General features: G+C 37.2%; 10 protein-coding genes and 1 pseudogene across 12 annotated transcripts; 5 read left to right on the top strand and 6 right to left on the bottom strand.

Annotated features, from left to right (window-relative positions):
• Positions 1 to 23,659: 23,659 nt before the first annotated feature.
• Positions 23,660 to 25,940, top strand: LOC306849995 (complement component C1q receptor-like). Its single transcript, XM_079385400.1, has one exon. The coding sequence runs from the start codon at positions 23,804 to 23,806 to the stop codon at positions 25,460 to 25,462; it is 1,659 nt and encodes a 552-aa protein (XP_079241526.1). The 5' UTR covers positions 23,660 to 23,803; the 3' UTR covers positions 25,463 to 25,940.
• Positions 25,941 to 33,660: 7,720 nt separating this feature from the next.
• On the top strand, positions 33,661 to 40,053 carry LOC306849951 (sushi domain-containing protein 4). Its single transcript, XM_079385343.1, has 8 exons — positions 33,661 to 34,117; positions 35,949 to 36,152; positions 36,800 to 36,973; positions 37,102 to 37,290; positions 37,698 to 37,889; positions 38,889 to 39,033; positions 39,121 to 39,506; positions 39,620 to 40,053. Exons 1-8 carry the CDS (start codon positions 33,988 to 33,990, stop codon positions 39,655 to 39,657), a joined length of 1,458 nt encoding a protein of 485 aa, XP_079241469.1. The 5' UTR covers positions 33,661 to 33,987; the 3' UTR covers positions 39,658 to 40,053.
• Positions 40,054 to 43,493: 3,440 nt separating this feature from the next.
• Positions 43,494 to 49,183, top strand: LOC306850044 (HHIP-like protein 2; the record flags this gene model as incomplete). Its single annotated transcript, XM_079385452.1, has 5 exons — positions 43,494 to 43,613; positions 45,806 to 46,458; positions 47,502 to 47,645; positions 47,813 to 47,925; positions 49,044 to 49,183. 5 exons carry the CDS (start codon positions 43,494 to 43,496, stop codon positions 49,181 to 49,183), a joined length of 1,170 nt encoding a protein of 389 aa, XP_079241578.1.
• Positions 49,184 to 51,645: 2,462 nt separating this feature from the next.
• Positions 51,646 to 57,085, bottom strand: kcnk3b (potassium channel, subfamily K, member 3b). Its single transcript, XM_079385414.1, has 2 exons — positions 56,660 to 57,085; positions 51,646 to 53,621 (listed from the first exon to the last, which is right to left on the bottom strand). The coding sequence occupies exons 1-2, from the start codon at positions 56,940 to 56,942 to the stop codon at positions 52,753 to 52,755; spliced, it is 1,152 nt and encodes a 383-aa protein (XP_079241540.1). The 5' UTR covers positions 56,943 to 57,085; the 3' UTR covers positions 51,646 to 52,752.
• A 1,931-nt stretch (positions 57,086 to 59,016) lies between these two features.
• On the bottom strand, positions 59,017 to 74,474 carry ezra (ezrin a). The gene is made up of 13 exons (XM_079385326.1): positions 74,307 to 74,474; positions 71,199 to 71,282; positions 69,514 to 69,609; positions 66,697 to 66,971; positions 65,324 to 65,407; positions 65,093 to 65,239; positions 64,685 to 64,781; positions 61,441 to 61,604; positions 61,021 to 61,151; positions 60,489 to 60,649; positions 60,259 to 60,351; positions 59,877 to 60,140; positions 59,017 to 59,588 (listed from the first exon to the last, which is right to left on the bottom strand). Exons 1-13 carry the CDS (start codon positions 74,316 to 74,318, stop codon positions 59,424 to 59,426), a joined length of 1,773 nt encoding a protein of 590 aa, XP_079241452.1. The 5' UTR covers positions 74,319 to 74,474; the 3' UTR covers positions 59,017 to 59,423.
• A 1,228-nt stretch (positions 74,475 to 75,702) lies between these two features.
• LOC306850243 (uncharacterized protein) lies at positions 75,703 to 80,091 on the bottom strand. The gene is made up of 10 exons (XM_079385760.1): positions 79,946 to 80,091; positions 79,549 to 79,627; positions 79,354 to 79,407; positions 78,976 to 79,045; positions 78,678 to 78,817; positions 78,405 to 78,566; positions 78,181 to 78,290; positions 77,921 to 78,089; positions 77,570 to 77,678; positions 75,703 to 77,123 (listed from the first exon to the last, which is right to left on the bottom strand). Exons 2-10 carry the CDS (start codon positions 79,573 to 79,575, stop codon positions 76,078 to 76,080), a joined length of 1,887 nt encoding a protein of 628 aa, XP_079241886.1. The 5' UTR covers positions 79,576 to 79,627; positions 79,946 to 80,091; the 3' UTR covers positions 75,703 to 76,077.
• A 1,294-nt stretch (positions 80,092 to 81,385) lies between these two features.
• On the bottom strand, positions 81,386 to 83,743 carry LOC306850314 (neudesin-like). Its single transcript, XM_079385882.1, has 4 exons — positions 83,293 to 83,743; positions 83,116 to 83,176; positions 82,567 to 82,670; positions 81,386 to 82,438 (listed from the first exon to the last, which is right to left on the bottom strand). The coding sequence occupies exons 1-4, from the start codon at positions 83,425 to 83,427 to the stop codon at positions 82,262 to 82,264; spliced, it is 477 nt and encodes a 158-aa protein (XP_079242008.1). The 5' UTR covers positions 83,428 to 83,743; the 3' UTR covers positions 81,386 to 82,261.
• Positions 83,744 to 86,754: 3,011 nt separating this feature from the next.
• On the top strand, positions 86,755 to 89,145 carry LOC306850042 (proton-activated chloride channel-like; annotated as a pseudogene). The gene is made up of 7 exons: positions 86,755 to 86,850; positions 87,010 to 87,106; positions 87,799 to 88,011; positions 88,093 to 88,239; positions 88,466 to 88,601; positions 88,770 to 88,877; positions 88,989 to 89,145. The product of its transcript is annotated as a proton-activated chloride channel-like (transcript).
• A 1,573-nt stretch (positions 89,146 to 90,718) lies between these two features.
• Positions 90,719 to 110,893, top strand: LOC306850813 (zinc finger protein 106-like). The gene is made up of 22 exons (XM_079386710.1): positions 90,719 to 90,852; positions 93,193 to 93,291; positions 93,556 to 93,617; positions 95,260 to 95,454; positions 96,593 to 98,371; positions 98,459 to 98,855; positions 99,275 to 99,344; positions 99,440 to 99,594; positions 99,692 to 99,752; positions 99,960 to 100,226; positions 100,314 to 101,028; positions 102,216 to 102,259; positions 103,334 to 103,476; positions 103,603 to 103,737; positions 104,831 to 104,947; positions 105,083 to 105,274; positions 105,463 to 105,525; positions 105,618 to 105,737; positions 107,438 to 107,509; positions 107,628 to 107,699; positions 107,785 to 107,931; positions 109,156 to 110,893. The coding sequence occupies exons 2-22, from the start codon at positions 93,238 to 93,240 to the stop codon at positions 109,210 to 109,212; spliced, it is 4,917 nt and encodes a 1,638-aa protein (XP_079242836.1). The 5' UTR covers positions 90,719 to 90,852; positions 93,193 to 93,237; the 3' UTR covers positions 109,213 to 110,893.
• Positions 110,894 to 112,178: 1,285 nt separating this feature from the next.
• LOC306850041 (calpain-3-like) lies at positions 112,179 to 122,872 on the bottom strand (the record flags this gene model as incomplete). The annotated part of the gene is made up of 18 exons (XM_079385450.1): positions 112,179 to 112,262; positions 112,525 to 112,583; positions 113,576 to 113,692; positions 113,807 to 113,885; positions 114,964 to 115,049; positions 115,111 to 115,168; positions 115,303 to 115,416; positions 116,996 to 117,029; positions 118,201 to 118,409; positions 118,604 to 118,615; positions 118,764 to 118,933; positions 119,164 to 119,324; positions 119,566 to 119,643; positions 120,378 to 120,472; positions 120,898 to 120,981; positions 121,146 to 121,314; positions 122,571 to 122,704; positions 122,792 to 122,872. The coding sequence occupies 18 exons, from the start codon at positions 122,870 to 122,872 to the stop codon at positions 112,179 to 112,181; spliced, it is 1,824 nt and encodes a 607-aa protein (XP_079241576.1).
• A 454-nt stretch (positions 122,873 to 123,326) lies between these two features.
• ganc (glucosidase, alpha; neutral C) lies at positions 123,327 to 141,028 on the bottom strand. 2 transcript variants are annotated; one of them, XM_079385903.1, is made up of 25 exons: positions 140,727 to 141,028; positions 140,451 to 140,513; positions 140,220 to 140,322; positions 137,537 to 137,664; positions 137,251 to 137,427; positions 137,121 to 137,142; positions 136,972 to 137,038; positions 136,057 to 136,153; positions 135,732 to 135,915; positions 135,422 to 135,566; positions 133,992 to 134,227; positions 133,792 to 133,918; positions 133,550 to 133,629; positions 133,242 to 133,385; positions 133,073 to 133,169; positions 132,876 to 132,977; positions 131,778 to 132,021; positions 131,612 to 131,676; positions 131,151 to 131,227; positions 130,988 to 131,062; positions 130,785 to 130,898; positions 129,086 to 129,198; positions 128,756 to 128,880; positions 128,615 to 128,659; positions 123,327 to 123,353 (listed from the first exon to the last, which is right to left on the bottom strand). In XM_079385903.1, exons 1-25 carry the CDS (start codon positions 140,759 to 140,761, stop codon positions 123,343 to 123,345), a joined length of 2,676 nt encoding a protein of 891 aa, XP_079242029.1. In that variant the 5' UTR covers positions 140,762 to 141,028; the 3' UTR covers positions 123,327 to 123,342. The 2 variants fall into 2 exon arrangements, with proteins under 2 accessions (XP_079242029.1, XP_079242028.1); XM_079385902.1 differs by lacking the exon at positions 123,327 to 123,353 and having other exon boundaries at positions 127,981 to 128,659.
• Between the last annotated feature and the right edge of the window lie 3,151 nt (positions 141,029 to 144,179).

Here is a 144,179-nt window from a genome sequence, read left to right as displayed (position 1 = left end):
GCGAATAGTGGATATAGCTACCGTACAACCCGAATTCCGGAAATGTTGGTATGTTTTTTTTTAAATTTGAATAAAATGAAAACTAAAAGACTTTCAAATCACATGAGCCAGTATTTTATTCACAATAGAACATAGATAACATAACATGTTCATAAGGAGTAGGAATCTCAGCTCTGTTATCAGGTAGTTCGTTACACTCAAAGAGTGTGGGAAGTGGGAAGCTAACACTGTTATCAATGGATTCTAAGATTAAACCTTTTGCTCTGTGACCCAGGATTTCTGATGTGCCGGCACATGTTTCATTGTGTAAGGAGAAAGCAACCACTTTACTTTCACTGTTGTTTATTTGATTATTACATTTGTTAAAAGTCTCCTGGTTTCCACCTCCTTCTTCCCCGCACTACAAACTTTGTTACATTGGTGCCGAAACCCAAGAGAAAGGAGGGACACGCTGTCGGAGAACCCTCATGGCTGGGGGAAATTTGTGGCACTACCGAGCAAAAAGGAGCAGAGTCTGTCCCCATGGATGCTCGAGGTGGGCACTGGAAGATCTGACCAAGGGAAAGGATGGGCCTGCTATCCTTTGCAAGAGGATGGAGGGGGCGACTGCCGTCCATGCCGTGCCATCTGCCTGCAAACAGGCCTAAGAATTTGCTCATTGGCCAAACGTTGGCCCCTTAGCACTGGCCCTGCACGGGCAGCCCTCACTAGGCCCACACAGGGCCCGCACTATTAATCTACAACAGGGGTGCCCAACCCTGGTCCTGGAGATCTACCTTCCTGCAGAGTTCAGTTCCAACCCTGATCAAACACACCTGTCTGTAATTATCAAGTGCTCCTTCAGATCCTAATTAGTTGGTTCAGTTGTGTTTGATCAGGGTTTGAGTTGAACTCTCCAGGAAGGTAGATCTCCAGGAACAGGGCTGGGCACCCCTGATCTACAACAATACATCTGTTTCACTATCAATACTTTCCAGCTACTATAACTTAATGCTGCCTTCACGTGCTATCGGAAATTTCCTATTTACCATTTATTAAGTTGTGATTACGAGGTTGTCGCATTCAAGTGCTTTAATGTCAGAAGGAATAAAATGTAGCATCCCATTGGTTGACAATCATATAAAAATTCACAGTGCTATACATGCATTTTGCTGGAATTTCGGTCAAATACACGTTTATTTCACTGCTTATAAAACATACAATATGCTTTGAATGATCGTTCATATCTAACCTATAAATACACTACTTTAGCAACAAGACAAAGGGATGTAGTTGTTGTGAGAACAGCATTGACAGCAGCAATGGTTGTCCCCTCCACCATGTTTAAATTTATGACCCGCCCAACTCGGAAACTGGTATCAAATTTTTTCCAAATTTCCCAGTAGTAATTACAACTTGAGAGGCCGTTCACGTCCGATTTCCAATTAGCAAACTCGTATTTATGATAATAGCACGTGAAGCCAGCATAAGTATTTCGGGAAAAGAGTTATTATACCTACATCTGAAATGGATGCAGTCACCACATAACTAATGTCTGTATTGTCAAAAATGTACAGTAGTCAAAGGGATTTCAAATCAATTTATTAAATACAAAATAGAAAACATTCAATTCAGGTTCAACAAGGTTAATACAGCTAAATACAGCCAAAAATGTAAATACACAAAAGTACAAAAAAAAAAGAATGCAAACAAAGCAATGTAAAGGCTCTACATAAAAGTAACATCTCAGCAAAAAAATATCAACTCCTTACTTTAGACTGGGCTTGAAATGACACATTTCCCAACCAGGACACAGCACAATGTGCTTAGCAGGCTGCTGCTGCTTGTTATTGCTCATTCCCTACCCACATGGCTTTACTTAAGGAAACCTAAAACACCCTAACACCCCTAGTGGTACGGAATAAATCTGCCCACAAAATTCTTGTTAACAGGCTCATGTCTGTTACACTTCAAATATGACTCGTGAGACCCACTTTCCTGCAGAGTTTAGCTACAACTTGATCAATCTCACCCAACTGTGATTTTCTAATGACCCTGAAGACATTGATTAGCATGCTCAGGTGTGTTTGATTAAGGTTAGAACTAAGGCCCCGTCCACACGAAGACGGGTTTCTCTGTATACGCATACATTTTTTACCGTATAGGCGTTTCGTCCACACGAAACCGGCGTTTTCGAAGAGTGAAACCGATCACTTTTGAAACCGGGTCCCAGGGTGGATAAATTTGAAAACGCCGGTTTCATGTTTTCGTGTGGACGGCCAATCCGTATATTTTCTGAAACGATGATGTCATCAGCCCACGTCTCGCCCCTAATCAGACACCGCTACGTCACATAACATCGACAACAACAACAACAACAACAATGTCAGACTACGTGCTTGTGTTCGTGCTGCAGAACCTACTGAGCTCATTAGTTTTATTAAAGCAAAATCTTCTGCTTTGTGCGTTAGTTTATATTCAGCGCGCAAGGTTTACGCACATGGTCCAAGTCTTCTTCTCTGTTTTTTTGTGTATCTCTGTGGCAGAATTACAGCGCCACATATTGGTCTGGCATGTGTACTACATCGTTTTCAGTCGGTTTCAGTGATTCCGTGTGGACGCAGATATTTCCTGAGACGACTCCGTGTTTACGGAATTTGAGGCAAAAAAAAAGATTGGATACGGAGAAACCCGTCTTCGTGTGGACATAGCCTAAACTCTGCAGGAAAGTGAATCTCGTGAGCCAGATTTGAGAATCCCTGGCCTATATGAAACAACAGGTTCTGGAAAGGTCTCTTTTGGTTTGAGCCATTCCAGTTCAATTAAGTGGCTAAAGAATGGCCAGTCAATGTAAGTATTCTCTTAGTTGCATTACAGGGCTACCTACACCAAACCTGTGTGGGCCCAAAGGTACAAAAGTTGCTCTGAGCCTGAACGGGCTGGCCCACACTGGGCCATCATTGGATTAATGTGGGCAGTCCCATAGTGTGGGCTGCTCACAGAGAGCCTGCGGTGAGCCCAAAGCGTGGGTTGACGTGGGTAGCGAGTAGAGCGCAGTCCTGAGAGTACCCCCTGGCCTGCAAGGTGCAATGGGGCTATATGTGATGAGTCTGGCAGGGCTTAGAGCCATGGGTCTTTAGTGAGGCTGGTGTAGTAAACACGGTTCTATATAACTGTGGCATACCTGGGGGTAAGGACAGACGAAAATATTGGTGTAAACTCTAACAATAGTTAAATCCAAAACAATTGTTCAGTGTAAAACATCTTGAAGTTTAGCCAATAGGCTGACGATTCATTAAATGATCAAATATTTCCTCACAAAAGCTGTTTGTTCAGCATAGTGAAGCCTCTCGTCCATTGACATCCATGCAAACAAAACAGCCTCTGGTTTCCTTCATTAGTGTTAGCATTAGCAATTAAGTTTTTCTGGCAAAAGGATGCAGGCTTGCCTTCCAGTGGCTTTGTTTCGAGTGACCACGGGCCACGTACACACACAAGCTTCAGGAGTGACAACTGCATTTAAATGCAGGGGTGAGTCCCGTAAATTATCGTTCCATGTACAGAACAGCAGTCACTCCCGCAATTGTAACCATAGCAAGATTTTGGCGTTTTGCGGGAGTGAATAATAATTTAGCCATTTGGTATCTGCCATTTTTTGGCTAAAGACTCTTCTTGTCTATCGATTTTAACTAAACTACCACTGATAGACATGTTAAAAGTACGCATTTTGTTTACTCTCGAGAGGCTACTTTAGAGAGCGCTGTCTTAATATGTCCTAATATTTACAAGCTCTTTCAGGCATGTTGTTTGGTCTTAGCCCATAAAGCTAGGCACTTTGAGTTAATAAAGTGGTCTCTTGCAGATATTAAATATGATTTTTTTTTTTTTTTTTTTGGTGTTATAAAACAAAAAGCTTTTGGTTGTTTTTTTTGTGCTTGTCCTTGTTTGTTGTTTTTCTTCTATGTAGAACTGGCAACACTGACACTACCATAGGGCTCGTATCACAACTAGTCCTGTGTCAAAATGTGCTACTTTAAGTTTAAAACTTCTTTCACTGCTATTTTCTTCCATCTCACATACAGACGAAGACACATTTCTGATGCACGTTCAAATACGTCATTAACAGCTAGTTCGGTTCCGTACACACTGCATAGAATTTCTGTTAATGCAGTGTTCACTCCCGTATTTTAGTGAATTATGTGTGTACAGAACGCGAGTAAGGAGTAAAAGGTGAACTGACAACTGAATTTAGCTGCAGTGTGTACGTGGCCATGAAGACACTAATTAGCTTGTTCATGTGTGTTTGATTAGAGTTGAAGCTAAACTCTGCTGGACAGTGGCCCTCTAGGAACAAAGATTTCCATCCCTGGTAGCAGAAGGCTCCTTATGCTTTTGAATCACTCTCATGGTACTTTTATGTCATTTATTAGATCAGTGCTTCAACCCTTTGGAAATATTAGGAAGTCTGTAAACAGGGCGCTAACAGAGGCCAGAGATGGGACACAAAAAAAAGATGGACCCCAAGAGGAGAGAACAGACACGTCAGTAGAGAAAATAGTGTAGCAGACAGAGCAAGGTCACTGTTTGCGATGCTCTAAATATTGGAATAAAATTCTAAATATTGAATTGGGGTGGGGTTTATATAACTGTACCTCTGAAGGGAACTGACTATAGCGCCTCCTGCTGTCATAGAGTGAATTTGCATTGCTAGCATAATTTCACAAAGTTAGTCAAACAATTTTATTTGCTTTAAATCTTGAAATTATACAGTCTAATTAAAAAAAAAAACTGCTACAAACTACTGCAACTGCTAAAAAATTTAAAACAGCAATCGGAATCAGCCATTAAAAATAATGATCATCTCTAGTATTTTTATTTTTTTTTTGTAGATGGACCACTGTTCCTCAAACAGTCATAAATCTGACTGATAATTAAGAGTAACTCAAGAGCGAGTACACTGGTCTAAAAATTTTCGTTTGTGCTGCTTTGGTTTGTTAGATATAAAACATTTATTTAAAGGTCATTCTGAGGTCACTCACCCCCCCCCCCCCCCCCCCCCATGCTCCAAATTCACCCCAAATAGCCTCGTTTGTTTGTGCTTCGTTTGTGCTGCTTTGGTTTTTTAAATATTAGACATTATATTATAGGCGCTGACGTCACCAGCCCCCCTACACGCTCCAAACTCACCTAAAATAGGCTCAAACGTTAGTGCTTCGTTTGTGCTGGTTTGTGCTGATGGAAGTTTTGTTTGTGCTGCTTTGGTTTTTTGCTTTGATTTAGCATTTTATTTTGTGTTCCTCACTTATTCACTTTCTTGCCAAATTATTATATTCTAGTTATGTTTTAATACAACAGCAACTCTTTATGAAGGTTATTTTTTATTTATTTTTTTGTAGTCGTTGTGTTTATTAAAAACAGCTCAATATTCATCTGCTGTCGGACTCTTTTTCCGTCACTTTCTGTCACTTAAAATGGTTTTGTGCGCGGGCGAGCGCCATCAAGTCGTAGCTTTATGTAACTTCAGCGCTTTTGTTCTCAGCTTTTTGACCTTATTTACCAGGAGTATCATGTGATACACTTCACTCCCACCACGAGGTCACACTTCTGTTCAAGATGCTCTTATGGAAAATGAGTTAGTGGAGAAAAGTTGATACAGTTACAAACTCAAATTTCTGGCCAATGTAAGTATGTTTAATTGTCAGTTCAATGTTATTAGTTACCCTTACAAAAATTAACCATGGTGTTAGTACAAATAAAACCATGGTTACTATAGTTACACCATGGTAACCATAAATTAACCATGATTTTTGCTAACCATAGTTTAACCATGGTATTTGTAGCAAAATTGTAATATAAGATATTATATTATCCTTATATTCAGGACAATACAGGTTTATACTATACATTACATTTTTGAAGTCAGGATTATTTAAGTGGGTTATTATGTTTTACTTATGCCAGATGCCCAAGAAACCAGCAGTCGACAGGGATTCCATTTTCACAGTCCTGAGTCCTGTGTTCATCAAAAGAGGACATAGTCAAAAATGGCAACATAGCTACTCCTAATCAGAGCATCTGGACAGAGCTTAGTAAGCAGCTAGAGAACAAGATCACTGCAAAGGCTCTATACACTTTTGTTAAATTAAACAGACACAACATCTGGACTGCTTTAGGGTTTACTCATGAAAGTGTTAAGGAAGCAAGTGGCAGCAGTGATGACACTGACTTCGAGCCAGGGTCCCTTTCCCCCAGACCAAAAGATTGCTGGACTTTTGATCTTGAAGTTCCATTTCAGAAATGGAATGAATTTATGCCTGAAACAGTTCAATACAAAAACAAGATCTCTAAAACACAAAAAAGGGAAAACAATTTTGAAGCCTGGCATCTGGACGCATGTGATAAATCATCATATCTGGCAAGAGGTGAAGAGTCCCTGCACATTTGCCTTTAGAGCCAAGGTTTATCCATCAGCCACAGAGAAATATGTAGAAATCAGAGGCACATGTAAGGAGTGTCATGGCCACATTCACATAAAATGTGACAGAGAGCCTGAAATTAACAGCCCAATGGTGCTAAAGTGTTTCATTAAAAACACAGATGACTCCCTGCACACTGGCTGTTCCAAGCGTCCAATGTCTGGTAACTTGCGTGTGCAGATATCCAAAGAACTGTGTGAGGGTAGAATGGAACCCCATGTATGGAGGGCATCGGAGACAACAAAGCTGATGGATTTTGGAGATCCTGAGCCAAGCCATCTGCCTAATTTGGCCACCCTGCGCAAAGCAAAGCAAGAGACAAATGCCTTAGAACTAGGCGACAAGGATCCTATTTTGTCACTGCAGATGTTAAAATACAGTGCACCTCACAGTGGTAGCATTAAAGACATTGGACTAGACAAGTTTTTCTGTCACTTTTGGAGTCAAACACAAATGTATTATCTCAAATGTATTAAGTCATTATCAAAGACATCTACTAACCCCACTGTGAGTTTTGATGCAACTGGCTCAGTGGTGAGGAAACTACAGAGACCAAACGGCATGTCTGGCCATGTCTTCTTATATCAGGGTGTTCTGGCAGGTGATGAGAGCTCAAGTGTTCCAGTCGTGCAAATGCTGTCATGATCTTAATGCAATAACACATTGGCTGAAAGAATGGATACGTGCAGGTGCACCAACTCCAAAAGAGGTTGTAAGTGACTTTTCACTGGCTTTACTCGGAGCTTTGGTCAAGGCTTTTACTCCGCATCCTGATTTGAAGACCTACATCAATGCGTGTTGTGGCGTCTAAACAGTCTGCAAAAGTGCCACCTTGTTTTGTCTGGGTTGATGTTGCACACTGCATCAAGATGATCTGCCAGTGAGACTGCTTGAAGAAAAAAACATATCGCATTAAAGATTTCTTTGTGAGGTCAATGGCACAGCTTCTTAAGTCACAATCCATGGACGATGCTAAAGAGCTACTACGGAGCATTACTATTGTGGCTCTCAGTGAAGCAGAGGGCAATGACAGCTCGGGAGTCCCCCTCATATCAGAAAGGTGCAAGAAATACCTGAAAGCCCGAATTGCAGAAGAGGATGTCGTCATTCCAGATATAGAGGGTGAGGACCTGGAAAAAGTGGATCAAACGCAGTGGGTGGGTGACCAAACACAGACAGACCTACGGCAGTGGATAACAGAAATATGTGAGGAAAGCAGGTCTCTTGCCGTGGCTAATGGAGATCATGATAATATGCACTTCCTCCCTGAGTTCATTCCCAATATAATCTGGCTTGCAAGCTACTTACCACTCTGGCCAGGGGTAATGATCCCTCACTTCCGAAGCACCAACATCATCGCAAGTTCAGCCAATGTTGAAGCCGAGTTCAAAAACATTAAACGTGGCCTTTTCAAGCATGAAACCTTGCCAATTCGAGTGGATCGATTCATTGCTCGACATCTGTCCTTCGTTGAAGGCAACATGCGCATTTGTTCTGCAAAACAACAAATTATAGAAAAAAAAGGTGAAGAAGATGCAGCTGTTGCAACAGTGATCGTCAAAGAAGCCAATCCACTACCAACTATAACTTGCAGTGTAGATGTAAAACCAGAAATGGATGCTTCCTGTTCTGGGAAGTCTGACTTTGTCACAAACATCCATCCAACAGAGGAAGACTCTGTTGAAAACTGGAGAGGCCTAGCTCTTCCACCCAAAAAGAGAAAGAGGAATTCCTACCTCTCTCCTTGTCCTGAATGGCTCCATGCAGATCCATCTGTGAGGGGGAAAAGACTGAAAGTGGAACTGTTGAAAAATGGAAATAAACAACAGCCTGTTAAACTCAGGAAATCAAGAATCTCTGTGATGAACATGTGCATTTGATGCTTTTTGTCAATGCTTATGTTGTGCTTTCTGTGATAGTGTCACTTTTGCTAATTATGTTTGTGGTGAGGACTTCAACAGCCTCCTCCAGCTAGTGAAAACCATCAGCACAAAGGGTCTGAATGCAGAGGCCTGCATACAGAGGGCAGAGCTGCTCAATGAAATATTCAAACCTGTCCAACTGAAGTCTGGTGCTCTCCAAATAGATGCACAGTGCCACATCTCCACTATCATTGAAAAATCAATGTCAAAACATGCATGTGTGTACTTCACAAAACAGTGCTCCTCACAGCATTGCAGTCTCAGCACACATGTCACAAGGGAAATACCATTTGTTTGTACTTCGATGCCAGAAGCCTGCAGTACAGCAACAGCTCATCTTCAGACTGCAGTGGAAGAAGGCCTTAACCTTCCGGAGTCCCCCTGTCTCAGGCCAATCCAAAGTCCATCACAGTGTCCCTCTGCATTCAAGACAGACTCTACATCAGGAAAAGAGCTCTGTGCAGGGAAAGTTTCTCACAGTTACAGTCTGGGAGAACTTCTGTGTGGATTGACACTGACCTGGGAAGCAACTCCATGGAATTTCCTTTGAGTGAATTTCCCTCCAATCTGATGCTCCAAGGAGAGAGATTTACTTTAAGGGCAGTCATCGCTTTCAAAGGAGGCTTAACCCAGGATGCTCTTGGACATTATGTGGCCTACTGCAGGAGGTCTCCATGTGTCTGGGAGATGTATGACGACCTGAGAAGTGGAGTGACAGGCGTGTCAGAAGAACACAAAATATGCCCACATGCAGTGTTATACACAAAAGATTGATTGCACTGTTAAAATTTAACCTCACAAGTATTTTTTTAGTATGCCACACATCCTTGTTTTCCCACTCCGGTTTCGGGAAGTTGTTTCTGGTCTTCTGGAAGTCAGGCTTGATGGAGTTTGCGCTTAAGTCTATTATTCTGTGTGGCACTTTTGGTTTGAAGACAGACAGTACGGCATGGCTTGTCAGTAATATGTGTTTTTAAGTTTAAGTTTTTAAAGGTCCATTATTTGTGTTAATGGATGTTCAATAGTACACTTTATTTCAGTTTCAGAAGTAAAATAATTTTGGCTTAATTCATTGAGTCATGTGTTTCCATATACATGCATGCATATAATACATATAATAATAGGGGCGCCTGCAGATTTTTTTCCGAGAGTATGCACAATTTTTTGTGCGTTTATAAAAACGTTTGGAGCACTTTTTGTTCGTTAAATCAATTTTTTTTTTTAAGTAACGACCAAGCGGCCAGCAGCAGACAATGAGCTGATCATAGCCTATATGTTTGATCAATTTAGCCTTCTCAAATCATCATGACTTGCCTAAAATAAAATCTATAGATATAAACAGTTCAAGCATATCACAATGTTAATTTTAATATTTGGACTGTATAAATGTGCGCTAGGTGCATATCTAATCATTTGTGAGAACAAGTGTGGAAGCTGAAGCACACTTTGCAGGACATGGAGGCGCCAGAGTGGTCACTTGCATTTTTTTCTTGATAGTGGAAACTTTTGCTCATAAAAGGTAAATCGACAGAATACAGGACGCACGGCCTATAATTTACTGCTGAAATGTTTGCGGGGCAAATCTCAGGTCAGTCTGAGCGCTCACAGTACACACACTTGCAGGCGCCAATGCACACACATAGCTTGTATAAGCACGGAGATACAGCAGACATATTATTAGATTAGATTAGATTAGATTCACCTTTATTGTCATTATGCAGAGTACAAGTACAGAGCTAATGAAATGCAGTTAGCATCTAACCAGAAGTGCAGGAATATAGTGTTTTATATACATACAAGTGCAGAGTAAGTGAAGATATGATTTACAGAATGTACAGTGGAATTGCTATATACAGTATTGAGCAGAGTATATACAGAATATAAATAGGAATGCAATGTAGGGATTGTATGTACATTATGAACAGAGCAATGTAGATTATATAGATTACAGATTATATATACACATTATGAACAGCAGAAACGTGAGAACAATGGTAATAAATAAATACAGCTGGATGAGTGTGCAAAGTATTGATAGAACAATGTATTCTTTGGAAAATAGCAGTAGTGCAATATTTTATAGAAATCAAATTATGGTGTGTGTATTTATCAAATTATGGTGTGTGTATTTATCAAATTATGGTGTGTGTATTTATGACATACTATTATTCACATAAAGACATACAGTAACAAGTAAAAACATTTACCTTGGAGTTGGTGTTACATTCCACACATCTGGTGATCCGTTGGAAACACACAGTCTATCGGTAAGTTAGGGTCTTCAACTGTATTGTTAAAAAAACAAAAACAAAGCAGCACAAAGAAAACTAAGTGTCTCTCAGAAGTCAAGATGGCAAGAGAATCACCAATTCCCCCAATGCTGCGGCGAAAAATAGTGGAGCAATATCAGAAAGGAGTTTCTCAGAGAAAAATTGCAAAGAGTTTGAAGTTATCATCATCTACAGTGCATAATATCATCCAAAGATTCAGAGAATCTGGAACAATCTCTGTGCGTAAGGGTCAAGGCCAGAAAACCATACTGGATGCCTGTGATCTTCGGGCCGTAAGACGGCACTGCATCACATACAGGAATGCTACTGTAATGGAAATCACAACATGGGCTCAGGAATACTTCCAGAAAACATTGTCGATGAACACAATCCACCGTGCCATTCGCCGTTGCCGGCTAAAACTCTATAGGTCAAAAAAGAAGCCATATCTAAACATGATTCAGAAGCGCAGGCGTTTTCTCTGGGCCAAGGCTTATTTAAAATGGACTATGGCAGAGTGGAAAACTGTTCTGTGGTCAGACGAATCAAAATTTGAAGTTCTTTTTGGAAAATTGGGACGCCATGTAATCCGGACTAAAGAGGACAAGGACAAACCAAATTGTTATCAGCGCTCAGTTCAGAAGCCTGCATCTCTGATGGTATGGGGTTGCATGAGTGCGTGTGGCATGGGCAGCTTACACATCTGGAAAGGCACCATCAATGCTGAAAGGTATATCCAAGTTCTAGAACAACATATGCTCCCATCCAGACGTTGTCTCTTTCAGGGAAGACCTTGCATTTTCCAACATGACAATGCCAGACCACATACTGCATCAATTACAACATCATGGCTGCGTAGAAGGAGGATCCGGGTACTGAAATGGCCAGCCTGCAGTCCAGATCTTTCACCCATAGAAAACATTTGGTGCATCATAAAGAGGAAGATGCGACAAAGAAGACCTAAGACAGTTGAGCAACTAGAAGCCTGTATTAGACAAGAATGGGACAACATTCCTATTCCTAAACTTGAGCAACTTGTCTCCTCAGTCCCCAGACGTTTGCAGACTGTTATAAAAAGAAGAGGGGATGCCACACAGTGGTAAACATGGCCTTGTCCCAACTTTTTTGAGATGTGTTGATGCCATGAAATTTAAAATCAACTTATTTTTCCCTTAAAATGATACATTTTCTCAGTTTAAACATTTGATATGTCATCTATGTTGTATTCTGAATAAAATATTGAAATTTGAAACTTCCACATCATTGCATTCTGTTTTTATTCACAATTTGTACAGTGTCCCAACTTTTTTGGAATCGGGTTTGTACGGTTTCGGCTATTCAAATGGAAAAATTATTATTTTGTTTTGTTTTTATTAAGTTAATTTAGAAAATCGTTTGGAGCATTTTTGTTCGTTAAATAGCCTATAAGTTTTAGTTTTTTTAAAGTAATGACCAAGCGGCGAGCAGCATGAGCTGATCATAGCCTATGTTTGATCAATTTAGCCTTCTCATATCATCACAACTTGCCAAAAATAAAATCTATAGATATAAACAGTTCAAGCATATCACAATGTTTAAATGTTAAACCTGCCCTATAATAATAATGTGCTCTAGCCTATATAAGTTTGTGAGGAGAGTGGAAGCTAAAGCGCTCTGCAGGACATGGAGGCACCAGCAAACACTTGCATTTTTTTCAGTGGAAACAAATTAAAATAGCCTACTCCGTCATTGTTTGTTTTTTTTTTTTATAAAGATAAGAGTAATACATCATTCGGAACTGTAAAGGCTCTACTTGTATTTGTGTCCACTCACAATACCAACAAAATGTAGTTATTTTATAAAACAAAGAAAACAAACATGATGCGCTTTCTGCCGTCTTGAACAGGAGCGCTTCACAAAAATGAACCGAAGCAGAGCGAATACATGCCTCACAGACATGATAAATATATCTATAGAAAGCTTTAAATTATCACTTAATGAAATAAAAATAAATTTAAAACAAAAACTCTTATTATAGTCTTAATCATAATCAATAAATATGCATTTCTCTCTAAAGGCGCTTCTAATGAGGAGATGGCGAGTCAGCATCCGCAACTTCATCCTTGCGACACAGATTCAGAAAACATTAGTTTATTAGTAAATAATTCAAATATCTCCTTACTATTTCCCACAGACACATTCATGGTTATGTTTGCTGGGGCTTTGCAGCAAGCTTTAGCCTATTGCGTTCATTTGAACGCAGAAGTATTCAGCTGCTGCGGGACACTAAACACCATCGAGCTGCTCTCAGTCGCGGCACGGTCTCGTGTTGTTTCCACCAGCGCAGCAATTTTTTCATCACTAATCGATAGATGTCTACAGTATAAAAATAAGGAGAAACCCAAAACAGGCCCGAGGCCCGGCCCGTGTCTGAACTATGACGTGGAAATTGGCCCGAAGTCCGGCCCTGGAGGTGTAAAAAAGTCGGGGCCCGTCGGGCCCGGGCCGAAATGCAGGGCTCTAACTTGGACTAAAAATGCCAAAGCTGATTTTTGTTCCAGTCCAACCCTGCCAGTGTCTGAAGATTGACTTTGATCTGAACCACTGTCTTTGATTTATTTATGGGCTTTTTTATGCCTTTATTTGGACAGGACAGTGTAGAGTAGACAGGAAAGCATTGGGTGAAGAGAGAGGCGAGCAGGACCGGCAAAGGACCATTAGCCAGGATTCGAATTCGGGTCACCTTGAGTGCAGTTGTGCTGTATGTTGGCGTACTAACCGCGAGGCTATTGGCACCGACCTGTCTTTGAAATTTTAAGGATAGAAGCAACCTGATGCTCACTGTATCCCTCTGTCAGTAAAGCCAGAATTGAACCCTTGTTTTCCTCACTCAAAACGTTTCTTTTCAACTCTTTTGGTATGATCAATAGTTATTATTTGATTCCAATTACTTTTGAGGTACTACAATAGCACAGTTTTTGCCATCCACCTGGTCCTATTGCAAGTGGATAGTGATGACCACAGCAGTGGTTTTGATACCTAATCAGTACTTCTTTAAGCAGAATGAGATGTGCCTGTGTTGGAATTCAACAGACACTCAAAGTCACACCATGTGTGTGTGTGTGTGTGTGTGTGTGTGTGTTTATTATTTACTATTTCATGCTTCTTAAACACTTGCAGAAGGCCCATTTTACTGTTGAACTGTAGAGTAACTTTAGAGTGTTTGACATTTCTTGGTAAATAAACACTCATGACAGGCAGACCTAGGTATGCAAATCCTTGCAATACCAGCACAGCATATGCAAATAAAACCCAGTCAAGTCAGATCACGTATGATCACTGTACAAAGTTTAAATATACAGTAGTTAGTATACATATATAGATATATTAAATATACAGTATATAGTGCCACTATAAGAATTTGTAATCATTGTGAAACAGTGAAAGTAGTCACAAAGTTTATTAGTTGCATTGCAGCCAGGGCTCCAAACTGCGACTAAAATGGTCGCATTTGCGACCAAAAATATTAATTTGCGAGTGAAGTTTTTGCTGAGGTCGCCACTGGCGACTATATATAATTTGCATGAAAGGACTTTTTTCCCGATTGTTTTGCGCTCACATCTTTTGTTATGTTCACGTATTAAACTTACATAAGACGATGCGCATCAAAGTTTTACTGAAAAGAGTTTCAAACAGTCCTCGTCTCTGCCGCACACAGTCTGCTGAACGCAGTGAGAGAGACCTGAAAGTGATAATATAAACACCAGTACCCCGCGTCCACACGGTCCGTGTATGCGTCCGGATCGCGCGAGCGGAGAGTATCGCACTTATGGGCGTAAATCCCGGGGGGGACGGAGGGGACATGTCCCCTCCCATCCGAGGGTTGTCCCCCCTCCAAAAAAAAAAAAAAAAAAAAAAAAAAATCGCACACTCTATTGTGAAAAATATATGTATGTATACCTAAAATAATTGTGTAAGTAGAAGAAAAAAAACCCCGCAAAAAATGCATTTAGAAACAGTTGAGTCCCCCCTCCCCTTCCTCACAGTGGTTTGGCCCACTGCCTGCTTTCCCAGTTCATCTCACCTACTCCACACTCGAGTCAGGTGTGTGGCTGCGGCTCAGTTAATGTTGAACTCCAGTAAGTAGGGTACTTTATTCACTTTAAATAAAGCGATTCTCTTTAATGTAGTTGATGCAGACTCATTCATAAATTAGTGCGGCAAAAATGCTGATAACCGATGTAATTTTCCATGAATCTGCTATATTAGCGATTAAAATATTACTTATCTAGTTAACGGTAGCTTGTTTATAATAGCTTGTTGCATAGTGCACTGCAACTTATGGGGGTTTTCCACTGACTGGTACCAGCTCGGTTCGGTTGAGTTCGGTTCTGTTTCGGACCTACATTCTGAGAAGCAGCACGAGCGGAGCGCTCTAAGCTGAGGCAAAGACAAAGAAAAAAAACTTTGAAAATAACCATAATGACGTCTCCATGCTACAATAATAATGATAGAAGCAAAGTTTTTCACTGTGGGGACATATCTTTATAAGTACAATTTGACTGTATTATTTGTGTCTCCTTCAAAAATTGCTCATAAGAAATTTTATATTTATTGTCCCCCCCCTACTGTTAAGTGAAATTTACGCCCATGCACTTAATGCTCATCTCTTTAGCACCTCAGTTAAAGCAGCAAGTGAACCCATTATATATTTCGATTTACTACTATAGTATGAAATGAACATGATCAAAAGGTAGGCAATAAGAAAGCCTATAGTACAACTTACTAAAATGTTTTATGGAAAATCTCATTGTGTTTCAAACTGAGAAAATGTATAAAGCTTGTAAACATTGCATTGTAATACATTTACCTCAGAATAACCACTCAGTGTCCATAAACTCATCAGTCAGCTAGAAAAATAACTATAAAGAGGAGCGTTTTGCTATATTCATGCACTGTTGCATATTAATATTTTTACTTATTCTGTTGTACATGATTCAACTCCTCCTATAAAATAGCATTTTACTAATGAAGAAAAACAGACTGAATGTGTGAAAGACGTGACAACATTTATAGGATGCACTGCACTCATTGGCCAAGTGATGCTTATGGTCCATGATATTGGTATAGATTCTGTGTAACGAACAATTCTTTGTGACTGTATATTTCAAGTTGTAAAAGACATTTAATTCACACTTTAAGTGAACCTTAGTCCCCCGGTCGACCTGATCATCTACAAGATGGATTAAAATGCTGATAAAGCCTAGAAAAGATAAGACATAAACACATGACAAAATGATTGAAATGTTAAAATAGGGGGGAAAAATAAAATGATAATAATAAAATAAACCACTTTTATTCTGTGGCACCTAAAAAAATAATTTGGCGCCTAAGTTTTTCTTTTATAGGAGCCAATGGCTCCTTACTCGATTTTTTTGTCTGGAGCCCTGATTGCAGCATATATTTAAATTAACAATACATATATTAAATTAACAACAGTCTGATTTAAAAATCATTGTACATAATATTCAAGAATAAAAGTCTATTTTCTTAGGAAATACTGCACAGTTGCAACCTTCTGATGGCAAGCCAGCCAAGTACAGTACAATAAAATAAAATAAGTCATATAAATAACTAGCAAATCGATCAAGTGAGTCATTTAAATCTATGCACTGATAAAACTAGCTTATATGCAGTACAAACAGTGGGCTATAGGTTGAGCATTTCTTTATTTTTTTGAATAAATGTTAAATTTATCAATAAATATTAAAAGATTCCTTATGTATTCTCAAGAAAAGTTGCTGTGCGCTGTTTTCCATTGCTAGTTACATAATGAACGTGTTCGAGTTCTCTAAACTGATATACGCAAGCGTCATGTCACCAGTTCTCCACCAGGTCACTGACAAGCTAAATCCCATCATATCAACTGTTATCGTCATAGCTTTATGAGAGTATACTGTAATGTGGACTTGTAATATTTATCGAGATTTTTTTTTCCTTTTCGGAATGAACGTTACTGAATAGTTCCCATTATAAAGTGTTACAGAAAGTCAACAAAAACAATACAGTTTGAATGTAACTCACTTATATTTGCTACACCATGTATTGTTATAAGAGTTTTTGTTTAGTTCTTTTATTACAACCAAAATGAAGAGTGTGTGATACATTTTTTGTAATAAAGTTAAAGAGGTTATATGGATCCCTGATAAATAAATAAACACCAAAGAGGGAGGAAACTATTTACAAAACTAGAATCAGAGCTCATGGGACAAAAGCAGATGTTTCTTTGTCTATGGAAGTTTTCTGTTTTAAAAGGGAGAGAGAGAGAGAGAGAGAGAGATTTGGGGAGAGACAAAGAGATGGTCCTCACTGCAGAACACAAGATCCAGGGGGTGTGGTTTGATCTAGATCCAACTCCTCCCACCTTACATTTACCTAAACCTACCCGTCTCCACCCCCTGATCCCTAAACCCACCCACCCATCCCCACCCCTAAACTTACCCATCTCCACCCCCTGATCCCTAAACTTACCCATCTCCACCCCCTAACTGCGTACTAATTATGAGCATGGGCTTCACTGACATGACTCACTAAGAGCATCCACAAATATATATATATACACTGTTAACGATTTTCTTGTATTTTTACAGTACAGTACTGGCAGCAAGGTTGCCAGCAAGTTACTGTATTTTGATTTACAGTAACTGTACTGTAATTTACTTTACAGTACACAGGATCAGTACTGTAAACTACAAAACAGTACTTTACTGTATTTTTACTGTATTTTTTGTAATGTTTCTGCTTCTGCTGTAATTAATTATACAGTATTGTACTGTAATATCTATATTGATACATTATTACTAAATATTATAATTTTCAAATTACTAATAATGATAATATTATATAATATGTAGTTATTACAGTATATACATTTACAGGTAATATTATAATGCAACTTCAAAATAACTGCAATCAATCAATCCAAACAATGTTATTGTCCAAAAAATTTTTTATTAATCAATTACACTATTGTGTATTCATGAAAAAACATTTCATTTAGGAACATTGCATGTCCAGTACACCAGCACTTTACAGGTAAACAGTTTTTAAAGGGATAGTTAAAGGAACACGCTGACTTTTTGGGACTTTAGCTTATTCACCGTATCCCCCAGAGTTAGATAAGTCCACACACACCCTTCTCATCTCCGTGCGTGCCGTAACTCTGTCTGACGCACCCACCGCTAGCCTAGCTTAGCACAAAGACTGGAGGTAAATGGCTCCAGCTAGCCTACTGCTCCCAATAAGTGACAAAATAACACCAACATTTTCCTATTTACATGTTGTGATTTGTATAGTCACAGCGTGTACAAATAACAAGGTCACATGAGACACAGCCATCTTCTAACCGTATACAAACTGGGAACTATATTCTCAGAAGGCGAAGCACTGCTACTTCTGCGGAGTGATTTGCTCGCAGCACCTGAGAAGCAGAGTTCGCTCAGAGTGTTGCACTAATCACTACGGTTGCACTAATCACAATTGTATACGGTTAGAAGATGGCTGTGTCTCATGTGACCTTGTTATTTGTACACGCTGTGACTATACAAATCACAACATGTAAATAGGAAAATGTTGGTGTTATTTTGTCACTTATTGTGAGCCGTATGCTAGCTGGAGCCGTTTACCTCCAGTCTTTGTGCTAAGTTAGGCCTAGCGGTGGGTGCATCAGACAGAGTTACGGCACGCACGGAGATGAAAAGGGTATGTATGGACTTATCTAACTCTGTGGGATACGGTGAATAAGCTAAAGTCCCAAAAATTCAGCGTGTTCCTTTAAAGAAGATATTTTAAAGAATCTTGGTAATCAAACAGTTGATGGTAGCTATTGACTTCCACAGTAGGAACAAAATAAATACTACGGAAGTCAATGGCTACCATCAACTGTTTGATTACCAAGATTCTTTAAAATATCTTCTTTTTGTGTTCAGCATAAGAAAGAAACTCGTACAGATTTGGAACAACATGAGGGTGAGTAAGTGATCACAAATTTCATTTTTGGGTGAACTTCAGGATTGGGTTATACAAAAGAATTACAAGTTAACAACTAAAACAAAAACAAGAACAAGTGTCCCACCAACAGTTTAGTTTGAGGTTTTCCACTCAAACTCCATCAAGGACCGAATAAAGCTATTTACATGAGGGTTGATGGTCGTCACCTTCCTCTGCACCACCCTCTTGGTCTTCTTGCTGACTCCCTGTCTGGCAGTAACTCTCTGACTGGCATTGCTGTCTTCAGGGTTGATTCTGACCAGGAACCTGTTAGCAATATCATACCAGTCAATAAATATGCTTAAAAAAGGAATAATGCACTCAACTTTGTCTTAAAATTCCTCCCATCCTGCAACTTTTAGTTCTTCTGTTGCACACCCGATTTAATAAAAATTCAAAAGCGAAATGCAGAAAGAAATTTACTTGCCTCTGAACAAGCTCTAGTGTACATGCAGCAGACTCCTGGTACTCGATGTTAAAAATGTAGTAGCTTGCAAAGAGCACTGCAAAGGCGAGTATAAAATTGTCACTGTTGTCCAGCGTCAATAGAACCTTTCCCTGGATGCTGTCATGTCTGAATCTCCTGAAAATTAAAGAACACAACGTTAATTACCTACAATGTTTTATTCTGAAACTTGCCGGCCCAGAAAGATAGTAAAGACATCGTTAAAATAGTCCAAGTGATTACAGTGGCTCAACCTTAAGTTTATCAAGTGACGAGAATACTTTGTGCGCAAAAAGCAAAACAAAAATAACGACTTTCTTCAACTAATAATTTTCTTCTGTGTGGGCCTGAATAAGTTCACGTAGTGTAACAGCGCATCACTTCTGGGTTGTACGTCAGAACGAACAGGTAGACTCACTGTTCGTCGTTATTTTTTTTGAGCACAAAAAGTATTCTCGTTGCTTGATAAACTTAAGGTTGAGCCACTGTAGTCACTTGGACTATTTTAAACATTGTCTTTTCTAACTTTCTGGGCTGGCAAGTTTCAATTCCATAGAAGCTATGGAGGAGTGAGACAGCTCTCAGATTTAATCAAAAATATCTTAATTTGTGTAACGAAGATGAACGAAAGTCTTACGGGGTTGGAACAACATGAAGGAGAGTAATTACTGACAGAATTTTCATTTTTGGGTGAACTAACCCTTTAATATGTATGGGTATAGAGTGTGTGTGTGTCTACATAAATAATAAATTGAAGGGGAAAACCACATACTTACCAAGCATAATGAGCCTGGGTGTGTCTGGTATCACCTGCTGTGCCTCAATGTCTGCCTGGGTTGCAGTGACCTAAACATATTAAAACAACACGAAGCAAAGTACAGAATATGAAGCAACTACATAAAACATGAGTATAACTCGTCAAATATTGTAATCTGCTTTTAGTCGGCACCAGTCTTGCCTTGCAATGGTGTCGATACATATGTGACTTAAAAGATTGAAAATTCTTAAAAGTGCAAGGGCACTCAGGTACCCCACATGCAAAGAGGTACTTAGCCACATTTCGGTGAACTTTTGCATGTATGGTGAGCGCATTTAAAAGGGAGGTTGAGAAACTGCATGACTTGCAGCTGTAGCTGGACATACTTTAAAATTTGGCTGGAACTTTGCTGAGGTGGTACTGGAACCTGGCGGTGACCAAAACTGAAAAAGACATGACAAACAAAAACACGTATGACAAAACCTGTTATCCACAGCACCAATAAAGATGAGCAGACTGTGTAAGAGAGAAATTGTAAAAGAAAATTCTTTAGAAATAAAAAAAACAGCCAATTAAAAAATAAAAATAAAAATGTAACCTTTAGATTTTAAAACTTTAAGTTTAAAACATTGTATTAACATGACAAATACTTACAGAAAACTCCTTCCCAGGCAGCACTGTAGAGCTGTAAGAAATCAAAATACATATTATTCAGTTATCTGTTATGTTTCTTGTTGAGGACTTCATACATCTGCTTATACATCTAGGTTAATAAAAATAAGCTTCACATTAAGCTTCACTTGACCTCTCTAAATATTCTAACTTGCTTTTTTGGCATGCATTTTACTTGTCTTTGTTGCCTAATAGATCATTATTAACTAGTTTTTTTAACAATTTACACCTTTATTCATATTTTTAATTATTATAATAATCATTATTTGTCATTACAAATCACAATGCTACAGTCTCCCGCCTAAATAGAAATTAAGTAAAATGCTAAACTGGTACCAATAGCCAATCTCTCTAAGCCCAAATCACCCATTTTGCGTTGAAAAGGAAAGTGCAGTATTTTTAACCCTTGTTTTTACGTGTTTAAATGACTTATTAAATTTAGTCCAGTATTTATGTCACCGGTTCTACTTCACCTCGCTCCGAGCGGGATTCGAACCGCGGTCTCCGGCGCGGGAGGCGGGCGCTCTAGCGTCAGTCGCCAGAGCGCCTCTTTTTGAGATCAGGGGAGTGAGGTTTACACGCACCAGCACTTACTTGCCTACGTCTGTTACATTTATCATAAAAGTTCGTAAAATCATCAAGTTCGCCATCCGAGAAACGGACTGCAAATATAGCAGTTTGAGCAAAATAACGTGCTTGTTTTTACCACTGACAGGATCGGATGTAATGGAAAGGATCCCTAAGTTAGCCATTTTTGTTATCATAAGATCCTTCAAACATAACATGTCAAATGCCATCGTATCACCCACATTTAACGTTAATTAACCACCTCGATTTGTCCTTCCACCGTTCCAACAATCACCAAGTCTGTTTTGATCGAAATAAACCGTGAGGTAATGTTAATTCAATGTTCAAAACTCGAGTTAGATTTGAAAATGTCGGACAAGCAACGGGGTGAAAGAGCAGATCTAACTAACGGTGTTTTTGCAACCGTCGCTGGCTAAACTTCCACTGTCATTTGTACACTATAGTGTAAAATCCTAAAACCTTATTATAAAATTGTAAATTAACTTACCAAATTTCCAAATATCCGCAGAGAGTGAGATCCATCCACCCAGCGAGTGATCTGCATCTGCCTGCAGTTGTGCTCTGACGTCAGTCGGGCGGCGCGCGCGCTCTCTGTTTACAGCAGCCCTGTATTATTGCCAGGCATTTTACAGCCAGGTTACAGCTAGGTTACAGCAACACTAAAATTCACTGTAAAATGTTCCCGCTCAAACAAAATTACCCACAATACAATCCAAATTACGGTACTTTACTGTAATATACAAATGCAGTATTGTACTGTAGGTTATTACAGTACTGTGCTGCTAAATCTACAGCGACATTTAACAGTGTATATATATATATTATAGCCTATAATCATTACAACATCATTCACAGCAATTGTTCCCTCTATGTCATAACTTTAATTTGTGAATCAAAATTCATGACAATACATGCTTTTCTTCATGTTTCATTTCCCCTGGTTGTGTCAGATTCAAAATTATCCTTATTATTGCTTAATCTTTATTTAGAATGCCTTTTCTGTCATCAGTTTAATATATGCTTATATGCTAACTTTGCCCATTCTGTAAAGACAATGTTAGGAAAGAGCACAATTCCCAGTGACTAAGAAAAAATAAGCAACTTCTATCGAACTGACATTGGGTCTAAAGTGCCCACCGGAAGGGTGTGTTAGGTCATTTCCTGCCATTCAAACACAGGCACTGTTCTGCTCAACACAAACACAGGATGTGATACTTAGGTAGATTTATCAGCAACAGGCAGGCAACAGACACAATGGCAAGACATGTTGTAGGTTTATTTACGTGTAAAATACAGGGGGAAAAAATATAACTTACTTTTGTGGTCAAGTAGTCTGTCTTCAGTCTCTGTTTGGGGCTACTTGTCACCACGGCTGTAAATACTAACAATGGTTTTATATGTTGGGTTCAAACATTTAGTTCATATTTTTGTGATTATCCTTTTATATATTTGGTATTTCACAAGTCATTTTGTTTCATGTTAGTTTCATATCTCGATGTCTTTTTAATGTCTTTGGTATACATACTGTTATATCAGATCAGTAAAGTAATTCATCAAAAAATATATGCAATAGAAATAAATTAACAATATCATTACAACATTATTCACAGCAATTGTTCCCTCTCACGTGTCAAACTCAACACCCGTGTTGTGCCGAATTCTCCACACACGCACAGCTCCAAGACCTTTATGTTTGCAAGCACAACATGCTCCTGAACACTAGTTGTTTCTTTCATTCTTCCCCATTCACTTTCAATGGCTGGCCATTTTTGATAAGTGTGACTTTGTGCAATTTTGTACAAAATAAAAGTATTTAAAAGCAAACTTCCTGATTAAACATTAAAGCACACTAATGTGACAAGCAGTGCAAATTTTTATAACATTTTTTTATCTCATATTGTGAAAATTGTTAATAAAAAATGCTTTTTTTCACTCAAAAACTGAGGTGCCTACTTTCAGATAAATGAGGCCTACGATTAATCAAATAGAAATAGAAACACAAAACCAAGTTGACAAAAAGATTGAATCCAATATTTGGTGATAATATAGCATGAGAGATTTATAAGCAATTGTTTGGAGTCAGGTAATTTTTGACTGGGAATACAACAATTGTGCCAGGAATCCGAATACAACCAGAGGGTTAATAATGTATCTCTGTAGTCTATATTATACAGTAGGTCAACTCTCGTAGTTAATATGGATTGAATATGATTCTTCATCATAAACCTTAGCATTGTGAAACTTGAGTATCTTTAAACATATTGTAAGGCCGAAATGTGAATAGCCTATAGCTACTAAAAGTATCAGTCTGCTCTATAAAATATACTTCTTATTACCCTAAATCAAATGCTCAGTGTACATCTAAAACTGTACTGGTGTGTGTGGTCACGTCTGAGACATCTGGGGAAGTAGTCAAAACAATAAGCAGCCTGGGCAGTTGTTTTTTGTTGGCGGCAGGAACTCGCTCTGAGAAGAGACAAATGAAGCCCGCTGCTTAAAAATGATTTCCTTTGGAAGTTATTCACTAAACAGGATGCATCAGTTTGAGTCCTGCTCGGATACTTGAAAGGCCTACGAACAATTCCTTCTCCATTCTCTGAGATGAACTGAATATTTTCTCCTCAAAGCGAGTAGTATTGTATCATTAATGATAGGCTACTGACGGGATGATGCGCGTACTGATTGTGATGTTGTCCTGTTTTGTCGCTGGCGGGACCGATCGTGTGAGCACAACCTGCACAGCTGAGGCTTGCCTTACGTTGCATTTGGAGGAGAAACTTTTTGAAAAAGCTTCAGAAGACTGCATCAATAATGGCGGAGAATTGGTTGCTATGAGAAATGAAAATGAACTTCAGAGCATCAAATCGGCTCTTTTAGCAGCTGAAGAATTCAACATTAACTCTAAACTTTGGATCGGACTTGAGTTGCAGAAAACACATTGCACCGATTTCACTGAGAAGTTGCACGGCTTCAGATGGACTTCAGCGCCGACAGATTCCAAATATTCCAACTGGAAAAAGAAGCCTTTGAGCACGTGCACGGAAAAAAGGTGTGTGTCGATTTCACTGGCAGATGGTCTCAAGTGGTCAGATGGCTCATGTAGAGACAGCGCATTTTATATGTGTAAATTTCTTTTCAAAGGCATGTGCAAACCAATAGTGTTGGAGAAACCAGGTGATGTCAAATACACCGTTCCGTTCTTATTTAAGCCATTAACAACAAATGAAAGGTTAGCGATGTTACCACATGGGACATGGGCTGAAATACAGTACGGCGTGTCGGAAGATGCAGAACGTTTTGTCTCAGTTTGTAACAACAAAAACGGTCCTTTTGGCTGGACAAATTCAGAGCGCTTTAGCGCACCAAATAAAAGCTGCAAACGTAAAAACGGAGGCTGTGGTCACCGTTGTTTTGAGACTGCAGGGGCAGGTGTTCGTTGTGAATGTCATGAAGGTTATTACCTGGTGGATGATAAAGTGAGTTGTGCTCTCAAAAATAACTGCGAAAATTCACCTTGCAAATCAAAGTGTATAGCGACTGCCGCTGGCTTTTCATGCGCATGCGCGGAGGGATTTCATTTGGCTGAAGACGGCGTCAGTTGCGTTGACATTAATGAATGTCATCAACGTACCTGCGGTGAACACAGGTGTAACAACACGCCGGGAAGCTATTTTTGTGAGTGTAAACCTGGCTTCAGGCTTGTTGCTGGCAAATGTGAAGACGTGGACGAATGCACTGAACGCAGATGTCAACAGGGCTGTCTCAATTCACAAGGTTCATTCTCTTGCTACTGCCACGCAGGTTACAGTTCATCATTAAACGATAGCAGGATATGTATAGATATCGATGAATGTATCAGAAGACCGTGTGAAGACATCTGCCTCAATACCTTGGGTAGTTTCAAATGTTCCTGTAGGGAAAACTTCATTTTGGCTATAAATGGCATCAGCTGCGTCCCGGATCCCACGGAGAAACCACAAAACACCCAATCTTCAGATCACAGAGAAGAGTTCATCACTAAACTGAGTCAGTTACCTGTCACTTTTGGACCGACAACAGTCGACCCCCCTCCACTTATAAACACTAAAACGGACTCTAGTAAACGCAAAGAAAGTTTTCTCGACAGTTCTTGGATTTTGGTGTGTGTCTTGGGTTCAGTTATCCCATTGACTGTGATCATTGTGGTAGTGTCGGTCTTTGTCGTCTACCGATGGAGAGGTTCAAGAAAAGCCGCTTTAAAAAATGCCACTGCTGACAACTACTGCTGGGTTTCATCTGGATTGGACAAAGAGCCGAAAAAATGCAACATTCAACTGAACGATTAAATGAAGGCCAAATATGAATGTTCATTTTCTGTCAGCATCAAATTCAAAGGTTCATTTACTCTAATGCTGTTTTTGCTCTTTTTTTCTGTATATGTTGGACAAATTAGTGAAATAATAAAAGCACACTTGGATACAGAATTTAGGCTAATTCAATATATGTGTTTATGTTGTCGTTTTGACCATTTCTGTCTTTTACCTGTTTTGCTATTAAATTAATCGCGTTTCATAATTATTTTGCTGACAATGTGGGCCCACGTCACATATCGTCAGAAAAGGGCAACATTTGTATAGTGAACAGTGAACTTTGTATTTCTTTCCGTAACAGAATAATGATGGAATGTGACAGTCTGCAGTAGCCACGAAATGCAATTCATAGAAATTAACATTTTCTAATATATAATATGTCTATTCAATATAGCCCACTCTCCCCTTTAAATTAACTATACAGGTTTAGACCGCACAAGACCGGTTCACAAACTTCACTAAAGGTAATCATTTATTTTTATTTTATTTTTTTGATCCACGATATGTACTATTGTTGTAAAAAAAAAAAAAAAAAAATCTCTGTACAGTTTGGTAGAATAAAGAAAGCTTCACTGAACTAGTTTGTGCCGATCTAATTATTTGTTGAAACAGAGTTTTTAACCCTAATCAAACCCACCTGCATGTAACCTAATAATCAACTAATCCTGGGAACCTTGATTAGCTGGTTCTGATGTGTTTAATTAGGGTTGAAACTTAACTCACTGGGCCGTGGCTGCTCGTTCAGCAACGAAATTGAATAAGCTTTTAAAGTGCATGTTGCAGGTTAAAAAAAATTCAAATGAATATATAACCTTGTATGAAAATACCACATGAACCGTTAATGCAGGATTTGAAAATGTTTTACAAGACCCGAGGGCACAAATTTAGATGAAAAAGTGACGCTTTCCTGGACAGAGTTCTCAAAAACCGCTTTTTTTCAACATCGAGTCATATTACGTCACATAAGAGTCAGTCGTGTGCCGCGCTCTGCTTTGAGCGCGCGCGAGTCAGTGGCTGTGTTCAAAATGGCATATTTGCTTATTGCATACTGCTTACTGCCCAGTACACAGTGTATACTGCAGTATACAATAAGCAACAAATATTTCAGAGTAGTATGCTTAATTGTCACATGACAAACACAAACATTAATTCAGCACAGCTGTGAAGGTTGTTACCTTACAAACAAATGTGCTAACTATTCTTTTTTCAAAGGCTTGTTATTAAGGCTTCATAATAGTAAACAATGTTGGCCAATTGAACTCCTTTCATAATTGAATAACTTTACATAGGCTATAGACTGAACTGAATGAGCTGTCTTTAACTGAACAATATTTTTGGCAGTTACACTAAGTGATATAATTATACTAAGTGCAAATAATGATAAATTATGTTTACAATAAAATAGCAGCATTTTCTTTAGCAACAGGTGTGTAAATAGTAGTTAGGTGGCAGATATTTATACTGTAGTACATTATAAAACAGTATGCAATAACATATTAGACAACAACATTTTAGTGTAAATTATCATAAATTTTATTTGATTAACACCACTTTATTGGGACAAAAACCTACTAACAGCTAAGCACACTGTATTATTAATGAGGTGTGTAATCTCCACTTTTCAAATATTTACTTAATTTTTTATTGAAAATAAATGCCTTTCTGATCTGGTATGTGATGGGAAAAGGGGTTGCACGAGTTTGACAAAAGCCGAAATCGAACTCGTATCAACAGCAGCTCGTATCTGTTACTCTCTCCGCCACTGATTCTACAGAAATACACGTGTCTTCTGCAGAGCTGTTCATCACAGCCAGGCATTGGTGGCCGGAGTTAATGGAAATAGCCTCGGACAAAAAATTGGTCTATTTGTCCTTAGAGTAAATACACTCCATTTCTTTTTAGAGCTGTTTGCATCGGAATTTAATCCTGTTTGCTTAATTGAAATATTCATTCTAGTTATATATATAATTTATTTATATATTATATTACTGCAGTATTAATATTATTATGTACTATCTTTGAAACAATGTATAAAGCGCTATAGAGATAAAGGTGACGTCATTTGACTTGATCGGAAAAGTGCCGTAGAGATTAAAGTACAATTTATGTCCTACAAATGATATTGTTTTTAAATGCACAGCGATAGTTTGTAGATTACATGTATATGTATAAACGTGCATATACAAGTGTAACATTATAATTATTATTCCCCGCCTCCAGTTCACTCACGCGTTTGAAGATGAAAGGTCACATGGAGCGCATTGCATTCTGGGAAACAGTACCCCACGCAGCGTCTTCAGATGCATACATCAAATTTCAGCAAATGTAGCACGTAATCCGGGCATTCCATGAATACAGAAAATCCACATACTATTCACAGTATTCACAGCATACTGCAGTATAGTAGGAGTTGTATGATAGTATGCCATTCAGAACACAGCTTCTGTACTGATTTTAATATACTTGAGTTTTATTTAGCAGATTCTGGCAAATATAGTAGGTCATCCGGGTATTTCATGCATACAGCAAATGTGCATACTATGAGCAGCATACATACTGGATGCTGCAGAAATAGTAAGAGTAGTATGATAGTATGGCATTTCGAACACAGCCAGTGTGTTTTTGGTAGTTATTTTTATTTCAATTGATCATTATCATGGTAAATGATTGTGTTTGTGGAGGTTGCACAAACTCCAGCCTGTCAGGACATCGAGTCCACAGGTTTCCTAACAAGAAATAGTCTGGTATCTTCCGGGCCTCGCTGCGTTACTGCAGCTGAAGAGACAGGACTTCACTAATGCATCTGCTTCAAACACCACGGTGTAATTTAACCATCACTTTACACCGGAGGATTATCATCGTTAGTGTATCTCTAGCACAGCCTTCACCATTTAACACTTTAACAACACATTAGTGTGATACCCAGACTGAAAGATTAAGTTTTTAAATGGGTCGGATGGTATTTCTTTTAGTAGTATATGTTTGGTACATCTACACATATATATTATATATATATATATATATATATATATATATATATATATATATAAACAGTTTAAATGTTGTGTTTTGAGTTGGGTATTAACAGTGCTATGAAATAATATTTATGATTTAGTGCTGTATAAATAAAACTGAATTGAATTAACCATAAATGCAGATCTTCTTGATTGTGATTTTATTTTTTATCGATTGTCAACAAAATGGGGCCATTCAAACCCTTTGTAAAGTCCTCCTTCCTCTGTAAACTATCTTCTAATGTCTGACACAACACATGCACCACAGGCCCAGCGGACAACTTGTCTGTATGCTGTCATTATTGATCGTGTTTTACCAATGGCATCAAAAAGTGTTACTTATAGGTAGTCATGACCTAAATAGAGTTAACTGTTTTAATATTAAAATCTTTAACAATGTATTTATACATGTATACAAGTATTTAGCTTAGAGTAATAAATGATTTCTGCCCTAAAACATGTGTCTGCTGGCCTGGAGAGGTCTATGCTCCTGTCTGTAGCACACATGGGTTCAGACAGCAAGCCTCAAAGCCTGGGTGTAGAGTCAGACACTGCACATCAAGTGTGGGGGTCACATTCTCCACTAAGACCCAGTATGTAACGTATCTAACTCCCTGCAGCACTGACTTTCCTCAGCTGTGACCATGGCCTCGCATTTCCCACACAAGCACCTATGAATCAAAAACGTGTTTCTCTCTCTCTCTCTCTCTCCTGCGGTGATAAGAAACCACTATCACGTAACATTAGTGTCGGATATTAACGAGTGTGACACGCCTGATCAACGCTTATTAGTTTCTATTACTGGTAGTATCAATACTAGCCTTGCTATTAGCTAACGTTTGTATATCTGTAAGCTAACACTGATCTCTCACCAAACACCTGCCCTGTTCGCCTCACATCAACTCAATGTCTTCGCTGACCGTAGTTCTGTCTAATCCTGGCCTGTCCTGCTCTCTTGGCTGCATAGCAGGCTCATCATTTTATCTGTGGTCCGTCATACCAGTGTAAATACACATTTAACATTTCCTCAGCCTCCGCACTGTCATTGCGATCCATTGTTTTCCTGTGGTTTAAATGAACCGCTCTCCCTTTTGATGCGTCACTTCCGGTTTTGGCGTGTTTCAGATGGTGAAGTAAAATTCTCTCACGAAAACGACTCCAGAAGCCTTAATAGCATATTTTAAAGTATATTTTAAAGAAAACCTAGTTCCTACAGTATTTTTCTATACATCGACTCACTGGAGTCTCTAACCTGCAATATGCCCTTTAATGAATGCATGAATGAATGATTAACAGTGAACGTTAAACTCTTGGGACCACAACCATCTGAAATACTCATTAGTCAAGATCATTATGCATTTCAGAGAGCATGCATCACATTTATCAGAACAAACCGTGACCAGTCACTCTGGAGTATTTCTTGGCTCCCTCAGGTGGGGTTTCCTTCCTATGTTTATCTTTATCTCCGGAATGGGGTTTCAAAAAGTAGAAGTATTTAAAGCTTTGAACACCATATCCTCAAGCAGCTTAAGTTGTTGTAGTCTACCTCTTGAAATCAAAATAGAATGGATTCTCATAAACAAACGAGTTTGCTCATCGTGATAATTTCGTTGTGCGCTGGAATGGTATATAGCTGTGTTTGTTCAAGAAATCTAAAACACTGTGCAAATATTTACCAAATGCCAGTGGACTTTCAAAGGGCTCAGCAGAATTGCAGAGAACTGGGCGGTCAATTATTTATCCAGTCGAATGCATCAGATGGCATTGTCGGCTATCTCCTTAATAACCTGATCGGACACTTTTGGACCGGACTCTATCTCCCAAGCGGCAAGTGTTTAAGTAATACCAGCACATTACAGGAAGGCGAACGGATCACGGAATTTACCAACTTGGAGACCGAAGAAACGTTGTGCGTCCCACTCTGCGTGTCTGTCTCCAGCGACGGAACACGGACGCCGAGACCATGCATGGACAAACTGGATGGATTTTTGTGCGAGGACTCTCAAGGGCATCTTTGCAAAGGAAGTGCGGTCGTTCTGGATAATGCGCGGTGTATGTATGCACCCTGTGAACATAAATGTACTCCTTTGGAAACCGGATATAGGTGCTCATGTAAGGGACACTTCCGTCCAAATGTACGAGATCCAAGGCTCTGTGATTTCTATTGCGCAAAGAGTGTTTGTGACGCGTTATGTTTGAGAAGCAAATCCGCGTGTTGGTGCCCGGCTGGTTTTGTTAGAAGCGACCAAACCTGCGAAGATATTGATGAATGTGAATCAAATCACGGCTGCGCACACAAGTGCCAAAATATGATAGGAACTTATAGATGTGCTTGCTACGAGCCGTTCATCCTCGTTAATGGCACTGAATGCACTCTTGCTCCATATAACGGTCAATTCACAACACCGTCACCGAGTTATATAGCAAGAGGGGCACTGTCGACCCCAGGAGAGTATGCTGGGCTGATAATATTCCTAGTAGTGGCTGTTTTTACTCTATTAGTACTTGTGCATTATTTGCGCGGTCGTAAAGAAACATTACAGGAATGCAATCCACCAGATTATGAAGAGTTTCAAGAAAGTGTATCCAAGTAAATAATAACTGCTACATAAGTGTTTTCTTTATATTAAAAGCTGGTGGAATTGTCTCTGTGTATACATCAATATGTTTGTTACTGTATACATTCTGTGAAGAATTACACTTGTTGGAACGACTGTAAATCTCTTTTGCGAAAACCTGAAACATTGTTAAAAATTGAAAACAGAAAAGTTTTTTTTTTTTTTTTCTTCAAAAACTGGCAGTAGGCCTAGTGCTCATAACTGTCTTAGAAAATTCATGTACCCAAGAATTACTAGCAGCCTTTAGAGTCCGAGCTATAAAGACCACGTGAAAATGTCAGCACTCTATGATGCTCCTCCCACTGCACGATTTTGGGCTGTCCCATACGAAAGACTGGCATGTGAAACAATAGTGGCGAATCAGAAGTCGACGCAATTGCTTCACGATGCCAGTCTTTCGCCTGGGACAGCCGGAAATCGTGCAGTGTATCTCGGTCTTTAGGCCAAAGATTTTCTGTACAGGCCGGATGTTGGGCATTACTTTTGCGCAAAAAAAACAAGCAAATCTTCAGACTAAATTTCTGCATGTTCACATATGTTATCCTACATATTTTCTTCCTTTAGGTTTAATTCTTTGATATCTGACAGGATTTTTCCGACTGAATAACTGCATATATTCAGTGGTCTAGCTTTGTTTACCTAATTTGCTCTGGAGTATATTACCAAGCTATTTATTGAATTTTACATACAATGCACTTGAATGGATGAGATAAAACATCTTTGCTAACAGCTGTTTTGTATGTGCCCTAAATAAACAAGATGTATTCTTTTATGGGAAATTTTCAGTGCAAACTTTGAAGGTTGATCTGTTGCAAAACACAGTTGTTTTTGGTGCCATTAGCACAGTTAGATAACTGACTTATAAAACTAAACACTAAATGCTTTTTAGTTATTTTTGTAATATATAGCCTACATCTCTAATTCAATAAGTAATCACAGTATTTATGTTTGTCAATGATCCATTCTTTTTCAATGGTTAACTCATCAGATGTCTGTTAATAGCCAGATGAAACTGGACCATGAAAGGAATAGGTCCATATATTTGTGTAAATAAAAAAATTTTAAAAAGAGGAAACTTTCGCTTTTCAGCATATTGTATTTTAAAGTTAATTTTGTAAAATCCAAATAAATTTTGCACATTTGTATCAGAAAGAGTTTAAAATATTTTTCTCACTTTTTTTGTCAACCATGCACATGGACCTGTGGAGCAGTCCTTACTGTTTACAGGAGACAGGTCACAGATATATTAACTTCGAACATTAAAGAGACCTTTCTACAGACTCTGAAAACAACAGAAGAAAGATGCCCAGGGTTTCTGATCACCTGCATGAACATGCCATTCCTGCTGTAGTGAGGCCTGTATATGTGGCCAGAGCAACAGCCAGCCAAAGACAGTGCTACAGGGATTAGAGTTGAACTCTGCTGGAAAGTGCGTCTCGTGGGCCAGATTTGAGGATCCCTGTTTTACCAGTAGCCCCTCACTGCAGAACAAAGATCCAGGCGGGGTTGGATCCACATCTAGGGGGTGGAGATGGGTAGATTTAGGGGTGGAGATGGGTAAGTTTAGGGGTGGGGATAGGTTTAGGGATCAAGGGGTGGATACAGGTAGGTTTATGTATAATAAGGTAGGAGGAGTTGGATCTAGATCAAACCACACCCTCTGGATCTTGTGTTCTGCAGTGAGGACCATCTCTGTTTTACAGCAAGAAGTAGCAAATCTGGAAGATGAGCTGCACTGTAGTGCTGTACTTAAAACAGCTGGTGGACATAAATACTCGCTGTGACTTTTAATGTCGGCTCCTCCATTGTGTAGGGACAAAACATTCTCAATTGTTGTCTTTTCATACAAATATTACATGTGAAATTTTGATAGGAAAATTTGAAAGTCAGAGTTATGTGTTGTTATGCTTGCTTTGCTTTTGCCGGTTGCTCTTCTAATATATATATGTATATATGTGTGTCTGTGTGTGTGTGTGTGTGTGTGTGTGTGTGTGTGTGTGTATATATATATATATATATATATATATATATATATATATATATATATATATATATATATATATATATATAACATAAGAACATATATATTGTGTTGTTATGCTTGCTTTTTGCAGTTACTCCTCTGTCTAAAACGTGGTTTCCCTGTTAGCTACTCATAGTCATAATATGGTACTTCACATTAGTACTTTGACCTGCGTAATAATTCATCTACACATCACGAGATAACCTACATAGCGTACAGCACCACTACGGGATAATTTTGCTTTCAATACTTTCCCGTTTCCAGTGAAGAACGGATCAACAGCCGAAGTAACGCTATTATTTCATTTATTGTCAAGATCAGCTCGACTATCTTCTAAAGGAGAGAGAGGAACACCAGCACAACTGATTTTCAATGTACGGCATCAGTGGGTAGGTTTAAGAAGAAATCGTGTGTGTGTAGAAAACAGCGAGCATTATTTTTAAAACGGCAGAATAGCGTCAGTGGACCTTGGTTTTCAACTGAGAAAGGTAGACCAGTGACGCGTATGACGCATTTTTCATCATCATCTTGATCATCGTACATTTAGACAGCATCGTTATGTTGCGCGAGCCTTATTCTGATCTGCCGAAGACATTTGAATAATGCATAATAATGCATGCTGGATATGCCATACACGCGTTCCCGAAAAGACTAGTTTGGTATTTAGGAAGTGATATGGGGATTTACTGGTCATCATGTTCTGCGCGTCGGCGAGGAGATTCTGCAGGGCTGAAAATCCATGATGCAATCCCAATAGATTTAATATTTTCACGGTTTACCTAGTTTTTTGTCGTTGTCATCATAATTTCAGAGCACTGTGACCCGATGAATTTTATTCAGTGAAAGATGTTTCATCATGGTGATAAAGAAGGCAAGAAATCTGCGTTTGGACATCCTGTCTACGGTCAGATTGTTCTCTCGATTATCCTCCTCCTCCCTCCTTTTCTGGTCACCGCCTTCCCGGTTAACACAGTAGGTAAGAAATCTGCATAAAAACTGCAATTATATCATTTATACGAGTATGTGGAAAATGCGGGACTTTCTTTGTGGTTGCACGCTGAAACTGGCTGAAGATCCTGGCCCATCATCTTCATTAGATGTTCTGTTACTGATCACAGTTCCTCCATGACATGACGATGCTGCTTTACAGCTGTATGTTGTGTAGGCTATATAGACTAACCTTTGGTCATGACTAAGCAGAACATTCAAAACAAGCAAGAACCACACTCCAGACATCATCTAGGCCCTAAACACCTCCAGGCTTATAACAACATTTTATGAAGGATACATTTATGTAACATTGAGTAAAACCAGCATCTCAGCAGAAAAGTGTTTTGACGTAGAATGAAAATGCCATATTGAGTGTGATGTTGGAGAGACTTCAGGGAGTGTTGTAACACCGAGTTGTAACAGTTTCACCCAACAGAAATGAGCTACGGGTGACATCACTATCATGCGCTCACCACCCTCCTGAGGTGATAGTAGTTGCAAGACAAAATGTAAAAATAGAAAGGATAACAATAAAACATTTTAAAGAAAAGAAAAAACGCATGTTAAGTTACTGGTATCATCTGCATAGGCAGAATCGCCATGACTGACCAGACAGGGAACACTATAACTTTGTTTTTCATATAGAAGTTTAATAATAATAATAAATATGTTCTGTAGTTTTTTCACATTTATTTACATTTCCCTGTATTTTTACCATTTTTAATTAAATGCTTCAAATAAAGTGAGGATGATTGGTGACAGTTATTTTGAACCAGTAGTTTTTGAAATGCTTCAGAAATAGTCAGGTGCGCAGATGGCACTAGGGACGGGGGGACATGATCCCCCCCCCCCCAGATTCATAGTGACCCGATCCGTCCCCCTCACTGTCTCTACAAAAGGCAACATCAGTATACGGAGGATAAATCAGGGTTTCCGCTATGTACATTAGCCTAAGTAGTGGCGGCCAGGCCACATGCGCTAAGCCATTTCTGGAAGACGCTTTTGACCGCAGTGTCTGACCGAGTCCCAAAACACGTGTAGCCAATCAGCAGTAAGGGGGCGTGTCTTGTACTGATGGAGAGAAGAGAGCGCTCTATTTGAGTGCACAGGAGTCAGAGGACGTATATTAGCAGATCGACTATAGATAGAGAGAGATGGCAGATAAAAAAAGAGGAAAATATCATAGAAACAAAACATTAAAAAGAAGGGTCACTATCAGGCAAGAGGTAGGACCCGTGTAAGTATAGATCGGAGCAGCTTTCCAGCGGTGGAGAGGAAGGGATCGAATTGGACCCCGAGGTTGTGTTGTTTCTTTTTGATAGGTGAGTAACGTTGATTTTGCTTTGTCTCACACAACTTATCCTTGTTGGCTTTTGCTTGAATATGCTTTTGTGTCATCATTGCTTGTTTCCGCGATTGTCGTTGCCATGGTTGTGTATGTAGGCTAGGCCTACATGTGGATGCTGAGATTTTTTTTTAGTTTCACTTTAACTTTCAAGATTCGCAATCGCACATACTCTGTTTATACTATGGAGCAGCAGTACTAAGCCAGTACTAAGAAGCAAGATTCACACTTCGGGCACACCCTCTCACTCCCCAACATTTAATATGCTGCCTATGCTTATAAAATCACTTTTGTAAATTTTATTTAATGCTGTCACCAAAATGGGATGTCTCTTTAAACTAAAGTTTTGAGAGACATGGAACAAAGAGCTACCAAGTTACAGATACCAAGATCAAACACTGATATTGGCATAACCATAAAATATCTTCTTTGCTTTAAATATATGATTTGCTTCTTCCCTGTGCACTTTCAGTGGAGCAGTTCTGCAAGGATCCTGGTGTTCCTGAGCACGGAATCAGAACTCCAAGCAGCGGTGTGTTCTTTGAGAACTCGGTGGCCAGGTTCTCTTGTGTGGATGGTTATAGCTTAAAGGGGCCAGTCAAGATTATCTGCACGCGCTTCCATAATGGATCGGTAGGCTGGAAACCAAGCCTTAAACCAGTGTGCCTTTCAGAAGGTGAGGCTACTCCATCTCAACCTTTTAACTGTCAGCGTTAAAATTAGCGTTTTAAATTAGCTTTAAATGGTAGCCTACTTTAAATCCTTTTAGCAGGCTCCTCCCCCTAGTAGATGGTGTCAAGTGTCATATTACCAAATTCACTACAGTATTTTATCATCGAAACTTTTTCTAATCTTTTTCAAAACGTATATTGTTGGAAAGGTCTGAGTCTCAAGTTTCCATATTTGATGCTTATTAGAAATTAGAAATTTGAAGTATGAAGTTTGGGTGTCATCCTGTGGCTATTTTTGCTGTAACGAAACAATATCAGGAACCTCAGTTTTTCTGATGTAAACTTCAAATTTGGTATATAACTTCAGACACATGGCTTTGATTTTAACTGAAAAAAAACTTACAGTACTTTTTTTTACAGTAAACAAACTTCTATAAATTTTTTCTATGAACTTTCATTTTTTTCAATGATTGTCAGCAATAATCTGTACAACAATTGTCTGTATTCCAAAGCATTCATGAACTGCAACAATTTAAGTTTTGATGCATTTTCACAGTTAAGTTAAATATTTAAATTCTTTAACTCTTAATTATTGAACTAATTGTATGACAGTGCTGCAGCATTTTTTATGTAGCTACTCTATCTTTCAAAGATTGTCTTCCTCCATTCATTGAGGATGCTGATGTCACAAATAAGACGTACAGGCCTGGTGACAGCCTCATTATTAGCTGTCATGAGGGATTTCAGATCCGATACCCTGACACAGAAACTATGGAATCAGTCTGCCAGGCAGATGGGACATGGGATAATCAGCCAACCTGTCAAGGTTTGACGCAAGCCATTTTTTGCCAGTTATTGAAAATAAATCTAACTGACTGTAATTCAATAAACACCACACTCTTGAAGATAGTTTACATCTGGAAAGGCTTTCATGGCTGTCCTCTGTCTCCACAGGCTGCCTCCGGCCCCTCATACCTCCACACAGTTACATGAACATCTCGGAATCCAAGTTCTCTGTGCCTGTTGGGACTGTGGTCCACTACCAGTGTTTTCCTGGTTACAAGTTGGAGGGACCTGAACTTCTGGAATGCATGTATAACCTCATCTGGTCGAACACGCCACCCCGGTGCCTTGATGTTGAGGGTGAATAGAAGCATAATTTAGCAGCTTTAAGCTCAAAAATTAACAGATATGTTCACAAGAAGACATAATTTTGTAATTATATTATTTAATTTTGTTGAATATTATCTATCTATAATATTATCTTTCATAGACTCATTTTATAATTACAAATCTTTTTACAACTATAATCTTTTATAACTACTTGTAAGCTTATAGTTTATAGACTTTAGCTTTCTATTAATGAAAAGTAAATTAATGAAATTTACTTATAAAATCTGCAATAATGTAAACAGAATTTTAAGTAATTATGTTATTTAGGAATGTGTAAACAAATAAGGGACAAGTCTTAAAACGTGGTCTGGGACTCAGGAAGAGGAAATGAGTGATCTGATTAAGATGTCTTTTTCTGTGTCTCTGATGTTTTACAGCATGCTCTTTACCCCCGATGATAGAACATGGAGATTACATGTGCCACCCACAGCCATGTGACCGCTACATTCATGGGACGGTCGTAGAATACTACTGTTATCCTGGCTACTCTTTAGCGAATGACTACAAGTACATCACCTGCCAGTATGGACAATGGTTTCCACAAATGCAGTTTTACTGCATCAAAGATGGTAAATTAGCCTGCATTCCTTTCAGTAAAAGATTACAAACAATTTTATTTGGTCAATCATAATCAGATGAACGTGCAAGGAATGTGCAATGAGAAGTAATAATCATAATTTTTAATAATGTTGTTAGTTTTTAAATTGATATCTCAGTTAAATATATACTATTTCATTTTATATATAATATGTGACCCTCATAAGTCATAAGTGTCCCAATCATAAGGTTTTGTGGTTCAGGGTCACATATATATATATATATATATATATATATATATATATATATATTAATTAATGTTATTTTCTGGTATCACATAATAAACCTATAAAAATGTACCTATTTACCGACCTTATTTATTTTTTTGCACACTCATGATCTCTCTCTCTCTCTCATATATATATATATATATATATATATATATATATATATATATATACACGCATGCACAATTAAATAGACTTTTCTGAACATTAGATAATTAAATTCTATTCTCTTAAACTTTCTGTTAATCAAAAATCCTGAAAACTATGCATCACTAAAATATTAAACAATTTTTAGCATTGATAATAATGTTTCCTGAGCACCAAATCAGAATATTAGAATGATTTCTAAAGGATCATGTGACACTGAAGTAATGGCTGATGAAAATTCAGCTTTGCATCACAGAAATATATTACATTATAACATATTGAAATAGAAAATTGTTTTTTGATTTGTAATAATATTTTACAGTATTACTGTTTTTACTTTTTCGATTAAATAAATGTAGCCTTCTTGAGCATAAGAGATTTTCAGAAAAACTCTTAAAAATATTCTATATACATTTTTTATTTTTAATGTATATTATATATGGATAGACTTTTTCTGAAAATGTTGGGGTCAGTAAGATAAATGTATAAAATAAATTGATTCCTTCCTATTAAAACAGTTAAGATTCATATCTCCTATCTTAAACAGAATGTTAAACTTGGCTGTACAAGTTAACACGCAGAGCTTTATTCCCATAGAGACAACCTGGCCTGGTTTTCAAGATTCTCTACTAACTACATGGAAAGTAGTGGCTTGTACGGCCACTAGTGTGCTGCTAGCTCTGCTCTTGGTGATCACAGGCAAGATGTTCTACTTCAAATGCAAATCCCAGCAAAGTCCAAGGTACGGCCGGCCCCGACATTATAATCATACAGTGTAGTCTGATCTACTCTTAACTTACTCATCAAAACATATTTCTTCCTTTTTCAGTGAAGAGCAAGATGAAGGCCGAGATCCTAACATCTTGGTTGTAGATGGTGTTGCTGTACCACTTCCCTCTTATGAAGAGGCTGTTAGTGGTACCTACTGTCAGCCCCCAAATGATCTGCCCCCTGCTGGTCTGGGGAGCTCACAGCATTCAGAAGAACAAAACCCACCTTCATATCCCGGGCATACGGGGAGTCATAATGGTGTGCCATTGGACACTGGTGAGGCTGAGACCTGTGATAGCATCTCGGACACATCAGAATGTCTTCAAGACATACAGCCATCTTCTTCCCATGCTGGTGGACAAAATAACACGTCTGAGAAAACCAATGCCATCACCTCTATGGAGGAGACCGCCTCCACAAGCCCCAGCATAGACATTGCAGATGGTAAGGCTGTGGGCTGCTGCCACCTAGTGGTAGAAACACACACTGTTTTATTATATTATTTGTAACATTTGAATTCATAGACACTTACCAATGTATTGCTTTACATTTTCCAGAAATTCCTCTCGTGGAGGATGGTGAAGCGGACTGCTGATTGTTACCTTTAACTGAAAATGAGACACTTGAGATTGTTTCACTCCACTGTTGGTTATTTCATTGTTCATTTCTGATTTTGTTGAACAACATGGCGCAGACCAAATTACTGCACATAAGGAATTATATTTAATGAAGAGCACACCAGGGAAGAATAGGCAATAAAAAAATAATAATAATCAAAGACTAAATAAATTCCCATTTCCTGCTCATGAAGGAACTATGCATTAGACCATAGCATATTGTTAATTTAACTTTCCCACAATAGCATCTAAGTATTATAAATTATTTTTCTTTTGGCTTTCACTTGGCAACCGCGCTGCATTCTGGCCAGCTTTCAAATGGTATGGATTGTAACAATGATGAATATTTCTTAAATAAATAATATGTTAACTTTACATTTGGGTCTCTTCCATGCCTGCTTCATGCCTTGCGGGATGGGGCTGTTGTTCCCCACACACACACTATTAAACATTTACATGGAGGAACCTTATGAACACAAGCGCGCTCACACACACAGGTGTACACTCAAGCATTCACATTGGTGTAAAAACGGGTGCTCACAGACACACATTGTTCTGATCTGCTGTTGCTTCAAAACTTATTTTGTAAGATTAGTTATGCGTGTTGCTCAATAACATTTAACATTTAGAATTTATTGTGATTCATACAGATGTTGGTTGTTGCTGCAGTTTCTCTGATGTTGTGTCTTCTGTTGTTTTCTCTTTTTGTCAGCAGGTATCGAAGCAAATTGTGCGAAGCAAAATATCGAAGCAATTTTTTTTTTTTTTTTTTTTCTCTCTCTCTCTCTATCCCCCATTCTCTTTTTTTTCTCTCTCTCTCCCCCTTCTCTGTTGACTTTATCCACAATTTTTTTTTTTGTTTATTTTGTTTTCTAATTTCTTTTTTTTTATTATTATTATTATTATTTTTATTATTATCATTATAATTATTATTTTTTTTTATTTATTATTTTTTTATTTTTTTTTATTTTTTTTTTCTTCTTTTTTTTTTTTTTTTTTTTCTTTCTCTCTCTTGTTTTCTCTGTCCCCTGGTCTTGTCGGTCATAGTATGGTTAAATAAAAGGGTATATAAAATTTAATTAATTAATTAATTGAAAAAATAAATAAATAAATGTATAAAAAAAAATATATTAAAAAAAAAAAAAAAAAAAGGCTGTGAATGATGATAGCATAGCTACACATACGTACTGTCATGTGTTATCTGTGTTACTGACAGGCCGGGAAAAAAAAAAAAAAAAAAAAAAAACTTTACATTTGAGTTTATTTTGATTTAAGTTCAGTGCATTCATCCAGGTGAAACTTGGATGAAACTAGGTACAGGCCAAAGGCAGGTGCACTGCATATGTTATGACAAGCTGACAACATAGCCTGCAAAGTTGGACTATGCTGGTTAATAACACACATATAAGTTAATTTACTTTTAACAGACCACAAATATAGCTGAGAACACAGCTCTAACAAAAGCCGTCTTTTTAAAGTGATAAGGGAAAGAAAAATACATGGCCAGATAAAAGTAACATTTCAATTTCTTGGAGGCAGATGAAATGAGAAGTCTCTTTAGGTGCAGCAGCACATTACACTCTTTCCAGTTCCTGTGGCTGCATTGCTGCATATGCATGGATTATATGAGGAATGTCATAAACTGAAAGCTATCTTTCAATGAGCAACCGATGGCTTATGCATGTGTGATACAGACTTTCTTCTAAAGACATTAGCCTACACAATAACACTGTGCAGCTTTGAAAGTTAGCCAACTAAGCAAGCAAGAATTGGGATAGCTATCGGTTAAAAACCACTAAGCTTCTAATTATAAAGGCCAAGATGGTGAAATTATAGTAAATAAATATTTTGTTTAACGGCCAATAACTATAATAGTCATTTATAGTTGTTGGCCATTAAACAGATGCATTTTGGTAGGGACAAAAAAAATCTTCCTGCGGTAGTATTTTTCAGTATATAGATGTTTGTTTGTTTGTTTTTTGTTGTTGTTGTTTTTTTGATAGTTTATCATCATATTTTATTATACTTAAACTAGAGGCTTAAATCAATATTTTTTTTTTTTTAGCATTATTTTGGGCATTTGTGCGTCTGATTATTTTTGTCCACTAGGTGTCACACATGAGTTTGTTTTCAGGGACATAAGCTTCAGTTCTTAACAGAAATAGTTCTAAATTTCATCATTTCATATATATATGTTAGAAGGTATCTGAGAAGTTGCACTTTCATATTTATACAGGTGCTGGACATAAAATTAGAATATCATGAAAAAGTTGATTTATTTCAGTAATACCATTCAAAAAGTGAAACTTGTATATTAGATTCATTCATTACACACAGACTGATATATTTCAAATGTTTATTTCCTTTAATTTTGATGATTATAACTGACAACTAATGAAAGTCCCAAATTCAGTATCTCAGAAAATTAGAATATCATTTAAGACCAATGCAAAAAAAAATATTTTTATAAATGTTGGCCAACTGAAAAGTATGAACATGAAAAGTATGAGCATGTACAGCACATATTTAGTTGGGGCTCCTTGGGCCTGGATTACTGCAGCAATGCGGCGTGGCATGGAGTCGATCAGTCTGTGGCACTGCTCAGGTGTTATGAGAGCCCATGTTGCTCTGATAGTGGCCTTCAGCTCTTCTGAATTGTTGGGTCTGGCGTATTGCATCTTCCTCTTCACAATACCCCATAGGTTTTCTATGGGGTTAAGGTCAGGCGAGTTTGCTGGCCAATCAAGAACAGGGAGACCATGGTCCTTAAACCAGGTACTGGTAGCTTTGGCAGTGTGTGCAGGTGCCAAGTCCTGTTGGAAAATGAAATCTGCATCTCCATAAAGTTGGTCAGCAGAAGGAAGCATGAAGTGCTCTAAAACTTCCTGGTAGACGGCTGCGTTGACCTTGGACCTCAGAAAACACAGTGAACCAACACCAGCAGATGACATGGCACCCCAACCATCAATGACTATGGAAACTTTACACTGGACCTCAAGCAACGTGGATTATGTGCCTCTCCTCTCTTCCTCCAGACTCTGGGACCTTGATTTCCAAAGGAAATGCAAAATTTACTTTCATCAGAGAACATAACTTTGGACCACTCAGCAACAGTCCAGTCAAGACGCTTCTGACGCTGTCTCTTGTTCAAGAGTGGCTTGACACAAGGAATGCGACAGCTGAAACCCATGTCTTGCATACGTCTCTGCATGGTGGTTCTTGAAGCACTGACTCCAGCTGCAGTCCACTCTTTGTGAATCTACCCCACATTTTTGAATGGGTTTTTTTTCACAATCCTCTCCAGGGTGCGGTTATCCCTATTGCTTGTACACTTTTTTCTACCACATCTTGTCCTTCCCTTTGCCCCTCTATTAATGCGCTTGGACACAGAACTCTGTGAACAGCCAGCCTCTTTAGCAATGACCTTTTGTGTCTTGCCCTCCTTGTGCAAGGTGTCAATGGTCGTCTTTCACAATGGTCATCTCTTTCACAAGTTGTACGGTTACATTTTGAAGTGATTTTACATAGAGTTTTCACTGGGGCAGATTAAGTAACTTACATTTAAGGATGAACCAGAACCATATTATAGAGCAGGGGTACCCAATTCTGCACTTGTAATCGTACCTTTCTGAAAAGTTCAGCTCCAGTCCTAATTAAACACACCTAAAGCAATTAAGCTCTTCAGGAACACTTGATAATTACAATCAGGTGGAGCAGGGTCAGACATGTGTTGTATAGTCCACACCAGCTAATTCAAGTCAGAGTTCAGGCCAAATCTGAAAAGGTTGAGTCAGACTCTCAGAGAAAGTCATATATGAGTCTGAGTCAAGTTATAGATCTGAAGAGCAAGAGTGTCCAATTCTGCTCCCGGAGGGTCAACATCCTGCTGAGTTTAGTTCCAACCAGCTCCAAAACACTTGCCTGGAAGATTCTAGTGAGTCTGAAGATCTCGATTATGCTGGGTACACGCCATAAGATAATTGGGCTGATTTCTCACCTTCCGACAATCCTAGGTAATGTCCCGATTATCTTGGTGGTTCTTAAGATTATTTTATCAGATTTTTCTGTGGTGTGAGGTGTGTTAAGAGTGACTGAATCTGCTCGGAAGAGGCATTCCCGATCGCGAATCGCAAATATTCAACATGTTGAATATTTATGATCAGAAATCTTGACGTGTGGGTGGAACCCCGAAGACACCACACACTATTGGAGCAAAACAGTTAAATCTAGGATTTTTTGTCCTCATGTTTGTGGTCTCTCACATTTTGAAGATCTAATAAGATTTTAAAATCTTTTAGTGTGTACTCCACATTAGCTGATTCAGATGTGTTTGTGTTAATGCTGATGTTGAACATAACGTTTTTTTATCAACATCTTTGATGTTAATGCTGTTATGTATTGAAGCCAGTGCTTGAAGTGGAAAAAAAAAAAACACTGCCCAGCAAGGTTGCCAGGTTTTCACAACAAGAACCCATTTGCAACTCAAAACTAGCAGAATCGTGATTCGGGGATGGCCCCTACAAAAATCGCTTTCCGGGGGGTAAAATACATGTTTTTTGGCAGGGTTACCCTGGTAAAATTCGCATTCCATGGGCTAAATGTAAAACAATAGGTGGTTTTGGCGCGTTACCTCATAAACACAGTCTTAAATCAGTTATAAACAGTGTTGGGGGTAACACATTACATGTGACACGAGTTACTTTTTTCAAGTAACTAGTAAAGTAACGCATTACTTTTTAATTTACAAGAAAATATCTGAGTTATTTTTTCAAAAATATTTTTTCCCATTTATTGACTGACAGTGTGAACATGCTGTTACTGTAGTTCTAGACTAAATGTGAATGTGCAATAATTCATCCCACTCGCAAAAAAACTGATTTAGTATTCATCAACATGAATGAAATTCAAACTCAAAATATGACGCAAACCTGCAATAATTAAATATGTTAAACAACACAAATGTATCTAATCCCATTTTATTAATCAGTGTCTTTGCTGCTGACCTTTGATGATCCAGTTCAATCATACTAAGAAGCAAAAATGACTTTAGATAAACTAACAATTGTGATTCATTGTTTTTTTTATTGCTGAAGAGTGTTGAACCTTCTTCTCATGTGTTCTTCTATACAGACGTGAATTTACTTTTCCTTCAGCCTGAGGTTTATTCATTACACTTTTTGGTGTGAAAAGGCTTTTACATTTGCTATAATTAGAACTTCTTGTATTAAAAACAATCAAGCCCTTATATTTAAAAAGTAACGCAAAAGTAAAAATGCATTACTTTCCATAAAAAGTAGCTATGTAATTAGTTACTTTTTTAGGGAGTAACGCAATATTGTAATGCATTACTTTTAAAAGAAACTTTCCCCAACACTGGTTATAAAATCCTAAATGACCGTGAAGAGTTGGGAGAAAATTGGATATGTGTCACATCATGGTGCATCAGGTTTTATTAAAGAAACAGCGCTGCTTTTAAAAGTGAAACCTGCTGCAGTCTGTGATTGATGTAAATCAAAGAACTAAAGAAAAAGAGAAATCACTTACTGCTCTGCTTGCTGATTAACTTTTGTAGCTTGAATAAAGAATAATCAATATAGCTTATGCATACAATTTAACATAAACAATACAATTTACTTCTTTATTAATAATAGGCTATTAAAAAGATGCCATTAAACACATTTAAAATAAACCATCTTTATGTTGTTTCTATATTAATTTGGAAGTTCAGTGTGAAAATGAGACAACACAAAGATATTAATATGCATTTAGTAACTTTTTTTAATTACAGTAAAAATATAAAATGTAAAAAAATTAATTGAATGGCAGACAGCACTAATAATGTTAACCTTTTATAGATGCTACTGTTGGTAATATTAGTTAATTTTACTGCTGAATATGCATTTAAATTTAATTTCCAATTTTAAAGGCCCTCCCCCAGAAAAAGATCAGCGACCCCACCCCCTTGGCCCCCTTCAAATGTTCAATTCGATAATCCGGCCCTGAAATTAAGTTAATTGAATAGCCCTGGACTAGAACACCAGAGACTTGTGGGTGGGGACGTTTGACTTGAACCAGTAAGCTTCAGAAAATGTAGTTAATTGTAAGACCTGTATTGCTCTTACGCAGGAATGTTCTCCATACGCCGCACGCTTGTTTGATGCTGAAGACCCGTACACTCCAGTGCGGCAACTACCAGGACTGTGCTTCGCTTACTGCTCAGAATTTCACAGCAAGTGTCATTCTGTGGTCAAGTACCTAACCAACAGCCGGACCCTGCTGGAGACGTGCGAGAAAGACCGCTCGCATTTCTGCAACCTCATTAACCTCGCTGACCAGGACTACTGCTACCCCAACGTCTTGAGGAACAATGACTTGTACAGTAGTCTGGGCAAGGTGGTGGAGGACACCAAAGGCTGCCTGCAGTTGTGCTTGACAGAAGTGGCCAATGGGCTGAGGAACCCTGTGCTGATGGTCCACAGTGGAGATGATACCCACCGCATGTTCGTGGCAGAGCAGATTGGCTTCGTATGGGTGTATCTGAAAGACGGCAGCCGCTTGGAGCAGCCCTTCCTGGATATTAGCGGGGAGGTGTTGACCACACAGTGGCTAGGAGATGAAAGAGGTTTCCTGGGTCTTGCCTTCCATCCTAAGTACAGGAACAATGGGCGCTTCTTCATCTACTACTCCATTTTGATAAACGGCAAGCTGGAGAAGATTCGCATCAGCGAGATGACGGTCTCGGCTCATGACATGAACATGGCAGACCCCCACTCAGAGAGGTTAATAGGTTTGATCTGTGTTGTTGTTCACGTGCTGTCAAAATATACGTTAAAGAAACAGTTCACTTAAGAATGAAAAACATCTTATTTTCACACCCCAAGTTGTTCCATATGCGCACGCTGTTATTTTTTCTGTGAAAAATATTCTTTATGCAATCTTAAAAATTGCATAATTTAATTGTCAACGTGTCGGTCAAGTCCCAAAAAAGCTTTAACAGTAGAAACACACTGCATGATTTTCAGCTGTCCCAGACAAAAGATTGGCATCGTGAGACAATCGTGACGATTTCTGTGATCGTCGCTCCCAATCTGTGGTTTTGTGTCGTACAGTGAGAGAGGTTCAAAGATTGCTGTTGTCACGGTCTTGTGACCAAAGACATCCAACGATAATTTTCTGATAGTGTCAGAAATTCAGCAGGATCTTTGCACAGTGTGTTTGCTGCTACAACCCACATTTACTGACCAGCCAATAAAAATGCAACATGAAATCAACGCGGCATGGCGCTAAAACATAAAAATGCTTACCTCAAGCTCTTATCCCTTCATCTTTTGCTTTCAGCCCACATAAAAACTACAACTTCCAAAGTGTGATTCATCATGCTCTTTTTGTTTTCAAACTAGTGCATGCTGATGACGTTTTATTCTTCCATAGTAACATACAACTCAATAGGTGCCATCATGGTAGAGTCTACATGCATGTCTCTATGCAAGTTTATTAGATCCATGTCGCACCGTGTGATCTGCAATGATCTTGATTGCTAAAAGCATGCAGTGTAGAAGGTTATAAAGCAGGACATTATCAAACCTCATTGGTTCTTTCGAGTCTCATGACTAAATGTTATTGAACTCTATACTCACACCATAGTCGATTTCAGAGAAAACTGACTGTTCTTAACACAAAGCCATCATTTCATTTCAGAACATTTTGGTTATTGTGGTACAGACTTTGTAATGGTGCTTTTATGGCTTTGAATGGTAGGCTATTTTATATATGTGTTTCCTCCTCAATTTCTTAAATGTTGTAAACAAATATGTATCTACAGAGTTCTTCTTGAGATTGAGGAGCCTGCAGCAAACCATAATGGTGGGCAGCTTCTGTTTGGTCTAGACGGATATCTGTACATCTTTACAGGGGATGGTGGAAAAGCAGGAGACCCTTTTGGAAAATATGGAAATTCCCAAAACAGGTAAGGACAGTTTTTAAACCGTCAAAACTTAAAACATTTCAAAATAATTGGTGTAGAATTAAAAGTATGAGTGTCACAAATCGTGCATAATGCTTTGATAAAACTCCAATAACTCCTTTTTAGACACTTTATCTAAAAGTTTTACCTGCTATGCAAATATGTTTCAGATCAGCAGTGTTAGGAAAAGTGCTTCGGATTGATGTGGATGGTAGCAGTATAGATGCAAAGCCCTATAAGATTCCTCCAGACAATCCATTTAAGAGAGAAAGTGGCGGACAGCGTACAACTGGTTAAGGCCTGAAATATGCTAATATGGGACAGTCCGCCACGGTTGTGGGTTGGGCCAGAGCAGTATGATATCATAGAAAACATCTCAGGTTACTTAATGTAACCTTGGTTCTCTGAAAGGAGGGAACAGGACATTGTGTAAAACGCTAGGGGAAATCCCTTTCTCTGAACCTTCCTGAAGACACATTGAATCGCGCTATTGCACGTTTGAGCGCCTATACCTGACTGGCGTGGCGGGGTCCGCCGCTATAAAGGCAGTGCCGAGCGCCATATTACCTCAGAATCTTTCGACTGAGCAAGAGCTACTTATGAACCTGAGGTGTTTTTTACATGCCGACTTACACAATGTCTCCTTCCATCCTTTCAGGGAACCATGAAACGGAGACGTTCCCTTTCAAGCTGGTCTCTTGACAATTGCATAAAACGCTAGGGGACTGTGTAAAATCCCCACTGTGTAAAAACAAAAAAGTGGCATCCCTGAACCCAGCCAGGTTAACATGGGGAAACACCACACAGGCACGGGTGCAATGCACCGCTAGGTCTGGTACCGGACCTAGTTGAAAAACCCAGACATGCACCTGGAAAGTTGCCAAGATGTTGCCATCAGCACTGCCAGTTGAGCGGTGCTGGACTATGCGCATATGAGGTGGTAATAATGAAGCAACAACTGAATTGGTGCATACAGTATTTGACCAGCTTACATAAGCGAGACATAGATGTTTTGTAAATGAGGATGCAGTAATACATCGGTGCATGCAACATAAACCTGGCCTTATAGCAGGACACACATATATTACACATCCATTGTAGCATCGCAAAGCGAAGTAAACACACAGGCATAACAGTAGCGTATCCAGCTAACAACTGGAGCACATGAAGATTACTGAACAAAGCAAAAAAACAGGAAACTGTGCAATGAGCGCCTCAGCCGCACATAAAGTCACTGCTAGTACAAACAACGGCACAGCATACCAACGGAAATAACCTAGGTGAAGCATGCGCTGGAGAGGGGCATGGCCATGAACAGTCATCCAGTGTCTGCTCAGCCACTTCCCCTTGCACAGACAGAACATGTGAGGCACAAGAGTGAATCTCTGTTATAAATCCTAGCAAATGTGCGTAAAGACTATCCCGCCACCAAACAAATGTCCTGTATAGATATACCTTTAGACCAGGCCCATGATGACGCCAAACTCCTTGTGGAGTGGGCTCTAACACCTACTGGGCAGTCGACTTCTCTGGAGGCATAAGACAAGCAAATAGCTTTCACTATCCATTGCAACAGTCTCTGCTTCAAGACTGGATGGCCTTTTTTAGTGCCTGCAAAGCAGATAAACAACTGCTTGGTCACACGAAACTGGCTGGTTGTCTACATAAGACCACAATGTCCAAATAGCTAGGACACAGAGCATGCCTATGGGGCTCCTCTCCGGTAGCTGGATCGGGAAAGCAACCTGCAGTCTCACAACCTGGGCTCAAAATGGCGCTGAGAGCACTTTGGGTATATATCTAAGCGTAAGCATTACCATACAGTTGCCCCAGCCCAAACTGTATATAAGCGCTGTTGACAAAGAAGGCTTTTAAATTCCCCACAGGTGGCGTCTTGAATGAAAGTGCTCTCAGCTCTTTTGACTCAGTCGGCCGCATATACGGAAGCATATAGTGCACAAACAGGGCATAGTGCATGCTTTTTATATTTTACATCAGAGATCATATCGGGATAAACAATGCTTAAAGCATTATGAGTTGAGCTCTGAACGGTGTTGAGAACACTTTTAGATAGGTAAGACATGTCTAGGCATAAGCTTAACCACACGGACATCCACCCCAACTTGAAAAAAGCGGCGTCAGTCGAAGGGCTCATAAACTCATTTCCTTACATCAGTGCAAGTAACAGCACCATCTTAAATAAATTACTAGGAAATAATCAGCAACAAAATAACAAATTATCAAATTACAAAAGAAAATCATGAGGAACAGAGGTAAGGTCTTAAGGTAGATGTGTGTGTGTGTGTGACCCACGAGATCCACTTTCCTGCAGAGTTTAGCTGTAACCCTAATCAAACACACCTGAGCATGCTAATCAATATCTTCAGGATCTTTAGAAAATCACAGGTAAGTGAGTCTGATCAGGGTTGGAGCTAAACTGCAGCGCATTGGCCCTCCAGGGCAAGATTTGAGGAACCCTGCTTTAAATGAATAGGATAGATCAAATAGAAATCCATCCTACAATATCCTGTTTCACTCTGAAATATGTTACATTAAAAGTTAAATGGGTTGCAAAAAAGTTTTGACTTTAAGGACTGTTCCGGGTTCAAATCAAGTTTGTTGCATGCTTATGGAGTAAGAGTTGTCAGAAGCTTACTGAAGGTGACGTCACAGTCATGTGTCCATGGCGTAGTTCGTTTATAGCCTACATTTAGATTTTTACTTCTGACGATTGTATTTTTGTGAAATGTATCATGATGAACAAAACATGTGAGAATCACAAACTTTTGTCGGCCACAGTGCTTATTCTCTGCAATAATCTATTCGATTTTTGCTGATGATACCAGAGTGATGATAACGTTCAGGTTGGCCTACAAAACATGTCATGAGGAGTCTAGTGCTCTACTAACACAGACAATAGTTTTGACTGGTCATTTTATCTGGCAGAGTCAAATATCATACATGCAGATAGTTATGGTAATTGTGTAACCAAGTGTTTCTGAAAGGGTTAAAAAAATCACTGCTTTGTTTGTTTTTATAAACTGTTGGGAGAATCAAAATTATTTCCTCTGGTAAATGTTACAGATTCTACAAAAACTTGGATCATATTCCTTATTAAACCTTTTACAGTCATTGTGAGAAAATGTATCCCTTTTCAAAGTTTCACTGGCATTTGACATGGACAAAAATAAATCAGTGATTTTTTTTTTTTCCTGTTGTTTTTATTGTTATTCTACTCGGCAAATAGTCATTTCTGCCCTGTTTCCTTTGGTAAGGACAAAAATAGAAACATAAATGTACATTCTGTCCTGCCTCCACTGACCTGCTGGTCAAAGATATTTTTTACCTTTCACGTGGATGAAGATGCCAAACGAAAAAAAATCTAGAAGGAAAAGCAACAGATGCCGCCACCATGGGGGGGCAATACAGGCATTTGTTGTAATGGCGTTCCTTCTGTCACTGTGTCATGCAGGTTTAATAGCTAAAGGCAAAGTCTTGGACACAAAGCGCTTTCTCCTTGGCAGGATGTGAAGATGGCACACACTCCTGTGTGGGCCAAACATAGCCTGAGCAGCAAGGCCTCTCTGAATCATGGGGGATACACAGGACACGATGTCCAGATCAGTGCTGAGAGCACTTGGAGAGTCCGTATGCGATAACTGCTGTTTTTCCTAGAGCTCTAGTTCAGACCAAGGTCATATTTATACTTTATCTTCAAAGGAATTTTATGTGCTAAACATCAAGAGTAATTAAATACCTCAGGTTCAAGAGTCTAATAAACTTTCCGTGCCGAGATGTTGACTTTGATATCACCGTTACATAGACAACTCTGTCCTAGTTTTGAAAAACAAAGTCATCTGCTGCCAATCCGAATATCGTTTTATCACTCCACGTGACCTCCATCAAGTTAATGAACTTCAGGAGCTTTCAAAAGGTCAGATTATTCCCTTAACACACTGTACAGAGCTGGGCAGAAAGCAGGAGTCATGTCGGTATGCCATCTGGATCAACAAATAAATGATAGGTGTTTAATTTTGCTGGTTACACTTAAGTCTAGCACAGCGTATTATAGGAGACTCATTACAGTAATGGAGTGGCAGTCTGGCAATAATATCAGATCATAGTATACTGAATATAAAGTCTCAGATGTGGTTTTCTCAGCATCGCAACGTGAAAACTATTGATCCAACAGGGTTGTGCAAATTGCAGAAGTGAAGAATTGGCTCCTTTTTTAAGGAGTTGAATTGGCCACACCCACAGGAAGAGGAATTTATTTAATTACAATTTAAAGAATTTATTCCCCAAAGGGACATGTTCATGGAAAAAAAATTGAGATGAGAGGTTAAAATTATAATCAAATGCTTTGTGTTCACTCAGAACTTTTGCGTTCCGCTCAGAAACGTTGTTCTCTCTCAAAGGAATTAAAATATAGTTTTTCTCCTATCGAATATTATTTCCATCATCAGTTTAGAGAGTGCATGCAAAAATTTGTGAATGAACAGAAATGCATTGCAATATCATTTTTTTCCTCCATCTCATATTTTTTCCACACCATGAAATTGTGTTCTTCCACCCTCAATTTTATTTATTAAAATAAAATATCTATTGTGAGTCTGTCTGTTTGTATAAATGTGCAATGCAATTATGCATTCAGTTTGCTATCTCAATTCCAATTCAACTCAAATTCAAAAACTGAATTGAAATTTTAAATGTGTTCTTAGTCCAATTCTGAATAGCACAAAACCCTGCAATGCAAAGCCAAAAATGAAGAAAGTCACACTTCTTATACCATAAACATTTCATCTGAACAAAATAAAACACTGCAGATCAGACATTTTTGGTCAAACTTTGTAAAAAACTACTGTCTATTGCACCATATCAAGGTGTAAATGACCTATTTGAAGTAGAAGACCATTTTAATTCTCATAATAATCATCAAAGTGTTGAATGAGTATAGATGTGTTTGTGTTAAAAGAGTCCTAGTGGAGCTCGTTCATCAGTCCACCTCAATCTTGGGTGGTCCGTTCAAGCATCTTTATGTGAATGCTATGAAAATAACTCATGTGACTCATTAAAGATCTACAGTGACTGTGTAAGAAAGTGAGGTGATTCAGACAGAGCTGCGTCTCTTGGAGAAGAACCTAAACGGTGAGATGTTTCTCAGGTCAGCAGACACAGTGCTAATGGCTGAGCAGCGTTGAGGGTTACAAACGCAGCCCGTGGGGCCGGGTTGGAAGAAGTGGTGGGGCGATACGTCTCCTTGCTCCATTAGCGCATCGGTGAAGGACATATCCTGCGGGAGGATCACCATTTTCTCTCGGCTTTTGTACCACAGGCAGGAGCACACCGTCTGGAAGTGGAGCACCTCAGCGTAGACACTCTTCAGCCCTCGCCTTTTATCTCGCCCCACGGCGGCTGGGCTCGGAGGGTCCGGACACCGTGAAACCGGACCTTTTGGTTTATCTTTGGAGAGCAGCGCCCTCTGCTCTGCATCTCTTCTCTCATCCTCGGTGTTCATCGTCATGAACCGTAGCACCACTAGATTGAGGAAAGCACCAATTACCGTGAGGCCCATCAGGATATAGACAAAACTGAAGGCCACGTAATGAGGGTTGTTCTGGAGAGCGCTGTCCTTCTGTAGGGCTACATAGTCCCCGAAACCGATAGTGGTGAGGGTGATGAAACAGTAGTAGAAGGCATGGAAAAAGGTCCAACCTTCATAGTGGGAGAAGGCAGCTGCTCCTATGCACAAGGTGCTGACGCAGGAAAAGAAGCCAATGATCACCATGTTGGCCATGGAGACTTCCGGCCGCCGCAGGCCCATGCATTTCTTGGCTTTGTGCAACAGGAAGCGGACAAAGGTGTTGATGCGTTCGCCCAGGCTCTGAAACATCACCAGGGTGAGGGGGATGCCCAGAAGCGCATACCCCATGCAGAACGCTTTCCCAGCATCCGTACTGGGGGCGGCATGGCCATAACCTTGGGAAGAAGAGCAGGACAAGATAAGTGTTTCCAAAAAAACCCAATGTTTTCATAGATGACTTGATGTGATGTTGTATGCTTAGATGTCTGCAGACCTTAACCCCTTCAGACCCTGCATCAATTGGAATGGTTTAAACCAGGAGTGCCCAATCATATTCCTGGAGATCTGCCTTCCTTCAAAGTTCAGCTCCAACCCTAATCAAATGCACCTACACCAGCTAAGAAAGCTTTTCAGAAACACTTGGGCTGAATCCGAAATCACAACAACACTTTGTATAATAAATGGATGCTTGGGTGAATGATTCAGCTGCAGGCACCATCTTCTGGCAAAATGCAACAATTTATTCGCCATACTCTTACAGTGCATTATGGGTATTCTAGCCATTGAGTGTACATCAGTTGTACGCTCGTTAATGCTGTGCATTGTGGGATTGAATGAGTACACTTGATAATGTCCACTAAGGTTTCAGAAACCACTAAAAATGGCTGTCCCTTCAAAGAGTGCCCTATTTAAGGGTATAGGGGGTGATTTTGGACACAGCCTTGGGCTATGACCGAGAGCTTAAGCTGCTGATTTGTTGCCTCGCTGTCCTATCCAGCAATGACCTTGCAAGCAGTATTTGTGCACAAAGGTACCTCGCAAAACTGATTTCGGAGGCAGCTTAATAGTGATCTACAACAAGATAGAGAGAGCTTTGGTGATAACTAAGCAAATATTTAATTACTACAATACTAATTTCTTGCTAGAAATAACATCAAAAGTGTAAAAGCTGGTCAAAAACATACATTCACACACAATCTGACCACCAACTGCTACTTTCAGACACTTTATTATTTTAGTTCTGCTGTCACGAAAGCAAATGCACAGGATTGTGGGATATTAAAGACCCCGAAGGATACATCTATGCTGCCTTCAAAAATTGACCAGATGAAGGCATCTCATGAGGCAGGAAGTGAAGCTGACATTGGATTCGGATGTGCCTTGGGATGCATCCTTCGAAGGCAGCATTTTTCAGCTTTTGGATGCAGCCAGTGAAGCATCATTGGATTCAGATATGCCTTGCCTTCATACCTCTGTTTGCTGCCTGCGTAGGCAGCATTATTCAGCTTTCGGACACAGCCTTGATAATTACAGACAAGTTTGTTGAAGCAGGGTTGACACTGACTTCTGCAGGAAGGTATATCTCCAGAAATGGCATTGGACATCCCTGTTTAAATCAATAAAAATTTATATTTTTAATAATATGAGTAATGCCTGCCTGGCCAGCTAGACAGGAAAGCTCCTATTTTACCTTTTATATGCTAATTTATGCTCATGCTAATCACATCAAGTTTCACCTATTATATAATCTTGATAGTATCAAGTGATAAATTAATTTGAAGATCTTTCAGACTTGTAGAACACTGTATAGTCAAGACCATACCTTCGGTTCCGCTCAGCGTGAGATTTACTGGCATAATTCAGCTGTGCATAAAATAACATTTTAATAAGATAAACAAGCCTTTCAATAACTACACAATTTGTTATTGGCCAGAATCATCAAACTATTCATCAGATACACAGCCCCCACGCTTATTTGTACTAAATGTTCTTTAAAATCCTGTAAACATTATTACCATTCATTGCACTTAGCCATCCCAATTTTGTTATGATGATGCTGTAAACTCCCCAATGAGGGCAGACTAATACGGCATTAGCCTGCATGGAGATTTGTTGAAGCTATGCGCATAGCTGTCAGTATTGGGATACCAAATAGACTCACAGATCAAGCTTTCAACAAGCAAATTAGGACAATGAAGTTATTAAATTATTTAAGAATAATCTACTGTTATGTAGCTAAAACATTTCAGAATCGCTATTCTATTATCCGGACAAAGGCAATGATAATTCTCAACCAATGTTCTGTTGTGTGTGATTATACTTTTTTACGTACACGCACATATAAATGAATAATAATCATAATTACAAAATGAAAATTGCAATCTAAAAATGGTAACATCAAAATTAACTGGTTCATTCAAGTCAAAAATATTAATTCATTACATTTTTTCATGAAGGATGGTTGAAGATATGCTCTCAGCAGAAAAAAAAACCTTTCTTTCAAACGGTACAAATTTTTACTTTATTTACTCCTTAAGAGTGCATATTAATACCTAAATGGTGCATATTAGTATACTATAAATTGTGCATATATTATTAGTACCTTTTAAAAGGGTACAGACCTAGTGACAGCTTTTGCACCTTTTTTTCATCTGACTGGATCAAATTATGTTGTGTTGTATATAATCACTTCCCACAAGTGTTTCTGAGCTCTTAAAAGGTCTTTGAGAAATACAGTTATATAGCAATGCAATATCGTTGTCTCCAGCTCGTGAAAGCACAGAGAGAAAACATACATTAGCATTTTGTAGGGTGCTCTTCTAAAAATAACCCATGCATGACCATTTTTGAATGAATCCACCGGAAGCAGTGACCGAAATCACCATGAACAGTAACACAGGATTAAGCTCTTCAGTGATGACTGTTTGGAGCCTTCTTCTTCAGATTTATCGCATCCTAGCCTAATCTCGCTTCATTTTATATCTTAAGCAATCTTACTGAACATATTTCACCAAGATTGAATTCGAATCTGATTGAATTGCATTTTTATTTTATACACAAAGCACTTAACTGTTAACTTTTCCGTGAAAATACAGTGTTTATAGGGATTTTGGTGACTGTGTATAGTACATAGGCTATTTTAGAGTTATATTAATAAACTCAACTTTTTCACCAGTTGTTTTCTAAGCTGATAATAACACAGATGATGGAAAACCAAACGATGCCTTTAAGTTAATCGAAATCGTCCCTCGGTAAATAATAACAATGTCGCCCACAAGAACACAAAACAGCATCAGTAAAACATAAGACACTTAAATTATGCTATAATCTAAAAAAAAAACTTTTCAAAACCTAAAGTTAATTGTATTAGGCTAAGAAATAAAACATAATTCGATTCACCAATTAAATGAATCAGTTAGAGCTGAAAAGTTACCTATGGTCGTTATCACAGTGATGGCGAAATAAAAAGAGCCGGCGAACATCCACTGGACTCCGGCTTTGTGAGGCTTCAGAAGCAACACGACCTTTTCAATCTGATCAAAGTCAAGCCTGGTGAGATTATATTTACGCATAAGTACAACTTTTCGATGGTCGAGTTTGCTCTTCTGGCTTTTCTCTTGCTTTGACTCGAGAGCGTCGAAGACTCCCGCTCCGATGAGTAAATAGGACAAAGTGCAGATAATTAAGGCGAGTGTCCGCACGTTTTGTCTCTTCATCTTCTCATAGTCGCCTCAAAATATCCCTCAGTTTTCAAAGCTCCGGTCCGGCATAGGAACTTTCCTGATTCATGGCTTGTCATAGCTCCCTTGCACCCCTTGGCAACAAGAATCCAGCTGAGGGTCTCCTGAAAATCTGCCACAAGTACCGCTATTAAAAGAAGTCGTGTTTAGTGGAGCTGTCCCTTCAGCACCACCCCCGGAGACTCACACGCGCTCCTTATATGGGCATATGTTCCTTCCAGTTAGCGAGTCCACTGGTGAACAGGTTTATACTGTCACGCATCATAGATCATATTTCACTGTAATTATTAAGTAATTACTAATTGTATGTCACTTTTTGGAGCTGTTTAAATACATTTGGGAAGGCCTTTTTGGGTTCCCCAAAGAACCCTTCTGTGAACAGTTCTTAAAAGGAACATTTTTTTTTTCTTAGTGTGAAGAATATTGTTGAACTTTGTTCCACTTTAAAGAAATTCTGTGCATTGGAAAGGTTCTATTGATGTTAAAGGTTCTTTATGGAACCATTGATGTCACAAATAACCTCATTTTAATATATATAATATATTTAACCCCAACATATTGTATTCCAGTCATTTTGACCCGGAGAGGATTTTCTTTTTCCCTAAAAATGGACTGAAACTTAATGACTTTGCTCACAGGTCATATCAACTTCATTTAGGATATAACAAAATTCATAATTTTTGTACTTTTTGTGGATTATTTCCCTCACCCAGTTGCACTTGTAGTGATCCCGTAGTTTGTCAAAAATGACTGGCATACAAAAAATATCTTATAAATATCTTGTTAGGTTATATTATTACCAAATATGGTTTTCAATATTTTGAACAACTTGTTTTCTTTGAATTAACACAGGTTTTGTATTTCTTTTTGGAACTGATCAATCATAGACCTTGCTGTTCTGAACTAATGCATCTCTTTTGTTTTAGTAAACATTGCCAAAATGATCTACAAATAATGTTTTTTCTCTCAAAAACTGAGCTCAGTTCAGTAAACTCAGATTAATGAAGCCTATGACCAATCAGTTTCAAAAAGAAATACAAAATCTATGCTAATTCAAAGAAAACAAGCTGACAAAAAGCTTGAATCCAAGATTTGGTAATAATATAGCATAATGAGAGATTTACAAGCAAGTTTTTAATAAACTAGCCATTTTTGACCAAATTATGTAAAGGATTTTCAGCACAGCACAAGGGTTAAATCCAGCTTTTTTGCTTAAAAGTTTGCTTATGCTTTATTAATGCCAATATAATATCTAGTTCACAACATTCTGCACATGCACAGATTCCTGAATGTAATAACTGTATCAGTAAGTAAATTGGTAATGTCTTACCCATATAATTTGTGGTCACAACACTGCATATGTAGTTTATGGAAGATTTTTATGGGAGGCTTTCGGGGAACTAACCCACTGTAGCTAATGAAGGCTGAAATGTTTTCCAATGGAACACAGTAATCCTGACCCCGTGCACTGTTAGTTGACACTTTGCATATTTCAACAAATGGTTTCCAGGCTTCATAAATAGTTGTCTAGCAACATAATTAACGTTCTAGTCCTTGAGTAAATATCAGTGGTCCTTGTGAGCTTTCGCAGGCGCACCCTTTGCATAACAATTTGCCTTTAACAGCTTCTCTGTGTATCACTGCGAATGAAACTGTAGTTCTGTTAATGATCACAGCATAAGCGGAGGACATCTGGGTAAACAGACAACGCAAACCTTTCTGCTATTCTGAACAATCCCGCTGTCAAGACACTGTGCTCCTGTCTTCCTAGATTGCATTTTTTTTCCTTTTATTTGAAAAACAACCTTTACCAAAACGTTAAAAAAACAACAACAACCATACATTTTACGTCCCACAGTAACCGGACAGCAGAATTAATTCAAATCAATATATTTATTTTAAAATATTACATAGAAAATATACAAATCTAATTTACTATGCAGCATTTCTTTAATCAAAATCTGTTAAAAAAAACATCGACTTGTTTGTTATGGCCACTATTTGATCACATCATAATATATTTTCACTTTTTGTTTTTGGATTTGTCCTTTTCAGCCTTTTTCAACATAAAACCTCCATTTTGTGAGCAAGTGATGTGTTGTGATGTCAAAACCACATTTTGAATGCAAAAGATTTTAAGTTAGCACTAATAAAACAGTGGCATGATTTCTCAAGCCAAAGCCTTTGGCACAATTAGCATAAATAAGATCTCAAGAGTGTTCTCAAGGCAAACTTGAACAACATACACATATCATTTTAGTGCCTTGAATAACTGTGTTTTCCATATTTGTCAGAAAAAAAACCCTACACTACTTGCGTAGTGTGTACAGACTGTGTAAATAATCCAGTCTTTTCAATGACAAGGACAAATGAGGCCATTTGTTGCAATTAGATAAATTCACCTTTGAACAGCAAGTGCTGCTGGTACTCGAGGTTTATTGGAGAATTTATCAGCCATTATAAGGCTTCGAACTCATCTATTCTCTGCTTGGTGTTGCCCATGCGGATCTGACGCAGCGTCTTGTACTTGTCCCTCCCGGCTTGTTTATTTTCATTGTGCAGAATGTCGTTCTTAGTCTTCTTAGAGTCATCTCGCGCCTCGGCCAGCTCAGAGCTCAGGGCCTAAAAGCAATTTAAGATACAGTTAGTCACAATGTACATCCCAAATGGGACAACTGAAATTAAAAATTGAGATATGAACAAATCTGTTCATATCTCAACAAATCTCTGTTGAGATATGAACAAATCTGATTTTATTAAATTTTTTTATTTCTTTATAGTCACTGATATGAGTCACTGAGAACGAAAGGATAATAACGAGTCCTGAAAGACTAAACACTAACTAATCTGAATCACAATCCTTGCTAATAATCCGTATTTATGCTTGAGGAAACGTGATAGGCATGTTACCATGAGCTGTTTCTGCACGCGCTCGTTCTTCTCTGCCTCTGTGATGCGCTCCTCCTCGTTGCGGTGGTCCTCAATGCCCTCCACCTCCAGCTCAGCACTGTAGGTGCTGTTGTTCTCCTCATGATCATCATGATTGTTCTCCAGGGGTTCCTCCATCATGGCCCGGGCCATGGGCGCAGCCATGGGGGTAACAACCACAGGAGATGACATAACATGCTGCAACTCCTCACGGGTCTTTTCCAGATCGTCCTGTACCTCTTTAGCCTGAGAGAATTGAAGAGGTCCATTATCAGGTGAAAAATGTATCCACTTTTATGATTTCAACAATAGATACATTAAAAAATCTACATTAATAGAGTAGTGTATACTGTTCAAAACTCACCCTGTTCTGCCATTCATTGGCTTCTTCTTCCTTGACTCTCCTGGCTTCCTCCAGCAAGGCAATCTTTGCAGTGTATTCTGCCAGATCTGCTGCCTATATATACAAAGAAATCAAGCTTCAGTTCACTATAAATAAAAGTTAGTTTTTCCCATTACACAATCCATCACAAAATATGTAGATTGTAACTGTTTAAGGTGCGTTTTGTGTGTGTGAAGGTGTCTCCCGCTCACCAGCTGCTCCTGAGTTTTCATCTGGTCCTCAGCTTGCCTGGCCATCTCTTCTTTAGCCATCAGCGCCGCCTGTCTCTCAGCCTCCAGACGTGCTGCCTCCTCCTCCACCCGCCGCCTCTCTTCCTCCAGTATCCGTGCCCTCTCAAACTGCTCTCTCAGATCTGAACAATACACAAAATCAACCATAAGGGGGCAGCAGTCACTCAATTATACAACATCGTTTAATTGCAAGCATGCACTAGTATGGTAGTCAATCACAGCAATCTGCACTGAAACATTTTGTATAAAATATGCAAAATAGTAATATTAATAATAATGATACAAATAATTATTTTTATGTTTTTTAAAATATTAAATATTTAAAACTAAATGTAATTAATTATATATATATATATATAAACAATAAAATGTGCAATGTAATAATGCAATGTAAGTATTATTACAAATAATAATTATATTTGATTTTTAAATATTTAAAAATTAATTATATATATATTCACCTTCAGGGTGATATGTAGTTACATTTTCTTACCTCTTTCAACCTTTTTGGTCTGCTCTTCAAACTGGAGAAGCTTCATCATCATCTCCTGCTTCTCTCTCTCCACCTTCTCCTTTTCTCTCTCTGTTGCCTCCCTTTTCTTTTTCTCATTCTCTAGCAGAGCTCTGGGAAGAAAACAGGTAGCAAGGTAGCAAACACATTTAATAATGTACCCTTAATGGGAAAAAAAGAAATCTTAGAGGAAAATTCACAAAGGAAAAAATATGTAAAAATAAAAATAAATAAAAAGTAAATAAAATTTAATTTATGTATGTATGCATGTATGTTTATTGGCCAATAAAAGTTATAAAATTAGTGTCCTGACTTTCCTGGTGTCTTGCTGCGCTCATCAGGGCAGCAGGTCATCACTATATAATGACTCACTCTGGGCAATGAATATTGTGGCCTCCTCACCTCTCCATCTGTCTCTGGTGTTTCTCCTCCCTGGCTTGAGCCTTCATCTGCTGCACCTCAATAGTATCAGGTTTCCTGCGCTGCATGTAAAGTTCATGGTTTCCCATACACAGCTGTAGGATGCGCTTGTTAATGCGCAGACGAGATGCATAGAACACAAAGTCCTGTAAGAACCAGAGAGAACAGAGTTATATTTCATAATGTCTTTTGCATAAAAAATATGTTAAATATATTCCAACCAGCCTTCTTGATTGAAAAAAAGAGGTCACACTTTATTTTAATGGGGTCATTGGATGCCCATTTTCCACAAGTTGATTCTTTAGGGTCTTAATGAAATATCTATACCATGCTTTGGTTAAAATTTCTCAATGGTAGTGTAAAACCTTTTAACCTTGCCGAAAACAGCTCTGCACACAGCAAGCAAATTTTAGTGCATGTTTCTTTAAATGCTAATGAGCTCTGCTGACCCCGCCCCTCTCTTCTGTGGGGTGACTAGCATTCACTGAGAGACTGTAAACTTTAGCCACGGAACTGGCTATCTAGCACGTTATTAGGAAAGGCGATTTGCAAAGATTCATAAAAGAACCTTATACTCCTCCAGGTGAAGCTGGATCACGAATGATTCGCGCAAACATAAACGCATTTAGGTAGATCGGAGGGCGCAATCCCTTCAAAAACAAACGTAATCCTCTGCATCTTCAGCGGCTCAGATGTCAGGAGAAAATAATGACTGCTATGTTCATTATTACATCCAACAACAAAACACTTCAATCTCTTAGGAGCCATTCTTGTCTACATCTGCTCCAGCGTCAAAACAATGGCGGACAGCTCACAGCTCACTCAGAGCAGGTCTAAGGTAAAACGCTAGTGTCAATCAACAATCGTGGGAGGGGCCTGGTCTGTGTGACATCACACAGCCAAGCATCTAAGATTGGCTTGATTTGAGAAAGGGGATAATATTTATAGGGATTAAAAAAAAAAAATTAAAAAAAAAACCCTGGATGGATTTTTATCATTATAGGATGGATGTGTAGAAACACTGCCAACACACATTTATGTTCAAACAACATGTAAAAGTGAATTTAGCATCCGATGACCCCTTTAAGGTCCAGTTCTTGCAAACCATTAACTATGACTTTTGTCTCAATAAACTTCAAGTTTAGGTATAGGGTAGGATTAGGGATGTAGAATATGGTCATGCAGAATATGTGCTTTATAAGCACTAATAAACAGCCAATATGTTAATAATAGGCATGCTAATAAGCAACTAGTTAATAGTGAGAATAAGTCCCTATACTAAGATGTAACCAAAAAATTATCTATCTTTAAAATTTTTAAATTCTTTTAAAACATTTAGGAAAATAATGATTAAGATATGTTCACTTGCATGTATTCAATAAATTTTACTTTTTATGAAAATGTATAAACGTTTTTTTTAAACCATGCAAAACCAGCATGAATACAAAGAGTTAATTTCAACAAACTTGACACATATACAGTGGTGTAAAAAAGTGTTGGCCCCCTTCCTGATTTTTTTTTTTTTTTTTGCATGTTTCACTTCAATGTTTCAGATCATCAAACAAATTTAAATATTAATCAAAGATAACACAAGTAAACACAACATGAAGTTTTTGAATGAAGTTTTTTATTATGAAGGGAAAACAAAATCCAAACCCACATGGCCCTGTGTGAAAAAGTGCTTGCCCCCTAAACCTAATAACTGGTTGGGCCACCCTTAGCAGCAACAACTGCAATCAAGCGTTTGCGATAACTTGCAATGAGTCTGTTACAGCGCTGTGGAGGAATTTTGGCCCACTCATCTTGGCAGAATTGTTGTAATTCAGCCACATTGGAGGGTTTTCAAGCATGAACTGCATTTTTAAGGTCATGCCACAGCATCTCAATAGGATTCAGGTCAGGACTTTGACTAGGCCACTGCAAAGTCTTCATTTTGTTTTTCTTCAGCCGTTCAGAGGTGTATTTGCTGGTATGTTTTGGATCATTGTCCTGCTGCAGAACCCAAGTTCACTTCAGCTTGAGGTCACGAACAGATGGCCGGACATTGTCCTTCAGGATTTTTTGGTAGACAGCTGAATTCATGGTTTCATTTATCACAGCAAGTCTTCCAGGTCCTGAAGCAGCAAAACAGCCCCAGACCATCACACTACCACCACCATATTTGACTGTTGGTATGATGTTCTTTTTCTGAAATGCTGTGTTACTTTTACGCCAGATGTAATGGGACACACACCTTCCAAAAAGTAAAACTTTTGTCTCGTCAGTCCACAGAGTATTTTCCCAAAAGTCTTGGGGATCATCAAGATGTTTTCTGGCAAAACTGAGACGAGCCTTTATGTTCTTTTTGCTCAGCAGCAGTTTTCGTCTTTGAACTCTGCCATGCAGGCCATTTTTGCCCAGTCTCTCTCTTATGGTGGAGTCATGAACACTGACCTTAACTGAGGCAAGTGAGGCCTGCAGTTCTTTAGATGTTGTTGTGGGGTCTTTTGTGACCTCTTGGATGAGTCGTCGCTGCGCTCTTGGGGTAATTTTGGTCAGCCGGCCACTCCTGGGAAGGTTCACCACTGTTCCATGTTTTCTCCATTTGTGGATAATGGCTCTCACTGTGGCTCGCTGGAGTCCCAAAGCTTTAGAAATGGCTATATAACCTTTTCCAGACTGATAGATCTCAATTACTTTCTTTCTCATTTGTTCCTGAATTTCTTTGGATCGCAACATGATGTGTAGCTTTTGAGGATCTTTTGGTCTACTTCACTTTGTCAAGCAGGTCCTATTTAAGTGATTTCTTGATTGCGAACAGGTGTGGCAGTAATTAGGCCTGGGTGTGGCTAGAGAAACTGAACTCAGGTGGGATAAACCACAGTTATGTCTTAACGGGGGGGGGGGGGCCACATGGCCTTTTTCACACAAGGCCATGTGGGTTTGGATTTTGTCTTCCCTTCATAAAAAACCCTTAATTTTAAAAACTACATGTTGTGTTTACTTGTGCTGTCTTTGATGAAAATTTAAATTTGTTTGATGATCTGAAACATTAAAGTGTGACAAACATGCAAAAAAAAATAAAAAATCAGGAAGGGGGCCAACACTTTTTCACACCACTGTACTTTAAACTTGATTTTTTTTTTTTTGATTTTTCCTTCATCTTCAGTGCTGTTATTTGCCATTGGCCAACATACAATAATTTCAGGTGTGAAAAATATGTAAAATCATTCATGCCAAGACTTACGGGAGCTTTTTTGTCAATGGGTTTGATTGTGAACTTCTTGTCACTGAATGAGATGTTCCTTATTTCACTCCAAGGAAATCCAATTTTTGGGGTCAACCTGAGTAATGAAGAACAGCCAAAATTGATTTCCTGCAAATGACAGTTTTGTAACTTTTTTATTGTAATGTCTTTTTTGTTTGTCAACAAACATTACAAAAATCACAGACTTTGTGGTCCATTTGTCCTTAGGTGCAATGACCTCTCAATAGTAAGCACTATGTGTTCGCGCTGACTTGTTTGGCTTGTTGTGGGTTTGGAGAGTTACTCTGCAGGTCATTAACCATACAGTCATGACAGCTGACCCCAATATCCCCAACTAGCCTGACACTGTTTCTAAACAATCAGGCCTCGCTCTCAAAAAGTGCTTACCTGTCATCTTTTTCATAGATGTTAAGTCCCAAAGCATCTACGCCTAACCACAGGTCTGTTCCTTTCTTGTTCTTGATGTCGAAATAGTTGATTCCATACATTTCCAAATCCTGTGAGATCTTCAGATACTCCAGGATAGCATCTTCCCTGGAGAAACAAACAAACAAAAAAAAATAAGCTTGTGCAACGACATGAAGACGAGCTGAATGGGAGCATATAAATCAGACTCACTTGAGAATGCCTCTGTGCTCCTCGTGCCAAATCTGGATCCTCTCCTCCCATTGCTCTTTAGAGAGTTTGTGCTGGTCAAGCACCCTGAAAACACAGAATATCAAATCAACACACATTCCATTTTGAAAATTAACCATGGTTTTACTACAAATAAACCATGGTATTTGTAGTAAAACTGTGTTTATACAAACAGTAATCAATCCACCAAAAACAATTGTTACTATTTTTACTATAATAAAACCTTGCTAAGTTTTTGTGGGGGTTGTGGTAGAATCATGTGACTAAAGTGTTGTGACCATATTGCATAAATATATGTGGGGCTAAAATATGAATGAAATAACATCTTCAAGATGTCACATAATAAAAACTGCTCAGATGTTACCTTATAATTGTTTCTATTTTTGTCTTCTCACAATAATTTCTTTCTGTTTAGGGTCCTCAGAGTCTCCGTTTTCTTTATCAGTAATTGAAAGTGGTCAAAATATGCAAATGCAGTTGCAAATACTTTGTAGATTTGACAAGATTATTGTATTCTAAAAAATATATTTAAAATGTAAAAAAATTATGCATTTATACATTTACTTTTTATAAATAAACAAATATGCTTGTTAAACCTGCAATTTTATGTATTTTGAGTGTTGTTCATTTTATTTTATTTTTCACATGTGGTGTAATTTTACGTAATATCATTGTAAATGTTTGTGTAAATGTTAATGAATAATAAAGCTGAATAAAAGTCTTTCAAACTTACCTAAAAAGATTTTCAGATGGTTAGAAATAGCACCAACAATAAACATAGATAAGTGTATATTTATAAGATTATATATATTTTTTTATTATTATGTAGCAACAATAGTAAAGTGCTTTCAAAATAAAATCTGAATCAAGTATTTTTTTGTAACAAGTTACCAATAAACCTTGTAAAATTATGTTCAATTGTGATCATTTTGTTTGTGATTCAAAACTCTGCATTCTGCTGGCATGTCCAAATGTTGTCAGGTTTGACATTTTTATTGGAAATATGTTTAGCCAACTTGATCTGTGCTGATTTAAAAATATGCATTTTCTTAGCACACTATTAATTTCTTTTTTTTCACAAAAAGAAAAAAAATTAACTAAGAAGTCTATTTAAGTCAGGGGTGCTCAATTATATTCCTAGATCTTCAGGAGACTTTCCTGCCAAGTTCAGCACCAAACCCAATCAAATACACCTGACCCAGCTAATTAAGATCATCAGGAACACTTGATAATTACAAACAGGTGTGTTGGTGCAGGGTTGGAACTGAACTCTACAGGAATGTAGAATAAGCACCTCTTATATCAGTCATTAGAAGGCACTGAATGAATGTTTTTTGAGCAGTTTCCTCCTTCACCTCTGAGGCAGAAGCCGCTCGGTCGTTAGGTATCCAGGTTTGAGGGTTTCCGGTGAGTGGTCTCCAAACTTGGCCTGAACAGAATAGGAAGCCAGCAGAACGGCTGTCTCTGGAGGGCAGTAGATCTCATCGCTCAAGATGGCTTCCTTCACTTGCAGGAAGAAAAGCCTCTTTGTGATGTCCTGAATCAGCTCCTCCGCCACGTCTTCAGGGTAGTGCTTGCCACGAAACCTAAACTTCAGAGGGTTCTCTTGCTTCACCTCTTGAGAAGACACCTTTGAAGGATGAATGTTGGGCACTTTTGTGAATTCAAAACTGGCAATGAAAATAATCTGAGATGGTAGGTAAAATTCTGTTGTCCCTCAAGAAACTTTGTGTTTGCTCACCAAAGTGTTCAAATATGATTTTTTTCTCCCCTCTGTTTATAGCATGAACATTTTGTGATATGGAGTATTAATATACAAAATGAATGACTATATGGCAGTGTTCAGTGCTATGTTTATTTAGAGACTATGATACAATGCAGATATTTTATATTACTATATGATGAAACAGTATGTATATTAGGTGATATATGTACAATAAAATATGAGTGAAGAGTGAATTGTAATTAATAATTTAAAGGCAAACAATTTAAAGTATTGTTTTAAAACCTAAATTTTAGTGTCCCAACTGCATTACAAGCAACAATCTTATGTTGCAAGCATTCAACAAATGCAATCACATGTCAGAAAGAGAGTAGTACATGTAAGTAGTAAAATAACACCTACATCTCCAACCATAGATAACATGTTCTTTGAGCGTTCCTGTGCTATTTTTTAGGGTATTTTGTGTGGTTGCTAGGGTGGTTAAATACTGACTTTGGTTATGCACCAAAGTTTAATACTTAGGGTTTAATGGGACGCTTGGTCGCCTTAGAAGCGCTACTAATAAATTGCTTGTATGTGTGTCATGTATGATATTAGAAAATTGTTACAATAATGAAATTAAGCCTTTATTTGACTGCTTTAGAATTGCCTGTGCATATCATTAATGTTAACGCATTATTAACGTGTTATTAACATATTATTAATGTATTATTACTGTTAATCCAAGCATTGTTAATATTAAGGATTATTTCTTGTCTTATAGCATAGTGCAGGAAAAAAATATATACAGTGCCCTCCATAAGTATTGAAATAGTAAAGACAAAATTGCTCTGTTGGCTGTGGAGTCAAGACATTTGCAAATATGATTAAAAGATGAATATGAGACAAAACTACAGAATGTCACATTTTATTATTAGCCGTGTCATGTTTTACCAAATAAAAAGAACAGCACTTTTAGAGTTCATCCCACTCATTGATGTGAGCATAAGTATTGGGACAGTTGAACATAAGGCAGATATAAAAGATTAAAAGCTATTATTTAGTTGCAGATCTCTTGCACACAATCACAGCAGTGAGTCTGTGACCCATAGACATCACCAGACTCTTGGTCTCATCCTTTGAAATACTTTTCCCAGCCTTTAATGCAGCCAATTCCAATTGTTGATTGTTTTGGGGAGTTTCTGCTTTTACTCTCCTCTCCAGCTGGTGAAATTCATGTTCAATCAGATTTAAATCTGGAGATTGACTTGGGCAATCTAAGACTTTCCATTTCTTTGCCTTTATAAATTCCTTGACTGAACTGGCAGGGTGTTTTGGGTCATTGTTCTGATGCAATATGAAGCACTTCCCAATGAATCTGGCGGCATTTTCTTGAATATTGGTAGGTAAGATAGTTTTGTACCCTTCCAAATTCATTCTGCTACTATCATCGTACATTAAGTCATCAGTAAAGTTGAGAGGGCCTGTTCCAGAGACTGTCCCATGCCATGACACCACCTCCACCATGCTTTACAGACGAGGCTGTATGCTTGGGATCATTTGCATTTTTTTTCTCCACACTTTTGCTCTCCCATCACTTAGATAAAGGTTCATCTTTGTCTCATCGGTCCATAAACACAGTTCCAAAACTCTTCTGGTTCACCTTTGTGCTTTTTTGCAAAATCTAATCTTGCCTTTCTATTTTTGGTGCTGGTCAGAGGTTTGCATCTTGCTGTGTAGCATCTGTAATTCTGTGTCAAAGTCTCCTGAGGACAGTAGATTGTCAGAGCATCACCCCAGCTTTCTGGAAGTTGTTGCTGATTTTACAGACATGTCTTTTAAGATTCATTTTCACAGCTTTTATGATTTGTCTGTCATCAACTACTGTTGTTTTCTCAGCCAATCAGGTCGTTGTTGGCTGCTGGTGTTGCTGGTGGTTTCCAAACTCTTGATTTCTCCATACCCTTTGTTTTTGCTAGAGCTCTAACTGACTTCCTCTTTTCTTTTAGCATCCAAATTGCTTTCTTTTCTCTCAAAGTCAGCTCCCTCATCTTCATCCTGGTTTGTGTGGGTCATCATCGAATACAAGATTCAGAATACAGAAGTAATGGATATAACTGATACGACACATTCCCTGCTTTTAATATCTGAAGAATTAATGCAACAGGACACAGCTGATCACTTAGAAAGACCTGTGAGGCAACTGCTCCAATACTTATGCTCACATCAATGAGTGGGATGAACTCTAAAAGTGCTGTTCTTTTTATTTGGTAAAACATGACACGGCTAATAATAAAACGTGACATTCTGTAGTTTTGTCTCATATTCATCTTTTAATCATATTTACAAATGTCTTAATGACTCCACAGCCAACAGAGCAATATTGTCTTTACAGTTCAAATACTTATATTGTATTATTATATATATATATATATATATATATATATATCTTGTACAAAATCAAGAATACCTTTTTGTCCAGTTTCAGCCATGTCAGAAAGCCTTTGGTGTCTGTGTACTGCAGGCCAAAATACCAGACCTCACGCAAACCCACCGTCTTCACCACCTGAATGCATCAACATAGAGGATAAAAAATCAACCAGTTATATGTATGCTGAATGTAATGATTGTAAACTGTGATATCGATTATGGCGTACATTTAAAACATAATCACCTCAGCACTTGATAAGCATGACGTTATGTTGTAGCTCAAACAATGGGAGTGTCAAGTCTTAGTAGATTAGAATAGGAACTCTAGACTAAAATTCATGCTATCAACAGGGAAGGAAAATACCACCCATCCAGGCCTCTTATCAGTTAGGTGTGTGCAAATAGGCAGAGACGGTGTCCTTCACCTTGTATGTCCTGTCATACCATGAGCCTCACCAATCACCATATAACAAGGTAGTTTAGCATTACTAATCTCAACAGTATCTGTAAAATGATTTATACCCAGTGACTATGAGCATGGATTCAGGTGTGACTAAGGTTAGTAAAATGCTTTTGCAATTAGTTACAAAGTTTCGTTACAAAAACGTTTTGTTTTTTCAAAGAAATACAAGTTGCTACAAGTTGATGAGTCATTGTGATAGAACAAGCAGTGCATTTAGATTGCATAGTAGTGCACAGTAGTAAAAATAGTATGCAAGTACTGTGTTTATGCAAGTGCATATCCGCTTGTTAGGAGATTTTCATAGTTTGGTGAGAATCTTGGTGAGTTATTTACCCAGCATGCAAAGTTAAACTACAAACATGATCCCTCATATGTATATAAAGTGCAGGGAATTTAGCCTTTAGTTTAACCTGAAAAATAGTCAGAAAAATCTCAGTTTTAAAAACAGAACAGCGTGATACTTTAATCAAGTATCATATTTGATACATTTTTATTCAGAGGCCCAAACTGAGCAAAAGTATGCAATTTGGTGCAGCTGCTGATATACAGTATATATAACTAAAAAGTAAGATTAAATAACGTGTAATTATAAATTAGATTTTTATAACAGTATAGCATATAAATGTCAGTTGTCACTTTATATCTCCTAATATCTCATCAGTAGCACTTTATTTTACAGTCCTTTGTACTTATTATAACAATCTCAATAACTGGGTAATAACTAGGTACTAACATTGAACCTACTCCTAACCTTAACCCATTTTTTGTTTCCTTGTACTATCCAGTGCTTTCCAGGGTAAGTATATTTTAAGTACACAGTAAAATAACAGTAACACTGTTACACTTTATTTTAGGGTTCAATTCTCACCATTAACAAACTATTAACTACAACACCAATAAACTCCCAATTTGCTGCTTATTAATAGTTAGTAAGGTAGTTGTGAAGTTTAGGTATTGGGTATGATTAGGGATGTAGAATATGGTCATGCAGATTATGAGCTTTATAATACACAGCCAATATAAGCAACTAAATATTAGTGAGAATTGGTCCCTATACTAAGGTGTTACCAAGGTTTCACCTTTGAAGTGAATTATTGATCATATTGATAATTTAGAGGCCTTATTTGCATATCAAATATGATGCAGTAAGCTGTATAGGGTTAAGAAGCCACATAAAACAGGTGATCCTTCACATGCCGTCTCACTGGATTAGCTTTAATAAACAATCAGGAGGATTTCAGGAGCATATGACCATTGCTCACCTGCTCAAAGAGCTGTTTGCCCGTTGTAACCGACTGGATCGCAAATTCCAGCTCGGCATCCATTGTGGTGACACGGACATTGATCTGCAGAGAACATAAGTGAGTGTTTTTTAATGTCATTGAATCAAGTATTGGAGTCAATTAAAGCAAACATGTGTTGGTATTTGTACAGAAATATAACATATATACTGTACCATTACAGCAGAACACAAAATCTGTTGGCTAAAAATGTTTCACACGCTAAACACTTTAATTACATTACACCATTGTCATATCAGATTTTTAATATTAACATCAGCTATCAGAGGCATGTTAACTACAATCATGGAATGCTATGTTACCTAAATGTCATGCCATTCGACAAAGCCACTAGCAATAAAGTCTTATAACATCTGCATTATGTAACATCTTTCACAAGACTAACAGCAACAGAGATGATTTCAACAGATTCAACGGACATTCATGGGTGACATTATTAATCGTTGATAATATAAAAAAATGTATAATCTATGAGGTTCAGTTTTAGATTTTGTACAAAGAAACTAACAAAACATACTTTTGCAAACATACTTGTACTTAAAGGAATAAAAAGCAAACAGTGATAAAACACTAAAAATCAGTGTCTAGAGGATATTCTATGGTAAAAAAAAATCTTGTTCAAGTGCAGCACACTTTATACAAGCTTTCCTAACAACCCAGTGAACCTTGACAGAGCCTTACAAGCATCGTCAAAGTTGCACAACCCTCATGTGAACTTACTCTAGAGCTGTAAAGATAAACCCCTCAAACTTGTGCAACAAACGTTAGCAAAAGTTACATACATTGAACATTTCAGTTCAGCACTTTCTACATGTTATTCACAAAGCTTCAATAAATGACCTTCATATATATCCAGGATTAGCACATTTAGTGGCTCTAATCATGAGAAAAGTGACAACTGCTAGAATACTCACACTGCATGCAATAACTGTTACACCCTGGTGTTAGTATTTAGCCACATCAGCGAGTAAATGATCTGCATGTTTAGAACAGTACTGGTCACCTAGAACTTTTGGCACCTGCTGCTGACAATAAAAAGTTGCAACAATTTTCTTAAAATTCTATAAATATCTGCGAGCAACCATTAATGGTGCACTGTAGAAAATATTACTAATTTGCTATATCAAATTTGCTGATTACCTTGGATAAGGCGTAGTTTAATATGCATTATTGGTAAAACGTTTGGGGTATGTCATTTTTATTTGATTGATCGATGTTTTTGAAAGTCTATTATGCTCACCAAGGCTGAATTTATTTTAAAACAAATACATAAACAGTAAATAGAGTAATATTGTGAAATATTTTACAGTTATTTAAAAGAACTGTTTGCTATTTTAGAATGCAATTTATTCCTGTGATCGCAAAGGATCCTTTTCAGCAGCCATTATTACTTCAGTCTTCAGATGATCCTTCAGAACTTCTACTCAAGGTACTCAATTCTACTCAATTCTACTCAATTTGGTACTTTATTATTATCAAAACAGTTATGTTTCTGAATATTTTTTGTGGAAACCGTGAAACATTTTCAAAATACCAGCATTTATTTGAAATAAAAAAACTTTTGTGACATTATAAATGTCTTGATGTTGATCAATTTAATGCATTCTTCATGAATAAAAGTAACTTATTCATTCTTTCAAAAAAAACTAATCTTACTGACCCCAATTGTTTTGTGTATGTTTGTGTAATAGAAAACAAAGGAAAGCTTTTAACCACTTTAATTCACATCTTTTTTTATGATTTTGCAGTGTCACATTCATTTCAAAGTACAAATATCCCATCCCTCAATTTAAGAGTTCATGCATTTACAATAATTACATTAAAACCGGTTTTTAAAGTAAAATTTCAATAAATAAATTTTGGAGGACAATTTTAAATAGACTACAACAATTGCATTGTTTGATAACAGACGATGTATGATATAATAGGAGATTTCTTTATTTGATTTGAACAAAATAAGTCATTCAATTACAACTAAATATTCAACCATGGGGACAAACTCATGAATGCTATATTTCCATATTTCTCTCAGACACTTATTGATAAGGTTGCTACTTAATAATAAAATACAACAATGGTTGCAATATTATAAATATTTATACACTAATTATAATAAATAAATATTATAAAGGAATTTATTTATTCATTTTACAGATGTTTTTTTGATTTATTGTGTCAATGTCTGTAAAATAACTGGATAATGTCCTGGCAGAATATTACTAAAATTATTATTTTTTTTTTTTTTTTTTACAGTGTATTATTAATAGTCTACATAGATTTTCCGTGACGAAATCGTGACAATATACATTTAAACATGAATAAGTTGGTTTACCAGTAATCTCTCTTGAATGTTAGGGGCAATAATTATAGTGACATCACATCCTGGTATTCAAATACTAAAGTCAAAATCTTCACAGCAGAACAATTTGCATCGAGCTAATCTTTTACTTTTGTGGCATTCTGTGCACATGAGCTAAGTCTAAGTCTAAGTCTAGTTAATGTGTAAAGACTCCTACTCAAGTATGTTAACCATCAAATTAATAGTTAGTATCCTACTGAAATTTGAGGTAATAATCACTACACCTTGAAATATAAAAAGAGATTTAAATTCCAAGTAAAACCACTAATCATAACCATTAATAAGGCTACACAATTTTACTCCTCAACACAGTAAAAAAAAAAACAGAGGTAATATGGAATCAGTACTGTGTATTTTAAGGTCAATTAGAGCACATTACAAAAATATTGAATAAAATATGAGAAACTAATGTTAAGCTATGAAACTTTTTGTAATGTGAGAGTCTTTATGACAGAGGCCTGTTGTCAAGTCACACACAAAACCAATAAACAAGACACGATTCTGCAGTTTATCAACAGTAAACGAATCATTCTAGAAGATACAAGCAAATGGATTAATATGAGATATTGTAGCCTAAACATGAAAGATCACTTGTAACGCTCTGCAACACTGATAATTTACATAATTGTTCCCATTTATGACACTGTTATCCCGTTTTGTTCTTAATGTATTAAATCTTCGTGTTTAATCAAAAGAAAAGAACTACTTACAGGCTTAGGCATTGTCAGTCTTGTGTTTGGACCAGCAGAAGAGGAGCTCGCGACCGGTCTGAACGGTGAACGCTAGAGACTCATTTCTGAGTCATTTTCGATAGATGGTGTCAAAGCCTCGCCCCAGCGATACCTAGCACGATAAGTTAGTTAGAGCACTGGAGTTAAAGAGTGCCAGCAGCTCTCTGCTTACACTGCACCTGCGCTGTGACCTTTGATCGGGCTCGCGACAGAACTACAGCGCGTTATTGACTTCTGGCGTCGTTAAGCTCTTTAACAGCTCGCTGTCACATTACTACATTACAGTCCATATGCACTGGGCGGAGAAGACATGGGCGCGGTGGAGCTTGATAATCTACTGCAAGGTGGATATCTGGGCATCTACAGGTGGGCTATAGGCTAATAAACACAAACCCAGAAACTATTTGAACACTGGATTACAATTTTAAATGTCAAATAATATGAACAATGGTCGCATTTATTTAAAATTATTTAAACGCATTTATTTTAAATAAATATATAGCCTAGCATAAGAACACCTTTCAAGCTAAACTTTATTTTAAATGTTTTTAATGGATTTAAATGCTAAAAAAAATAAGCTATACATTGAAATAGTAAATATATTAACACGTCTGCTAAAAATTAGGACACGCAATAATGTAAATACAATATCATTTCGTTCCTATCAAATTTTTATCAACATTTTATGTTATTTTATTTATTTATTTATTTATTTATTTATTTTTCTCACCCGATGCACAAACAAATGAACAAATGACTCGGTTCGTTCTAAAGAACACCGGTTTGAATCGGAGAGGCTGCTGAATCAACATATGACTCACTCACTAAACTGCAAATGCATCATTACTTCAATATAATTATGAGTCTGCTCTTACTTTCTGTCTCAAGTTTGCATTATTGACTCTGAATACTAAAAAAAATTGTATTGTACAAAGCTTTAAACAAAACATTTACAATACAATATTGAAAAATAAAGGTTACTTGAGTTGACCGAGCCACTAAGAATGCAAAACTATTAGCCTGTGATTTATCTGTATACTGTACAGTTATGTCTTTATATGTTTATTCCTTACAGTATTTTTATAAGCCTTGTAAATCCCATATATGGAAAATCTAAAAACTGTTACCTAAAATATTGTTTCTCATATATCTTAAAGTAGTTTTAGGTGGCTCTCAAGGTGGGTCCTAACATGAAAATGTTGCAAACCCCTGATCTAATGAAATTAAATAATTTTTGGGTCACTGTAGGCCATGCTGATTTTATTTTTTATTTTAATTGAATTATTATTTTTTTAAGTCGCATGTTCTTAAATAATAATAATAATAATAAAATGAGTATTAAATATTTTTCATAGTGACTCAGAATGCATAAGATGTATGGCAACATGACTTTACCTTTATTTCATGTCTTTATTTCAAAAGAAGACATACATATGATTTGCATTGTTTTTAAGCATGTACATTAGTTCTGCAAACATTGCATAAAAACTTAAAATCTGTGTAGTGAAATTTCTTCAAAGTGCCTTTCAGGTACATTTTTGGTTTTGGGGGTGTTAGAGAATCCAAATCCTATGGGCATAAAAACACAAACAAACTGGACTAAAATGAAGAATAAAATTCATCATATTGAGCACAACTCCACGTCTGAATTGTACTTGAAGCCCTGAAATGTTAACGCCTCATTATGAGGTCATATGAAAAGTCATTTTGCCTCCAACAAAAAGTAGCAACAATAAAAATGTCCAATAAATCAGACATATGTCTCTCTGAGGTCTTCCTGATTGCACCAAACTTGTATTGATCCTTCATACCCAGATTCAGATGTGGTCCTCAGTCTCAACTCTGAGGAGGATCCACTCATACTATCACAACATGTGTCTGTACAGTCTGTGTTGTGGATATCAAACTGTTCATTCCCAGAAGACAAATCCAATGTTTCTTCACTTGAAGATCTTGAGTGGCTACACGATTGCTTTGACAGACATCTGGCATCCTGAACACTCAACGATTTACAGCTCGAGAGAGCGACAAGGGAATTGTCCTGAACAGCCTGCTGATAACTTGGAGGTTCGCTTGGTATCCTGCTGTCCACCTGCTGGAAAACCTCCTTGCTAGACAAGCGTCTCGGCTCCAGAGGAGGATTCAGTACCTCAGGAAGGGTCTGGCTCTGGCGTAGGGTTCTCTCGATGGCCCGTTTGGTGGAGCCGCTTCGCCCAAAGACAGTCCTGCTTCTGATGTGTGCGCTTTTCATGGACTGCGAGCGTCTTTTGGGGGTCTCTGAGCGATTTGGTACAGGTGTCGATTGGCGAGTGGGGAAGGAATGTTTGCGTTGAAGGGCCTTTCTCTGAGTGCATAAAGGCACAATAGGTGGACTGTTGTGGATAGAGCTCTCTGAAGCGCTGGAGAAACAACTCTCAAGTGAACTTGAAGAACAAAACGCGCAGTCTTTAGAGGTTGTCCTGGCCCCATAGCTGTTCCCCAAGCTGTTGCCTGCTCTAACCAGAATACAGTCATCAGAGATCTGCTTTGTTAAGAGTTTCTCATAAAAGTCCATTTCTGTCTGGCTCCTGGAGAGGGAAAGGTGCTGCTGAACTCCCTGTCTTATGTTGATTACTGGTTCTGAACGTCTGCGAGTCAGCTGTTTTGTCCAAAGTTCCTCTGTGCTGGAATGTTCCTGGGATTTCTCTTCAGCGCCGGACTTGATAGAGTCCATGTCAGAACTACTTCCCTTGTAGCCGTCTGCATCAGGGTCATTGCTGTCGTATGCAGAATCAAGATGATTCGAAGAAAAAGAGTCTGAAGGAGAAATCAAGACACTCATTAATTATCAAATCATTAATATCAAGCATTTTGCTTACATTTGCTTTGCTAAATCTATGCTATTATATGTAAAGAGTGCCTATGCATTGGAGAAACCTGGACAGATAGGAACTGGTAAGATGTTTTGAGGGGTCTAGAAATAGCCTGCTGAGTGGGAATTGGACAACCAATTGGATTTCTGAAGGTACAACTGGACCCGCCTCTCTCAAATACTCATTGGTCAATGGATGTCTGCATCAGAGTTCTATACTCTTTACTTTTACTCTGTCAACAATAATTATCTAATTTGTGTGTTTTCTTTCTTCTAAGGAATTTTAAGGAACATCTGAAACAGTTGATACTTTATCCACATTGAAATTAATTGGCGATCTAAACTCCAGTTCATAGGCATCCTAAAAAACGAAATTTAAAAAAGAATTTACCTTGGTTATCACTGAATTCATCTTCATCAGAGTCTCCATAGAGCGCCAGTGCATCCTCACCAAATATTTGAGGGCAGTTGTCAATGAGAAACTCAGTCAATTTCGTCACCTGCAAATACATTCCCAGAGAGACATGAGAAATAAACAAAGGGCACTTCAACAACAAAAAGGATCACATGGTTTATGAAATCCCATAAAAATAGGTCAAAATAAATCTGCATATGAAACTAGTTTGATCTTTTCTTCCTCTGTTGAGTTTCAGTTTTACTCAGTCTGCTGTTTTCTGGCTCTTGGCCACATCATGTGAGGAGTCTTTAAGGTCAAGACTTTCAAAAGTCACTTCACACTCACCTCTTCTATTTTTTCCAAGATGTCAGTCTGGAGCAAGTTGGGGGAAACACATGTAGCCAGATTGATGGAAACCATCTTGTTTGTATCTGCATTCTGACTTATGTGGTAGAGCAGAACCATCAAGTGCTTCAACAGCTGAATATTTGGCTCAGGAAGTGTGTTGATTACCCTGAAGAAAAACAAAGGAATCTTGGTCACAATTACAGTTCATTACACTAAACACTTTCTATTCAACCCAAATGCCTCATTAGATAACTTACATTTTAATTTCAGCACGCTTCTGATCTTCACCTTCCTTTTCCATTGCAATCATCCAGGATTTGTACTTCTCCTCCATTAGCAAACCGTCAGGTAGTTGTCTAAGAAAATCCTGCAAATCAAAATGCACATAAATGACAGACATTAGTGATCAAATATGCATATTTTAGACCTAATAACTGTTAATGAGTCAAATCAAATCATACTGCACAAGCTTGTCCCTTACCTTGACAAGAACAGCAAGCAATATGACCGATTGCTCTTTCAGATCCACATCTATCCCATCGTTTAGCTGCGCCTTGATCTCTCTGAGAGCCCTGGCGTTCCCGGCCTTCCTGAACACCCCCTCAGTGTACAGACCCTTTCTCAGCAGCAATCTAAGTATATGCTGCAAACGAAATTAAGACGTTTGAATTATTAAAACCACATTCATATGACACCAAATTTGTTTAGGATTTTGCATTGAAGTTCTATTGTATCACAAAATGACAATCCTTACCATAATTGCTTTGGGAGGACACCCATCTTTTTGACAGATATCAGACAAGGGTCGCCCAAACAGTGTGATTTTGGGATGTTCCATGTTCTTTTTCTGTACACGTCGCAAGATGCTCTTCCAGCGCCTTTGGTTGATGTTTCCTGTTAAATATAAATAAAGACACAATAAAAATCACTATATATTACAGTAAACTGCACTTACTCCTGGTTGTTTTTTTCTTTTCGACATCAAAAAGTCCAAAACAACATATTAAAGAGCAATGACATTTAAAATAAGAGAAGTGAGACTTTTAGCTTACCAGTGTGGGAGATGCTGGTCAGATTGGCTTTAGTCTGCTGACTAAGGGAGATTCCTGTATTCACTGGAACCTAATAAAAATGAAAGCAATTATTGAGATGAAGCAATGGACTACACTGGTATATCTATTAAAAAACAGAACTAAACTTAGTAAATGGGGGATTCTGGACTGGTGCAACAAGAGCTTAATAGAGCAAGCTTTGTAAATATCACGACTAAAACATGTGTAGGTGAAATTTATTGACATTTAAAAGGTCAGGACTTTGTAGCATCCCATTGTAGGCTTTGTTCTCAACACTCAGACTTAAAAGATGCCATAATTGCACTAATCTATCAATCAGAAGGTGATTGCATAAGATCTTGGGATCAATATACTTACAGCTGTGGCTGGCATGCTGATTACGTCCATGCTGCTTTGGGTCAATGACTTAGTCTGAAACAGAAAGAACAAAAGATGTGTTTATCCTGTCAATGAGATGTAGGGAAGTCCATTCAAATACGTACTAATCAGTTTCCATGATGACATTAAGGGACAATAGGTGTGTGAAACTGATGGGTGAAAGTGATAACTTACCACGCCGTGACCACTCAGCACCTTCATAGGTTTGCTGTGATGTGATGACCAATAGATGCAGTCCTCTAGGTAAGATTACCTGAAAATGGTTTCATTTGTTATTATAGCACTGGAGCAACTTAATACAGAATGCAATCAAACTTTGCAAATCAACACCTGGATTTCATGGCACAAATAATGCATTAAAATAAAAATTAAATAATAAAATCAAATAAATTTTAGTCTTCTAATACATGACAATTTTTAGCAAAATATTAAGTTGTAATATTAATTACAGTAAAAAACAATGTGGGTATTATGTGTAACTTAATTCGCTAATAGCTTTAAAACATGGAAAAAAATAAGCAATAATACATCACTATAATATAAAATATTTGTAAATAAATATGTTACTCACCACTCTAAAACATTCAGTCCGGAGGCCAAACAATGTGGGTGGCTGGAGAAAACAAGTCTACATTGACTCAGGAGCAGAACAGACTCTACCAAGAGACTCAGACAGACTGAAGTGAAACAGCACACAGCTCTGTACAAAATGAAAGTGGGCGGGCAGAGGGGAAATTCTGATGTGTAATGGAGACAGGAAGCAGCATCACGGGCTCCCACCATCAACACCTTTTTAGCTACAAAAGGCAAGTTGTTGTGGCAGAAGGTGGAAAGTGTGATATACGTCACTCATGTGAGCAGGAACGTAACAGGTAGCACGCGGATAATAGAGAATATGGCAATAAGAGGAAGTTAATGTCAAATTAAATAGCAAGCAGACTCATCTTTGTTACATCTTTCTGTATTAAAATACAACATTGAGGTAAAGTCATAAACAACTGAGATTATTATCTATAGGCAGCAATCATTAACATTTACATTTCACTTGTTATATAAAATGCATGACAGTTATTCAAATAATTTGAATTCTTTCTAGAGTTCTTTCTTCTGAAGGTTTTCTGGTAAATGGGAATAGAATTAATCTTGGCCAGTGTTTACAGTAAAAGCACTTCAATAATGATTCACTATTTTGCTGTAAATGCTAATGATACCCCGGGAATTTTTAGAGTAACAAAAACCATCATTTTGAGACTCCGAATCTGACAGTGTTTGCCAACTGACTCACTATCGTTCATGAAACCGGCCAGCCCCCATGTTTTTACATGAGATATATAATAGGTGAATTCATCATGAAAATAAAAGAGCTGCATTTGACCAAATGGTTTTCAGCATACCCACCTACCGCTTACAGTCTCCATGGAAATCAGGTCACTGGCTTCTCATCAGGCGCTCTTTGATGTTTTGGAAAAGTCAAACATGTAGAGGAGTTTAAAACTCAGTATCTCAAGTTTAAACAGTTATTCTGTCTTTACTGGGCAGAACTAGGCGTCTTGTTCCAGTGAATACTTCTCATTAGGTGTGATTTTGAAAGTTTTTCCTATAGGTAGACTACAGTACATACTTAATAGTTTATAATTAAAGTTTGGGGTTAGGTTTTTTTTGTTGTTAAGAAATATGTACTTATATTCATCAGGGATGCATTAAATTAATCAAAAGTGACAGTAAAGCCATTTATATTACAAGAGAATTGCGTTTCAAATAAATGCTGTTTTGTTTATTCAGACAATAATCCGGAAAAAAAATGTAAAAATTAAGTAAAAATATTATTTTGTTTCCACAAAAATATTAAGAAACATAATTGTTTTTAACATTAATAATAAGAAGAAGAAATGAGCACTAAATCAGCATACTATAATGATTTCTGAAGGGCCATGTGACACTGAAGACTGGAGTAAGCTGAAAATTCAGCTTCCCATCACAGGAATAAATTACATTTGAAAATATATTAGAATAAAAAAACATTTAAAATTGTAGTAATATTGCTGTTTTACTGTATTTTTGAAACTTTTAAACAGTTGTATAGATATTTCAAACAAGTATTTGTGCATTTGGAATTTATCTAAGATCTTTATAGTTACTGAGTTTGTGCGAACTATCCTGGGTCTACATGTTGAACAGCCATGTTCTATTTGCCTGAACCACATTAAACTTTATTTAGACCAGCTGACACCTGTTTGTGTGTTTCCTCGGAAATTCATAAACACATTCCATTTAGATTTCTTAGATGACATTAATATGATATAAAAACAAGTCAAAGTAACAAACATCTCTCACATTTCTGGTCATCCAGGGCATTTCTTAAAGATTAGACACAAACACTATAACTATGACTGAGACGGCGTTTGAGTAAAAATGTTGTTGTGGAATGATATTTTAATGCTTAATTTGTAATATGAAACCTCTCACCACAGGCAATTTCAATTTCTATATGAAGTGTGAATCACCAAACTTTCCCCTCGTGTACAGTGAAAGAAACCAAGAGATTTAATGCGTGTTTACAATTACAGATACTTATTACACAGCTTATACATTTAAAATGATTATTTACCATCATTTATACATACATGTAAAACTGCCAAACAACCTAGCCTATTTCTTTTTTAAAAATCACACCTGTAGGTGGCCTAATTTGAATGACATTCAAAGCAGCCCACCAGGGAAAAACCCACGTGGGACAGTATGCATCATGATGTTTTCTATGATTGTAGGCTGAAAGACCACCAGACAACCTCAAATTTACACATGCCCACTTATAACATCAAAGGTCACAAACAACTATGATTCAGACTTTGGACTTCTGGATAGCTTTATTATAAGACAATTATCATTAAAATTCGTCCTTCATGGTGAAATTCGGTTGGTCTTCAGGTTTGAAGTCTATATTGGGGCTGCCGTCCTCATTGAGAACACGTCTGCTGGTGTATCCCACGATGGGGTACTTTGCTTTGTATGTGCCTTTGAATATCTGCTCAAGAGACTGTAGTTGACTCTCAGTGAGGCCCGTCTAACCAATAGCAACGAAAGAGACAATGTAAGTTAGTGCTAAAAAGTCTGGTGGAATCCAATAAGAAACTGAAACGACTGTTTGTTTTCTGTGGCACAGTTGTGAATTTGTTCAAATCCCCAACTTACAGTGTCATATGTGAGATCTGCTGGCTCAAGGGACATTTTGCCCACAGCTCTGGTTGAGTCTTTGCCCACAAGGGCATTATAAGGCGCTCCCTTTCCATAAAACTCTGGAAATAAAAGAAATACAACAGGGTTTCAACAGACTTTGAACAAGGAACTCCTAAGCCATTCTTAATTACATAAATCTATACAGACTGTCATCACAAATAACAATTTCTAGCCAATGAAATAGATTTGAACTCTCCATAATCGCACAATTTCACTAGAGCTAGGCTATAGAAATTCCCATAACTCCTGAAACTATACTAGTAAATAGCATAACTTTTCCAGCCCTGGAAATCCCAGTTTTTTCCACAGTTGGAAAGTGCATCCATTAAATGCAAATAGGCATGTGGTTTCCAATACTGCTTAGTGCTTATAGGCTATAGGAGCAAAATGGGGAACAAAGCACACTGATCTCTCAAACTGACGGATGTAGTTCCTCAAACAAGTTAACAACTTCCACCAGCACAGAAAAGATTGGAGAACCTTATGTTGTATAAAATATCTAACCTTTTCCAGTTGTGACATCAAACACTACACCTTTAATGGCCATGTAAATTGGTTGCCCGTCCTGTGGGAGGGGGAATATTAAAGATCTTTAGTAAATGCATTTAGCATTTAATCATTAAAACGTCGTGAGAAATATCGCATGCAACTTGTTTTTGTGACACAGCACACATAGCCTACCTCGGTCCCATCGTATCTTTGCAACTCCTCCTCGGTGAACAGACGCACCGGTTTCTGTGCGTTTTTTATTTTACTCTCATTTGAGGAAGAAATACTTAGTAAGGCGTATAATACAACACTACGGGCATAAAACATTGTGGACGGTGGTGTTGAGGTTTATATGTTGTAAGAACCGCGTCAGTTTCCTTGCTGTCATGGGAGTGTTGTTTCCATTCAGTGTTTAAGATGCTGATCTCGGGTCAGTTTCACAGTCTGAGGTGGAAATGCTCCATTTGTTACGGAACAGAATCTGTACTTGGTGCTTTAGGACATAATTATTTAACATTTGCATGTATCGTTATTTAGGGTGCGAGATATACTGGACTTGTGCTATTTACACTTAATATGAAAAACACTTCTGCTTCGGGAATTTTCTAAACTTCCAGCCGCGAGTTTCTGTTTCTCCATTCACGTGAGATGGACCGGAAGTGACGGCGACGACTGAAACTCCTCCTCGAGCACGTTCCTCGAACTTTAAAAGAGTGAAGTCCCACAGTTTCATAGGTATTATCCACAAAGTTTAATTTAGAACAATAATAAATCTTTTTATTATTATTTGATGTTTTTTTAAGTCCATATGCATCAGAAAAAAACGATTTTAAACCACAAAGTATTATATATGTTTTAATGCAGATATTACATATATTTTTGACATTTATTTCTACTGTCAGGATATAATTGTAGCCTATATTCACTATATTTATGTATTCCTTTGTACAAATACTCATGCAATTACAAATAAAAACTGCTTCAGTGACAATTTTAGATAATTTTGAACCTAAATGGTTAGCTGGCACAGATCTGAACAGTGGTATACATTTAAAAACTAAATGTTATGGAATAACTCTCAAAAAAGTGTGCTTAATTTTTTAATTAAAAAAAAGGTGTTCGGTAGAGACATTCCTTAAAGTTACATACTTTACTTTTCAGACATTTGAATACACCTCAAAAGATGAGACCTATCTACTTACACTGTAGCTATGAGAGAGGAGGACACAGGAATATATATATATATATATATATATATATATATATATATATATATATATATATATATATATATATAGTGCCCTCCAAAAGTATTGGAACAGTAAAGACAAAATTGCTCTGTTGGCTGTGGAGTCAAGACATGTACAAATATGATTAAAAGATGAATATGAGGCAAAACTACAGAATGTCACATTTTATTATTGGGTGATTCAACACATAGATATTTTACCAGCTAAGAAGTTCAGCACTTTTAGAGTTTCATCCCTCTATCTGATGTGAGCATAAGTATTGGAACAGTTGCCTCACAGGTCTTTCTAAGTGATCAGATGTGTCCTGTTGCATTAATTCTTCAGATATTAAAAGCAGGGAATGTGTCGTATCAGTTATATCCATTACTTCTGTATTCTGAATCCTGCATTCGAGGATGATACACGCAAACCAGGATGAAGATGAGGGAGCTGACTTTGAGAGAAAAGAAAGCAATTTGGATGCTAAAAGAAAAGAGGAAGTCAGTTAGAGCTCTAGCAAAAACAAAGGGCATGGAGAAATCAAGAGTTTGGAAACCACCAGCGACACCAGCAACCAACAACGACCTGATCGGCTGAGAAAACAACAGTAGTTGATGACAGACAAATCATAAAAGCTGTGAAAATTAACCCTAAAAGACGTGTCTGTAAAATCACCAACAACTTCCAGAAAGCTGGGGTGATGCTCTGACAATCTACTGTCCTCAGGAGACTTTGACACAGAATTACAGATGCTACACAACAAGATGCAAACCTCTGACCAGGTGTCATGGCATGGGCATGCATGACTGCCTCTGGAACAGGCCCTCTCAACTTTACTGATGACTTAATGTATGATGACAGTAGCAGAATGAATTTGGAAGGGTACAAAACCATCTTGCCTACCAATATTCAAGAAAATGCAGCCAGATTCATTGGGAAGTGCTTCATAGTGCATCAGGACAATGACCCAAAACACCCTGCCAGTTCAGTCAAGGAGTTTATAAGGGCAAAGAAATGGAAAGTCTTAGATTGCCCAAGTCAATCTCCAGATTTAAATCTGATTGAACATGAATTTCACCAGCTGAAGAGGAGAGTAAAGGCAGAAAATCCCCAAAACAAGCAACAATTGGAATTGGCTGCATTAAAGTCTGGGAAAAGTATTTCAAAGAATGAGACCAAGAGTCTGGTGATGTCTATGGGTCACAGACTCACTGCTGTGATTGTGCGCAAGGGATCTGCAACTAAATAATAGCTTTTCATCTTTTATATCTGCCTTATGTTCAACTGTCCCAATACTTATGCTCACATCAATGAGTGGGATGAACTCTAAAAGTGCTGCTCTTTTTATTTGGTAAAACATATATGTGTTGAAATGGCTAATAATAAAACGTGACATTCTGTAGTTGTGTCTCATATTCATCTTTTAATCATATTTGCAAATGTCTTGACTCCACAGCCAACAGAGCAATTTTGTCTTTACTGTTCCAATACTTATGGAGGGCACTTTAAAAGGGCATTTTAAAATAATCAAAAAATACTTTTAAAAACAGCAATGGAAAACAAATCTCAATATCATTTTCATAAGTTGAAATTTAGGGGTTAGGGTTTGAGACAGACACCCAATTGTATATATATATATATATATATATATATATATAGCTTACTAATATTTTAAAGATTATTGTGAGTTTCAATAGATAATAGAAATATCTTAATAAACATAAGATTTGAATACATAAACGCTTTTTAAATGTATTTTTCGGTTGTGGGACAGCAGTTTGCACCAACTCTGTAGAATGGCCCAATATATATGAATCATTCATCAAAAAGATTAATTCAGATTCGTTCAGTAACTTTTCTGCAGGTTAGACAGGGCATACATTTTTTCATCTATTTAGTCAACTAGGCATGAATTTTATCCCGTTACAAAAGCTTTTTATTATTATCCTTATGTCACATTAATTGTTTGTGATGAACAAAAGTTATTTTTACACATTCATAACTGCTTTCTCTCCTTGTGTAACAGACTGACTCACATGACGAACTACATAGATGCAAAGAACTTGTTTTTCTTTCTTTATACAAGAAACTACTGTCCTCTCATTACAGAAGATGGAGACAAATTGTTATTATAATGTACGGCAGTGTGCTTTTAATCATAAGAGAAAACATTTATGGAAACCAAGTGTGATAGGGATTTGCAAAACAGAACCTATGGAAGATTTTGAGAAAAGTAAACATATAAGAGAAAGATGAAGGATAGTATCCCAAGCCCTTCCCAAACTAACAGCTGTGATGTCACGCTTGGCATGTTTTTTGGCCATTGGCTGTGCCTCACTCCAGCTCCTCGAGAGGATCCCTAAAAAATGATCCTGGATCCTATAAGTTGATGGCAAAGCAGTCAAATATTCAGAGGCAAAGCAGAATGCTGAGGAGAGATGCATCTCGATCTTATCAGGAGGTTATGAAACTTGTGTGTGATCCTGCAGGACTCATTCATCTGCTTGTGCTCGCGATCACAGTAACGCAGGAAGTGCACAACAACTGCAGTCATGTGATATTGCAGCTCACCGCTGCTTTTTATTGCAGCTGCTCGTATAGACAGATATGAGGCGCGAAATACTGTCATGCATCAACTGTGTGTATGTGTTTTATTACAATGTCACTTGTTGCACTGTAGTTCAATGGTGAGGACTGTGCTGGGCCACTTGAGTCTCACCAGAACAATGATGTTTCTGAAATGGAGCAAGATCAAGTCAGCTGTGACCCTTCACTAGGTCTGAACTTATTTCCTACAAAATATGACAGTAATTGTTTATATAGATCTAGATTTTGTAGATTTATGTATGTAGACACTAGACAGAAATCCTGACATTTTTAGGTGATTATTTATTTATTTTTATAATGCATGTATTTATTTATTTGAAATATATATTTTAGTTTATTTGTATGTTTAATGTATTTATAATGCATTATTGATGTCATTAACTTCAGGAGTTGTTTTGCCAAAGTTTGATTGCATGATACTATGATGCATGAACATGATTAATATATATTATATAGCATATGAAACATACGTTTTGTATTAAGTTGCTGAAATAAAAGAAACTGCCAGAACAATAATTACAAAATAAACCTCTTTCACCTTAAAAACTGCATCTGTTTTTTCCCCTCTTTTATGATGCTATAGTTTAGTTGGTGCAATTGTGTTTGATTTATTTGTATATTAATAATATTTAATTTTTGAATTTAAATTGACCTTTTGGGACAATACAGTGCATTATAAATAAATAAATGCAAACAATACAATATACTGTACTGTCTCAGAAAGAAAAATGGATATTTTCTGAGACAAATGTCCAATTCTGCGACAGTACAGTGTGTATTTATTTGTTTGCATTTTATTTTTATTTATTGTGTCTTTTAATAAAGGCATTGCTCTAAAATGAAGTTCCATTATATATTGCAGATGAGGATGTTGTGGACAACAATCTAATGTCCATTGGTTTCAACAAAGCTTGTGTGAAGAATGTTTTCACAGTCATCCTCATCCTCATTTACTTGCTGCTCACTACGGTGGCTGTGTTCTTGGCCTACCAAACCATTTCAGACTTCACGGAGAAGCTCAACCATCCAGTGATGTCTGTTTCATACAAAGAGGTTGAGGAGTTTTCTGCACCAGGTGAGCTATAATACACAGTCATTCATGGTATCTCTCAGTATCTGTATTTACAGTATCTTTCATCATTCTTTTTACAAACAGGAATTGCTTTGTATCCTGGGAAGGCGCAGTTATTAAGTTGCATGCACCACTATCACGACAACATTCCACCTCTTGTTGCATTGGACAGACCAGAGGAAAGAAACTGTATAAAAGAGGAGGTTATGGCCATATTCAAACCAGACGCAAGTATGTTTTAGATCTTCCTCAAACTTATTTTGAAGAAATGGTGCTATTAATAATCTTTGACGTAACATGTCTGTGGCAGAAGCGAGTCATAGTGGTTAGAGGACCAACTGACGTGAGGAACCGAGATTTAGCGACATGCTTGAAAGGTAGCGCTATATTGAAATATATAGCATGAATCAGATTTGTCGTACTGTTTGTATAAACTTGCTTCCTCTTGCCAGCTCAGATAAAGCTGCTTTAATGATGGACTGTGAAAGGAATTACTCAGTGTGGACCTTCTCTGGAGGCTTTCGGACATGGTCAAAATGTCTTTGGTCAAGACGTCAGGCAGAGGAAATGAATCAGTCGAATTTAGACAGGAGGTAATATATTATTTGCCAATCTTTGTCAACTTCAGCAGAATAGTCAGGATCATAACTACCATAAAAATGAAGACCATCCTATTTAGGTTTTTCAGTAGCTGATTCTTAAAATATTATATTTGATCCACAAATACTGAATTTTTGATTAATCATCCATATTTGTTTCAGTCCAATGTGGTGAAGTATATCGACAAGAGGCCTCCACAGGAGCAAGCCAATGAGCTTTTCTTTGTTGTCTTCCAATGGCGAGATCCATTTATACAGCAAGTCAAAGATGTAAGTGTGTATATTATTAAATATTAAACTATTATTTACCAAATTGTCTGAACGTTTAGCTGGAATGCTTTATAGAGAGTCTAATTAAGTGTGCCTTATGTTTTTGAACAGATAGTCACAGCAAACCCGTGGAACAGCCATATTGTGTGGCGTCTTCATGGCTCTTTTTAAAGCCGCAGACTTCGCTAAACTCAGCATTAAGTGGATGATCAAAATTCCTAAAAGATACTTAAGGGCAAAAATGAGAGAACTGAACCAAATAAGCTAAATCTTTTCCAAAAAAAACCCTCAAGTGTTAAACACTACAGCATTTTGAATTATGAACATCAAACACTTTCAGAGCAAAGAGTCTTTTACACTTTCATGAGAATTGTGCTGATGTTGTATTGTGCATTTTGTTTTAACTGGACAATAGATTTTAATATGATATTGTAAAGTAAGTGCTCATAGTGAAGAGTGAATGCAGTACAAGGGCAAAGTGTATGGTTTTGACACTCAAATATGAACTATTCACACCTGTTCTCTGTGAGATTAAGCTAGTTAAAATGATGACTAAGAAGGGAATTCGCTGAAACAAAAAAGGCTTTTAATGACAGGGACCTTTGTTTAAGTTGCAGTGACATAGAAATTCTCTAAAGATGGAGATCTTGTCTTACTGCTGTTTTCTTTTTTGCTATCAATGTGAATGAGAAGTTTTATCGATATGAGACTTGTATAAACCTATACCAGTCGTATTATATTATTTCATTGATCTAAAAACATTCTGAATTATTTAACCATGCTTACAAAAAAGTTGAACTTGTAGGCCTATTTGTATGTCTTCTGTTAAGCACCATTATGGTGCTTTCTAATGATGAAATTACTTTTTGTTTCCATGTGATGTGAATATTTGACCCTGGAGCACACAACCAGTCTTAAGTCGCTGGGGTATATTTGTAGCAATAGCCAAAAATACATTGTATGGGTCAAAATTATCCATTTTTCTTTTATGCCAAAAATCATATATTAAGTAAAGATCATGCTCCATGAAGATATTTTCTAAATTTCCTACTGTAAATATATCGAAACTTAATTTTTGATTAGTAATATGCATTGCTAAGAACTTAATTTGTACAACTTTAAAGGCAATTTTCTCAATATTTAGATTTTTTTGCACCCTCAGATTCCAGATTTTCAAATAGTTGTATCTCGGTCAAATATTGTCCGATCCTAACAAACCATACATCAATGGAAATCTCAATTTTGTAAAACTGACCCTTACGACTGGTTTTGTGGACCAGGGTCACATATATCTGTAAGTCCCCCCCCTCAAGGACTAAACAAATGTTATGTTGTTTAAACTATTGTTCTTAGTATATTTTAAGATATGTGGGGAAATGCATCATTGCAAATTTTACTGACACACGTTTTATATTTTTTAAACCAAGTTACTTGAATTGTCTTCCAGTGAATGCAACTGAATCAGTTTATGAGGGATTAGAAAATTATGGGTTAGACGGTTTTAAATTCAAGTTATGTCATAATTATTTTGTGGAACTATGTAATAATCCAACAAGAATATGCATTTATTTTTCAATAACTGTTTTTGCCCTTTAAGTATAATCAATACCAATTAATACCAAAGAGAAGAACATATTTTTTTCTACTCAAGTTTTGCTGTTACAGATGGTTTTTGTTTTTCGTGACAACTCTTTATTAAAAAACCTCTACAAGTATTATGATGTATTACTGTATTGAATATTACATGAGCACATTTTATTAATGAGCTTTGTTTTTGTTTATTTAAATTACCGCAGACCGTTATTTGATGACTTTTACGCTCAAATGTTGGCGGCCATTTTGAAACGAAACGGTTGTTTCCGGTTTCGCAGCAACACAGTACCTTCATAACGTTTCTAAGAAGCGTGGATTATCAATAGTAATGTTGCGTTTATGTAGAAGTTGGAAGAAATGCATTCTCAGCGTGAATTAAGAGGTACACATGAAAACTTGTTTTTATCCACCTTGTTTTGTCGCTCACTTTATTTAATTTCCTGTTCATGAAGCGTGTTAGCATGAATGCTAAACATCTGCACATGAGCCACACCGCTGTGTGCACATTTAGCCCTTTCTTTTTGTTTTGTTTTCTAGTTTAACCACCTGTCAGCTCACAGTAGTACTGTCCATTGGTGTTAGCAGTATTATTCTTACAGATGTATTAACCAACGAACACATGTGTAAGTAACAAACCTTCCTCTGCTGGAAGGAGTTGTCCACACTAAAACAAGACTAGCTTGCCAGCTGCATCTAATGATATATTTCAGAAACTCAAACCTGGTTATTAACCTTCAGGCTGTTTTATGTTCCTCCTCGTTATTATATAACCAGACTGTTTTGCAGGAGAGGAGGCAGGTCTCTATTTGTGTTGGGCAGTATTTTAAGAGGACATGCACACTGACCTGTGGTTGAGAGTTATATAAAGCATTGTTGTTATCAGTGGCACTAATGGAAAATCATTCTCAGGTTTTGTCTCTGACTGCATTGAGGTTGTGCCATTTTCAAATAGTGGAAGTTGAATCTTTTCATTGTGGCGCCGCCTAATGTCATGACATTTTTAGAGCAAGAAGTACTTGTTCTTTCAGAGCATGCCAGTTCATACTCATATACACTATATAGCCAAAAGTATTGGGTCACCCCCTTCTAATGAACATGTTTGACTACTTTAGTAATTTAGTACAAATCTTAATGTTAAAGCATATAAGGATATTCTAGGGAATTGTGTGTTTCTAATTTTATAGCAACAGTTTAGACCGGACCAAACACCAATGGCTTGTATAGACACTATGTTTACACCACTGTTCACAACGAGCTGACATTCACATCAAGTGTGAATTCATGAACGCAAGTGATATTTGGCTGGAAACTGTGGTTATATTTTAAAAAGTTAAAAATAATACTCTTTTTTTGCACACCGTTCTATTTATCAGTTGGAGCTGTAAAAAGAAAAGAAAAGTAATTTACATCTGGGACTTCGATTTACATATGTGTAATTGACAAATAAAAATTGGACTGCGTCCTATGGTGTGACAGCAAAAATGTAGAAAAAAAACTTAACACAAATAACATGAGAAAAATGTATCTTCATTCTTAGAGTTACAAATAGCATGAGAGAGATTTCTCTTCAATATTTAGAGGATTTTTTATATTTTTTTCTTCTCCCCATCACAGCATAGGACACATTGATACATCAACTACCCATATACGTTTTCAGTTTTGGGTGGAGTATCCCTTTAATGCAAAAGAGTCACAATGTGTGGCCAAGATCCACAGATAGGGTGTCAGAATTATATATATATATATATATATATATATATATTTTTTTTTTTAAGTCAAGTGAATTTTATTTGTATTATACTTTTCACAATACACATTCAGCTTTATGTAAATTAATAATGCTATTTTTTATAACTCTCTTTCTGTTCACCTTCTGATGTTTTACATGTGCTTGCACTATGTTCGACAACAGGACAAACTGATTTTATTCACCTTGTGTAGACCGCTTTTGAGGGCATTACCCAAGAATGCATTTTTGCATTTCACTGCACTGCACTTCCGTTGGTTATTTTATGTAAACATGCATTAAACTGACCTGTTTGACCATCATCTCGCAACACAGGTCAACAAAGGTCAAATTTTTAAATGCAAAACATGTTCTGGATGAACAGTCCCTTACACCGTGTAGAAACTGTGTTTGTGGAGTGGGTTTTTCCAAACTCTGTTTGTGAACTGAACATGCTAGGACCGCGACCCTGCAGTGGTTTTGTGGTTGGCTTGTGTGCTGCACTCTCAGCATGCTGCATTTAGCTTCTTGACTTGAGTGCTGTCCCTGGTTTGTGTCCTCTGGCATCCTACAGCGGAGCCAGAGCCACTGACCCAATTTCCTTCTTTATGGAGTTTGTCCAACCTCTTGCATTGCTGATACCACACAATCTAATGTAAGATTTGGCAAACCCTTATTTGAGCCTCTGCAGTATGAAATAAACAACAAAGGTCAGCCATCTTTGAGCTATGTGCTTGGCTGAGTCTGAATGCTGTCACTGGCTACATTTTCACCAGTGGTACATATTCAGTCAATGACAATCTTACTGAAGGGTAACTGCCTAAGGATTTCAGCGTATCAAACTACAGATTTCTGACAGTTCAAGAAGATCTGTACATAGTCATGTCATGTTAATTGTTTGTTTTTGATTCATAGTTTATTTCATCCAGCAGTTTTATTTTATGGTCCTTAAACAATGCTACCTGATGTGATTATTGTATTTGTCTCTTTATGCAGAACCTTGTTTATATGTGATGGCCTGAAATATAATAATCATTCAACATGGTTAAAGAACAGAAATGCATTCTTTGTGAAACTGTCTACAGCTCCAAACAGGTAAACCTGGTGATTTAAGCATACATCTTCTCCCATTTCTGCTAGAATGTGACAATTTTCCCTGAGTCCTTGTGTGACAAACTATGATTTACTTGTGCATGTTGGCACTTGTCTTGATCTATGCACATTTGCTGTCCTTTTGAGACTTTTGGTTGCAAAAAACCTTTGTCTTGCATATAAGAATAAATTCCTATTTAGAATTATTTATTGAGATTAATTTGATTTCATAATGCTATATTTTAATGGTATCTTTTTCGTTTTTAGGAGATGGAAGAGCACATGAGAAGTATGCTGCACCACCGGGAGCTGGAGAATCTGAAAGGCCGGTAAGAGCCCATGTTACACACCAATGTTACAAACTATCATGTAATCCACCTTTTTGTCAGCTGACTTCACAAAATATTTATGTTAAGTACTGTATAATGTTAATATTTCAATTTAACAATACTTTTGCATGTTCATGGTTTTCTGGTTTTCTAATGTCAGTAAATGGTCACTTGGCAGGCAGGTAAACAAATATTTAATCTTTTTTTTTTTTAGTAAGCGTTTCATTTTTGTATTAATTTTTCCAATTAGTCTTATATATTTTTGATTAATTATTAGCTTTTCATCAACTCACAAACACGAGTTTGGGAAACTCGTCTCTACACTATCAATACAATACTTTAAAAGTTCAGAGAACTGGGCCGCCTTTAAATATCAGCATTATTTGAGACATTTGTATGCTAATTATAAGACAAAATTGTTTTGATCTGTTTGACCCCAGAATTCTGTTTAAATAATTTTTAAAACATCCTTATGCAGCAAACATAAACTAGGAAGTGCATGGAAAATATTTAGGAAAATTCCTTGGTGAAAAGGTGTGGAATATGGTTATGATCAAAGATGAAAAGCATGTGTATTGTAAGGCACGTGCCTCCTTTGGTCAGTGGATAGATAAGCCGAGGCAGCTGCCTTAACCCGAGAGTATATATATATATAGTGACATTGGAAACAACTGGCAAGGCCGACAAATGACAACTGCCTCGTGACAATTATGTACATCTCTGGAATGTGAAAAGTGAGAATGACATTCTCAAATGGGTAGGGTATTGAAATCTAAATTACAAACACCATGATTTTTAGAGGTTTGTCATATTTGAGCTAATTGCATCTTGGTGGTAATGCTGCTTATAAGATCAATGTAGCTTAATGTTTAGAGCATTAATCAGAGCCCTAATTTAGTGCAGTAATCAATCATTTGCTTAATCAAATGGAAATGAGCTGCAGAACATGGAGATAATCACACAAATCATGATCACAGTCATAGTACTCAATCACACAAATCATGATCACAGTCATAGTACTCAATCACACAAAAACTTTAGAATTTTAAATTAGAAATAACAACTTTACAGACTGCTGACTGCAAAATGGCAAGCTGCCATGACACCATTTTTCAGCTCACGAGCTTGGCATTAAAGACAGCAACTATGGTAGGGAGGGGTTTTCAAGTCGGCAACTGTAAGCAGCTCGCATTACAGCTAGTCAAAGAGCTCCACCCTTGCTGCAGCCCTAAAGAGCAGAGGACGGTGGAGACAGAGGGCGGGGGGAATGCGATTTCACACCAAAATCCAATAGCTCTCCCAACCCTCGTCTCAGAGCACAGCGGACTCCATCATGACAGCGTGCTAAGGCTCAGCAGCTGCTGAGAGGGTGGTCACCCCTCTGAGCTCAAGATCTCCCAGTGCCTTCTGTTCTTGCCTGTTCATTCTAAACCGTTTGTGAAGTCCCTGAAGATGCACCACAAGATCAGGAAGATTGCATTTTTTTTCCTTTTTAGTAACGAGTTGGATTTTATTTTATGATTGAAAAGTCAGTTTGCCTCCTGATCTCTTAAAAAGACCTTAACTCATTAGACAGCCACTCAGAAGCAGTAGCTATGCCTGAGGGAAGCATTGAGCAGCCTATGTTACCCTCCGTCCCCAGGGACTGTGGACATGAGTGCCGGGTCTGTGGCATAACGGAGGTGAGTCTGACCGACTATGCTAGCCACATCTCCAGCTCTTTACATAAACAGCGCGTTGAGGATCAGAAGAACCAGCCCACAAACGAAGACCAAGATGAAGAGTACTTTGACAAGGACATTGTGCAGCTTATCGAGAAACGCAAGGAAATGATCAGGTGAGTCTTTGCTTTGCTTGCTGAATTGTATACCATTGATGGTGATTGCAGACCTGTTATCCAGTGATTAATTGCATGGTAGTGTTTAAATCTTTGTCACTGAAATGTGTTTTCTTAGTGTTTTGACCTGCAGTTCTATATTAAACTATTCTGCATACAGCTCTGATACTGGAGTCTGGTGTCATGTGAGGCCAAAAACAGCCATGACTGCAACACTTGCACTCTCACACTCTTGGATGCACACCACACCGTGCCTTTCCAGCTCAGCCCTTAAACAGTATGGGCACTATGTCTTTAAATAGTCTGACCTCACCAACTATTTTTATGCACCATGCTGTTTAAGTGAAGTGTTAGACATTAAGTTAATGACAGAAATCCATTGCTGTTTTGCCCTAATACATAATACAAGTACCAAATACCTAATAAAAATAATACAAGTAATCAAGTAATTTCCCTGTTGTTTTCCCTTGATCTCTCACGGGATAAAAAAAGACTGTCACTCACCATTTCTGTGGTCAGCCATGAAACATTTGGATATCTCCAGATCTATGTTATGTGAAGATTACAAAAAATTCGCTGCAAATCAAGACAGAAACAATAAGAAATTAATTAAAAATATCAGTAGTTCCTTGTTAATAAAAGTTTGATCCAATAAAATGAGTTTGATATTGAAACTTTCACTGATTTCTTTCATGGAAGCAGCATTTGTGGTTTAATCATTCAGGGATAAATAGGCAAACTTTGAGTCGGCAATTTGGTTTCTTCAGAGTACAATAAATGAAAGTTCTGAATGTGGGTAATTTCTGACTTTTGGTGGGGAATGCCCCAAACAGTAGAATTTTCACAAACAGTGGGTCATCAACAGCTGTCATCCTGTCACATGCCAAACTGTATCCCATCATATGGCCTCCTTACACACTGGAAGACAGGGAAAGGCAGTATTTTTAGCAGTTTTATGAGCAGTTTGTTCTTATTTCCAACTGTAAAGAAACATGCTTTTGGGTTTCTCATATTTGAATTTACATGCATTGTTGTTTAACCTATCCATTATTCACCTGTCCTCGTTGTTGAGCATGTCAGTACCATTTTTGGCAGTTAAATCATTGTATGTCACCATTTTATACTGAACTTTTATTAGGAACGAAGAGGCTTCTGCAAAGCAGGCTAAAGAAGAGCAAGAGCAACAGAGAAGGTGGCAGGAGCTTCGGACTCAGTGGCTTGGGCCAAGGCCTTTGATGTACCAGCAGTGTGGCCCTTGGGACCGGCCCTATCCCAGCTTTCCCCAAATGCCCAAAAGGGGCAGAGACTCCAATTGGCAGAACCTGAGATTTTCATCCCCTGAACGTGGCAAAAGGTTCAACCGAGATTTTAGGTGTGCCACGTGGCATGCTGAAGGACCGCCTAACTTGCAGAAATGGGAATCTGTTGGACATCAGGGAGGGAGTTTGCACAACCAAGGAAACTTCTGGGGTGCTAGACAAGGTGGCTATGGAATCTGCTCTCCACAGCTGAGAAATCAATTTTCCTGGAACAACAATCAGTTTAATGTCCCTTGGAGGGGACAATATATGTCACCACCTAGTAGGTTCTTTAAACCGTCTGCCAAAGAGCCTCAGAAGACACCCAGCAGCTCTGAGAATCAGACACAGGGTGAACAGAGTCTAGAAGAATCTGGTGGAGAGCCTGATCCTAACAAAGGTAAGGGTCAGAAGTCAGAGAAGGCTCACCGATGGGCACCATATCCACCATCTAAACTTGGGGATCCTTCATCTCAAACTAACCCTCAGCCAATGTTAGATAAGCCAGATGTGGAATCTTCTCAAACCTCTAAGGCACAAAGTTTCAAAGAGGGCAGTCAGGTCATGGAGAGGATATCACTGGCAGACCAAACAAAATGTCAGTATAAACCCACAGAACTTAAAGAGAGTGATTGCAGGGAGCAGAACAGTTCCTTCAAGAACATTGGCAATACTAGCATGGATAGTTTTGCCTACCCCTCCACCTCCACCACTAGGAAAACAGAGAACCCCAGCAAGCTTGCTGAAGATGGTTCAAAAATGAATCTCAGCCAAACAGGAAGTCAAGACTTTGTTAGCTCCAAAGGTTTTAAGCATTCCCATTCAAGCTCTGAATTCCCACCACATGCCACTTCCAATGCAGAGCAAGATAGTCTGCTGTCAGAGATGCTGCGAAAAGCTAAAGAGACATTGCTTAATAGAAATAACCCTAATGACATATCTGGTACAGAGAGCTGCCCCAAAGCAGCAAAGGCTGTGCCTCAGATGATAGAGCAAGTAGAGAGTTCAGAATTAAACAAGAATCAAAAACTGGACAAGAACAAAGGTCAAGAAAAGTTGGGTTTTGTGAGACGTTTTAGCAGTGAACGAGAGCAATTAACCAGTACTGAGACCTTAGTACAGTTTGGTAATGTGCGCAATGACTGTAGGCCGTCTCTGCAGTCCTTACAAGTTAGTACCTCCACTATGGACCACGAAGATGAGGATTGTGGTGAAATGGAAGAAGATCCTCACTTACCAGTACAAGATCAAGTCATGGATACACTGGATGAAGGTTTGTGCTCAGCTGGTGAGGGGTCCCACAGCAGCCCGTCCCAACAAACTGCAGGTGGCTCTGTGCCCTCTCTAAGTAAGCTTGCATTGCCCGCATGTCTCCAAAGGGATCTGAACCGTCATATTGGCCCCAAAGGCAAAGCAGCATCCCATGAACCCAACTTGAATATTGCCAGACGTATTAGAAATGTGAGTGGCACAAGAAAAAATGAGACCGAGAAGGACGCAGGACTTATTAAGCCCACCTTGCGACAGCTGATTAGCTCCTCTGGCTCAAGACGGAATGTAAACTGGGACCAGGTCTACCAAGAAGTCAACCGGAAGAAGCAGGTCAAGGGCTTACCAAGGTACTGCATGAGTATTTCTTCATTTTCTGTTTACTCGCATACAATTGTTACTTCCTTCATACCTTAATATGTCCTGAATCTTTTCAGATTTGGTATAGAAATGGTGCCCTGTGAACCTGAGGGTCCGAACCAAATGGAGGATAATGATGTACCTCTTTCTGAGGGCTTTCATTGGGACTCTCTGTTTGAATTTAGTCAAGTGCCTTCCCGCAAGCGAAGCTTGTCTGAAAGCAATGTGGTCAAAGAAAGCCCTGCTGGAACCAGCTCCCTCCCCAAAGCTGTAGACCCAGTGAGGGACTCTCCTGCCTGTGGCCACTTACAGCCACCGAGGAGAGAGGAGCTGCAGTCCACAGGTTGTCTGGAGAATCAAGGTTCGAAGGGGCCTTCTAAGGGCCCTGAGGAAGTTGAAGAAGACGGTGGTTGTATATCAGAGTCTGAACTGATTGACACTCAAGGAACTGGGAAGAAACGCAGAGCTCCTGGGGTAAGCTTCATACTGTCTACTATGGTTTATTCTTGACATACTCAGAAACACAGTAGCTCTAATTCTAATGTAGTTAGCAACCTGCTACATTACATAGCTGCTTCAAAGGCAGCATTCAGTGTCATTTTTTTTTTAATGTTCTACAGCAGAGGTGCCCAATTCTGTTCCTGGAGATCTACCTTCCTGCAAAGTTCAGCTCCAACCCTGATCACACAACTGAACCAACTAATTAAGATCATCAGCAACACTCGATAATTACAGACAGGTGTGTTTGATCAGGGTTGGAACTGAACACTTGCAGGTAGGTAGATCTCCAGCAACAGGATTGGGCACCCCTGTTCTGCATAAACATTAATGCAAGAAGAACGTAAATGAAATATAATTCTTGCCATTACCTAATTGTTGGGTCTTTCCACTAGGATGTTGTGTCTCCAGGGATTTCTAACGAAGATAGGAAAAACAAGAGGCAAAAAATTAAGTCTAAGAAAGGTAAGGAAACTATTTTATTCAATTTTTTTATAAACAAAAATAATGCAGTGTCCTTAATTGAGTGTTTTAATGTTTCTATGTATTGTGTTTTGAAGAACGCTCGCAAGTGGATCAGTTGCTGGCTGTCTCTCTACGTGAAGAGGAGCTTAACAGCTCTCTTCAGGCTGTGGACAATAGTCTTATTCAGGCACGTGCTGCCCTGCAAGCTGCTTATTTGGAAGTACAGCGCTTGCTTATGGTCAAACAACAGGTAAGACGGTAGCGCTAACAAAAATGTATTTAATTGTTCTCAGCCCTCACTGGGCTGCCACTAGATTTTACAGTTTTTTTTATTAACGATTTTACAGGTAACGAATGAGATGAACTCCTTGAGAACCAAGCGCATTGAAATTCTTCAAGGAATGCAAGGTACAAAAATCAGAAAGCAGGAGTCATGTAATCATATTTATTAACTTTATAAATCTAAGGTTAATGATAAGGAAAGTCAGATTAATACCTCATATATTTTCATACTGTACAAATTACAGGTATATTAAGAGATATTACAGTAAGTGCCTTACAAAATCTTATTTGTTACTGATAAAAAAATAAATATGGACATAAATTCTTTTTCAGGTGAATTTGAATCAAAAGAAAGAGAGAGGAACAGTGAGGAGATCTTAACATCTTCATCGACCCAGGTTTCTCAGATCACCGCCAATCCTGTTCCCTCAACAACAGTTGCTCACACATCCTCTTTAACCTCTTTACTGCCTGTTACCATAAAACAGGAGCCCATCTCTCAATGTAACCCCATTCCTGAGCCTAACCTTGTCAAAAGCCCCCTCCCAGCACCTCAAAGTACCGCATCTGTCCAAGCTGTGTTTGCAGCTTGTCAAACAGGTAGGTTCCCATCACTAAATTGCAGTTTAGAGGTTGCTATTTCTAGCAGTACTGAATTATAAAATGTTTATTTTTCATTTAAAACAGATACTACCTTCAACACTAAGATAAAGGCTTCACAAGACGCCACAAGCATGGCTTTGACAGCAGCTTCCTCAGTTCACAAATTACAGCCATCACCCGTCACAGAAATTCATCAAAATTTGAGCTCTCAAGAGGGGTTAGCCAACCCATCTTCCTCACTAATGTCTGCAACCCTCTCTCCTAAGCCACTGTCTCCCTCTAACCACCTAGAAACTAACCCAGTTAAGCGTGTTCGAAAGCTAAAGAAGAGAAAGTGTCTTAATAAAGCTAAGTTGAACGAGCAGCCTCAAATCAGCGAATCTGAGCTTGACGCTGAGCAGCCCGCTCCTCGACCAGCCCGGAAGTGTCGACCTCATCGGCGATCCAGCAGCACCTTCGTCTCACCCCCTGCACCAGAAGAGAAAGATGAGAATGAAGAGATGGTGGTGAACGAAGCTTCAAAGGCACAACCACAGGGAACCAAGCTAGCAACACCGCCAGTGAATGAAGATCACTCCGAATCCTCTGAACTGGAGATGGTGGAGCTTCCCCCACCTGATATTGATATTGTCAATCTAGATTCTTCAGACCCAGATGAGATGCCTGAAAAGAAGGCCAAGGAGTCAGCCACTGCGAACACAACAGACCATGCCGTCAAAGACCCTCAAAATCTTGCCTGCAATGAAGTCACCTCCACCAGTGAAATTGATACTAGCAGTATAGTCAAGACTTGTGAAAGGTAACTCTCATGGTTTGAATTGGGATTTTCTAAATAATTCTTCTTAATATCTTATAGTAGGGGGTGTCCATTCCTGAGCCTGGAGGGCCTGCATAGTTTAGCTCCAACCTGACACAGCACACTACCCTAGAGATTTCTCATAATCCTAAAGACCTCAATTAGTAGGTTCTGGTGTGTAAGTTAGGACCAGATCTAAACTTTGTGGGATAGTAGCCCTCCAGGAGCAGGATTGGACACCCCTTTCTTATAGCAATGATGGTAAGCTTGTAAAGGAAAACGGGATCCTTTGAACTGAATTTGACTTCTATATGATTGCTTCAAATCTGGACCAAACTGAATTTATTCTACATCTGCAGTGTAGTGTTGGGCAATATTGCTCCATAGTCATATCGTCCTATCGTTAACCTGTGAGATCGCCGATACACAATATTATCATGCTAATTTATTCAATTAATTACTTAAAATCAGTGAACCAACTCCAGGGTACGGCTAAAAGTAGCCTTGTTTAATCTATTAGCTACACATTATATCTTTTTAGTCATGTAGCAAATGGATGTTGTAAAATATTTTTAATATGACTGAATTTGTATTTAACATGATAACGATTTTATAGAAACATTGTAAGTTACTAATTTTAATGCTTACATTTCCTCAGTTATTCAAACAGCAGCTACAGTAAATGAGCAAAGAATATTTACATTATAGCATGAGTTTATGCACTTTATGATACACTGTGTGATAAATGAATCTCTTATACTTAATCGCACATACGTCTGCATGTGTAAAACAGTGTGATTAGAAAGTGGATCACGGTGAAAAATACTAATCAAACTAGCTGTAGTTAGGACTTGAGTGTGGGAACACCTTAATAGTTTGTCAGAAAAACAAGATGGGATTTCCTAAAAGTGTTTTTAATCTGAAAGATCTCTGAGGCGAGTAACCATTCTGAATGATGGAAGATATTGTTTAACAAGCATTAGGCTGTTGGGCTTTGAAGATGGTAGAAAACACAGCAGATTGTGGTGGGCGAGAGTACACATACATAACAGCTACAGATACAGCTTGTTTAATGTCATGTTCACTGACAGATGGTCTTGCCCTTTTGGTACCTTGACTCTTTCTGTTTGTTGTCACCTGAAGTTTCTCAGTGTTGCAATATTAAAATTTCTCTTTTTTTATTGTTACAGTGAAACAAAATCAGCCTCAGTGTTGGAGTCCAAGGTGCCTTCAGGTATGTGTTATGTTCAAAAACATATTTGGAAGCTGTAGCAAATGTACCATTAATACCACTTAACTTCTGCTTTTGCAAAATGTATTGTCTTAAACATAAGATATGTCATGTGCGAGTCACTTACCTGTCACTTATTTAATTAAATTACATTTTTAGTGCTGTCAAATGATTAATCGCATCCAAAATAAAAGTTTTTGTTTGTGTATGTGTACTGTGTATATTTATTATGTATATAAAAATACAAACACATTATATATATTTTGAATATTTACGTTTATGCTTTTATATATTCATATTCTTATATTATATATAAATATATTTAATATATAAAAATAAAAGATTTTTGTGTTTGCATTTATATATACATAATAAATACACACATATATTATGTAAACAAAACCTTTTATTATGGATGCGATTAATTAATTAAGTTTTATTTTTTTTACCTCTGGTAGCAGTGAGTTATATTCGTCTAGTTCTGTGCTCGGTGCAGTTGTAGCAGAACGACCAAATTAGAATACTCACACGATCAGCCTACAGAAATATTTCATCAAGTCCATAAATTACTTTTTAAGGGCAAGGTATTCTTAGTGCCTGTAAGTTTTATACTCAACCTGTGCCTCTGAGAGTGACTGCCAGGATGACAACCCTGAGAAATCTCCCAACTCGTGTACAAAATCAGTGCGCTGGTTTCTTGGGAACTCCATTAGATGACTCAAATTAAACCTTATAGCACTGTCATATTAACTCACTTTCCCAAAGGATCGGTTAAAAAGGTTAAAATTGTGATTATGATCATTTTTGATGATCAGCCCTAATTTTGCATTGTGATGGTGACTTAGATCCCAAGTTTATTTCTGTTTTGACACGTCACGGATGCTTAGCCAATGTCTTCAGCTGAACACATAGCCTTTCAAACTATACTTCGATATTTTTATCAAAGCAAATTTTAACCACAAGTTTGTATTGTGTTCTCTTTGTTACGTAACAGCACATGCATTATCTAGACACGCATCTCTTTCATAGTGTTAATGTTTCACTCAATAACTGATATGTTGGTGTGTGTTTTATCAGATATATCAGATCCTGGGGAAGAGGAGGTTCCAACAGAAGGGGAGTTTGAAGGCCATCAAGAGGCTGTGAATGCAATGCAGATCCATAACGGACTGCTCTACACTTGCTCAGGGGACCGCACTATACGCGCTTTCAATCTGATCGTAAGACTTTGTAAAAAATTGTCTGAAGCATGTAGTTTAGTAAAAGCGTTTCAACATGAATATGATGATCTATGAATGTAGTTTACATACTGGTTTCTTTAAGAAGTCTCCTCATTGTTGTTGCAGAGCCGGAAGTGTATGGCGGTGTTTGAAGGTCACAGCAGTAAAGTGAATTGTCTGTTGGTGTCATGTGGAGGAGGCCTGCAACAGCGCCTGTACTCAGGATCAAGTGACCAGACCATCCGCTGTTACAACCTCAAGGTACTTTGATTCACACTGCTTTTGAAATAGTCCACCCAAAAATGAAAAGTATCATCACATTGATGTTGTTTGCAACTTTTTTCCTTCAATAGAACATGAAAGTTTTCAGATGCACAGGCTGCACTTTAGTAGAAAGTGATTCACATTGTCAAAAAGAACCACAAAATAGTTCATACAACTTTTTATGTACTAGATCTGTGTGAGGAAATAACTGATATTTAAAGGAATAATTCTCTTACAATTACATTTTTGTCACCAGTTATTAGTTCCAGGCTCAAATTACACACAAAATGCAAACTTTCTTGTTTTCTTTCATATATTTAAAGTTAGTTATTACGGAATGTCTTGCACCAAAAAGGGCAAAAAGCACCATAAAAGCTGATCAAAGTATTAGAAGTAGAACTGATAAAAGTATAATATGTATTATCTAAAAAAATATTGAATGATTAAAATTAATATATATATATTTATGTGGTGGTGATGGCGCAGTGGATAAGACACATGCCTTTGGTGTGAGAGACCCGGGTTCGAATCCACTGTGAGACACCAATGTGTCCCTGAGCAAGACACTTAACCCCTAGTTGCTCCAGAGGCGTGCGACCTCTGACATATATAGCAATTGTAAGTCGCTTTGGATAAAAGCGTCAGCTAAATGAATAAATGTAAATGTAAAATATATATATATATATATATATATATATATATATATATATATATATATATATATATATATATATATATATATATATATATATATATATATATATATATATATATAATTTATTTTATTTTTTTTATTATAATAAGCTATTCGTTTTTTAAAAATCTAATATTCATGTTTTATTTAATCTTTATTGTATTTACTACTAAAAACAAATTTTTCAATAGTTTTAGTTAACAACACTGTTGGACATCCTGCCTAACATAATTTTTTTGGAAGAAAGTAATTAACATGAGTTTCAATAATAATGGCACTGATGATAGAATGACAAGAATTTTAAGTCCTTCTATTTTAGCGATTTCTTTATACTGTTATTTTGTCATGTCTTTCTATAGCATTGAGAATATTATAAGATTTGTTTTTTTTTCTCAGACAACAGTGTGTGTGGAACAGCTGTCTCTCCCAGATCGAGTGCTTTGTCTTCATAATCGTTGGAAAATTCTCTATGCCGGTCTTGCCAATGGCTCTGTGATCACCTTCAGTCTTAGGGTATTAAGTCTTCAATTAATCAAAATTCAGAGTTTGGGCTAAAATAAGCTAAATTTAGCAAAGATCAGCTGAGAGCTTATTGAGTCATCTGTTCCCTGATTGTGGGGTAATTAACTTTTCTCTCATCTCCTGCAGAACAATAGGCAGCTGGATGTGTTCGAGTGCCACGGCCCGCGGGCTGTAAGTTGCCTGGCGACAGCTCAGGAAGGGGCTCGACGTATCCTGCTGGTTGGCTCTTATGATGCCACCATCAGCGTTAGAGATGCTAAGAGTAGCTTGCTGCTGCGAACGCTGGAGGGCCACAGCAAAACTGTGCTCTGCATGAAGGTTTGTGTCTGATCACATTTTTCCAAATGATTATGCTTAATGCAGTTATATTAAAACTGCATTATAAAACAACACTGAGTTATATATTAAAAAGAGTGGCCAGGATATCCTTTAAAAATATTATTTTGTGCCACACAAGAAGAAATAAAGTCAAGAACCCTAAGTTTTTATTTGTTTCTTCTCTTCAGGTGGTGAATGATTTGGTGTTCAGTGGCTCGAGTGACCAGTCTGTGCATGCTCATAATATTCATGTGAGTACTTAATGCACAGTGTTTCTCATTGAGAAGCGAAAATTAAGTGTCTTGTTTGTATCTTATTCACTTCTTTGTCTCTGGATCTCCAGACAGGAGAACTGGTGAGGATTTATAAGGGTCATAGTCATGCCGTCACTGTGGTGGCCATACTGGGAAAGGTGATGGTCACCGCATGCCTGGATAAACTGGTCCGTGTGTACGAGCTCCAGGTATAAATGACACATTCACATTGCACATACCTTTATACCAAAGCTTGTCAAAAAATGTCCCCTCCATGTCCAGCTAAAATCATAAGGCAAAAAAAAGATTATTTTATTTTTTTAGAACTGTTATAGTTTTTTTCTTATTTTCTGGGCAGTTATACTGACATCCTTTCTTTTTTTTATGCGTTACTTTTATTATTCTCGTAATTCTCAGTGATAACTGTAATTCTGTAAAAATAATGTATATTGTATATTGTATATATATAATAAAGTATATTGTTGTTGATTAAAACTATTAAAAATGGTTTGTAATAATTGAAATAAACTTATTTAAATATGTATATTCGACCTTAAACTTGAAAAACTGATTATAAAAATTATTTGCAGATAATTTCCAAGGCAGCATTTCTAATTTTCATTTAAGTTGAAGTATTAAAACTGAAATATAAAAAATAAAGCATTAAAAATAATTTACCTGGGATTCCCATTTAAAAATAATAAGAATAATAATGACAAAAAAAACATGAAATAAATGCAATTCAAATGAAAGCTAACAATACAAAAATAAAAGATAAATAATATATTACGTAAATAACACTAAAACTGGTGTCATTAAACAGTATATTTTTATTAAAATCATGAAATATTACAATGCTGTACGAATACTTTAAAGTTTAAAAATTACATTATGGTAATAAGAATGTGAACAAGAATTTTTTTTCAAAAACATGTTAATGAACATTTGTGAGATCAAATACTTAAAGGGATAGTTTACACAAAAATTTAAATTCGGTCATTAATTACTCACCCTCATGTCGTTCCAAACCCGTAAGACCTTCGTTCATCTTCGGAACACAAATTAAGATATTTTGATGAAATCTGAGAGCTCTCTGACCCTCCACAGACAGCGTGGGTCCTAACACGATCAAGGTCCAAAAAACTTAGTAAGGACATCATTAAAATAGTCCATGTGACATCAGTGGTTCAATCGTTAATTTACGAAGCTATGCGCAAAGAAAACAAAAATAACAACTTTATTCAACAATTGGTCTCCTCCGCGTTACCCTCGTGCTATTTTGGAGAGTATCACATACGTAAACAACATATGCAACATATGTACACGGATACGTTGTTTACGTTCAGTTCAAAGCGTGAACAATGTAAACAGCGGATCTGACACAGAACAGCATACGTCGTTACGTATGTGATACCCTCCAAAATGGCGCTATAGGGTGACGCAGAGGAGATGAATTGTTGAATAAAGTCATTATTTTTGTTTTCTTTGCGCACAAAAAGTAATCTCGTAGGTTCGTAAAATTACTGTTGAACCACGTGGATTATTTTAACGTTGTCCTTGGTACGTTTTTGGACCTTGATCGTGTTAGGATCCTTGCTGTCTGTGGAGGGTCAGAGAGCTCTCAGATTTCATCAAAATATCTTAATTTGTGTTCCAAAGATGAACGAAGGTCTTACAGGTTTGGAACGACATGAGAGTGAGTAATTAATCAAAGAATATTTTACTTTGGGGTGAACTATCCCTTTAATTGTAATGAAATTAATGTCATAATGTAAAAAATATCAGTGGTCCATTTTCTTGGATTCACTCACGACTGGATTCACTCATGACATGAGTTGGATTAAAGTGATATTGTTGTGTGCTTGTTGTAACCTATTTTTGTGATATTGATCATATCTCTGGTTTCCAGTCTCATGACAGACTTCAAGTGTATGGTGGACATTCAGACATGGTGATGTGTATGGTTATCCACAAGAGCATGGTGAGCGTATCTTCTTAACACCCTACTGGGGTCCAAAACCAGATTTCATAAAGATTTACAAGCATTAAGTAAGTAAGTGATTCTAAAAATGAGGCTGGTGGTGGTTTGTCTGTTGCAGATCTACACAGGCTGCTATGATGGGAGCGTGAGAGCTGTCAGACTGAACCTGATTCAGAACTACCGCTGCTGGGTAAGAAACTGAGGTCATGACAGACTCAGTTAGACTGAAAGAGATTTCTGATGCCAGTTAATGTGTGTTGCATGATTCTTCTCAGTGGTACGGTTGTACGCTAATCTTTGGCGTGATGGAGCACCTGCAGCAGCACCTACTGAACGACCACACCAGCCCAGCACAGCAAACATTCAAATGCCGCTGGAGGAACTGCGACACCTTCTTCACCACCCGCAACGGCTCTAAACAGGTACGCCAGCTCTCTGCCACTCTGCATGCCACTTTCATACATGAAAACCATAAAGACGTACTGCAAAAGGGAATTTTTGTATATTTTGCTTCATGTACCACAGCTGTTGCACAAATGATGGCTTTCTGTGTTTGATACTTAAAGCTATCATCAAACATGCATTTGTCAAAAAATATTCAACCTGCTGCATCAGAAACTAGAAATCACTGGAAAAACGAATGATGGGTCGGGTACAATTTATTTTCATGATGGTTAGCCACCTTTTCCTACCAGTTCTCATTACATTAATGCAACAAAATAGATTTTATCATGGTTTTATGTTATCACAATTAAAAAATATACGTTTAATTAAAATAAATACATTTGTAATTTAACATTTTTAACCAAAACCCTTTGACTACTGTTCCAAATATGGGGTCAGTTAGATTTTTTATTCTTGAAAGAATTAATTTTAGAAAATTGCATTAAATTGATTGAAAGTGACAGTTGAGACATATGTGACCGTGAACCACAAAAATTATCATAAGGGTCAATTTTTTAAAATATCATCTGAAATACAACTATTTGAAAATGTGGAATTTGAGTGTGCAAAAAAATCTGAATATTGAGAAAATCGCATTTAAAGTTGTCCAAATAAAGTTTTTAGCAATGCAAATTATTAATCAAAAATTGTTATTAGTTTTGATATATTTACGGTAGGAAATTCACAAAATATCATAATTTTTGGCATAAAAGAAAAATCAATAATTCTGACGCATACAATGTATTGTTGGCTATTGCTACAAATATACCCCAGCGACTTTAGACTGTTTTTGTGGTCCAGGGTCACATATAACAACATAAAATATTTCCATTTAAAATTTTTATTTATCAAATAATTCTAAATAAAAAAAAAATAATAATTGGTTTCCACAAAACTATTGTAGAAGTGTTTCTGTAGCAGCAAATCAGCATGCCATCACAGGAATAAATAGCATTTTAAGAAATATATTAAACTGTAAAACTGTTTTAAATTTTAAAAACCTTTCACTATATTACTGTTTTATTGTATTTTCATCAAATAAATGTGGTAAGCATAAGAGACTTAAAACATTAAAAAAAAAAATGTCTTACTGACCCCAAACTTTTGAATGGGTCAAAAATGTGATTTTATATATAATATTAAATAACAATTTTAATGTCTTTTATTTGTTTTAAACATTGATATGACTCTTGTCTTTGTAGGCAGTGCATTGTCACATGCAGAAACATGCTGAGGACGACAGTAAAATGGAGCCATGAGGGGCCAAGGCGATTTCACAGACATAGTCTCCTCTTTTCCCATATTGGGAATGTCTCATTCAGTCCTCACCAGAGGAGCTCTGTTCATGGGCATATTTTTATATGATCCATCAGATACCAACAAACTGCCACCAATGCCACAATTTAAATAATGATGGTTGATTTTATACTCTGAGAAATTGGCTTTAAGTTAAAAAAAAAAGACAAGTATTATTGTAATTTCAAACAAAAAGAAAAGCATTTCTCTATAAGTGGATTTGATTTGTTGGTATTTTGACGAGAGGACGTTTTTTACATGTGCCTCCTCTCTTTCACTTCTATCTGAAGTGTGAAATATGCTCAATTCTTTTATACTGACATGGCATTGCTCTGATACTCTCCTGGAAGGGATTGATTTCTGTATCAGATGCTTCTCCAAGTCTCTCATCTGATCATACACCGTATAGTATTGTCAGCTCTGAGATTTACTGACCAAATAAAGACAGAAACTGTGGGAAACATTTGGGTACCGGTACAGCCAAAGAGGTGCGGCAGCTCCCTCAGCAAACACGTGTAGCTCACTATTGTGTGTGCCATATGACTTTACAGATCCTCTGATGTAGAGTGAATTCAGAAAGCATGAGACTTTTTTAGGCGAGCAACCAGATTTTAGTGTTGTAACATTGCAGGTTTTTATGAAAGACAAGGTCAATCGATTTTCCAGTTACATGGTACCTGTCAAAGCAATCTGTTATTATGGGATACTTACATTTCAATATGGTTTACAAATACAAAAATCAAGTTGTGTCTGGTGATTTTATTTGGTTTTCTTTTTTGAATCTATTTCCAAGAATTATTAGTTGTTTTGGTTTCTCTGTGGTTGCTCACCAATGGTGAAGTAAAGTTGAAGGATTCAGGTTTGCCGTGAGTCTTCAGTTGAAATGTTTGCTGTGCTGTTGACGGAGACTGTGATGTGGCAGTTGGTGTGCGTAAACCTTTGAGAACAAACGTGAATGTGTTTTATGGCACAGTGTGAACGAGAAGACAAGATCATTTTATTTTCCTTATCTTTTTTTCTGTAGAGAAGTTGTTTTTTTCATCTTCACAGTATTTTGTGGCATTTGTGCCAATGAGATTTGTAGTTTTATGCAAGTCCAGGTGGGTCCTCACACAGGAAAGTACCTTTATTTTGCTGCGTGAGAGTGAAAGTTGTAGGGGTGATAAACATGGGAGGTGTTTTTGTGCAGTTGGGGAGTGTATTACTTCACTTCCTATAATCCTCAGCCCTGTTGCGCACACACAAACCAAAACTTAGTGTAACCATAAACTGCAAACATCTTAATATCCTAACTTGGTTTTTATATACAGTAACAGCACTCTCATGTTGAAATATAACATTTTACTACCCCTGAAGAGTTGTTTTTTTTAACTATATATGGTCACTTTTTTCTGGTTTTTAGTTCTATCATAATGGATAAATTTACAGTTTGTTTTTTCACCAAGTCATAACCTTTGAAATGCGTCTCAGCTCTTTTGCTATAGTTGTGTGTTGCTGAGGAGAGATTTGCAGCCAACCTCTTACCTGGTATTCCCAAGTTTCTCACACTTGTTCATTTCAAATACTGTTAAAATCTTTATAGACATTTTGTACACAAGTGCTATTGAAACAAAAAGAAATAAAAATAAAAAAGCTGTTCTGTGCCACTGTGTGCAATTCTTTTATCCTAAGGGGAAATTTGGGTTCATGGAGTTTATATTCCCGTTACGTTTTTAAGTAATAACTTCTTTTAACACCATGTCTACACCAGACGCAAGCAAGATTTTTTAAAATATATTTATGGAATATATATGCTTGTTTAATGTCTATTTCTACAATATAAGGTTACGTGGTTATTAAATGCCGAGACTCAAATTTTGTAACATGGCTGATAAAAAATCTGATGAAATATCCTGCTTATATACTGTAGAGCTTTTACAGACCCTTTAAAAAAAGAATAAAACAACTCTCCATTTATTTTATTTTGTAATTGCCACTTATGCTTGTGTAAATAATTAGGCTTTTTTTTCCTCCTGGGAAAGCACTTCAAGCAAGAACTACACATTTATTTTGTTAAACGGCTGAAGTCATTTGAACAAAAGCTTAAATGTGGGTCAAGCACAAAAAAAAAAGCCTAGGTTCGACCCATGTCTACACCCACAGTAATGAAATAAAAACCCTGAATGTTGCCATCCATCATGAAATCTGAGATGTTTCCTAATGATTCTCCTCTAGTAGTTTTTGATATTCATTTCCTTACCTGGTTCTCCATGTTAACTTACAAACATAAATGTCTCACAAACAACCAGGATTGAAATAAGGACCACCTACATGGTCCTCGTGCAAGCTTTTTTAATGGATTTTGCTATTACCAAATCAAAATGGGAGTCTGGGGATGTATGTAGTGCATATATGGGTAAAGATGGAAAGACATTTTATTTTAAGAAATCTGAATCAGAAAGAGTTGTAGTAAGTGAAAACGCTGAGGTTTGTTTGTGTAGTTTCACAAATCTACTCCATATGTGGTGTGAAATCAGAAACCAATCTGGATTGTGTTTCAGTGTGAATGGTCAAACCAGATTTCATGTAGTTTTTCTCATTTTAAGGCATCGTGTGTAAAATGTAATAAGAAGTGTGCAATACTGTTTCTTTTTAGTGTTATAGTTCTATGTAATATTAGATAATCAATTATATATTAGGTCCATCAGCATATCGCAAAAGGAAATCTGAAACATTAGCACCTTTTGAGGCTAGTTGAGGTAAAAGAGAAATGCTGCCTGTAACACCACTGTAGACAAACTGAATGAAGTTCATGCAAAAAGCTAATCTGAGGAATGAATTACAATGAAAACCAGCAACTATGACGTGCCTCAAAAGTCACTACGCCCCCAAAAATGTTTGCAATCTGACTTAAAAAATGTGACGTCGGTCTGTAACGCTAACACTCATTTCACACTTCTTGCCATCCCATATAAAACTGAAATGAAGAGGAGTAATTATGTGTGAAGTTTCCAGAGCTGGTGTCCAGTGTGGGCTGAGGTACAGAGAAAGAGGTAACAGTAGTCTGGCACATTCTGTTGAGGTAAGAGCTGGTAGTTCTGGTCCTTGCCGAGTCCGGGCTCACCTGGATCCGTAGCTGGTCTATGCGTACATAGTTAGCTGAAGCCACTGGAGAAAATTAAATTTAACACTGAAGTTCAACATTTTGCAATCAGCCAACCTACAGTTTTAAATGGCGTCGTCCTGATGCTAAACATTACATTATGTTTTAAGATGATGAACTGGTGTCCACTCACCTCCAGTACATTAAGGCTGATGGTGCCGTCTCCACCTTGCTCAAAGGCCTGGAATGCTCCTACAATGAGAACAGGTTCATTTTAGCACACACAGGCCTTAAATCAAATGTTGGTAAAATATTAATATGAAACTTCAACCTAAACCCACTGAAATCTTTAACTGTTTACATACTGTGTTGGGTCATTTGCAGGAAGTGGTTCTGTATGTGTTCCTCATGACTCTCAGTTTGTAAAGAAGTTTAATTTGAAACATTTTATGAACAAATACGTACGTTTTCTTTGTCCCCACACTTTCCCTTCAACCCTGTAATGCTGAGATTTCCTTGTTTTAGTTCAATTGTTGCCGCATTGTAGTAGTTCATTCCATCGTGGCCAAAATATGGCAAAAAATGTGTACAAATTGGCCACTATTTAATGCATTTAATTTAATTAGTTCTTAAATCTGGAATCTGATGTTTACTTAATGTCCTAATGATTTTTGGCATAAAAGAAAAATCAATAATTTTGACCCATACCATGTATTTTTGACTGTTGCTACAAATATACCCCAGCGACTTAAGTTTTGTGCTCCAGGGTCACATATTTAATAGAGACATTTATTAGTATTTTATTGTTTACCTTTTCAATCTCAATAGTCAACTCTGTTATGAGAAAAATTCAGCAATCAGTCAGCAAATTTTTACAGAAAAAATACTGTTCTTGGCACAACCCACAAAAATACCGACTGCCAATAATGTGGTGTGATACACTGATATCTACTCGCTATTTTGTCATTTTTATAATGTCTTCAATCTGAAGACATTTTGAATGTAAACAGGGTTGACAAAAATTAAGATTTTGTCTTTTTAATGCATGATTTATCAATTAAACTGTGCCCTTATAAAAAGTCTATAATTACTATGGCAAAGATAATATTGTAGATGCAAAATAATATAAAATAGTGATAAAAAAATCCCAGCTTAAATGGCACCACTTCCTGAGAATGATACAGTGTATTGTTTACTATATACTATTTGTTGTACATTTGCTAAAGAAAAAGATTACAACTTACTGAACATCCCCTCTAGTCGCACAAGGCAGCTGACGAAACTGTCAAAGTCCACATTCATGTTTTCATTGGCGTAGCGCATGGTGATGATGTCATAGAGCAGGTTATTCAGATGGAACCCTGAGTGGCACACAAAACACGTGACTGAACAGTGACAAGACCATTAGAGAGAGAGACAAATGCTCTTCAATATGAGAACAGATGAACAGTAGAAATACATGAAAACCTTCTAACCTGCATCATTGATGGCGTTTCTCATCTCGTAGCTGCTGATAGTGTCAGTGTGATCAAAGTCATAGTGCTTAAAGATTCCCTGTGGAGAAAATTGAAGTCAATGTAAGTCTTTGTATTAGTAGTAGTAGTAGTATTGCCATTTATATAGGACATAATGAGGAGATTTCAAACCTGCCACTGTTTGATTATGTTCCACAAGTGTCTAAACTCTTGTAGATTAATTCTTCCTTTTCCATCCATCTGTGTGATTAGGGTTAAGATAGATCTGCATGCAGTATTGTACACTATCACATCTGCTATGAAATTAAAGCTACTGTACATGAAATGAAACTGTCAGAATCAAAATAGATGCGTCAAAATCTTTCTTTTCCACCCTGTTATGCTGTGAAATTTCCATATTTATGTTTTTAACTCAATCAAGGCTGCATTTATTTGATCAAAGATACAGTAAAAGCAGTAATATTCTGAAATATTATAATTTTTAAATAACTGCTTTCTGTTTCAATGTACTTTAAAATGCCATTTATTCCTGTGATGCAAAGCTGAATTTTCAGCATTATTACTCCAGTCTTCATTGTCACTTGATTCTTCAGAAATCATTTATGCCGATTTGATGCTCAAGAAATATTTCTTATTATTATCAATGTTGAAAACAGTTATGCTGCCTAATATATCTGTAGAAACCATGATGTTTTCTAATCAAAGGATTTATTGATGAATAGAAAGTCTTGAATCTTGTCAAAACACAAAAGAATATTAACCAATTAATGTGGAGAAATATTATTGGATTTTTACACTGACCTTCTGTAATATACATTATTCAGTTGGCACATTTTTTTAAATAAAGAAATGTCAAAACTAGTGATAATATCTGAATTGACGTTTCTATTGATTGACGTTTCTGTTGATAAGAACTTTAGGGAGAATATGAATTCCTAAGTGACATATTTGAGATAACGTAGCATTCTAGGGCTAAGCTAAGGCTTATCATTAATAACGATAAATAACTATTGGAACATTGCAAAGCTGTAACCACATTGGCTGATGTAAACAATAAAGCCACAAATGATACCTTTTCCTGAAAATAACCCAAATGTTTTGGACAATATCATTAAAGGGGCTTTACATAAATTATGTAATCTTGATACAAAGGATACATCCATGAGGGCAATCATGCTTCTACAGCTCTCTCGACTGAAGCCCTCGGTGTGTAGGTCCTTGTCTGAAAACAGCAGAGACTTTCCTGAAAACATTATATAGAAAAACCACAAACATTCAATGAATAATCATTCAAAGATACGTACGTTTAGACACCACCTTGTTCAAGACATCTTTGAGTTCATTGGCTGTGATCTCCATTTGCTGCAAGACACAAGAATAAACAGAAAGTCAGGTGTGGTGTTTATTACGCCAACATAAAACTGTCGGGATATGGCTGTTACCACTGTTACCACTGGCATGGCCAATTACCGGTCCCACCCCACCACCATACTCACACTCCCCCCAGCGCTCAGTGGCTCCCCAGTACTCACGTCCCCCGCGATCTGCTGGAAAATAGACAGGAACTGCTGGTCCTCCTCGCTCTCTTCCCCAGTCGAAGCCGGAGCTGGCTGATCAGACATGGGAGTTTTAAAATACAAACGTGAGAACTGAACTTAATGTGTGAGTAGATTCTATATTCTTTATTCTCAATAATTAATGCAAATTTTATTTGAACAGTTTTGTCCCTCAAAAAAAAAAAGTGTCAAATAAAGTACTGAGAATGAGCCGAAATTGCTTTTGTGACATTCGCTTGCCAATTGGCTGCAACAGGGTTGCTAAAGTGTTCAGGGCTGTTTTCGTTAGAGAGCTGTTAGGAGGTTGAAAGACAAAAGAGTTCACCCTAGGTCCGCTCCAAATCTCCAAGATATTCTTGGGCTGGATTTATGAAAAACGTTTTTTGAAATAAGTAATGAAATTTCTTAAGAAAAATTCTGATAAATTAATTTAAAAAAAAAATCTTTCTACAAGTGAGGTCAAAAGTTTACATCCTCCTTTCAGAATCTGCAAAATGTTAATTATTTTACCAAAATGAGAGGGATCAAATGCATGTGCTTGTTTATTTAGTACTGACCTGAATACGATATTTCACATAAAAGATGTTTACATATAGTCCACAAGAGAAAATAATAGTTGAATTTATAAAAAATGACCCCGTTCAAAAGTTTACATCCCCTTGATTCTTAATACTGTGTTGTTACCATCCACAGCTGTGTTTTTTTTGTTTAGTGACAGTTGTTCATGAGTCCCTTGTTTGTCCTCCACAGTTAAACTGCCTGCTGTTCTTCAGAAAAATCCTTCAGGTTCCACAAATTATTTGATTTTCCAGCATTTTTGCACTATATTTTATAAAACTATATTTTAATGCAATGTTACTCAACTGATTTAGTTTATCATAAGTATATACGTATTATTTGTAGTTTATTTGATAGGGACAATGTACAAGTGCACCAAATCCTTTCTGATAAGAAGCAGAAGATACTTTGCATCGCATTATAATATATATCTTTCCACCTATAATCCCTAATGGTCTGTTCGACAATGCAGAAAAGCTCCCATGACAAGAATCTTTTGACTAAAATGTTCACTAGTTTCAGTGACATACAGTACATTAATTCATTCGAATAACGTTTTTATTTAATTTTACTCAACAAATTCTCTGTTTACTGTGTTCTTGAGAAGGTGTACTTGAGAACTTCTTGGGAAGGTTTTAACATATTGTTTCAGAAATTGTTGACATTTAAATTGAAACTATTTTTGGTTAGTTTAATGTGGTTTAAGTTAGCTTTAAGAAAATAAATATGACTGTTTGTAAAAGGAAATTTGATAAATTTGTTTTTAAAAGAGGTAAATTATTTGAAAAGAATCACATGGGTTTGAATCAGATTCAGTTAGATGGTCAGTTTACACCCAGATGGTGCATGTTACCCACTGACTCGGGTTAACTTACCCCTAACCCGGGGCAAATTGAGCCACGGGAACACTTTTTATTTTATATATAAGAAGCCATGTTTTTATAACCCTTGTCATAGATACACTCTGATCATTTAAGTGTTAAAAGTACTACTTAGGGTTAGTAGTTTGGTAGTATTTGTAATAAATGCACGTCTCAGTTGAACTCAAATGCTTTGTAGATGATCAAGTACTTACCACTGGATGATCAGCTTCAATCCTGTTCATCTCCCTGAGAAGAAACCAACAAACACCGGTCACCACAGTAAACAGCACAGGTCATCAAAGAGCCTTTCATCATGTAGGTTTTCCTTCATATTTGAGCTTATTCTTCAGTATGTCTGTCCTGTGTTTTGAGCCACTTTTAATTGCCAAATGATCAACTGTTATTCTGCTTATATCAGCCATATAACCATACTTTTTTTTTTTTGTAAGAATTACTCAAATTTACCATGTGTGAGTAATCAAAGTATAATTACTTAAATGTATCATTAAAAGTTAATTCTCTGCATAATTTTATAAAAGGGGAGAAGTTTGATCAACGGTTACAATGACGATCACAGGGCCAGTGGTTAATACACAGTTAGGTCACATCAAGAAATCATTTTGGACATGATCCTTGTTAAAATACTCTGATTCCTTGTCCTTCATCAGCATTCCTTGGAGAACCTCGGCAGGCCTTTGTGTGTCCATGTCTTTCTTGAAGCTGAAGTTTAATTGTGCTTCAGAGTGGGTCAGAACTCAAAGGAAATGTTTACCAGAGGGTCCCAAAATGTGCTGGTGCTTGTCCTAAAAAAGATTCCATTACAGCCTCAAACTGGGGCCGATTTCTTCCAGCTCTACAAATCAAATTGTCGTTAAAAATTGTGTTTTTTTTCCACCCATTTTCCCAACTGTTTCCCATCCCCTCTGTATAGACAACTCAATCAGGTTACAAAGGTGTTACCTTGGTATTCATCTGATAATGTAGCCATGCCCCTTTGTACATAAAATAAAGCACATTTAATGCGTTTGCTGCCAATTGACTTGAGTATCAACTTCTGTAGCAGCTGCTTTCAAACCAGGTGTTTCCGAAGTTTTTCAGTGGGCAACGATACATAAGTTTTCAGGGGTCATTTACACAGAATGAGTTTCTGAAATGAAAACAAATTGATCTGAGCATCACATTTACAAAAAGACACAAACTGGGAGCGGAAACAACAAAACTCATGTGTTTAGCGCATTTTTACATCAACAAGCAATGAAAGAGCAGCGCATTGGAATCCAAAAACGTATTTTTGCAGTAAAAAAAATCAGATTTCACTTAAGAATAAAAAATATGAAAGTCTGAGGAAAAATGTACTCCGATATCATATATCAAAAAATAAATAAACATCCCTCCCATCCCTTCTGCTTTCACTCACTCAGAGGTATTTCTCTTTTCAGAGAAGACGCGGAGGATGAACTCGCCTTCCTGGTGGGGCTCGTAGGTGGAGGGAACGATGACATACTCCCCAGGGCTCAGGCGGAAACGCTGGGTCACCTCGCGCAGGTTAATGTAGGCCCTGGAACGAGCCTTAGACGTGCTAGACGTGAAGAACTCCTTCTGCATGGGCTGCTTGTTTCCGTGCATCTGACAGACAGAGAAACACAGAAGCAAGAAAGGAATCTGATCAGTCATAAAGAAGTTTATATTTGATCTATAAAACAGTGGTGAATGCACAAAAGCACAAAAGAACTAGAAGTGGTAAAGCGAGAGCACTGCATGAACAGCATGATATCATCAAGCCTCGAGTCCAAACATTTATCGTCTTCACATTTTCATACCTCCTTTGGAACCTATGGAAAAATGGAAAGAGTTAAAAGAGGGTTGGATGCATTATCAACCAGATAAATATCTCTATGTGTGATGAATGTTGCTATTTGCATAATTTCACGCCGTTAATGACAGAATAAAAACACATGATCTATATTCTCTGTTTGATACCTCGTAGATGGAAAATCCAATAGTGAAGAGATTTGCACCCATCTTGCGTTCTCTACGCCTGTTTTTCTGCATTAGAGCAACAACAAAAGTGCAAGACACTTCATTATCCTCCGGATCATCATCTTCCTCCGAGAGACGCAGGCGGTATTGTGGATTTGTCCAGAATGTGTCTATAGGAGGCCACACATATTATATTAAAACCATTATTGTTTCCTCAGAGACTTTATTTTTTGTTTTTTCATATTTTTAACCAGTGAGGCACTTTTAGATGCATTTTAAGAATGAAAGCTGCTATGCAAATTAAATGTAAGATTAATATTATAATTAAAATATAAAATAAATGATTTGCTTATTTTAGTTGTTTTCATTCCAGTTTCAATTCATTCAAAAAACAACGCACCTGGATAATTCCTGCATCCTCCAGCGGAGCATCCTCTTACCCAGCGTCCCTCGTTAACAGACACTGTCCATTTGTGTAATTTATCGTCCTCCAGAGCATCAGGGGTCAGGTTGCAAATCTCAATTTTAGTGTAATTTTTCTTAAAATCCTCAAATGACATCCTACAGGTCGACAACAAGAGTTCAAACTGTATTTCTCTAAGTGAATAAAGACATAATATCCTTTGCAAGCAGCTTTTGTGCTGTTTATTTAAAACCTCTCAGTGTTGTAGTTGAGACCAGCTCATTCTAGTCTGAGTCCAGACTAAGTCAGGACCTTATTTTGTAATTGATCTGAACCACAACACGGTCTGCATGACTCTCAGAATCATTAGGATATGTTTGCTTGTTTGTTTGAACTCACCAGAATTCTCCATCTTCAGCATTCTGTTGCTGAAGTTTCTCTTTTTCCCCTTTAGAGAGGGTCTCCCACTCTTTTGAACTGCAGTAAAAAAAAGAAAAAGAAATGATTGTAGTAACTGTATACTAACATCTGCCTTTTAACCCCGTAAAGACTGACAAATGACATTTTTAATGGAAGTTAGAAGTTCATTGACTAAAGTTTATCGAGTTTATTGAATACAATTAAAAATAAAATTGCATATACAAAACATGCATACAATACAGTGATTAATGAGAGAAATACAAATAAACATTCCTCAGAAGATTACATTTGTATGTCTCTGATGATAATGAACTAAACAATAAATAATTAAACTCATCCATACAGAACACATTTTCCTACAGTAATTTAGAATAACTAAAATATTATAGATTTTGTTAATATTTTGAATGTTTTTATTTTTGTATTTTACATATATATTTAATATATCTTTTTTTACAACATAAAAAAAAATGATATATGGATACTCAAGCAAATCCAAGTTGAAAAATTAAAGTGTTCATCATGAAATGTTACTAACAAAATAAAAATGTTTACTTTATATATCTTTATAAAGATTTCACAGAAAAAAGACATGTACCATGACATGAAGATGGACATTTTTTACATGAAGATGCAGATTTACATGAAGATTTACAGAATGCATGCAGCAGGTTGTGTGCATCAGGTTTTGAACATGTTGATAATTAAGAGGTCAAAATGTATATTAAATATGATGCAGTAGGCACTATAGTCTTCAACAGGTTTAAATTCAGGAATAAGTAGATACTCACTTATCGCTCCAAGGTCCATTCCATTCTACCTGCCCCCAAGGGTTACGCAGACGCACCAGACAAACTTTAGACTCCTTCTGCTGGGACTGTTTACACTGCAGACACAAAATATCACAAATACCATCAGACACTCTCAGAGTAAATTTAGAAACACGACTATCATAAACTAAATAGTGCTGGACACTGATTAATCACGATTAATCACATCCAAAATAACAAGTTTGAAATCGGGTTGTATATATAAATACACACACACACACACATGTATATATTTAAGAAAAATATGCTATGTTTACATATTAAATATATTTATATATAATATAAATTATATCAATATATTTACTTGTAAATACATGTAAATATTTTCAAAATACATACTGTATGTGTCTTTATACGTAATAAATATATACAGCACACACACGTTACATAAACAAAACCTTTATGTGATTAATCGCGATTAATCGTTGCACCAGCACTAAAAAGAAATAATCCTAAAAGTAGCAGATAATAGAAGGTTTACCTCCTCAACAGCAGTAACAGAGTAGGCATGACCCTTCACAAGTCCTGTTGTAGTACGAGTTTCAAAGCGGGCTGGAACCAGGGACTGTGGGTAAAAAATTCAATTGCTTTATGGTAGGATACTAGGATTTGGACCAAAAGTTATTGTTTTTAATAAAAAAATGTTTACGATTAATAGTGTTTCAAAATAAAACAGCAATATTATCCATAAATGCAGGTCATTAAGCTTCCTTCTTCCGCTTGACTCACATCAATGGAGCAGCCCATGAGGGAGCCTCTCTCCAGAGCTTTCTTCATGATCTTATACAGCTCTTTAGGGGCCTCCTTCATCTCATAGAATTCAGTCACTCCACCGGTGAAGTCCTCCATCGCCTCAGCAGTGTTTCCACCTTTGAGAGCCTCATAGGAACCATGAAGCCTTAATAGGAATACACAAATTACATTGAGACACCTTAATGGCAAAAATAAAGGAAGTGTGAAAGTGTTGGAAGATTATACCGCACTTCTTTGTATTGAGCTGGTATGTGCACAAATTAATGATAATAAATTCCTGCTGTACTTCAGTTATTGTACGGTTACTTACTACTTACTAGTTTAAAAAAAGAAAAGAGAAAAATGCCAATAAAGTACCACACGAACAGTGTTGATTGTTCTAAACAATAATATCTGCTATTTGAGAATTATTCTCAGGAATTTGTGCCATTTGTGTTTATATGCATTTTGAGGACGTCTAAACTAAAATATCAGTATTTTTATAATCATTCAGTTTGCATGTCATCATGCATTTCGTAAATGTAAAAGGTGATGTATTTTGTATATTAATATGAACAAGAATTGGAATGTACCCAAACATTTATTAATATGGATTTTGTGGTACAGAGAGATCCTTTCGTTCATACAAATTAGGCACCCCTTAAAAGAAGCATAAACTAAAAATTCTGATTTAAAAAGTCAGAATTAGAGGATGTTAATTCAAAATGACAAGATATAATTTTGACTGACAAAATTATATCAGAAATGTGTTATAAACTTGCAGTTCTCAGAATGAAAGTCTGAATTGTGAGATAAAAAAATGGCAATTATCTTTGGTAAGCAAAACTTAATTTTAATGTGACACTATAGTAATAATAATGTGTTATTACTATAGTAATAACAATAAATTATGCATAATTACAAGCAATTAACCCAAAACCAAACCCTTATCCTAAACTTAACTCGATATAAAGTATCTATATTTAATTAATTACTCAGTACTTATTTGTGTTATTATACATTAACAATATTACCTCAAAATAAAGTATAACCTTATATTGTTTTATATTCCTGGTGGTAATGGGCTTCCATAGTCTAGTGCATGTTAATACAGAAATACAAAGGTAAAGCAGTGCAATGCAATGCAAACAAAAAAAAACCTTCTGTGTTAATAGTCACTTCATGTAACAGGGTTGACACAAAAGTTGATGTGTTGATTAATGCAAACTTACTTTGCAAGCTGTAACTGTATTTTTAGGATTGGGGGTATATTCACGTACAAATCACAAAGTTTCCTCAAAATGGCCTATGCATTTATATATTTTTGAAATATATAAATCCTAAAAGATGTTCCAGCTTTTAAATTTGAAGGCCTGACCAATTCCAAAACATATGAAGTTAATGTCATGCACAGATACTTACTTAGCATAAGCTTTTTCCAGAAGAGCGCTCCAGAATTCATTCCTTTCAGCTGATTTGGTGAACACCAGCTGGTTGTTGGAGGTGGGAATGCGGTCATCGATAACGACATCCACCCAGTCGCCATAATGCCAGAACTGAGTTGGAAAACAAAAAGAGGAAGACACAGAAGTCAGATTTAAAGAAGATATGAATCAAAATCTATTTTGTTCAATGTCACTGACCTGGAAATGGAAAATTCCAGTATAGCCTTCAGAGAAGCTCTGCTCTTGTGGTACAACACGACATAGCAGCTTGTCGTTCATAGTCAAGGATGCAATGGCTGCAAGCAACCAGCAGTCTCCTAAAATGAACAGAAAATAATCTCTCACATCAACAGGGAATATTTTATATATTGTACTATTTGCAGTAAAACAGGGGCCTACACTGCTGATCGCAGCATTTTTCGACTGTCCAGGGCAACATGCCAGGTTGGTAATCTACTCTATGTATTAGCAACCTTTGTGTCTTTGGTCTCTTTTATTGCCCATGTGGGGTCACAACAATAGGAAGCGCTGCTAGCTGGATTCCCTTCCAACAGAGTACACACATATGCATATGGGGGCCAAAGAGAGGTGCTAACTGCCATGAAGTTGCAATTTGACCCTAAATACACTCCCCAATGATCAGGTAAACAGTCTGTAACATTGTGTTAATATGGTAAAATGTTCTCTTACCCAGGTCTCCCTGGCAGATATCTGTCCTGCTAGCGCCTCCGACAATGAACTGTGGGTTATCACATATCTCCTGCAGGACACAAATCATCAAAGAGTTTGTTTATGACTGATACAAGAGCTTTGAAATATTACACACAGATTCAGAGATATGAATACTGATACTGTTTCTGATTATTTCTGATGTTTTGAATGATTGGATGAATCAATCGATGGACAGACTAGCTGTCACAAAGTTGGAAGTTAGAAGTATGGAAAACTGTTTCCACGTCAGATTAAAAATAATAATAACAATAAAAGTGTATTTCTTTGTGAATTTGATTTCTTGTAATTGTGACTTCAGATATCATGATTGCAACTTTATTTTTTTACAATTGTGACTTACTCTGTCTTACAAAGTGACTTATTTCATTTCTCATAATTATGACTTTGTATCTCACATTTTGACTACTTCTCAAAATTGTGACTTTACACTGAACAAAATTATAAACGCAACACTTTTGATTTTGCCCCCATTTTTCATGAGCTGAGCTCAAAGATCTAAGCCTTTTTCTATGTACACAAAAGGCCTATTTCTCTCAAATATTGTTTGCATATCTGTGTTAGTGAGCACTTCTCCTTTGCCGAGATAATCCATCCACCTCACAGGTGTGGCATATCAAGATGCTGATTAGACAGCATGATTATTGCACAGGTGTGCCTAAGGCTGGCCACAATAAAAGGCCACTCTAAAATGTGCAGTTTTATCACACAGCACAATGCCACAGATGTTGTAAGTTTTGAGGGAGCGTGCAATTGGCATGCTCACTGCAGGAATGTCCACCAGAGCTGTTGCCCGTGAATTGAATGTTAATTTCTCTACCATAAGCCGTCTCCAAAGGCGTTTCAGAGAATTTGGCAGTACATCCAACTGGCCTCACAACCGCAGACCACATGTAACCACATCAGCCCAGGACCTCCACATCCAGCATCTTCACCTCCAAGACCGTCTGAGACCAGCCACCCCGACAGCTGCTGCAACAATCGGTTTGCATAACCAAAGAATTTCTGCACAAACTGTCAGAAACCGTCTCAGGGAAGTTCATCAGCATGCTTGACGTCCTCATCGGGGTCTCAACCTGATTGCAGTTTGTTGGTCGTCGTAACCGACTTGAGTGGGCAAATGCTCACATTCGATGGCGTCCGGCACTTTGGAGAGGTGTTCTCTTCACAGATGAATCCCGGTTTCTATACAGGGCAGAGGGCAGACAGCATGTATGACGTCGTGTGGGTGAGCGGTTTGCTGATGTCAACATTGTAGATCAAGTGGGCCATGGTGGCGGTGGGGTTATGGTATGGGCAGGCGTATGTTATGGCCTACGAGCACAGGTGCATTTTATTGATGGCATTTTGAATGCACAGAGATACCGTGGTGAGATCCTGAGGCCCATTGTTGTGCAATTCATCCACGACCATCCCCTCATGTTGCAGCATGATAATGCATGGCCCCATGTTGCAAGGATCTGTACACAATTCCTGGAAGCTGAAAACATCCCAGTTCTTGGATGGCCAGCATACTCACCGGACATGTAACCCATTGAGCATGTTTGGGATGCTCTGGATCGGCGTATACGACAGCGTGTTCCAGTTCCTGCCAATATCCAGCAACTTCACACAGCCATTGAAGAGGAGTGGATAACCTGATCAACTCTATGCGACGGAGATGTGTTGCACTGTGTGAGGAAAATGGTGGTCACACCAGATACTAACTGTTTTTCAAACCCTCCCGGACCCCCCCCCCAATACAGTAAAACTGCACATTTTAGAGTGGCCTTTTATTGTGGCCAGCCTAAGGCACACTTGTGCAATAATCCTGCTGTCTAATCAGCATCTTGATATGCCACACCTGTGAGGTGGATGGATTATCTCAGGAGAAGTGCTCACTAACACAGATTTAGACAGATTTGTGAAAAATATTTGCGCGAAATAGGCCTTTTGTATACATAGAAAAAGTCTTAGATCTTTGAGTTCAGCGCATGAAAAATGGGGCAAAAACAAGTGTTTCTCACAGTTGCAACTTTATATCTTACAATGTGACTTTTTCACAAATTGTGATTTTTTTTATTTTTATTTTTTATCTCATGTCTACTCAAATGCGACTTTATACTGTATCTACTTTATATCTCACGTGACTTTATTTCTCACAATTGTGATTTTATATCCCACAATGTGAATTTATTTTTTGCACTCTTATCTCTTAATGCTACCGTTTTATGTATTTGCTACTTTATAGCTCACTATTTCTCGCAATCATGACTCTTTATCTCACAATGTGACTATATGATTTTATATCTAAAATATAAAATCATATTTCACCCCTTTACCTAAATTCTTTACTTCAGACTTATGTGCCCTCTAGAAGCTTGCGTTCTTCAAGTGAACAACGAATTATTGTACCATCCCAAAGACACAGAAAAACACTTTCAAGGACTTTTTCATTAACTGTTCCCATCTGGTGGAATGACCTGCCCAACTCGATCCGAGCAGCCGAATCCTTACCCATCTTCAAGAAACGGCTAAAAACTCATCTGTTTCATCTTTACTTGACCCTCTAACTCTAGCACTATCTATTCTAATTGTATTTTATCTATGTCTTTTTATTAAAAATAACAATAATAATAATAATTATCTGTACTGCGTTAGGCTAACCAAGACTTGTAATAGCACTTGCACGTTGTTGCTCTTTTGTTGGTTTTGATTGCTTCTTATGTCCTCATTTGTAAGTCGCTTTGGATAAAAGCGTCTGCTAAATGACTAAATAAATAAATAAATAAATATCTCACAATATGTTGCCATACCATATCTTATGATGTGACTTTAATCATAATTGCAACTTTATATCTCACAATGTGACTTTATTTCATGAAATTGCGACTTATCTCACAGTGTGAAATTTATATTTTGCATTTGCGATTGTGGCTTTATAGCTCACAATGTTTATATTTCTCACAATTGCAGCTTTATCTCAGTGTGACTCTATCGGGCAATTGCAACTTTATATTCCACAATGTGACTGTATTTTTTGCAATTGCAACTTTATTTCAGTGTATGAATATTTATTGTATATTTGATTTTATACCTCATGTGTACAATGTCTATTTCTCGCAAATGTAACTATACTGTTTCTTACAATGTGACTTTAATTTCTCTTAATTCTGACTATATTTCATCGTGACTCTTTCTTGCAATTTTATAACTCAAATTTGACTATTTCTCTCAATTTCGACTTTATATTTCACAATGTGATTTTACAGTTAACATGCAAATGTGTTGTTAAATGATTAAAATATTAACTTACACCATCAGCTGGCATTTCAAGGAAATATTTTTGGTCAAAGGGGTTTGGGTTAACATTTGAAAAACATTTGGGAATGCCTGGCATAGCAAATGTTAATTTGTGCATTTCATAAATTCCTTTGTGCTTCATAAATAATTATACTAAAAGCTCATCAAATACCCTTTAATATGCTATTCTTTTGATTGTCACAAAGGAAAAGTGTTTAAACCAGGCTTCTAAACACACACGCACACATTAAAAAAAGTGACAGCTAGCCCCAGTTTGGCCCACATTCTCTCTGAAATCTTTTGCCATCAAAGCATTATCATTGCCCATGAATGTGTATTTACAAACAATTCGATACATTTTTTAGGGACGTCCCATTAGTTGAGCTGCTTCATCCATCCCATGTGCCATTACCACATCCCACTCACTATAGTCCCAGTCCAGTCAAACTGACATAGGCCCTCTGTCTCCTACCTTGGGACGCTTCCAGACAATGTTCTTGACTTTGTTGGACTTGTGGCCCAGTTCTTTGAAGCCAAGGGAGTCCACAGTGGCAGGGAAGGATTCATCCTCAAAAAGGGTCTTCTTCTGGAGATACTCCTGCTTGAGGGTGTTGTAGTCCTGGCCACTGAAACGAATGGGTTTGCTCAGGGATCCTTCGCCATCTCTTCTCTCTCTTTCACGGATTAACCGGTCGCAGAAAAAACCAGATGGCGTATAGGGCATCTTGTCTCACTGGGACAGTGTTTTTTTAGGGATTGAAAATACTGGCTTTTGCCACCACAACTTAAGTCTCACAAGCCAAAAATCCCTGGCATAAATTCAAACAGCTGACCTCTGATTGGTTGCCCTGCTAAATGTGTGAACACACTCCTTTTCCTTTTACGTGCACAAACACGTACACACAAACACACCTGCATACATACACAAACTGCTACAGTCTTCTCTTTGGATTGCTCCCATTGGCTGATGAACAATGCGTATTGGGCGACAGTTGCGCTCTCGTGCCGCCATTGTAGGGTGACACAAAGGAGAGCGGCCTTGCAAAGAGAGGCCAGTGAGATGGCCTACCTCAGCAGAAGGCATTCACAGCCTTTAAACCTGTTCTCAATAGACTTCAGCATTAAGCACTCTCAGCATAACGACAGCAGGCTTGACCAAACTTAACAAAACTGTCTATATTATGTCACTTTATCAAATAAGTGGATAATAAGTGACCCTCTTTTGTAACCAACTGTTCAGTTGTATCATACAATAGGGTTTAAAAGTTTGTGGTTGGTAACATTTTTTAAAATGTCTTTTATTCTCATCAAGGCTCCATTTATTTAATCAAAAATACAGCAAAAGAGTTATATTGTAAAATATATGATTCGGTGCTCAAGTAATATTTCTTTTATTATTTTTGTGGAGACATTTTTTATTTCAGAATTCTTTGATAAACAGAATTGATTTAAGTACAATTCTATGTTATCATTATAAATTTCACTGTTGATCAATTTATTGCATCTTTGCTGAATAAAAATAATTTCTTTAAAAAAATAATCTTACTAACCCTAAACTTTTGAATCATAAAAACATCACTCTTTGAGAATTCTTTATTTACAAATTAAGATATTTGCACAATATTTTGAAAACTTATTTCACCTCCATCATGTCAACTCTACGGTCTCACGTAAGTATGGCAAAGTATGGCTAATAATTGATCTTAAAGAATCCAGCTATTAAAATCATATCATGTTATTAGATTTCTTGAGGTAGACGATCATTGAGGAGGGAATCTTTAATATTACATTCCATTTTTAAAGTGCTGATTTAATTATCCAAATGTTTTATTGCAATTGCAAGTTGTTTTGACTTTTTAAGGTAAGCATCTGAAATACCGTAAAACAACCAAATTTTAGTGTAAAATAATAATTTAAAAAATCCTGGTAATTTGAAAAATACCATCCACTAGATTACTATTTCCCAGTCTTTGTGTATTTCTAGGTCCAGTCCAGTTAAAGTTAACACACCTCGCTTTGCATCAAATTCAAATGTGACTGCTGTCTTCGGTGCACCTTAAAGAGAGAAAGAGAAGGTTTAGTGACTAACAACTCTCTGGTTTACATCTAACATCACATTATTTATGTATGACGTATTCCACTAATAGTTACCACAGAAGGAAACTTTTGGCCTCTTCACACCCGATTTGAGTTTTCTTTTCAAGCTATTCAGACCAAGAATGGCCACTGATTCCACTTTGTCATCTGAGACAAACAAGCCTTGATCATCAGCACAGCTGAAAACACATAGCACAAGGAGAATGGCATATTGAGCTCTCAAACACACAATGCAATATAACCAGTCCTATTTTTTTTTATATAAAATGTCTATTTTTTCATCACATTTCCCATTCCTAGTAAATAGCCCCCAAGGAACGAACGAACAAACAGACAGACGGATTGATTGATTGAAGGAAATTAAAAGCAATGTTGATTCATTACCTGCTGACAAGCTTGCCAGCTCGCATGGTAAAACGGCGCAGACAGAACTGCATTTGGTCTCTGTAATTAAAAGAGTGGCCATCGTCCAGATAAAGAAATCCATCAGCATTGCCCTATAATACAAAACATAGAATCAAAATCAATGGTCTATAATTATGTGTGTTCAAATCTCATTTATCATTGCATGGCTTAAAGATCTGACTATGAGCCCTTAACAAAACTTTCCAACTATATACAACCATGATTCTTTAAAGCCCCGTTCACACCAAGCACGTTAACGATAAAGATAACAATACTAGCATCCACACCAGCGAACGATATCGTCTGTTTATTCGAAGCGCACGCTCATCTGCCACTTTAAATTCTCGAGCACATTATAGCAGGATGGATTCTGATTGGCTGTCAGTATTTTTATCATTCATCAGCTGGAAAAAAATCGTTCTGGAAGTGATTCCAACGATATCATTTCTCTGTGCCTTTATCGTTATAGTTGTGATGTGGACGCTGCTATTCTGTAATACTACTGAGAACGATTTTTAGAACTATATCGTTATCGTGCTTTGTGTGAACGGGGCAATGAAATACCATGTTTTTTGGACATGTATCATTTCAAATAATTTAGAGCAAAACTTAACAAAATTGAATGTTCGCATATTAACAGTTCTCTGGTGACAGTTAACGGTCACATGATTTACAAGTACACAGTTAAAAAAAGGTACTTACATTTTTAATACAATTATTTTTCTTATTTTTTATTATTAGCTATATTAACTCTAATTATAAAAATGAAGACAGAATTAGATTACTGTTGTAAATTACAACTGTATTGCAAAAAAATTATATTTGACAATAGATAACAATTATTGTTTACACTACAATTTACAATACTAATGTTTATGTCTCATATTCTTCACTTTCAAAATCGTCAAGTTAATAACATTTCAAATCATTGAGCTTTTGTTGTCAAAATACTGGTAAAATATTGTAAACATATTCAAAAAATGTTGAAAATGTATGCAAATGTAATAAAGAGAACCTAGTACACACTTCTTTGGGGAACCCTGCTTTAGAGTGCCACATAAATACTGAACAACATGAATATGCAAATCAAACTGAATCATATACAGTATATTATGTCTTAGGGCTGGGCAAAAAGCAAAAACTTGGTAAGATTTTTTTCTTGATGTGTTCTTGTTACACATTACATGTACTTACTATAGTATATGTAAATGATCCTTAAGTAACTAACCAAAATATTTTAAAATTACATCAATTTTTCTATGAAGGCAAAACTGAATTTTCAGCATCATCACTCCAGTCTTCAGTGTCACATGAGCCTTCAGAAATCATTCTAATATACTGATTTGATGCTCAAGAAACATTGAAACACTCATTATCAATGTTGAAAACAGTTGTGCTATTTAACATTTTAGTGGAAACTATGATACAGTTTTTTTCAGTATTCACTGATAAATAGAAAGTTCAAGAGAGCAACATTTATTTGAAACAGAAATCTTTTGATCTATTTAATGCATCTTTGCCGGAAAAAAAAGTATTAATTCCCTTACTGACCCCTGTATTAAAAATCTTGCTAACCCCAAACTTTTGAACGGTAGCGTATATATTGATATTAAAATCGCATCTCTGACCCGTACTATGTTACAACCCAGTACTTTCTGTTGTATTGTCATGTGGTCACCTTACTGTCCAGGGCCACAGTGAGAGTGATCGGATGCTGCTGTAAGTCTAATGTACTGGACCCACAACCTGCTCTCCTGGGCACCACTGTCCCCCCACGCTGGAACACGGGCACCTAACACAGAGGATATAGCATGAATAACCCTGTAAGAATACTAGAATTCAGTTGACTGCTGTATCACAGATGTAATGGGAGTCACTCACAGTGTTCAGGGTCACTGGCAGATCCAGAGTTCTGGCACCCTTGTGTACCGCTGCCGTGTTTGTGTCGTACCACAGCTTTCAAATAAACAAAACATCTTTTATGAATGCACTTTAACCTCCAGTACAATGTATATTGTCCAATTCATATGGAACATAGGCTTACCTCATCAGACCCTGGGAGCAAAACCTTGACCTCTGTGACCCCAGGATCTGTCACAGGGCACACAAGGAGAGCACCGCCTGTAAAATATCCGTTAGTTAGAATGGTATTGGACATTGGACTGCTATGTTTTAAGAATTATATAATTATGATTAAATAACCAGTGGTAGATGCCACTCATTTTAGTTAAATTGTGACCACAATTAAAACAAAAGTAACATTACTACAACATCATCGCAATTTAACTAAAACAAAGGATGGAATTAATAAAATGTGGCCAACAACAAAAGCTGTGGGAACAAATTCTTAATTCATGGCCACAATATATATTTTCTTTCATGTGGAGGGCTCTGTAAATATTTGTACTTATGTACATTAACAAAGTAAAAATAAAAAAGTAAAAAATTCCACCACTGATAACGACTTTATTAGCCGTATTACACAGCTGATCTGGTCATGTTTACCAATCATGTACTGGTTCTCCACAGCAAACATGCTTGTATCGTTGGGGAACTCTACCCAAAGAGGTCTAAGAGGAAACACACAGAAAAAAAGATGGAGGTTGGAACAGGCCTGGAGAATACAACATGCATCTTTCCCGTCTCCTGCACTAACAAGAAAATGCAGTACCTGATGGGAGGCAGAGCTGACGTGTGTGCTTGGTGAAACAGAGTGTACCAGTACGGCAGGAGACGGTATCTGTCCTGAACAGCAGAGCGGATCGCAGAGGTCACATCGTCCCCAAACAGCCAGGGCTCACGCCGCTTGGTCATTTTAGCAGAGTGTCCCCTGAAAAATGGCTGAAGAGCACCTGCTTGGTACCAGCGGACCAGAAGCTCAGGGTCTGGATCCTGCACAAAGCCCCCTACATCAGCTGCACGCACATACAAAATCATATTCAATCAGTGATTCTGAACCTTATGCCTGTTCAAAAACATGTACCATTCAAAAGTTTGGGGCCAGAATTTTTTTTTATGTTTTTGAAATAAGTCTCTTATGCTCACCAGTGCTGCTTCTTTGACCAAATGTACAGTGAAACAGTAATATTGTGAAAGATTCATTTAAAATAACTGTTTTCCATTTTAATATATTTTAAAATATAATTTATTCCTGTGATGGCAAAGCAGAATTTTCAGCAGCCATTACTCCAATCTTCAGTGTCAAGAAACATTTCTTATTATTTTGAGTGTTCAACACAGTGTAATATTTTTTGTGTGAAAAAAAAAAATATATATATATACACATATACATTATATATACACATATTTATCTTTGCTTTTTTATATCAGCACTGTATATTTAATGGGAAGTAAAAAAAACAAGTTTAATAAAAAAGTAATCTAAAATCTAACCGTAATCTAAAAAGTAGTCAGAATACATTACCTAAAATGAATAACCTAATTTATGTTACTAACTACAGTTATATATATATATATATATATATAAATTTGTTTTTTTTCAGAATATGATGAATAGAAAGTTGAAAAGGGCAGCATTTATTTGAAACCGAATGCATTTGTAACATTATACATGTTATTATTGTCACTTTTGATGCTTCCTTTCTCCATAAAAGTATTTCTTTAAAATAAAATCTTACTAAACTTTAAACTGTTGAACAGCAGTATATAATGTAAGTATTTATAAACATTAATATTACAATCAACTGTATATTGAAGGGTAAAATATGATAAAATAATGACATAAAAATGGTGTCGTTATTAGTCGAACCTCCACAAAACTGTATTCCTGTCAAACTCAGCGACAGCAGCATGGGTATTGAAATCTTTAAGTACTCCCAAGTAGCGACATTATCCCCAGTCCAGATGGCACCTGTGACATAAACAGTTCAGTGTTGCTATGGGTCGTGTAGTCTGGCTCTATCAACACAATGGGCATAGCATAATGTCATCTGATTTTGAGGTTACCTAATCTTTGAGACCCAGCAAAGAAAGAGCGTGAAAGGATAAACGGCCTCTCCATGCCACCTGACCGGGTTAATAAGCCCTCAAATGTAGCCATATGCTGTGAAGGAGGAAAAAAACATTATAACCATAGTCTGTATCTATATTGCAGGCCTGGTTTGACTGAGCTTACCTGATAAAAGCCATATAAGTTGTGTAGCTCCCTGTGCTCCCATCCTCCGTGGTGAACTGCATCTTTGGGCATTGTCTGCTCTGGCCCGTTAAAGACAGACGGTTCATTCATGTCATTCCACACAAACAAAGATTCTGTTGAGCCCTATTGCAAGTATGGATAAAGAACAGTCATCTATAGGACTATGAGACACTGAATTGGTTTTTAGATCAAAATATGCTCAGGAACCACTCAAATAGTGTTCAGTAACTTTTAGCAAGCAGTACAGTTAGATAAAATCTTAATAGTGGCCAAACATTGAGACTCACTTCATATTTGCTTAGAGAGAACTGTCTGGCATACCATGACCTTGTCTTTGAGCTACTGAAGTCCAAATAACAGGATTCACCTGATGGAACAGTAATCACTTCTTGAAATGTGAAGGTTAAATTTGATTTAAAACTTCATCTTAGTGTAAATAAATCTATAGGATTATTTAAATGTATGATACTATACACAGTTTTGAAAAATTTGGGTTTGGAATAGAGAATTTATGTATATTGGATCTTACCGGGCCAACACGTTCCTTCATAAACAGCACCTTCTCTATTCTTCACAAAATGGCCCCCTTCTTTAGCTTCACAGTAAAGCGGCCAATCAGGATCAATCTTGATGTGCGGATCACTAATAACGACCAACTAAACAAGCATATAATAAACATTATAAACTGCATAACTTTATGCCATTCACTTTAAAATCCCATTATTTTACCTTCCGGTTCTTCTTCTGAAGGTGATGCTGTAGTTCTGCTGGGTTTGGAAAAAGCTTGGAATCCCAGGTGAAGTAGCGCTTCCCATTTGTGTGCTCTATGTCCAACCATATAACATCATACGGAATATCGTGGAGGTCAAATCCAGCATCCACCTCTTTCACATCTGCCTCGTCCTCGTAGTTCCAGCGGCATTGGTGATAACCCAAAGAGAAGAGTGGAGGAAGAGCCTGGTAGCCTGTTGGCAGAGAAATACTAAAGGAACTTATAGACCTACAGATACACAAGTGCACTGCCATCTATAGAATTCTGTCTTTAAACTTCCGTTTCTGCGGTAGCTCTGTAGCATTGCTGTTGAAAAGTAATTAGCTGGTGAAGTGGATTTAGAGCTAATGAAAGTTATCATGAGCACTGTAATGCTTAAAGTGGATGTCATAAATGTCGGTACACATTTTAAAACAAGCATCTCTTTCATACATTAGTACATCTTTGCCTTCACTCTGTGGGAATACAAAGGGAAGACAGAAGACAACGAGCGCAGTGCTGAAAAGGGGTGGGGCTACATAAGCTCTCCACATTTATATCCACCTTATTTTTAACATAAGCAGCCATTTCTTACTTGAATGTGTGAGATTTCCTGTGTCGGCTGTTTCAGTTATTTTAGCTGTACAAAAATTGTCCATTACGCTGCTTGAGCAAATTGGTATTTGCTTTCATATTGTTTTTCATTTATTATCGTAATAATAAACACACTGGTTTGTAGCGCAAATAGTTTTACTTTTACTGCACTTTGTCATTCTTCTAGTTTTTACTGTATCTATAGCAGCTAATCAATCGGAAGTTAGGGTTAGGGTCACATATTCGAAGAAAATAGCTTATTTTTATGTTGAAAAATATAGTGGATAGTCTTATATTACATATTCTTAAAGCTACAGTCCGGAACCTTTTTTGTGTTCAAAATTTACTAAATTACATCATGAATCCTTTTTCCAAACCGTGTTTTTGGCTAATCTTGAATCACTACAGGACACCTATAATAAGTTAGAATTTTCGGACTATTTCAGACTGGAACTGGTGGAACCGCTGCGGAGTAGCCAAGTACCTGCATGATTCGTCATAGACATAAACAGAGAGAAGTAGCTCCGTCTACAATCTTTTTTCCGTAACACGCACGCAGTTCTGTCTATTAACCGCTAGAGCACCAAAAGTTACGGACTGCAGCTTTAACTATTGTTAACAGGGAGGACTGCACAAAAATCTAAAGAAATTATAAAAAAAATATAATACAGTAAAATATTACAAATTAATACACACTGATTATGATTTATTTATTTTTATTTTTGTAATTAAATCAATGAGAAAAAACTACAGAAGTCCTAATGTTAGCTTTTGGTTATACCACCGCTGACAATATTTGGGGTATAGTCAGTACCTGTAAGTTGAGCGTACTGAGAGAACACCTGGGCAGCTGTGGGTCCCAGAAAAATGAAACAGTCGATTGTGCCGCTCTCTGATATCCATCTCACATTGGTTTGTGGTGAGATCTTGCTTTTCTTCCCTTGTGGTTCATCCTCTCCCTGTTCAGACAACAAAAGAAACAAAACACATCTTAAAATGCACATTTTTACTATTTTATTGATTTAGCCATTTAACTATTTTCTGAAAGCTTTGCAGTATGCCACACTACCATAATTGTTTCCAAAAATGTTTTGTCTACAGTTAAATAAATAATGGGACTGCACCTCATTTGGCTCTGGGTTGTACTTGACATCAACCAGAGTCTCAGAGGCGTTCAGCCAGAACACTCCAGCTGTCCTCTCCAGCTTGTGAGCTAGCAGGAAGGGGACAGAACCATAAAGACCCAACCTGCTATTGATGTCATAGCCAAACACATCCAAGTTGTACAGCCGATACGCCTCAGTGAGACTGTGAAGTAAAACAAAATTTGTGTTTGACTGCATTATGTCAGGCAAGAATCTATTCTGTTTAGTTTGTCTTCTAAGAATGGATAGTTCTCAACCACATTAGTTTTTGAATGCGTTTGAGATATTTTATGAAGTGAACTACCTTGTGTCCTTCAACACCAGGGTATCAGCATGTTCAGGAAGACCATACGTATGGTTGAACCCATGGAGACTTAAGTCCATCCCCACAGAACTAGGACCTAAATTAAAGACATTAGCAATCATATGTTATAATGTAACTACACAGAACCAGAAAATGTGGATTGTGCTTGCTTATGTAACTCGCAGGCATGATGTTAGGGTGTCCTAGGTGGCTTCCAGGGCGTTGCTGTATGTCAGAAGTAGAGTCCAAAGTCTCTATGATATTTCTGGTGCTCAAGATACACACCAAAGTTAAATAATTAAGGCAAGGTCTTATTAGCAAGATTTTTTTGTGAAATTTTGCAAGCATAAAAGGTCCGTTCTTCAATGTCAATAGTGGAGTGATGCACAAAGCACAGCCCACAGAGAAGGGAATGAGGAGGGAATGCATTGGGAATATTTTGCGCCATTGGTCTGTTTACATCAAGAAATATAACTACATGTATAACATTAGTATATTAGCGTCCACACCAACATACAATAACATTCTGTTTATAATAAGCGTGCTCTTCAGTTTTGTCATCTGGCTCTTTAAACGTTCAAGCTCTTTAAAGTTGAGTGTGTTCTGACTGGCAAGATTTTTATCATTCATCAGCTGGAAAAAAATTGTTATGAAAGTTATATAAAGATTGTTATTGTTACGCTGTAGTTGTGGTGTGGACTTCACCATTCTTACAGAATTAGAACGATTATTAAAACTTCATAGATTTGGTTATAATTACAGTTATTGCCTTGATATAAATGGGTCTTTAAGGGTTTGTTTAAATCCCTAACCCTCAATATGCATGATTAGTAATACAAACACCCTTAATAATAATACAAGTTTCATTACAGTTTGAAAATGAACAATGGAGATATATATGTTATGGCGATTCACCATTTGCTTTAATGTCCTCAAACTGTCTGAAAGTTTCCTTCCACAGCCCACATTGATTTTCATCGTCCTTTTGAGATGGAAACACATCATTTGTCAAACAAGAAAGCTCTCTCAATAATACATTTTCACATTAAAGCCTAAATTCTCACCTGGCATGAATCTGAAGATGACCTGGAACAAATGTATATTGTTAATTGGGAAAAACCAACATTAGCAAGCATTTCCAAATGGGTTTTTGAGGGGGTATGAAACAACAATATCATATATTGCTCCTGATACCTAGTTGGATCTTGCAGAGTCTCAAAGTAGAGTTTGTTTTCTGGGTTGAGAGTGACAATCTCCTCTCCATCACATGAAATCTCCAGTTTGAAAGGAGAAAAGGAAACCAGCATCTTGTACTGTCCCAGACCCCAAGTTAGACATACACAGTCCTCTCTCTTCCAATGAACTCTTAGCCTGCAAAGGAATAACAATGAATAACTGGGAGTAGCAGATCTAGAAGAGATTTGTGAAGATAATTGAGGTGTTACACCTGTTGAGAAGAATTATAAAGTTGATGGCTTACGGCTCATATTTCAGCTCTCCAACCGGTACATCTGAAACATGGTAGCGTGGTTTCACTGGCTGTAGCTCATCAAGAGACACTCTGACTGTTCCACTTTGGGTTGCCCGTATTTGAAGACACAGCCGATCCTGTAAGGTGCAAACAATTTCTTTCACGGTTATGTTTTGATATTTTTACTTAATCTTTGAAAAAATCCTGCTATTCCTATTGCAACCTGAATTCCAGAAATGTTGGGATGTTTTTTATTTGAATAAAATGAAAACTAAAATAATTTCAAATCAAATGAGGCAATATTTTATTCACAAGAAAACATAGAAAACATAAATGTTTAAACTGGGACATTTTACAACTTTATGCACAAAATGAGCTAATTTCAAATTTGATGCCTGCTACAGGTCTCAAAATAGTTGACATGTTTACCAGCATCTCCTCTTCTTTTCAAAACACTTTGAAGACGTCTGAGCATCGAGGTTATGAGTTTCTGGAGATTTGGTGTTGGAATTTGGTCCCATTCTTGCCTGATATAGGTTTCCAGCTGCTGAAGAGTTTGTGGTCGCCTTTGACGTATTTTTCGTTTAATGATGCGCCAAATGTCCTCTATAGGTGAAAGATTCAGGCCAATTCAGCACGTGGACTCTTCTACTACGAAGCCATGATGTTGTAATAGCTGCAGTATGTGGTTTTGCATTGTCCTGCTGAACTATACGTCTTCTGGAGGGGAGCATATGTTGCTCTAAAACCTTTATATACCTTTCAGCATTCATAGTGCCTTCCAAAACATGCAAGCTGCCCATACCATATGCACTTATGCACCCCCATACCATCAGGGATGCTGGCTTTTGAACTGAATGCTGATAACACGCTGGAAAGTCTCCCTCCTCTTTAGCCCGGAGGACACGGCGTCCGTGATTTCCAAAAAGAATGTCAAATTTGGACTCGTCTGACCATAGAACAATTTTCCACTTTGAAACAGTCAATTTTAAATGAGCCTTGGCCCCCATGACACGACGGCGCTTCTGGACCATGTTCACATATGGCTTCCTTTTTGCATGATAGAGCTTTAGTTAGCATCTGCAGATGGCACGGCGGATTGTGTTTACCGACAGTGGATTCTGGAAGTATTCCTGGGCCCATTTAGTAATGTCAATGAAAGAATCATGCCGTTGAGTGATGCAGTGTCGTCTGAGTGCCTGAAGACCACGGGCATCCAACAAAGGTCTTCGCCTTGTCCCTTATGCACAGAGATTTCTCCAGTTTCTCTGAAACTTTTGATGATGTCATGCACTGTAGATGATGAGATTTGCAAAGCCTTTGCAATTTGAAGTTGAGGAACGTTGTTTTTAAAGTATTCCAAAATCTATTTACGCACTCTTTCACAGATTGGAGAGCCTCTGTCCATCTTTACTTCTGAGAGACTCTGCCTCTCTAAGACATCCCTTTTATAGCTAATCATGTTACAGACCTGATGTAATTGCTAGATGTTCAACTAGCTGAAACTTTTCGAAATTTCTTGCTTTTTCAGCCCTTTGTTGCCCCCGTGCCAAATTTTTTGAGACCTGTAGCAGGCGTCAAATTTGAACTGAGCTCATTTAGTGGATGAAAGTGTAAAATGTATCCATTTAAACATTTGAAAGTCTTTTAGTTTTCATTTTATTCAAATAAATAAAAAAAACGTCCCAACATTTCCGGAATTCGGGTTGTATAAATATGGACATAATTTTGGTTATTTTTGTAATATTTTACACAAACTCTAACAAAGCAGCAACTTTTACAAATGGTGGTATACAATGCTAATACTATGCTACTTTGATATATACTACCATTCAAAAGTATGGGGTCTGTCATTTTTTTTTTTTTATGTTTTAATATTCAGACAATACATATTCAATTGATCAAAAGTGACAGTAAAGACATTTATAATGTAAAAAAAAAAGATTTATATAAAAAAACTGATCAAATCAATCATATATCACATTTCCCACAAAAATATTATCAACATTGATAATAATAGGAAATGATTATTGAGCACCAAATCAGCATATTAGAATGATTTATGAAGGATCATGTGACACTGATTTCAGCTTTGCATTGAAATAAATTAGTTTTAAAATATACTAAAATAGAATACATTTATTTTCACTTGTAATAATATTTGACAGTATTACTGTTATATTTGATCAAAATATACTGCATATTTGATCAAAATAAATGCAGCCTAGCTGAGCAAAAATGTTTTAATTAAATAACCCCAATAATATTTTAATTTAATAACCCCAAACTTGGTAGTGTATGCAACCATGGTACTGAATGAACATATTTATGAATAATGTATTGTACTGCATTAAACATGATTTTTTATGTTTGTAATTGTTGGTCAGCCTAGACCAGCAGTTTTCAATCGTTTCAATGCCCTGGGACCCCTTAATTATGATTCCCTTATGTGAGAATCCATTTCCAAAATATGAAACAAATTTGTTTATTCCTTAAAATAAAAATAAAATAATATATTTGATTTTAACTAATGATTATGTCCCAGGCTTTCGAAAGCAGAATTAAAAAATAATATCAAATTAAGCAAACGTGCTAAACATTCGGACAACCATACTGTCCCAACAGCAAGCAAAAGAGTGAGTGTATATGAAAAAGGAGAGAAAAAAGAAAAAGAAAAGCAATGTCAGTCCACCTGAGAGTCCCGTTCACAGAGCTCCAGACTGGCTCCTGTATCTGTGAGTACTAAAGTTTCAAAGGAGGCAAAGTACTGAGACACTGCTTTATCTCTCTGTCTCCTATGGTAGAGTTCAAAGGTCAGAAATAATAAATAAATCAAACTGATTAAATGTATTAAATATGTATTGACTAAAGAGACTTAGTTCCTAAATAATGTTAAATATTTAATAATAATAATGAAATATACCTGTAGAATATTATGTCACTGTTTTTCTTATACTTCTCTTGAAACTCACCACCCGGCACGATGCTGTAATATAATGTTATACACAGTATAACATAAGCAGTGCATATTACAGTTCTGATTTAATACTTCTAATACAGTGATCTTTAAGCATATCCTGCAACATGTCCTGCAAGACAGTAATGACAACACATATCGCAAACAGATTAAACAACGTGCTTTTTGTCACGTTATGTGTGACCATAAACATCGTTCCAACGTGGCTTCATTGTAATTTACCTCTCAAAAGATTCAGTTGAAACATTCACCTCCATGATTCCGCCAAATGAAGGAAGTTATTTGATGATAGGCGACAAACTAGCTACTGCCAGGAAATGTACTGACACAAAGTAACATTCCTCCAAGGGGCGCATGATGGCTCAGACAGTTGACATCATCTGTTTAGCCGCATTCAAGTTTTCAAGTGTTACTTGAGGTACTTGAAAACGTTTGTGATATTAATATTAAAATATTAATTTCTGACATACAATCGGGAGCTTGAGTCATCGGTCTGTATAAGAATACATTTAATCTTCTTGTGTATATTTATCACTAATGGCTGTGATTGGTCCTTCCTGAATAGCGTTGAGAAAAGTAACAAGTATCAGACCATACGCTACTTCGGCAACTGTAATAAGCAGCTGACAATAATTAACACCTTAGGTATGCCACTGAGATAATAGTATATGAGAAAATTGACAAAACGTACTTGACCAAAAATAAATAAAAAAAATTTGGGCTAAAGCCACGCCTATTTGTTAACTGTACTGTTCTACTAAATGCCGTTCTACTGGTTTTCGCTTGTAGTTCTTTGAACCCTGTGACATTTTGTGTCGAAATGTCACGCTGCCATCGTGGTCCGCGATTGAACAGTCGATGAAATAGTGTTCTTCATTTTATATTTTAAAAATAGTGTTGACATTTTTTTGAGAACTGCCTATTTGAATGACATGTTATAAGATAAGAGGGCAAGTGGAACCATGTATTCTTTCTTGTATTCTATTTGGAACCATGTAGCCTTTCCTTGTATTCTATTTTTTAATCCTTCATTTTCCTCCTCAGAAATGAAAGAAATGTTTTTTATGCACTTTTTACTATTTATTGGACATCACATATAGGAAATATAGGCCTACACGACACAAAAAAGCCAACGTATTCCTGTCTGAAAGCAAGACGTTAATTTCCGGATAGCAAATAGCCTAATTCACAAGCTGTTTTGACTGCATTTATGTAAAATTAATATTTTGTACATTTTTGTTTACCTTCCTACAAAAGGGATCATATATTATTTAATAACTTTTAAAGAAACTTAAAGGGAGTTCACCCAAAATATTGTATGATTTTTACGTTCAGGAGAAAACCAAAGACTATAGAATAGCCTGCCCTTAAAGGGACTTTGAGAAAACACGTGCATGCTTAGCGTAAACGGTGCTGATAAAGTTGATTACATTCTGGGGAAAGCACGCATATGCGTTGTGATACTCTCCAAAATGGCGGAAGACTGTTCATCCACCCACTTAAACTACGAGGGATGCCCTACCATAATTAAGGTGAATGGAACTGGAAGAAAATAAAGGTTTACAGCCTCTTTCAGTGCAAAGGGAGATACTTTTCTCCTTATATTGTTTAAAGACTGAATGAGAATCCAGTTCAAATGTTCTGATTTGTAAATTTATAAAAGAGGTAATAATACAAACAACAAAAACAAACAAACAAAAAAATGATTTGCATTAAAAAGGGATTGCTGTTCTCATCACTGAATCAGTTGAGTTTTATAAAGCATTTAGCAAACCTTTATCCCCTTTCTTGTTTGAGATTTTTAAAGAGAGTATAGGCAGAGCCTTGCTTCCTCCGACTTTGTGTCAAGGATTTATAACTTTAATCTCAAAACCAAATAAAGATCCCTTGTTAATTGATAATTGGCGACCAGTTACATTGCTAAATAACGATTATAAAATTATTGCTTTGGTTTTATCAAAAAGATTAAAATGTGTTTTGAATAATCTAATTGATTATGAATTATAAAATTGAAAAACTTGTAAAAAATCTCAATTTCACCAACAAGTACTTGCTACCTGGAGTCTTATTTATAAACAACTTCTCCCCTCACAGTTTTCTTATTTGGAATAATGCCAATATTCTGTATAGAAATAAGTTTTTATTTTTTCACAATTGGTTTAGTAATGGATTGTTATTAGTGAATCAGTTATTTAATAATGAAGGGAATTTATTTACGTTTGCAGACTTTGTCTCAAGATACAAAATATCTATCACTTTAAAAGAATTGAAGGTGCTTACTAAGGCCATACCTGCAGGTGTACATATGCTGTTCAAAGGCAGTGTATATACATCCACACTTTCTGTCTGTCCTCCTACTGAACATACCTCAGTCGGCTCTGTCTGTTTCTCTGGATTAAAGCCTAACAATTATAAAATTAGATCCTTGTTTCTGAAAGAGATTATTTTTATACCTTATGTGATTTTTTTATTGGAACAGTATCTTTAATAATGTAAATTAGACTCAAGTTTGGTCATTACCTCAAAAATTCCTCCTTACAAATGAGGTTAAGGAAATTTCATATAAATTAATTCATAGAGTTTATCCTACAAAGGTATTCCTACAAAAATTTTAAATTGATATTGATTTGAAATGCTCTTTTTGTGAATGCTCCACTGAAACAATTTTTCATTTCTTTTGGTCCTGCCAATATACCCATGAGTTTTGGAATAATGTGAAGGTTTTCATTGCTGATAATATTCTAAAAACATTTTCTTTATCTTATAAACATGTAATTATGGGTTATTATATCAAGGATCGCTCTTTAAATGATGTTGGTTTTATTATAAATTTTATTTTATTTTTATGTATATTTCACATTCATAAGTGCAAGTTTACAAAAAGCAGACCTCTTTTTATGGTGCTTGAAATGTATGTAGATGTGATATCAAAATCTAAAAATAGTAAAGCAATTAAAATGATTAATATATGCTCCTCCTTTAACATTTTCACAAAATATAAAAAATTAAATAAAATGAATGGTGCTGTCCAGCAAAGTATATTGTCGGTATGTAAATTGCATTGCATAGACAAACAAGTCCGACTCGAGTTGCAAGTCCTCAACTTTAAGCTTCAAGTCCTAAACAAGTCACTAGTGCTATTTGCCCAAATTAGTGTCTCTGTATTAATTACTACAGTAAATTTAAAGTCATTAATAGTCTAAAATATAATAATTAGTGGTGTTTCATTGAGGAATGAATCATTGTTTGTGAACAAATACTGGTTATTAAGTGAATTAATAACGTAATATTTGCTTTACTTAATAGGCCGCTTCCACCACCTTTAATTCTTTAAGCCAGTGTGGTCTGGCACCAGAAGACAACACACTACCACAACTTCAATCACAACAAATTATTTTATTAAGAGAGGGGACTGTAGGACAGGCTAAACACAACCTAAGAAGCCTTAGGGCAGTGTGTTACATAAGTTCACTCACTTCATTGGTGACATTCCACAAGATCAACTACAAACAGTGACACTTCAAACTCATATAAAACCTCATGCATGTGCAAATTAATACCAGCTCCCTTAAACCTTCCCAGTTTCCTTCTTTCCCACCCTCACTGTCACCCTCTATTTTTACAAGAAACAGAACTTTATTAAATACATAATTTTAAAATAAAACCATAAAACCA

This window comes from Barbus barbus (assembly GCF_936440315.1).
Source record: "Barbus barbus genome assembly, chromosome: 30".
Lineage (NCBI taxonomy): Eukaryota > Metazoa > Chordata > Actinopteri > Cypriniformes > Cyprinidae > Barbus > Barbus barbus.
The sequence above is the reverse complement of the archived record's forward strand: the minus strand, read 5'-3'. Positions and strand labels throughout refer to the sequence as shown.

What these genes read in the sequence shown, in the direction of transcription:
- LOC306849995 (XM_079385400.1), top strand. Translation starts at nt 23,804, where the DNA reads ATGATGCGCGTACTGATTGTGATGTTGTCCTGTTTTGTCGCTGGCGGG.
- LOC306849951 (XM_079385343.1), top strand. Translation starts at nt 33,988, where the DNA reads ATGTTTCATCATGGTGATAAAGAAGGCAAGAAATCTGCGTTTGGACAT. An exon ending in ACCAGTGTGCCTTTCAGAAG is followed by an intron (nt 36,153 to 36,799) that starts GTGAGGCTACTC and finishes TATCTTTCAAAG; the next exon opens with ATTGTCTTCCTCCATTCATT. An exon ending in CAGCATAGACATTGCAGATG is followed by an intron (nt 39,507 to 39,619) that starts GTAAGGCTGTGG and finishes TACATTTTCCAG; the next exon opens with AAATTCCTCTCGTGGAGGAT.
- kcnk3b (XM_079385414.1), bottom strand. Translation starts at nt 56,942, where the DNA reads ATGAAGAGACAAAACGTGCGGACACTCGCCTTAATTATCTGCACTTTG. An exon ending in CACTGTGATAACGACCATAG is followed by an intron (nt 53,622 to 56,659) that starts GTAACTTTTCAG and finishes CTTCTTCCCAAG; the next exon opens with GTTATGGCCATGCCGCCCCC.
- ezra (XM_079385326.1), bottom strand. An exon ending in CCATTGACAAAAAAGCTCCC is followed by an intron (nt 61,605 to 64,684) that starts GTAAGTCTTGGC and finishes TGGTTCTTACAG; the next exon opens with GACTTTGTGTTCTATGCATC. An exon ending in CCAATGAATGGCAGAACAGG is followed by an intron (nt 60,141 to 60,258) that starts GTGAGTTTTGAA and finishes CAATTCTCTCAG; the next exon opens with GCTAAAGAGGTACAGGACGA.
- LOC306850243 (XM_079385760.1), bottom strand. Translation starts at nt 79,575, where the DNA reads ATGAAGGTGCTGAGTGGTCACGGCGTG. An exon ending in TCAGCATGCCAGCCACAGCT is followed by an intron (nt 79,046 to 79,353) that starts GTAAGTATATTG and finishes CATTTTTATTAG; the next exon opens with GTTCCAGTGAATACAGGAAT. An exon ending in TCTTGGAAAAAATAGAAGAG is followed by an intron (nt 77,679 to 77,920) that starts GTGAGTGTGAAG and finishes ATGTATTTGCAG; the next exon opens with GTGACGAAATTGACTGAGTT.
- LOC306850314 (XM_079385882.1), bottom strand. Translation starts at nt 83,427, where the DNA reads ATGTTTTATGCCCGTAGTGTTGTATTATACGCCTTACTAAGTATTTCT. An exon ending in AAAGATACGATGGGACCGAG is followed by an intron (nt 83,177 to 83,292) that starts GTAGGCTATGTG and finishes CCCCTCCCACAG; the next exon opens with GACGGGCAACCAATTTACAT. An exon ending in CAGATCTCACATATGACACT is followed by an intron (nt 82,439 to 82,566) that starts GTAAGTTGGGGA and finishes GCTATTGGTTAG; the next exon opens with ACGGGCCTCACTGAGAGTCA.
- LOC306850813 (XM_079386710.1), top strand. Translation starts at nt 93,238, where the DNA reads ATGGTTAAAGAACAGAAATGCATTCTTTGTGAAACTGTCTACAGCTCC. An exon ending in CTGGAGAATCTGAAAGGCCG is followed by an intron (nt 93,618 to 95,259) that starts GTAAGAGCCCAT and finishes CTCCGTCCCCAG; the next exon opens with GGACTGTGGACATGAGTGCC. An exon ending in TGCTTATGGTCAAACAACAG is followed by an intron (nt 99,595 to 99,691) that starts GTAAGACGGTAG and finishes ACGATTTTACAG; the next exon opens with GTAACGAATGAGATGAACTC.
- ganc (XM_079385902.1), bottom strand. Translation starts at nt 140,761, where the DNA reads ATGGAGGTGAATGTTTCAACTGAATCTTTTGAGAG. An exon ending in AGTGACATAATATTCTACAG is followed by an intron (nt 140,323 to 140,450) that starts GTATATTTCATT and finishes ACTCTACCATAG; the next exon opens with GAGACAGAGAGATAAAGCAG. An exon ending in TCTGTGAACGGGACTCTCAG is followed by an intron (nt 137,665 to 140,219) that starts GTGGACTGACAT and finishes TGCACCTTACAG; the next exon opens with GATCGGCTGTGTCTTCAAAT.